Raw genomic sequence first — 144,179 nt, 5'->3', positions numbered from 1 at the left:
ACTTGTACATCAGAAGTTTCAGAAATGGAATTTTGTTCTGTCAAATCCATTTCTTGTTGTAAATCAGCTGATATTGTAGGATCACTTTCTCTTTTATCACTGACCTCCAGATTCAGGGAAACATCAGGTAGAACAGACTCCCTCTCCTTTTCCTGCTGTTGGACCTTCTGACCAATAAGGTCTTCATCAACACTGACATCCACGTCTTTATGATCTTCATCAAGTGAATGTTTAACCTGAAAATGAAACATGCCCTTAGCAATCAAGTAAAGAAATTTGCAATGGCAAAGCATTCCATTAAGTAAAGCCAAAAAAAAAAAAACCCTAGCTTCACCTTAAACAGTATGCACCTCACTAATATGGGCAGTTTTTCCCTTGGGTGAAACATATGAAACTGTTTTTTTATCCATGACCAATTGAACAGACCACTAACATTTGACAAAATTTGAACACTAAAATAAATCAATAACGTCATACTAAAATATTCTATTGGCTGGTATCCAAATTGTAGGCATCACATAGGCAATTCCTGGAAGGTGCGTAGTAATTAAATGAACAGAAATAATTACAATTAGGAGAATTTAAAATCTTTGTAAAAATCACCCAAATTTTCCATGGAAGAATCTATTGGGTAGCATAACATTAGGAAAATGCAGTAACCATATCTGTGGTTATTAGAGTTTAGGATAAAGATCAGTTAGCTTTTAAAACATAATTAAGCAATGGACATTCTTTTCCTTTCTTTATTTAACTGGTAACTTATACACACACCCAATGTGTCTTAAACTCATAACCTCACCCTCCACCTTGCTCTTACAGCGGAAGGAAGTGCCCTTTGAGCTAGAAATCATTGGCAATGGATGTTCTAATACTGTCATAAATTCATAATAGCTCAAATTCGTAAATCTAATGAAATAAACAAAAGCTCCAACAACCACTGATGTGAATTGGATTTTCACATATGGCAATACTCTTTGCATGTGTGTGTGTGTGTGTGTGTGTGTCTGGAGAGAGAGAGAGATTTAATACAAAGGTATTCAGGAATCATAAATGAGCTAAGACTAATAGCCATTCTGCTCAAGAGAGCTTGCTATGAGGGTTTTCCTTCACTCATGGGAAGAACCAAACAGCAATCCTTCAGTGGACGAAAGTAGTAAAAAGTCCATTAATTACCTCATCATTAGGTGAGGAGCTTTCCACACTGGCATAATTTAGTCCTTTACTTGGTTCCTCATCATGATTAAACCCTTTATTTGGTTCCTCATCAAATTCTTCATCACTATATTGCCCAAGCAATTGCAGAGGATTCGGTGGTTGCTGACCTGAAAAGAAAATACTAGCATGTCAGAAACTTCCAATATAGTTAATCGTCTACTTATTGTAAAAATTATATCTGAAATTAAACAAACAGATGCCAGAAATATTCAAGTAAATATAAAAAAGATTGCTCTCAACGTCAGCGAAGACAAAAGGTTGTGTAAAAAGGCACAAATTAAAATTCAACATGAACATTTATGATCCTATTCATCCCAGCCACCTGTTACACATTGGATAAAACTGTCAGTGGGGCAAAAAGCAAATAAAGCCAGAGACATACGAACCGATAGAACAAAATTTCTGTCGAAACCTCCAAAATGCTTCGATGCTGCCAACAAGGGCACAACGATTGGGAAACATTCATAATTTCACATTGGCAGGGCCCGACCTGATCTGAGATGAATGCTCCCAAGACCACAGCCACCCTACAGTCTGAAAACAATTTCTTGGGGGCAAACAACATAACAAGTCTTGTACATATAGTTCCATATTTCCACCAAAACAATGTTGAGCACTCAAATCCTTTCTACATAGTCCTTTTGAAGAAAACCGACGGAACCCACCTGAAGAAGTTGGTGAATTGGGTAACCCATCACGATGTTTCGAATCTTTATCACCTCCAACTTCATCATGTTCAGTGGAGCCACCCAAATCTCCTAGGAAAGCCAAAAAAATTAGCGCAAAATTAAAAAGTCAATTTTTCCCATACACAAACCAGTGATGTTTCATAATTACCAAAAACATTACAAATCATCACTAGTGACACCAAGTAAACAACTAATACTTAATACAGTAAGCCTTTCCAAAACAAAACCACAATTTTTCAAAAGACCACTTCCATTTTTTTTTCCTTAAAAGTACGCTTATACATAGTTATTTCAATACAACTAGGTAACCATCTAGCCCTATCACTCTTGTTGATTATTTTGGCACGGACAGTGAATAAAATACAGCACATCCCTTCAATTTTCTTAAACAAAACTATCAATTTCACTACAGAAACCAATATTTCCTTTTTTGCAAGAAATTTTTTCTCTAATCATCTGTTTAATAAATGCAAAATGAAAACCTCAAAATTAAAGTTAATTTCATTTCCTCAAAAAGATAAACATATCAAAAGGCATATTTCAAATCATTCAGCCCAATCAGAAAATTTCTGAACATATTGATTGTAAAGCCAGTTATAAGTATACTCATGTGGCTTACATAAACACACATGAATTTGATCATAAATGAAACCCTAAAAATTGAAAAAATACTCAACACACACGCACGCACACACACTATGAATGCCTTAAAAAAAGAGCTTTACAAAAAGCTATATGAATTTGATCAGAAATGAAACACAACAAAGCCACAAACTGAAAATTTGACAAATTATATATAGCAATACACATATATGTACCCTCACAAAAGCTTACACATGAGCTTTCCACAAACATACATAAAATTCTATGAGAAGCTAAACACTAACAACACCACAAATCAAAAAATCAAACCAATCCGACATATATACAAATATATATGGCAACACACACCGACATACCCTAAGATAAGCTTACACATGAGTTTTACCAACATATCAGAAACAAAACCCTAATAAAACCACAAGCGGAAATATAGACCAAATCCTACATATATACAAATATATAAATATATAGCAATACACACCTAAATGCCTATTATAAGCTTGCACATGAGCTTTACACACAAAAAAAGTATGAATTTTTATCAGAAACGAAACACTAACAGAACCACAAACCGGAAAACCAACCAAATCCTACATATACACAAATACTTATTGAAATACACACCTACATACCCTATGATAAACTTACAGGTGAGCTTTACATAAACACACATGAATTTTTATTAGAATTTGAAACCACAAAATGAAAAATCAAACAAAATCCAGTACATATTAGCATAACAACATATATACGTACAAGAAAAACGAAACCCTAAAAAAACCACAAACCAAAAAACCGAAATACAAATGCGTAGCACTACACGCCTACGTAATAAAACAAGCTGGCACATGAGCTTTACACCAACAAGTAAGAATTTTGATCACAACCGAAACCACATAATGAAAAATCAAACAAATCCAACACATATTACACAGCAACATACATACATACATGAAATTTCATCAAAAATGAAACCCTAAGAGAAGCAAAAACTGAAAGAATCGAACAAATCCTCTTTAAATTTGATCAGAAACGAAACCCTAACAGAACCACAAACTTCAAAACTCGGAAAAAAAAAATCCTCTTTATACACATACATATATATATATATATATATAGAGAGAGAGAGAGAGAGAGAGAGAGAGAGAGTACCAGGGGGTTCCGCGAAGAGATCGAGCTTGACGCGGCGACCGGCGTTGTTGAGAGCGGCGAGGCGGCGCTCTTTTCTCTTCCCCATGGATTTGCTTTTGGTTTCAGAATTCAGACTCTGATCAGAGTATCGTATGCGATTCCAAATCTCATACAGTCTTCGTCTTCGTCTTTTGGCTTTGGCTTCGGCTTCGTTGCTTTGCTTTGAGAATTTTGGTTTCGTTTCGTTTCGTTTCGTTGTGAAAGAAGAAAGAGAGAGCTAGTAGTGGTGCTTGGTGAAGAGGTGGTTTGGGTTTCTCTACGGTTCGTTATCCGCTGATTCGTACGGGTTTGGGCTTCCAAGGCCCAGTTTCGTTGTTCTAAACATTGGGCTTCATTGATGTTCAGCTCCTACAATGGGCTTAATTAAACTGAACTAAACTGTTTATAAATAGCCCAATATCAATTTTTTTTTTTTTTTTTTGAGAAGCCAGGTATTATTTCATAATAACTCAAAAGGATTACAAAGAGTCTCGGGTTACGAGGGGAGCTATATCGTCAGGAGAGGATTCAATCCAAACCTGTAGCTCACTGCCAGAAATAGATTTCTTGGCAGGAAAATGGACAACTGAATTTCCTATGTGATTTACATGAGAAAAATTACATCAAAAATCATTAGCTATAATCAAATTGTCATTTATCACATGTCCATACTTCGGATTGGCCATGTCTCCCGCTAGGATAGCCTTGATAATGACCTCAGAGTCGCCCTCAACGGAAACTTCAAATATGCTTAATTCCTTCGCAAAATACAGAGCCCTCCTACATGCCAATGCTTCAACCACTGCTAGAGAAGATGGAAGCTGGATTCTTTCTGCCAAGGGTCCAAGAACACTGCCTGTATGGTCATGTACAACTGCACCTAACCCAGCAGCACCTAACTTTTTGAAAATGGCCCCATCAAAGTTAACTTTATATAGTTGATATATAGGAGGGATCCACCAAACAGCTCTTTCACTCAACAGAGATCGATGACCCTTGCTACATTGCACCTGCTGAAAATCCTGGAGGTAAGCGACTGCTCTCTTTCGAATCTGCTATACCTCAATGAACTACTCTTCCACTCTTACCGAGTTTCTTCTAGACCAGATAAACCAGAAAATCATGGCCATAAGATTTACATCTAACCTTTCCCTCATCTTCAATAACATCTCCCATAGATCAGCAAACAAGAAATACTTGTACTTAAGTAATTTTGTTGCCACTTCATTTGTCTCCTAAATGGGAATAAGGGAAGCACAACTCCATAAAACATGCACTATGTCTTCACTGTCAGATTTACAACTGGAGCAAAGAACTGAGCTAACAACATTTCTTCGCCAAAGATTATAGAGAGTAAGGAGAGCATTATGTATAGCCAGCCAAATCATGTGCTTGACTTTGTGTGGAACTTGTAAATTCCAGATGCTATTCCACATTAAGTGGTTTCGATAAGGATTTGAGCAAGATGGCGATAGATGTCTGTTCACACCAGCAAGGAGTTCATAGGCACTACGAGTTAAGAAGGTACCTTGAGGGGTAGGGAGCCAAACCTGCTTATCTGCAACACCGTGGAAACTCAGTGGGATGTCAAGAATAATACTAGCTTCCTGAGGTATGAAGCCCTACTTAACCAATTTGGCCTTCCAGGTGTGTGTCTCAGTATTAATTAGATCACAAACTCTAGCTTCATGGGGCAGGACTGATAGGGGAGAAACTATTCTAAAACACGAGATTTTTGGCAACCACCTATCCCTTCGAATGTGTATAGACTATCCATCACCAACTCTCCAAACCGAACCCAGCTCTATGACATGTCTTGCTTGGCAAAAGCTCTTCCAAGCATAGGAACCCTTATTTGAGTTATCACAGTCCATGATAGAACAATCAGGAAAAAACTTTGTTTTGAACACTTTACAGAGCAGAGAATTTTCCTGAGAGTTTAAATGCCAAACCTGCTTAGCAAGTAGGGAATCGTTGAATTTACTCAGATCTCGAAAACCCATACCACCTTCATTTTTTGGGAGGCAAAGTTTTTCCCAACTAATCCAATGAATCTTCCTCTGCTCACCTCTATATCCCCACCAGAACTTCCTAGTTAAGGTTTCAATATCCTTAATAAGACCTTTTGGCAACTTAAAACAAGGCATTGTGCAAGTTGGGATTACTTGAATTACTGCCTTGATGAGTATTTCCCTCCCAACTTAAGACAATAACTTCTCCTTCCACCCCTTGAGTTTTTTTCCAGATTCTTTCCTTAATAATACTAAAAGACTTCTTTTTATCTCTATCAACCAGCGACCGGAGACCGAGGTATTATTCATGTCTCTGAATTGTTGGAACGCCCAAGAAGGCTTGAATAGCCTGTAGCTCGATATCAACTTGTGTATATTCATTCACGTTCATTCATTAGTAAATGACTAAAAGTTGAGCTCAAGTATAAAAGTGTGCTCGTGAACAAGTTTATAAATATGAGACTTGATTAAAATGTATATAATATTAAATGTTTATATTTTAAAATATATAAAGTACATTTAAATATATTTGAAATTGGATTTTATAATTTGTGAACAAATTTATAAGATATCAAATTATTATTTGTAATTTATTAATAATATAAATATTTCACTTTATGATAGGTATATATAATATCTAATAATACAAGGTTAGTGAATTTAATTTTAATAAGTAATTAAATAAAAATCATTTTATTTGATTAACTAAAAGAATATAGCTACAATTTAATTGTTAATTATAAATATAAATATGTAAAAATTTAAGCTATATTTTAATTATTAATAATTATCATATATATGTTAAAGGGGTAAAAAAAAATTTAGTCCTAACATTTACTATATATTGGAGATGAATTTGTTAATCCAATAGCTCGTAAACAAGCTTATTTATTAATAAAATAAATCAAACTTGAACATGTAACCTTGTTTCGTACGGAGCTCGAACTCGGCTCATGATCGAAATAAAATTAAAAGAAAATTCTTGAACTTTTAATACTCGATTTGCTCAACTTGTTTACAGCCCTACAATTAACCTTTAAAAAAAATATTGTTTTTATATATTTTTTTTTCTTTTTGCTGTTGAATTCTATTTTTATAACTGGCCTCTCAAGTCTCAATCTGCTCATTGTTCGGGGGCCTTTTTCGATTGCTCGGCCATGTGTGGTCCTTTGGAGGAGTGACCTTGCTAGGCCCGGGTTCTTTTTTGGGAGTTGCATCTCGGAACTCAACGTTGGGCCACGTGGTCCAACGGCTACCGGTGTACCTTTTAAGCCTACCAAACTATTAAAATCAAAATCTAAGAATCACGATAATGGTTGAATAAATATGTAACATGTGCTTGATATAATAGGTTTGATTAGTAGTTGTAACAACAGTTGAGATAAAGTAGTATTTATTTAGAGGTAAAGTAATCATGTACTCAATTGTTTAGATTTAAAGATATAGTAGCAACGTCACTTATCTTTGTATGATTTGGAGCTCAGCCGTGTAGCACCAGTGAGCTGATAGGATTCCAACAGAATGCCAGCGGTAGAAGCTAGTTAAGCATGCCCCTCCTTTGTATGATTTGTAACCCAGCCGTGTAGCATCAGTGAGCTGATAGGATTATAGCAGAATGCCAGAGGTAGAAGCTAGTTAAGGTTGACCCTCTTATCATGCAATTTAAATGAGTTTAAGCCTTGGTTAATGGTTGTAATAGTAGTTGGAATAAAGTAAAATGCATTTAAATGTGAAGTATTCATGTGTTCAATAATGTAAATTTAAAGATAAAGAAGCAAAGTCACTTATCTTTATATGGTTCGTAGCCCAGCTGTATAGCTTCTGTGAGTTGGTGATATCCCAGCAAAGTGACTCCAGCGGTAGAAAGGCAGTTTGCCATAATAACTTCAAGATTGAAGAGGAAAAATGGATGCAACTGGAGGGAGAGAAAGTATGCCCAGCTGTATATAGGGGCTGGTTAAGCTTGCCCTTCTTATCATGCACTTAAATGAGTTTTCCCTTTAACAATGCTCTTTTAGTTGTTGTGAAGTTATGAATAGTGTTGCCTTCCATAAGAAGGGCTTTTGTATAGAGTACTTGTGTCTTTGAAGAGAAGGGTCTTTGTGTAAGATGAATTTGTGTCTTCCATGAGAAGGGCTTTTATATGAGATCTTAGTGCCTTCTAGGAGAAGTGCTTTAGTAAGAGAGATAGAGAAGAGTATTGATAGGTGTTTATGAGGAGCAAAACAGTAGAAATTTAGAGTGAAAGAGTATAAGAGTGAAGTTTAGAAGAGTGTAGTGTGTTATATGTAATGTTGTAGTAAATATGTATGAGATTGTGTAAGAGAAGTGGAGAAATAGATGTATTGTGGGATGTAGTATTTGTAACATGTATGATATATGGAAGTATGAGAGATATGGTAGTTAAAGATAGTAAAAATATGAGATTACAACCGTTGGAGGAGTTGTAGAGATTGCTTTCCAAGAGGAAAGATTTTTGTAAGAAAAAAGTATGGAGATGTGTTTAAGTATTTGGAGATGGGAGCAGTAAGATGGGTCTATTTTCTGAGTATGAAGAATGAGAGAATGAGTATATGAGGGATAATAGTGCTGCAGTGTGTTTAGCAATGTTACTGGAATTTACTATTGGGCTTTTTTGCTGGTATGTACTGTTGGGATTTTCTCCTGGAGGATAGATGAGGGCTTATGAAAGGATTTATGAGCTGAGGGCTGAAGAATTTAGTTCTTGATTTTGAAACTAAAAACTCAAAACTTCATTCGGAGCTTAGGGAGAGAGAATAGAGAGATTTGTGAAAGAGTCCTTCTCCCTTGGTCCCCCCTTAAGGTGTTGATGAGGAGTCCTATTTAAAGTTGAGTTTAAGAGGGTATTTTAGCAAAGAATCTTAGTCAAAATCTCAGAAAATCAATCTTAAGATTTGGGCAAAAATGATAGGTTTAGCTTTAAGATGTTCTTGCTATTTCGGGTAAGAGCTACTGGGGAAAAAGCAACTGAAAAGGAATGTATTTTGGCAAGAAAAATATGGTTAGTTTAGCTGGTTTTGGTTTTAGTCAAATGAGGAAAAAATAGTAATGCTAAGGCTGCTGGGTCAACTGGGTCAACTGTCAGCTGAAAAAGTTGTCCTAGCTGTCAGGAAAAGCTGTTACAACTATCATGAGATAGCTCACTTTAGGTAGAAGCAAAAGAGGTCAGCATGGTAATTTCAGAGTGTTGGAGAGGTCATTCAACATTTATTTTATGAATTTAGCTGAAAATGGTAAGGTCTCTTTCAAGGGTATCTTGCTATCTTTGGCATAGCAGCTGGCAGCTGGGATTTCAGCATTAAATGGCTGCTGATATCACTCCCAGCCAAGTGTCAAGTGCTGAATGCACTGCTAGGGTTCTGTTGGAAATATTTCCCCTTTTGGGTGTTTGTGTTTTTGGTGCAAGGTTCCATTACAACACATTTCTAACAAGTAATATAAGGATTGGTTGAAAGGTAATGAAGGTTTAGAGGTTTAGTCAAGGTCTCATTGTGTTGTAACATAATCTTGGTAAGCAAGAAGAGTATTTAATGTTCTGCTCTGGCAACTGGCAGAAAAATATATGGTCAGATTATAGCAGACAGCAGCTGGATATAAGTGATATCATGTATATTGTGTATATAGTTGGAAATAAAAGATAGCCAATCAGATTAGGCCATGTGTTTGAATTGGATTTTAGCTGAAAGCAGTAATATAGTTTATGTAGAATAATATAATAAAATTTCTAAATTTGTATAGCAACAGCTGGGGATTGAATGAACAGTTATTGTCCTAACAGTTAGATGACTGGGGATATTGAGTATGTGTCATGTGATGAATATTAAGTTTTAGGAAAAGAGTAATGGGGAATATTATCATCTAAAGTGATATGTGATAAGAGATGCTTACCATATGTTACCCGCTACACACGGACTCATCAGAATTTAGGGAGTTGAAGAAGACACGCTAAGGAACATGTTTCTTTTATCAACTTTAAACCGCTAGAGCTTTACTGAACATACCTCTTGGCCCTCCAAATCACGACTCCCAAAATTTCCCTAAAGAGACTTATGAGCTTAAATCATAAGTCAAAAATGAGATGACATATCTCGGATTTTGTTGTCATTTTGTGTGAATATGGGCTCTTGTTTAAGAAGCCGCTTGCCATGAGTGTGAGAGAGGTAATATGGGTCGTGAGCTTTGATTCATTACTTAAACCCAATCCATATGTTGATGTTGATGATGTTATGAGTTATGATCCCAATTGATGAAATGGAAATGTGAACCATGAATTCGCCTCTTGAAATAATGATCTTGTGGGTCATGTGAGCCCAATCCATGAAATATAAGCTTATTTTGGGTTTCATAGAGATTTACCCAAAAAATAATAATGCGTTGATGTGGCATGAGTTGCCAATGAAGTGATGCCATGTGGGCCGAAAAAATAATCCTCAACACTCATAAACCCTTTTTTTTATAAATAAAAGTCCATTTTTTCTAGTTACTATGAATGTTTTTAATTTTCACTTCTGACTTATTGTTATAAATAATTTAATTCTAAAAATAATTGCCCACCACCACTTCTAAGTTTATTTCTATCATCACTCTTTTAGAGTGAAGAATTTTTTATATATTTATATTTTGATATTTTAATTTCATCATATTATATTCCTTAAATTCTGTTAATGTATGTTTAACTATTTAAAGTGGATTTATTTTATAAATTAAAAAGATGAGACCATTTTTTTTTGTAAAGTAAAAAATAAAACTGTTAAATCCTTCCTTTTTTTTTCCCTATAATTGAATATGAAACTGAAGGCTTGTATCCGGCACTTGGTTGTTTTTTATTTGACTTTCCAGTTTTTATGTTGAGGGTTTGTTTACGATATCTATTTTTCACCCCCCAAAAAAAAAACACTAAAATTGTTATTAATTTTGCTATAAAAGTTTTACATAACTATTTATATGATTGATGCTTGTTTAAAATTTGATAATTTCTATAAAATTTTTTTTTTTTTTGGATACATTGTTAGTTAAGTTACATGAGTTTCAAGACTCTTGAGTTCAATTTATAGAACTTAGAGGTTAAGATTTGTATGCTAAAGAAAACTTGCATGAGTTCAATTTATAGAACTTAGAGGTTGTTAAGGTACAAATTTTTGGGCCCTAATTTCTTTTGCCCACTCACAAAATACCCACACAAGCCCAAGAATTATTTTGAAACCCACATAAATATCCCCCACATATTACTTGAATATTCTCCATGTTATTGGGCTCCCACAAATATTTTCTACATATATAAGCCCCACAAATTACCTTGGGCCCTCTCACAAATACTAACCATATATTTCACATATTATCCAACTTGGGTTTTCACAAAAATGGCCATCACCTTGCTAACAACGTTGGGTCACGAAATTATACTTCCTACACAAAAAAACCCAAAATCATTTAACTTGTGGGCAAGACACAGAAAGGCCAACAAACTCTTTTTCTAAACCCGTTGGTACACGACACCTCAAAGCCTGTTTCTACACGACACATCTAAGTTCGTTGTTACACGGCACCTCTAAGCCCGTTGCTACACGACATCTTACAAAGTCCGTTGCTACACGACACCTCTAAGTCCGTTGCTACACGACACCTTTACTAAGCCCGTTGCTACACGGCAATATCTTTACAAAATCTCAAACTATTTTACGAAACCCAAATACTAATTTGGCAAACTACTTTGCAAAGCCCAAATATTAATTTGGCAAACTACTTTACGAAGCCCAAATATTAATTTGGCAAAATACTTTACAAAGCCCAAATATTAATTTGACAAACTATTTCTAAAAGCCCAAATATTATTTTGGCAACTATTTCAACTATTTCCTAAAGCTCAATATTATTTTGGCAACTATTTCCTAAAGCCCAATATCATTTTGGCAACTATTTTCTAAAACTCAATATTATCTTAGCAACTATTTCAACTATTTCCTAAAACCCAATATCTTTTGGCAACTATTTTCTAAAGCCCAATATTATCTTGGCAACTATTTCTAAAAGCCCAAATATTGTGTTGGCAACTATTTCAACTATTTCCTAAAGCCCAATATTATTTGGCAACTATTTTTTAAAGCCCAATATTATCTTGGCAACTATTTCTAAAAGTCCAAATATTATTTTGGCAACTATTTTATCTATTTCCTAAAGCCCAATATTATTTGGCAACTATTTCATAAAGCCCAATATTATTCTAGCAACTATTTCTAAAAGCCCAAATACTATTTTTGGCACATATTTACAAAACTCAAATATTATCTTAACACTTATTTCACACATACTAAATCCTTTACTCATGGAAAATATAAATACTCATCATTCAAATAATACTTCTCTTGCAAAGTTGATAAAAACCCATGTATGTCATCCATGGCAAAATTCCTCATTTTGTAGGAATAATTAGGACCAAGGCAGCCCAAACATAAGGCCCAGCTAGACCAGCTCAGCCCAAAACCCAAGTACCATCAGCAGAAGCTCACGTGAGCTAATCAACCAAAAATCTAGCACAAGTCAACAATTGGAGCCCAATGCTGTTAGGTTTCAGCTTGTCCCATCAGGTCAGAACAAGACACATGTCCATCAGGGGTCAAACCTTTCTGAAATATCATCAGTCATTGGGTGACATAAAGCTGAAGTGGACTTAACAAAAGGCTGAGAAGACCCAACAGGGAGCTGAAAGCACTTCAGCCAACCACCCCATCTTTCTTCTCCAACGTATTCGATCAAGCATCCAAGGCAGCCATTAATGCCCCTGAAGCAAGCTCAAATCAGCTCGTTTTTCATGCTAAAAAATATGTATTTTCTGGTTCATGAACCCCTAATGGGGAAACTTAGGGAAATGTGGTTTGGAGGGCACCAAGGGGATCCCAGCAGAGTTCCAGCAAAGGCTCCGAGGTTGACACCTGGCTTGGGGTGATGCAACTTGCCTTTGGGAGCTCTAAATCTAGTAAGCAGCATAACTAAGGTCATTAGCTTAATGTATGCTCTAACCCCATCAGCCAAGACCAATCAGCATTAATGCTAAGTCAAAATCCCAGCTGATATTACCCAAAAATAGCAAGAGTCTTCAAATGGTCAAGCTTACCATTCTTAGCTAACATTCTAAGAACGAATCTCTAAGGATTTTCTGAAGATTGGGGGGAAGATTTAGCAAAGGTTATTTGCCAATTGCCCCCTAAATCTCAACTATAAATAGAACCCTCCATTAATGCCTCAAGGGGAACAAGAACACACCAAGAGGTATACCCATAGAGAAAAACTCTCACAAAGCCTCTCTGTTTCAGCCCCTAAAAATCCCAGCAAAGTTCTAATTCATGAAACTCTCAGTTTCAAACATGGAAACTGAGTTCCCCCACTCCTAGCTCAAAAACACCTCTCATACCTTTACTTAAAAACGTACAGCTCCTCGCTAGCAGAAAGTTTCAGCAAGCCCTACTACACACTCCCACTCACTACTCATACTAATCACAAATGGCTCTCTCTGCTCATTACATATATTACATCCAAGAGCATGACTTGGCACTATAATGACCTTGTTGCACTAGCTGGGATCTCTCTCTCTCCCTTCATCTCATAACTAAGCTTTCCTCATTATTCGTTATTATGAAACCCATGACATTTACTTATTCGTTTATTATTGATGGTTATGATGTAACTATTACCATAGAATTTTTCCCTCATGTAATTGTATTAGAAGATTCCTCTCTAGAGCTAATGAATGATGATTCTGATGTTTCCTCTTAATCTGTGAGATACTTAAAGTTTATTTTGTTTTACTGTATTGCTGGGTAACCCTTTTCTGCAGAAACATATTACGGCTGGGCCATTTTCTGCAGAAGTGCTTTACAACTGGGTTGCTATATTTTGCAGAAGCACTTTGTCGCTGAGTTATTTTCTGCAGAAAGACTTTACTGCTAGGCTATTTCTTACAGCGTGCTTTTTAACCACACTGACGTATCTGCTGCAGGGATTGTTTATAGGCCATTCTTGTAAGTCCAAATCTAGGCCCAAGGCATAAAAATATAGTGAACTATTTGGATCTTCGCCGATAGCCTTTGGGCCGTGCATCGGGCATCGTCGAGTTTCGATTTAGGCCGCCCGACCCAACATAAATCTCATTTATCGGAAATGAAACTTTTTTACCCCCTATAGAGGTTAAGATTTGTATGCTAAAGAACTTTTATAGCTTAGAGGTTAAGATGCTAAAGAAAACTTTTATAGAACTTAGAGGTTAAGATTTGTATGCTAAAGAAAACTTGCATGCTAATTTTATATGATGGGTACCATGTCAATAACATATTTTTGTTTTATGTATAAAATTGTTTATCAATAATATCCTTATTGATAAGAAATTTGGAGTTTAATTCTGACCTACACCAATATATTAAGAACTGATTGGTATCTTGGTCTGATAATAGAGCTATTATCAAAAGCGGACGCCACAAGTGAAAATAATTTCTTTAAATCAATCCCTTGTTAAAATCAGATTGAATTTATTGAAGTGGGTCCATTCATGGAAATTAATTATTAAAGCTAGGATGACAATAATAGCATAATATATTCTCGTGGGAGTTACGGAGTTATGGCCTTTTGGGTCCGCCACATTTTTTAAAGCAGAGAGCTGGTTAGTAGAATCCAAGAATTTGAGCTTACTTAACCATGGTTATCCAAAGAGAACAGGAATGTGTGACTACTTGCAAGTTCCAAACAGCCCATCTTTTTCATTAACAGAAGGCACGCTTCAAATTGTAGCCAAGCAATTCCAAGTGTTGTTGTCATTGTCTTGTGGAAAGTGAAATATAGTCCCAAAAAACAAAACCAAGATGTGGTCATCAAAAAGTATATTTGTACATTAATTGAATAAAGATAAGAGAATCTCTATTAAAAAAAATGTGGAAATGTTTTTTAAAAAGTATATTTGTACATTAATTGAATAAAGATAGAGAATCTCTATAAAAAAAAAATGTGAAAATATTTAAACAAACACCTCTTTCTTTTTCAATATTGTGAAAGACTATTATTTGTTCCTTAATTTTTAAGTTATCTATATCGATCGTACAAAGAAAATCATTTCAAGTACTTGTCAACCTTTGTGGGTTTTTATTACGTATTGAAACTGCCAACATTTTTTCATTCTAATGCTTCAAATAAAATAAATATAGAAACTTCTTCAAGTAAGAAATTAAATATATACCCCACAAAAACATTAAATCCTCAACGACCAACAACTATCATATATATATGATATGACCTCTCTTGCCCTACATCATGCTAGCCTTTGAAAGCTCTAGTTTCTCTATTGAATAAATCAACTTAAGTGCAACAAATAACAAATTCCAAATAGATGATGCATGGTTGATATTCTATTCTCTAAACAACTTCTAAATAATAGTATAAGCATTCAACTTTTCTTACGTTGCTACATCCTCTTGAAAAATCTAGTTTTCCTAAAGAGTTTATGTGGAAGCACTAAATGTTAATTTTTTTTCTTAAAAGTTTATATTGTTCTGCCACGTCAAATTTTTTAAATTCTAGCTTCCTTAACTCACCATTTTGATTCTAAGAGTTGTAAAGAGTGATCATTGTTAACATTTCACACCAATTAAAACTTACGTATTAGTAGTTTCATTGGACTAAAACAACCCATCACTAACAAATTGGCTACAATTCAGATGGTATTCCATCTCAATTAGTAGAGTGAAGACATCTAGAGTAGTAGCTCAATGGTTATAATTTTGATATGAGGGTTGATCTTGACTTTGATCAACGATGCTATTTAGTGTAAGAATCATATTGTTTCCCATCATCTAAAAACATCAATGTTTTGATGTAGGATTGAGATCAGGCTATGACTCAACTTATTTCCCATCATCTAAATTCTCATGCATGGGTGCTTTCTTTCTTTTTACCTTTTTATTATTATTATTATTGAATGCATGGGTGCTTCTAACTCATAATTTATTTCCAATCATCTAAATTTTCATGCATAGATTTTTTTTTTTTTACCTTTTTTTTTTTATTGAGTGCATGGGTGATTCTAACTCATAACTTATTTCCCACCATCTATATCCCCATGCATGGGTGCTTTCTTTCTTTTTACCTTTTCTTATTGAATGCATGGGTGCTTCTAACTCCATAACTTATTTCCCATCATCTAAATTCTCATGCATGGGTGCTTTTTTTTTTTTTTTTCTTTATTACCTTTTTTATTTATTGAATGCATGGTAGCTTCTAACTCAGAACTTATTTCCTATCATCTAAATCCTCATCTTTTTTTTCTTTTCTTTTTTACCTTTTTTTTTGATTGAATGCATGGGTGCTTCTAACTCATAAGTCACTTCTAAGTGCTAACTCATAAGTCATAGCTTATTTCCCATCATCTAAACCCTCATGCATGGGTGCCTTTTTTTTTAATACCTTTTTTTGATTGAATGCATGGGTGCTTCTAGCACATTTATTTTATGTAGCAATTAATGCATGTGTATATGCTCTGCACGTTGACAGAGATCAGAAGACCCATAACAAAAAAACGTGGACTGTGGTCCATTGGTCATTTTTGGTCCAAGGACAACAAAACACAATTAAGCCAAACACTGTCTTCTCTCACATTCCTAAAACGACACCGTCTCACCTTGTTCCCATATATATTATCACTCTTGGCAAAAATCAAAATCAGAAAAAAAAAAAAAAAAACCCATCAATTATTACCCAAACAAATTAATAATATATAATATATTCCCATCAACATCTCATGTTAACGTATATAATAATTTTTATTTTTATTTTTATAAATAATTTTTTTATTATATATATATATATATATATATATATATATATATCCAGCTCATATTCCCATCTCCACTATTTCGCATTCATCACCTTCGCCAAAAGATTTGATAAAGCCACAGCGAGGTGTACAGAGATTGTATCAAACCCATAAACTCAATCTCAGAGCTTTGAGTTCCTTCAGTCCACGCGGTCTCTAAAAAAAAAAAAAGGTGAGTCGCTATATGCAAAGTATGTTTCACCGTTTGGCTGCCGAGAAACAGTGGGAAAAATCAAAGAAACTTTGGTTTCAATTTTTTGTTTATTTTTTATTTTTTTTTTATTGTGGTTTCTGTATTGAATTTCTAATATAACTGTTAAAAAAGATCGAAGCTTTATTGTTTCTTGAGATTGAATTGGTATGTGGAATCGGATTATGTTTCTGGGTTTTGTTTGTTTTTTGAAAAGATTGGATCTCAGATCGGATCTTTGCGTATATGCATATTTTTGGGGGTATTTGGATCAGTTTAGATGATTGTAGAAGCTAAAATAATAGTGGGTTTTGAATTTGGGATTGTCCCATTGTTAAATTTTCTTGTTAATTGACATTCAAGATGCAATTTATGTGTAATTTGATACCTGTAAATCCAATTGAGGTGTTGTTAATCATTTTGTGCTGTAACTGTGGGTTCTGGTGCTGTAAATGAAGAGAAAATGTGGTGTTTTTTTGGTTGTTTTGGTTAAAATCGGGTCGTGGTATAATGACTTTTCGCATATGTGAATGCAATTGTGTGTTGTTTTTGGTCCTTTGTGTGATTCAGCTCTGGTTTTTTGGGCAGTAGTGAGAAATTTGTTTTTTGAGCTGAAAATTCTCTGTGCAATGTTGCTAAACATTACAGTGAGGAGGAAATTTTGGATTTAGGAAAGTGGAAATTTTGTTGCCATTTGAACTAGGGCACTTAGACAATGGTGCAATCTTTGCTTCTTGTATGACTCAGGTACTTTGTATTATTCAGTGTTTAGTTTTGTGCAGAAATGAAAATAATATGGGATTTGAGCTATAATGCAATGTGGAAGAACTTTTGGATTTATGGAAGATTTGACAGGAAAATGCTTATTTTTATATTATGTTTAGTCTAAGATTATTTTATTACCATTTGGACTGGGGCACTTAAACAATGGTGTGAGCTATGTTTGTTGTATGATTTAGGATATCTTGCTGTATTAATTTATGTTGTAATGATCATTTAATTTCATTTGTGGGAATAGGTGTGAACTGCTCCAGTTTCTACCACTTTTGTTATTTGCACTTGGGACAGCAGAAGCTGGAAATGGTTAAAAGGTTCATTCTGCTCTTTGCCTGCATATGGAGCCTTTTAATGAGTAGAGAGTGACCTAAATGAAATTTCTTACACTTTACTCTTTTAAAACAGGTATGGAGTGTATTGATTTGCAGAAGATAACATGTTGCAGTGCATAGAGGGATTAAAGCATTTAGGTGCTTCCCTATTGCGGTGTTGTGATCTTGATATATATAAACAGTCGAGAGGCCTTGAAGATCCTGAACTTCTTGCGAGGGAGACAGTGTGTATGCTATCAATCTATTCTTTGCTTTTCATGACATTACTTATCTTTCAAATGTATTCCAGTTAATAATTTTTTAACAACCATAGATAAATAATTATTTTTGCAATTAAAGCCAAGTTAAGAATGGTGCTGGTATGATTTTGTATCTTGTTTTAATTTCACCTGCCTATCTTGCCAACATGCTCCCGCTCAAATTGCACCTCCTCCCCTTGCAAGATCATGGTGGAGGTTGAGGCCATGGGTTCAAAATCCACTCGGTGCATATGTAATTTACAAATATTTAAAATTAAAATTAAAATAAAAAAAGTTTTCCTGCAAAAATTTAAGCATGTAGAAGTGCAACAAAAATAAATAAAAGCCGCCATAGGGTCCAATATAAATACGTCTTTAATTTTCTCATAATTTACCCGTCCTCTTTTCAAAAGAACTATAGAACCATTCTACTGAAGAGTATTGTTATTTTTCTTCCTGGATGCTTTAGTGATCTTTCTAATTTTTCTTCCTGGATGCAGTCAGCGTAAGTGAAATAGAGGCACTTTATGAGCTCTTTAAGAAGATCAGCAGCGCTGTAATTGATGATGGGCTGATTAACAAGGTCTGTATGTGTCTTATATTGGACTACCTATGCTCTAGGCATATACTTGTTCACATATTTGGAGTGGACGTGTCTTTGTGGTACTGCACCTTTACGTGAAAATAATGATCCACTCCTTTCCATAAACAGTTTATGGCTCTTTTCTACTTATTGGGAAAGAAAGAAGAAAAAAAGTTCATAGCTCTTTTCTGATATTTTCCTTTAATAACTTGTTGCAGGAAGAGTTCCAATTGGCATTATTCAAGACAAACAAGAAAGAGAGCCTGTTTGCTGATCGGGTAACCTACCTATTTTTTCCTCTTTAACAAACCATTTTATCGTTGCATAGAGTAAAGCTTACTTTTTAACTGTATCATATCAACCGTAGAATTTGTCTATACAGTATTTTATTCATTCAGCTGCTGTCTGTATCATATCAATTGTAGTTCTCATCGCAGGTATTTGACTTGTTTGACACAAAGCACAATGGAATACTAGGTTTTGAAGAGTTTGCACGTGCTCTCTCTGTTTTTCATCCAAATGCCCCTATTGACGATAAGATTGAATGTATGTGGTTTGGGATTCAATAAATTCTCCTTTTTGTCATTTTTTTGGGCTCTTTAAGTAAAAAATATGGTCATGATAAAATAATTCTGACATGCATGGAATGGATTAGAAGAGCAAATTTGCAATCATTTATTGATTTTTCAGCTATACATCTGCCTAGTAATTTCTTTTATGCTAACTCCGTAATGTCTTGTTCCAGTTTCTTTTCAACTGTACGATCTCAAGCAGCAAGGTTTTATTGAGAGACAGGAGGTAAATATTTTTCTTAAATGAATAATTTCTAAAATTGTAAATTTGGCTTTTTCAAATTCTGTGTTCTTTGTAGGTGAAGCAAATGGTAGTGGCTACACTTGCTGAATCTGGAATGAATCTTTCAGATGATGTTATAGAAAGTATTATTGACAAGGTGCTCAGTGAACCTTATTTGATTAGCCTATTATCTTGTTGCATCATTATCACTGTCACTTGTTGCTTAAAGGTGTAGTTGTTTCAGCATTGCTTGTTGCAAAAACACATGGATATTATCAAAAGTAACTGGTAAAGTATTGCTTTATGAACTTATGGAGCTTCTCTTTTATCCCTGCTTTTCCAGACCTTTGAGGAAGCTGATACAAAACATGATGGGAAGATTGACAAGGAAGAGTGGAGAAGCCTAGTTTTGCGACATCCATCTCTCCTGAAGAATATGACCCTTCAATACCTGAAGTAAGTCATGAATCTATCCTTTTTGTTTTTTCTAACTTTCTGTTCTGTTACATTTGAAAGGGTCATGAGAGCCAGAATAACTAATAAAGACTAATTTGAAAGACTTTTTCTTTTCTTTTCTTTTTTTACCGGATAAGTGACACATTTGAAAGACGTAATCAAGTTTGATCTGAGAGGACTCTTGCAATTCTATGCTTCCACTATCTGATTTATGTGAATTGAACTTTTAGAAGCTTCTCTTTCTCTAACCTCAGGAAATTTTTTAAATTAATCATGTTACCTTTCATGACAACTGATATACCTCATTATGTCAGATTGCTGATTATGATCTTATTTCATTTTTTTTTGAGCAGAGATATTACCACAACATTCCCAAGCTTTGTGTTCCATTCACAAGTTGATGATACCTGAACTCGAGATTTGCGCTGAAATTCAGCAGATTTTGTCAAGTATGGTGGGTTTGCTTCAAGACATTATGGCCCTCTTACATGTTAAGAGGCCTAGAGAAAGGTTTTGCATCATTTTGGCTTTGGGTATGAGGGTTTTTTGTCGTATGTATTTGTATTCAGTATGTATGAGGCATGTGGGATTTTATCATGGGGCTTGCAGATATAATGGTTTATGGTTGTGCTTTCCAGACAAAAGATTTCAATGGTGTAAAAAAATTTGTAAGCAACAAACAGAATCCTTCGGGGGTTCTCAAAAAAATAAAGAATCCTTCAGGGGAAGAACACTCTATTGGTGCAATTTTATTTATTCAGAGTATTAAATGAATGGCCAAAGGAAAATTTTAACTTGCATGAATCCATACATGGCAGTTCTAAACCATCTTCCACAAACCTGTCATAATTTATCTGAGACTAAACTGAATTTAATATTCGACTTGGACAAATTTGAAAAGGTATACCGGCAATAGACAGACAGAATTAATTTCTTTCAATTACTTTTTGAGATTGTAACTTAAATTTGAACGAGATGAGACGGTATATTTCAACCTGAATATAGTGGCATGTTATACACTAAATACTGATCCCAGCATCTAGGATTAAAATAGAAAGATGCTACGTCTACAACATTTTTACAACAAATCACAGATAGTTATTATTCGTTTAAATTTGAATCTAACACGAAGATTAGTTTTTTGTCCCAACAATAACAACCTGTAACAACTTATCACTTAAGATATGTTGTAAAATTTCACTTAAGATATGTTGTAAAATTATTGTGAACATGTCATTGCCCATTAAAATAAGCCAACAAGTCATTCATAAGCCTTATAATGAGTAAGTTAAAGAGAATAGCTAACAGTGATTGTCCTGTTTGTGGATTCTGGCAAATGGGATGTTAGCCCTTGAATCAAGTTCCTAAACAAGGGTGTTTAGAGAATTTACTCGATAAAGAGATTCCATTCTATGTCAGTAAAGTGGAAAATTCCTGCAGCCTGGCCAGTAGTTACTATTTAGGGAAAAAGGACTGAACATTAATCTTTCCAATCAGCAGTGGGAATAGATTCCAAGACACAACCCAACTTAGCCTTTGGTTAACTCAGTTCTGAGTTCATTCCTTTTATTGCAAACGAAAATGCAAAGAAAAGAACCTGCCTATGATATAAACTCAGATTCTGAGTTGTTTTCTTTAATTGCAAAAGAACATGCAAAGACAAGAAGCTGTAGTCCCATAAAGATTGCCTGACAAATTGGGAATTCCACAATCGTCCAAAAAGAAGACAAGCGTGTTCATATGCACAAGAAGGCAGTCCCAATTTTGGGATGGACCCACATTCTTGTGAGAAACCAACTTTAGATTATTAACGCCATGGATCCGGACACTACACGTAACGTCAAAAGATTCAAAGGCATGACTGATTTCCCAAGAGGTGAAAGACACGCAGGGAATAATATACAGCCAGGAGTCTTCGACTTTACAATTAAAAAAAAATATTCAAACATGACAAAGTAGTCTAAACTCATGATACCACACAACAAAGGGACCAACGAGCCTACAAAATTAGAGATGAAGTAGCATTGATGCTATTGCTATATAAATAAGACAATGCAGGTATTTTCTTTAACCAGCTAAATAAGACCATTAATAATTCTGAAACATCAAACTGGATTAAAGTTTAAACTCAACTAGACAAAAAACCCCACCAATCTTAAATACCTGACACGATCAAAAGAGCTATATCCAAAAGACGACGCATCAAAGCAATAGCAAAAAATTGTTCAGATCCTCCTCTAAGAGGAGGGGATTAAGAGAATATATAACTAAAATAAACCATAACCACCGAAACTAATATATTGAATTGCTAAATTTAATCAACTTCCTCCATCTTGCTGCCCTCAGCATCAGCATCAGCTTCCTCCAATGGGGGCATCTCAGCATCACCATCAGCTGCTTCCTCATCAATGCTCAAACCGAGTTTCAGCATCCTGTGGATCCTGTTGCCAAAGGTGTTGGGCTCGTCAAGGCTGAAGCCTGAGGTGAGGAGGGCAGTCTCGAAAAGCAGGAGAACAAGGTCCTTCACTGATTTGTCATTCTTGTCAGCATCAGCCCTCTTCCTGAGCTCCTCCATGATAGAGTTCTCAGGGTTGATCTCCATGGTCTTCTTGCTTGACATGTAGCCAGCCATGCTGCTGTCCCTCAAAGCCTGTGCCTTCATGATTCTTTCCATGTTGGCAGTCCATCCATACTCACCAGTCACTAAACAGCAGGGAGAATCAACAACACGGTCAGAGACCACAACTTTCTCAACCTTGTCACCCAAAACATCCTTGATCACCTTGCAGAGACCCTCAAACTTCTCCTTCAACTCTTCCTGTCTCTTCTTCTCATCTTCACTCTCATCAAGTTTCAAACCTTCCTTGGTAGCAGAAACAAGCTTCTTGCCCTCGAATTCCTTAAGCTGACCAACAGCATACTCATCAATAGCATCAACCATGTACAGAACCTCATACCCCTTCTTCTTCAGCTTCTCAAGGAATGGAGAGTTCTCAACAGCCTTCTTGCTCTCACCAGTGATGTAATAGATGTCACTCTGGCCCTCCTTCATCCTGGTCACATAGTCCTTCAAGCTGGTCATCTCTTCACCGCTCTTGGTGGAGTGGTAGCGGAGCAACTCAGCAAGCTTTGTTTTGTTTGTGGAATCCTCATGGATACCAAGCTTGAGGTTCTTAGAGAAAGCCTCATAGAATTTAGTGTAGTCTTCCTTGTTCTCAGCAATCTCAAAGAAGAGCTCAATGCACTTCTTAACCAAATTCTTGCGGATGACCTTAAGGATCTTGTTCTGCTGAAGGGTCTCTCTTGAAATGTTGAGAGGAAGATCCTCAGAATCGACAATACCCTTAACAAATCCAAGGTATTCAGGGATCAGCTCCTCACAGTTGTCCATGATAAATACACGACGAACATAGAGCTTAATATTGTTTGGCTTCTTCCTTGTGTCAAAAAGATCAAAAGGTGCCCTCTTTGGTGCAAAGAGGATAGCCTTGAACTCAAGCTGACCCTCAACTGAGAAGTGCTTCACAGCCAAGTGCTCTTCCCAGTCATTTGTAAGGCTCTTATAGAAAGCAGCATACTCTTCCTTTGCGATCTCCTCAGGCTTCCTCATCCAGATGGGCTTTTGTTTGTTAACCAAAGACCACTCATGGGACACCTCCTTGATCTTCTTCTTCTTTTTTTCTTCCTTCTCCTTCTCTTCGTCGATCTCCTCAACCTTACCCTCCTCGTCCTTCTTCTCTTCCTCATCCTTTTTCTCTTCCTCATCCTCATCATCAGAAATCTCCTTCTCAGTGGTCTTCTCAATCCAAAGGGAAATTGGGTAGCTGATAAACTCGGAGTGCTTCTTGATCAAATCCTTCAAGCGGCGCTCCTCAAGGTATTCAAGCTGGTCTTCCTTGAGGTAGAGAGTAATCTTGGTACCTCTACCAAGGACCTCACCAGAGTTGTCTCTGGTAACAGTGAATGACCCACCAGCTTGTGACTCCCACACATACTGCTCATCATCATTGTGCTTTGTGGTGACAATAACCTTCTCAGCAACAAGGTACGCTGAGTAGAAACCAACACCAAACTGACCAATCATGCTCACATCAGCCCCAGCTGCAAGGGCTTCCATGAACTCTTTGGTTCCAGACCTAGCAATGGTACCCAAGTTGTTCACCAAATCTGTCCAAACAGAAATTAGAAAACCATGAATGACCTAATCATATAATAAACACAGAACATTGCATCATTCACAACAAACTCAAACCCAGAACTTACCAGCTTTAGTCATTCCAATACCACTGTCAATAATGGTCAGGGTGTTGTTGGTCTTGTCAGGAATGATGTGGATGAAAAGCTCTGGTTGACCATCTAGCTTGCTCTTGTCGGTCAAGCTCTCAAATCGAATCTTGTCAAGAGCCTAAACATAGTACCAAAAGGACATTAAATCCCATGTTCTAAAAATAAATCAACAATCATAATCTAAAGACAACCTAAACATAGTCCCCAAATAGAGATTCATAGTCAAGTTCTAAACTATATCTACAATCATAATGCATATTTGACAAAATCAAAACAAAACGCCATTGAAGTTCATATACAAAGACACACAAACAAAAGAAACCCACTTTTATTAAGTACTCCTATAACCCAAAAAAAAAAAACTCATATTTAATCCAATTGGGCTCTTATAAAAAATCCCAGAAATTTTAACATAGAAACATGAATTAGAATCCTAAACAAATTAAAGTCATATACATAATAACCCAATTAACCAATTAGACTTTTTTTTTTCTGGCAGCTACTACAGTTTTAATATTTTCCCAATAGTAGCATACATGAACAAGAAACAAATTTTAGTAATCCCAAACAGATAGATATCATAAAATCTCATTAGACCCATTATAGCTTGGCATATCAATCGTCAAAAAATTCATTCAGATGCAATTACTAACATATCACACACATTCAAACGCAAAAAGAAACAAAATTTTCATCCTTTTTTATGATATTCCAAATACTTTTAGGCATAAAACTAAACCAATGTATGAGAACCACAGTGGATCTATATTCATGGTCTACTACAATATCACAATAAACAAACATAAACAATAAAAAAAAAATCTACGAATCGAAAATCAAACAGAGGCATGTTATCATATAATCAGTAAAAAGACGAAACTTTTTAAACGAAAGCAAGAGAGATAGAGAGAGAAAAAAGAGGAAAATACATCAGAGGCATTGCTGATAAGCTCACGGAGAAAGATCTCCTTGTTGCTGTAGAAAGTGTTGATGATCAAACTCAACAACTGGTTGATCTCAGCCTGGAAAGCAAACGTCTCAGTATCCGCCATTCTCTCTCTGTAAAAAGAAGAAAAAAAAAACCCAAAACTTGTTTTTCAAAAATGAAAAAAACCCAGAAACCCAAAACTTGTTTTTCAAAGAAGAAGAGGAAGAAGACGAAGAGAGATTATCTGAGATTCAGAAGAAAGAGGAGGAACAGAGTGTATTCAAAGGGCGCTGTGAGGGGTGCTTTATATAGTGAGCTCTACTAGGGTTTCTAGATCCTTCTATTTTAAATTTTAAATTTTTATTTTTATAAACAATTATTTGTAATTATTAATGATGTTTTTTTTTTTTTTTTTTTTGAGGGAGACTCGGGCGGTCTACGGTGGGGTTATGGATTGGGTTACCTGTAGGGACTTGGAAACTTTGTGGGAGTTTCTTGGTTGGGGTTTGGAAATTATGAAAAAGTCTTTTACCCAAAAAAGAAGAAATATATATATATATATATATATATATATATTCACAACTTTTTGTGATGATTGTAACGTGGTAGAATGTGATTGGTGAGAAAGTGTGATTGTTGAAGAAAAATTAATGAGTTTATGTGTAAGTGATAGTTAACTACTCATAATCTGTCATATTAGAATTGTGATAATAAATTTGTGAAATAATTTGTAGCATTTTTAAAGTTAGACTACTTGGAAATAATATGGGAGTTTCGTGGGTATGTGTTCTCTTGGTGGAGAAAAAATAATGAGTTTATGTGTAAATGATGGTTAACTAGTTACAATCTGTTACGTTAGAATTATGAAATAATTTGTAGAATTTTTAAATTTAAACTATTTGGAAATTATATGGGAGTTTCATGGGTACGTGTTCTCTTGGTGAAGAAAAAATAATAGATTTATGTGAAAGTGATGATTAATCACTCATAATCTGTTACGTCAAAATTATGATTAAAAAAAATGTGAAACAATTTGTAGCATTTTTAAAGTTAAACTACTTGGAAATAGTATGGGAGTTTCGTGGGTACGTGTTCTCTTAGTGAAAAATGTGTAAATGATGGTTAACTACTCACAATCTGTTAGGTTAAAACTATGATAAAAAAATTGTGAAATTGTAAAATTTTTAAAGTTAAACTATTTGGAAATTATATGGGAGTTTCGTGGGTACATGTTCTCTTAGTGAAGAAAAAATAATAAAATTATGTGTAAGTGATGGCTAATCACTCCTAATCTATTAAGTTAAAATTATGATAGAAAATGTGAAATAATTTTTAGCAGTTTTAAAGTTAAACTACTTGGAAATTATTAGGGGGGTTTCGTGGCTACGCGTACTCTTGGGTGATGTAATCGGTGGGAAAGTAAGGATGAGGTGGTGTTTGTGTACGGGCGTGACTCGGAGAGATAGAAAGCAAGGCAGGCATGAAGTCTCCTTCAAGGAAAGGATTACTTTCTAGTAATTTCTTTTACATTAATTTTAAAATAATAATAATAATAAATTCAAACTTTTTGATACTAATAAAATTGTAATCGAAATAAGGTTTTAAAGACTTAGTAATAGAGTTTAATCTATAGTAGAATTGGATAAATAGTTTTAATGTGTTTATAATAATGCAATGAGAACTCTATTATTATATCAAAAAAATTAAATTAGAAATTTTGGGTAAAAGAACTACCCAATTTTTTTTTATTTGGATTGTTGTGTACCTTAATTAAAATAAGCACACACCAAATGCAAAGATTAAATAAAAACTGCATTTAAAATAACAAATTACAAATACTATCGAAATTGTCATCTATATATATAAAACCGAAACCTATGAAGTTCTCACAATTTTTCACCTCAACACAATATATAAATAAAATTATCATTTTATTTAAATAAAATTATTTTTCTTTAGTCCAAACTTAATAAGAAGTGAAACCATATCTCTTTAACAAGTCCAATTTAAGCTGCGTTTGTTTCGTTGGTAAACTAAAATCTGAAATTTTTTTACACCTGGGTGTGTGTTTGGCACCACTTGAAAATACAGTCAAAATGAAAATAAAATTCAGTTTGACTATAAACAAGCCTCCCAAGCCGTAAATTCATTTCCATTTCTATTTTACCTTCAAACGATTTCTAGGATTCACACACACACACACACACAAAGAGAGAGAGAGAGAGAGAGAGAGAGAGAGAGAGAGAGAGAGAGAGAGAGAGAGAGAGAGAGAGAGAGAGAGAGAGAGAGAGAGCATAGGTGGCCGCCCAGCCAAGCTCCAACCAGCCCAGATCGTGCCGCCCCCACCGCCCAGATCACACGCTGGCCAAGCTTTTTTTTTTTCTCTCTCTCTTCTTCCTCAACTCTTCCTCTCCCTCTTGCTCAATGTCGCCAATCTGGCCGTCACCGACCACCAGCCCACTCTTCACAGACATCACACACTTGAAGATCTCAACCCACCCCTCCCTCATCACTGATCCACAAACACCTAAGACCCACCTCTCCAATCACCATCCATGGACCGACAAGTACAAGTTGAGCTCTGATCTTGACAACCGACTATAGGTCATGCTCCACCAGGCTCTCCAACGCACCTCTCCGCCGTTTTCCTCTCAACCCACAGTGAGTTTCTCCCTCATCTTCTCACTGCACTTCACCACCGACTAGTCAAACACCTCTTCCACCTCTGCATGAACCTAATCCACCACCACCATAGCTTGATCTGGAACAGTGTCACCATCCCTTTCTTCGATAGGTCTCACCCTCCCTTTCTTCTCCACGGTAACCTTCATATTCTCATCTCACTTTTTCTCTCTAACTCGAACCAAACCCCCCACATATTTCTGTGTTTGATATTCTTTTTCTTTGATTTAGATTTTGTTGTTATTGTGGTGGTGTGAGTGGTGGATTTTGGTGGTAATGGAGCAATGGAGGTGATTTTTTTCCTCTTCTCGATTTGGATTTTGGGTGGTTGGTGGTGGGTTGTGCTTTTCCTTGGTGGTGGCGGTGGCTGAACCAAGTGGTGGCTGGGGGCTGACTTTTGTTTCCCTTTTCTGAAAATAGGTTTTTTACATGTAAGACCAAACACAAGAAATAATTTTTCAGCATAATTTTCACAACACAATCAAACAACAGAACATGTTTTCCTTTTATGTAAAATATTTTCCCCTGAATTTATTTTACACTCGGAAATGAATTTACATAGAGTCAAACGCAACCTTAAATTTAAACTCATCATTTTTTTTAAACAAAAGTATTTTTGTTTAATTCAAACTTATTAAGGAGTAAAACTCTATCTCTCTAATAAGTCCAACTTAAACTCAAACTCAAACTCAAACATTATTATTATTATTATTGTAGGGACACAATTTTCAGACCAAGCCCAAAATGTAAGGGATCTTGGCCCAGTGAACCCAGTACAATAAATTTGTAGAGAGTGGGTCAAAGAGCTAGGTTTTAGTGCTTAGATAACAGTTAATATGATTTTGGATGATGAGCCAATAAGAATTGAACCCGGTTTGTGCGAGAAAGTTGGTTCTCGACACAGTCCGAGGAGCTCTGTTCTAGCATATATTGGATGACAATGGTTACAGGAGTTGTTGAGATTGCTATAGTGCTTTCTCTTCTCCTTTTTTCATCCCTCCATTCTCTGGGATTTCTACCCTTATTTATATTACATCTCTCCCTTCATCCTTACCCTACATGTGGACTACATGTGGACAGTTGATGGTTGTCCCATCAGCCCCTTCTAAAAGTCTTCTAGGGTGGCTGTAAGGCTGCCATAATACTGTTCAAAGGTCACTTCCTCATTAATGCGGTGGTAGCAGCTTTCCCTTAGATATTTTTGAGTCCTTATCCCTCTTGTACGTTCATGATGCTCATTGCTATCATTAGAACTTCCTGAAAGGTTATCCTTGATCATTAGGATTTATACCAGATTTGCGTTTGGTTTTATCCGAGGAGATAGTACTCCTCGGACTCGGACCACCCATACTTCTCAGCCAAAGCCACATGCTCTCGGCTAAAGCCACATGCTCTCGGCCAAATCCCAAAATCCATGACCCCACAATTATTATTATTATTATTATTATTGTCTCTCTACTTCACTAACGTGATATTTTATGATAGGGTGCAAACTTATAGACACAGATTATTCTTTTGAATGTAACCGAATCTTTTTCTTATATTTTTCTATTTTTTAGTCATATATATTTTGTTTTGTTTCAATAATTTATAAGTAGTGAATCATTTGATTCTTTAATATTTTTTGGTCTTTCAGAAGTTTTAATATCTGAATTTTTGAGTTATTTTTTACAGTATCTGAAATTGTCTGACAAATTTTTTGTAAGCCATAGCTTTTTCATTAAATTGTAACACAAATTAAAATCATACAAGAGCAAATCATGTAACGGTGTAGTTTCTTCATCAATTTAAGAATTTATAAAATTATTTTAGTCTACCTCACAAATAGATAAGTTCCCGTGCATAGCACGGGTTAGCGACTAGTAATAATTAATAAAACATGTCACGTATAGTGTATTAAATGAGAATTACGATAAGAATTATAATATTTATTACTGAAAATAAAATGTGTTTTAATAGAATAACTAAACATATTCATAAATTTGGTTGTGAGATGTAATATTATAATAAAACTTAAAACATATTTTAGTAAATATCTTACTCATACAATTATATTTCCTAAAAAAATAATATTTCATTAAAATATGAGAGACATATTAAGGGGGTATTTGGATTTCTAGTTTCCATAACTCGTAACTCTATTTCCATAACTCGTAACTCTATTTCCATAACTCATAACTCATAAATAGTGGGACCCATGACTCAAAAGCTTGTTTGGATTTTCATAACTCTGTTTCCAGTTTTTGTTTCTATCACTCAATTCTCTGATTTTTGAGTTATGAGTTACGGAAATTAAAAATACAATTTAGGTGTTTTCAGTTTCCAAATTTCTAGTGGCATTTTGGTAATTAAACACACATGAAGGGACCCACTAGTCAGGGTCAGCAGCAACTTTTGACCCTTTTTTTTTTTTTTTCTCTTTCTTCTCTACTTTTTTTTATTCTCCACTGTTCTTCCGTTGTTCTTTCTTCTTTTCTTTTCTTTTCTTTTTTTTCTTCCTTTTTGCTCTTGTCAGTTCGTTCTTCCTTTTTTTTTTTTTTTTTTTTTTTTTTTTTTTTGTTCTTCATCACATAATATTTTTGGTCTTCGCTCAATTCTTTCTTCTCCACTGTTCTTCCGTTGTTCTTTCTTCTTTTCTTTTCTTTTTTCTTCCTTTTCACTGTTGTTAGTTCGTTCTTCCTTTTTTTTTTTTTGGTTCTTCATTACATGGTCTTCACTCAGTTCTTTTTTTTTTTTTTTCTTTCTTCTCCACTTTTCTTTCGTTGTTCTTTCTTCTTTTCTTTTTTTTCTTCCTTTTCGTTCTTGTCAGTTTGTTCTTCCTTTTTTTTTTTTTGTTCTTCATCACATAATATTTTTGGTCTTCGCTCAGTTTTTTTTTTTTCTTTCTTCTCCACTGTTCTTCCGTTGTTTCTTCTTCTTTTCTTTTCTTTTTTTCTTCCTTTTCGCTCTTGTCAGTTCGTTCTTTTTTTTTTTTTTTTTTTCTTCATCACATAATATTTTTGGTCTTCGCTCAGTTCTTTCTTCTTTTTTTTTCTTCTTCTTTCATTGGTCTCCGTTGGTTGGGTTTTTTTTTTTTTTTTTTCACTGGGTTCAATGAGTTTGGGTACTGGGGGTTGAAGGAAAAAAAAAGAAAAAGAAATAAAAGCTGCACCAAGTGACAGGTATGGGGCCCACAAATAGTTGAAAAATATTGAGTGATGGTAGCCAAATAGACTTGTGTAGAGTGATGGGGTATTTTGAGTGATGAGTGATGAGTGATGAATGATAAGTGACGAAAATTGAGTGAGGGGTGATGAGTGATGAATAAATAAAATCCAAACAGGCCTAATTTTTTACATATTTTTTTTATTTTCATACTTGTTATGTGCATAATGAAAATTAGTTTATTTAAAAATATATTAATTTTATAAATTATTACACCTACTAAGTAATAGTATTACAACTCTTTAAAAATTAATAGTTATTCATCATTTTAAAAAATAGTTCTTCATAAGGAATGATTATTCCTGGTAATAAAAATATAATCAAGCTACAAAATAGTTAAACCATATGAATAAATATTACATTACAATGCCTGTTACAGTCTACCAAACAAATCTTAACAATCCATTAGAGAAGAGAGAGAAATGAAAAAGAATGAAATTAAATGAATTATTTTTAATATTTCTTTCATTCTCTTATTTTGGAGTTTAAGTAGGGAGGCAGGGAGGGAGAGGGGGGGGGGGGAATAGAATGATTAGAAGAGAACACTCATTCCTCCACATTCTCTCAAAACTTCATATTTTCATTCCTCCCAAAATTAGGTAGTTTTGTTGCAACCTTGTCAAAGATTTTCAAAAGAAATGGTTATTTCCTATAATAAAACATAACTAAACTACCAAATAGTTAAATCATAGGATAACTATTACAATCTACCAAACATATTCTAACACTCCATTAGAGAAGAGAGAAAGGAATGCGAATGAATGAAATTAAATTAAATGAATTATTTTTTAATATTCCTCTCATCCTATTGTTTGAGAGTTTAAGGAAGAGAAAATGGAATGAGTCAAAGAGAAAATTTATTTCTCCCTATTCTCTTAAAACTTCGTATTTTCAAAATTTTGTAGGTTTGTTGCAACTTTGTCATCGATTTCAAAATAATTTTTAAATATAAAAAATGGGGCATAACACTTTCCAAAAAATAAAGAGAGAGCAAATCATGGAAATCCCCTTCCTTTTTTTTTTGAAATTCATGCATTCCTAAAAGGGTCGTATCAATACCAATACTCCAATTGTAGAAAATGAGATGAACAAGTAAGGTGACCATTCACTACCGAGAAATGGTGGCATGCGAATCACATATAAACATTTTCCCTGGTGATTTCAAATTGATGGAGCACTCATTTTCCACACATGACCATGCACATAATTCGCAACCACGCACAAAAGATCCTACCCAAGTGTGTTTTGGATCCTCGGTCAGTACGTAACCAAGAGTTTAAGTTTCATTGTTCAATCGATTAGATATGAAACGACAGAGACACAACTTCCGCTATTAAAACAGTCATACTGCTGGCAAAATGCAAACCCCTTTGATTCGAAGAAATTTTTTTTCAAAGTAAACCCGGATTTATATCTTTGCACTCAAACTCTCTTAGTTAACAAGTTAGGACTCAAGATGACGGAGAAAGGTCTCCTTTCTGCTACCTTCTTGCTTGTGGAGAAATATCCTTTTATAGCCCACCCTGGGGCAAGTTAATTGGTTTTAGAAATCTCAAACTATGGCATGGTGAGCAAACTAATTCCTTATTCCTATTGTTAACTTGTGCATTTCACATAAAATGTCTTATTTACAGTGCCGGCTCAATGGAATAAGCCATTGATGGGGGCCGCCTAAGGTCCCAAGTGAAAAAAGGCGCCTAAATTTTAACCAATAGTATTAATTAAGTCTTGATAATAACTAATAAATAAAATAATATTTTCTTATCAAATGAAAAAAAATAAAAAAAGAGAAAGAAATGCTATGTTCACAACATTTTTACAAAAAATCTTAAATAGCAAATTGTTAAAGGCTATTTATTGACAGCAAAAAAATAATTTTAGTGGTAGGTTCAAATAGAAAACAAGAAGCAACTTAACACCTAAGATTTGTTATGAAAAATACTACGAATATAACACTTCTAAAAGAAAAAAGAAAAGAAAGAAAGAAAGCAATCCACAAAAAAATTCACAACATTTTTCACAATAATTGAGTTAGCAAACTTTTACTAGTTTTCAACTAGATTCACCACTAACATCACTCTTTTACTCACTACTATCAATTTGCCACTTCAACAAAGGTAGAAAGTTTTGTCAAATTTTTTTATGTTCATATACTTTTTAAAAAAAAAATTTAGGTGGTTCATATTAATTAATAGTAATTTTACATATGAAACAAGATAATTAATTTTTGCCTTAGGCCCCTAAATGCATCAAGTTGCCCCTCCTTATTTAGTTAGATAGTAGTATAGTACTAAACCTAGAACTTGATACTTGAAGCCAGATAATTTCCTTCGAGTAATTTTGAGTTCAAGATAATTACCTTCGAGTAATTTTGAGTTCAAATAACATGTTGTAGCTAATGCATAAATAAAAATTATATGTTGTGTTAGTGTCATGTGAAAGTGATGTTGCATTACTTATGACTTGATACCTACAAGTTATGAAGCAAAAACAATGTCCCCATTATGATTGTTGTTCTTTTAGCTAACCATTTTTGCAAATACACCTTAAAAGTTTCAACAACTTCTCTCTCAAACCTAAGAGAAATTGAATCAATTGATAATATGGTTACAATCTCTTGAGAAAATTTATAAATAATGTAGAACTATATTATGAAACATTGGAGGAAACTAAATGTCAAAAGTCTAAAGTATGATTGTTTGTTACAATTGAAGATAGTTCAAGAAAGATGAATAGAGGGTGTGGACTACATTTTTCATGAAAAGACACATTGAACAAAAAGAGTTGCATCGGTTGACAAAAAGAAAAAACTCCTTGTGGCTGTCGTACAAGTTTTCTCTGAAGAGAAGCCACCTTAGAGCAATCTACGAAAGAGCAATTTCTAATGTCAAACAAAATCTCTTTTTATCCATCCCCTCATTCTACACCTTCCAAATAGTTGTCCTATCATTACTCGTTCATGCATACTTGAAGCCTAAAAAATCTCATATTCGTCACAAGTAGTGGTATGAAATTTTATCGCTTTGTTGAAATGAGGTTGAAGTTTGATATGAAATTTGATTTTAGTTTAATAGCTCGGTAGCTATGAAAGCATTATCGTTTGATTTAATGACTTATATTTCGTTGATTTGTAGTTGGATTAATATTGATTAACCTTGATTAATATTTTTGTATATTTTAGTCCTTTTTTTTTTTCTAATTTTATAAATTTGTCTTTTTTGCTATTTGAATAGGTTCTAAAATGAATAAAGCAGATAACATACCTAACCATATACTTGAAGACATCCTTTGCAATTGTGAGCTAACTACTCGATTGATTTTTTCTGCTGTTTCAAAGAGGTGGGATCATACGTTGATAATATTCGTAAAGAATCACTAGTGACAACAAATATGGGGTTTGTGGTTAGAACATATGTTGGTAGCAGCAAAGAAAGAATTACTCTTTGGAAGGTCGAAAAGGAGGGTACAGAGTGAATCTAGATATTATCTGATATTAGAAGTCTGTCCTTCATTGACTACTCTGGGGGATATCTTCTGTTGAATTAATTGATAATATGGTTACAATCTCTTGAAAAAATTTATAAACAATGTAGAACCATATTATGAAACATTGGAGGAAACTAAAAGTCTAAAGTCTAAAGTCTGATTGTATTTGTTACAATTCAAGAAAATTTAACGCTTTTGAAAATTCTAGAAAGAGTGCAGCTACTAATAAAGGATACAGTCCAAGGAAAACGAATAGAGGGTGTGGACTACATTTTTCATGAAAAGAAACCTTAAACAAAAAGAGTTGCACCGATTAACAAAAAGAAAAAACTCCTTGTGGCTGTCGTACAAGTTTTCTCTGTAGAGAAGCCAGCCTCCGAGCAATCTACGAAAAAGCAATTTCTAATGTTAAATAAAATCTTGATCCATTTGATCCCCTCATTCTACACCTTCCAAATAGTTGTCCCATCATTACTCGTTCATGCATACTTGAAGCCTAAAAAATCTCACATTCGTTACAAGTGGTGGTGATATCTTATGAATCATGAGTACTAATACTTTGCAATTGTAGTCAAGGTTGTCAAAGTCGAAATTCTATGTAGGATCATGTATCATAAGATCCTACTTTTTTTGGAAAAAAAAGAACACATAGACAGTGACTTTATATATTGAATAATCACTTAACTTATGAATTCATCTATTAAAAAATAAATATTTACATCAATATGATGTCATTTCTATACCATCAATTGTTGTAGTATATACTAACAAAACATATACACTTCATTTTTTACACAATATATCCAAAAAGTTCACCAAATTTATAACTAATAACTAACTGTCAAAATAACTATTAGGTAAAAACTCCTAAACAAAAACAAAACAAAACAAAAAATAAAGAAACTATCAAATATCAACACAGATGAAAAATGTTTTTAAAAGAAACTATCAAGTATCAACATGTTGGGTAACACGTGTGAGTGAAGTCTTACATTGAATAAAGATAAGAAGAATAAGTAGTTAGTATAACATAATTGAGCACATACTATTGGGCTTAAGTCTTTTGGGTTAAAGTGTGTCTCTATATGTTATATTAATTATTCAAGGAAACTCCTCAAGGTGTTTATCCCCCCGACAAGTGGTATCAAAGCCCATGGTGGTGCGTGGCGAAGGAGGTGAGGTGTTCATGGTCCCTACCCAGCGGGGATAGAGAAAGCCTAAATGATCCACACACAAAGATCCTGGAGAAGAAAAAAAAAAAAAAAAAAAAGCCCAACAAAGGAATATTGCTAATGGTGCTAAATAATGGTGTGATGCGAGGTTCCCATGGACATGGATGTGCGAAGTTCCCATGGATGTGCGTGCGGGTTGACACATGGTTCCCATGGATGGCGTACGAGAGACTCATGGATGACGCGTTGATGAAGTGAAAAGCCCATTAGGCAAGGGGGAGTGAGTAGGACTTGTTCATGGCCCATAGAAAGGCAGACTCACACGTGAGGGGGAGATTGTTGGGTTACACGTGTGAGTGAAGTCCCACATTGAATAAAGATGAAACAATGCGTGATTAATATAACATAATTGAGCACATATCCATTGGGTTTAGGCCTTTTGGGTTAAAGTGTCTCTATATGTTATATTAATTACTCAAGAAATCTTCACAAGGTGTTAATCCCCCCAACACAACACAGTTGAATGTTTTTAAAATTCTAAATTCCAAGTTCAATATAGAAATAAGGGTGGAATGAAGATTTATGGCATGTTTGGGAGTTTAAAGAGGGAGGAGAGTAGAGGGGAGTAGAGGGGAGGGGAGTAGTGGGGAGGAGAGTAGAGGAGAATGATTACCCTCCACCTTGTTTGGATGTTTTTATAATTAGTAAGGGGGAAGGGAGTAATTAGCCCTTCCCCTTGTTTTTAACATTGTAATTTTATAAATATAATAAGGGTAAATTAAGTAATTTACTTTATAAATAATTTTATGTACTCTACTCTCCCTCCAAATCTCTCCAATTTGGGGGAATTAAAAATGAGGGGGTTGGAGGTAGTTGAAACCCCTCCAAATCCCTCCTCCTCCTTCCTTAAAAAACTCCCAAACAAGGTAATTGAATTACTCCCCTTCCCTCTACTCTACTCTCCCTCCTTTTTTAAACATCCAAACATGCCATTAATCATCTATTCTAAAATTCTTATCATAGCCGCCACTATAATTATCATCAGCCACCACTGTAATCATCATCATTTATTTCGTGAGTTTTTTTTAGTTCACAGTTTTTATACTTCAACATTGTCGAGAGCGTATTGCATCGTTTTTATCCATTGGGTTGATTGGGCATATGTTTTTTTAAGCCAACCTTAAGAAAATTTGGGTTTTTATTAGAATCATTTAGGATCCAATCTTACATGATCCTACCAATCTTACATGCGATTATGAAAAATACACGATCTTATTGCAATCTTAGTCGTTTTAGCCTAGTAGGATCCTATGATTCGACTCCCGATTCTGACAATTATGACCGCAGCAAAGTTCAACCTACTTATCAAGCCACAGTGGCTGACAACATCCTCAATTGCATGGTCAGGTAGGTTTTCATTCCCTGTTTTATATTCATCTTTTTCCATTTTAGAAATACCTGTTCAAATAGCAAAAAAAAAAGAATCAAACTAACTCTAAAATATAACACAATAGTCACGATAAAACAATGCATGTCAAACAAACATCAACCATTCTTTTATTGTAAAATTGCAGGGCTGAAGTGGATGGTTAGAGGCTTGGGGAGTTCAGAAAATGGAAATTGGTAATTGAAGGGATTTCAAATTAAGGGATTGTAAATCCCTTCATTATAAATTTCCTAAGAAAATATCAACCAAAAACAGCATAATTATCAATTTATCATCCGTATAATGCTTTCCAACACCAAAACTTTTTTGTTTAAAATAATAATTCATTACTATGAATTCAAAATAACAGGTTTTAACACTTGCCCTTTCAACCTAAAAAGCCTTTAAATCAAGGCTTAATGTTTTCACTAATGACTTAAATTTTCGTCAAAACTACTACTTTGCTTCAAAGAGCACACAACTCTTAGCCATTCTGCTACTCAAGATAAATGACAGATACCAAATAGCACATAGTTATTGTTCCATTCAATGCACATAGTAATGTTTCCATTCATGGCTCTTGGCAATGGCTACTAGGCTACTAGCTATTGTAGGATCTCCAATTTTGAGAAGATTCTAGCTATTTAATTAGGACAAGTTCATTTCTTATCCACCATGACTGATTTAATTAGAAATTTTGTATTACTGATAGCATGTTACCAAGACATCATCAATAGAATGACATTGGAAAGTCGAGCTGGTTCTTGCTAGAATTTTAGGCTCATTCTCTCCTTCTTCTTCACTTCGAATTCAGCACTTAATCCCCACCACAACACACCCACTAAGCCCTCAACTAGACAACACGGTCACAGAAGTTGCTCAATCCCTGCAGCAACTAGACAACATAGGCGTAATTCAAACGGGGTCTTTTCTTTTTTTCTTCAGAAATCTACTTTGAATTTTTGTCAAAATAAAAATAGGGAGCAACTGGAATGGAATACCTTAAGGCCGTGACAAAGATATTACTGGCGGTTTCAAATTAAAGTTTCAATTTAAAACCTTAATTTTCAAAACTCTTCCAAATTAAACTTCATATTTTCACTAGTTTCAAAATCAATCTCATGACATTTAAAATCCTATCAATTTGTTGAGGGCTATTTTTATAAAAAGGCCCAGTCAATAAATAAACTGAAGCAATATCAAGACCATGATTTTTTCTACTTCATCTCATCCTATGTGATCCAAGCCCACCTGAAGGGATATTTCTTGGGGGAACCTCTTTAACTTTTTTTTTTTTTTAATAATAAAAAAGGGTCTTTGATATGGACTCATCAACTCTATGCTATTTGACGACAATATGTAATATTATGTGTATCATTAGTGCCTTGATGAGACTATCATCATGGGCACATCATATTTGTTGAAGCGTCACTACTCGAATTGCTAACTCCTACTAAGAATCATGTGAAGCGATACGAGAACTCCTACCATCAAACCACACTTCTTACGGGAACTTTTAGAAGTGTGGTTTGGAAAAAAAATATATTTTATTTATGCTAAATGTAGCATCTCTTTCACATTTATGTGTCTCATCCACCTATAGTACCCACATAATGTGACAAAAATGTTGCATACAAGGAAAACACAATATACCACCTTCTATTTATAAAGTGCAAGAAGGGATCTTTCGGAATTTTTGAGCCTAAAAGAAATTAGCATGTGGGCTTGCAGAACATGCAATTCTATGAGCCCACAAGTGTCCCACGTGTGAATCAACAAGTTTAGAAGCAAGTACATTTGCCGCAAAGTTCCATATTTCACTCCGATTTGCATTTAATGTTAGATTTATCACCATTAAATTTTCTATGACATAATCCCCAAATTCAACAACTTCTATTACTATAGGCTGCAAACCTTCAAGGAAAGCCAACCAAGTAGTCTCCACTGATCATATTACCCAAAATCAACACAAAATTAAGTCATCCAGATCCCCATGAAACCCACAGCTCAAAAATATGAAACTCAAAAGAGCTATCAATTAAGGAGTCTAAATCTTCTGTCCCACTTTTCCTGCTCCATTCTATACTCCACCAATAAAAACTTGTCACGTGTTCATCTAATTAATTAAATACTATTATTAATTAATAACAGTAGCATTAATAAGTCAATAATGATAGTATTTAATTAATTAGGTGAACACGTAGTAAGTTTTTATTGGTGGAGTATAGAGTGGAGCAGAAAAAATAGTAGCTGAGGATTTTAGATATCCTTAGAAACCTGTATAAAACTGAAGTAGATGGCAATGTTAAATTTGCGTTTGGATAGCTTATTTTTTGTTAATTTATTTTATTACTCAGCTTATTTTTGCAACAATGTACGGGCCTATTACACTTTTTAGTACTCTTCATGGGTCTTATTGTATTATTTCAACTAACTTTAATCTTTATTTACAGTACTTTCAACAAAAAATTTTCAATTTTAACAAAATAAACAGATCTCAAACGCCTATAAAAGAGAAAATAGAAACTTCACCTACCCAAACCACTTCATTTATTATTGTCCCACAAGACACAACTTTTTGTGCCAAATATAATAGAGACTAAAATGAGTTTCTTAGATCCTTGATCACATATAGAGAATCCTCTCTTTATCCCTTATCACATTGATTAAAAAATTCTCTCTTTTGTCATATTTTAAGGCTATTTGCCTTTGCTTCATGTGTTTATGGTTACTTTAACACCTTTAATTCGAAAGCTACCGCTTTGTGTGTAGATACACACAAAGCTTTAAGGCTACCGCTTTGTGCTAGCCTTCTTTACTTTCCATGTGGACATGAGTGGTGGGATTGACTTCCTTGACTTGAGTCTGAGAAAAAAAGCTAGGCTAATTAAAGCTCAACGCATGATAAGGTGACAAAAAAGACCCTAACACAATTCAAACATTGGATTATTTAGTTATTTGAGTATGAATTGGGGGTTTGATTTTCTAATTTGATTGATGTTTATTTTGATTTAATTTTAAAAGTTTTATGTTTGGTTGTGAAGTTAAGAATTTTGTAATGATTAATTTATAACAATTATAAATTTCAGGTCTAATTTGAAAAATTTTAAAACTATATTGTTTAATTTGAAACCACATTTAATATGAAGGGTTTAAATGTTATTTGTACAAATAATTATGTTCTGCATAGAAAAAAAAAGTAAAAAAGAAGAGGAATAAAAACAATTTTTTTTTTTTTTACATAATATGCAGAGTTAAGTGGTCCTTGATCCACCTTGGTAGGTAATTTATGCCGATCTATGATCTATTCGTTAAGTAATTTTTTAATTTATTTATTTTTTAAGAAACATTATAGGATCACAACAAATTTTATATATATATTTTTTCACAACTATTTGATATGACTAACTATGAATAATATAAAAAATATGATGAGTCCATGTGAAAGTTTATAAGCAAGACATTATCATCTAAAAGTAAAAGAATAGTGAAAATGGATATATAATTGATTGTGGTTAAAATAATTTTTTTTAAATAATTTTATTGTAAGCAAACAAGGAATTTTTATTGGTGCTATAAAAAAAAAGGGAATTTTTATTGGGTTTTGAAATCATAAATATGGCTTTGATTAGTTGGGAGCCCGGGACAACCTATGTGCAAGTGCAAGCCTTCACTTCTTCAAGCACCAATCAAATGTTATTCGCTTACTGTAACACGTGGCACAATTGCATTGGTTATAATGGGTGCCTGTACAGAGGAGCAGTCCTTACCTTACTAATTCCTCAGTTGGTCTGCTACGTACTCTGCTTATCCATTGTTAACTATACTTCTGAAACTGCCATTTGGCATTTCTTTTGAGAATGGGTGCTCTTCCATTCCAAAGCTTAGCTCACTTACCTTGTGCTGCTTCTTTATCTCCAAGGTATAATCTCTGCTTTTTTATTTTATTTTCTTTTTTCCTGTGTTCTTTAATTAGTAGAATTTACATTCATTGTGGAATTTAACCCAAGAAAAAAAAACATTATCATTTTGTTATTATTGTTTTCAATCATTACTCATTAGTCATTGTTATTGTTAGCTGTGGTATTCACTATTCATACCAACAGTCTAGAACTCAGAAAGTTTCTCTCTCTCTCTCTCTCTCTTTTTAAATACTTAAAAAAAAAATCAAATTTAGTTGCAGTAGAATTTGCCATGCATTGTTCCTGTTGGAATTTGTGGCTATAGGGATTAGAATAAAAGTATTTTGGCATTTGGGTATGCTTTGTTTGTTCTTTCTTGTTTCAAATTTTCAATTATAATTTATTGAACATTTGGGTTAAATTTTCTTTCACTTGGCATCTGGGTATGCTGCATATTTGGTTATATGCTGCTGAAATGTTGTTCTTGACTGTTAAAAGTATATTGAAGTATAATTCTAACAAAGGTATTGATGCCCCAGATTATGTTGATTGGATTGGATGAGTGTGTGTGTTGTGCGAGTATGTGCTGAGTCCCGCATTGAATGTTTAATCAGTAGATAATCTTGGTTATATAAGTGAGTATTAGGAGCCTGAATTCTATCTGGACTTGTCCTTTTAGGGTATATGACAGATGTGGCTAGCGCTTTCTTGAGTCATGTTAGGTATCCTCATGTGCATGAAGGCCTCCGATCATTACAAAGTAAAATTGAATGTTGTCAATGTCAACAAAAAAATTTGGAGGATCCTGTATTGGTTGGTTGGTTGAGGACTCTGGTGTGGATTTATGCACTTGTTGGGCGTCTTACCAAATAATTAAGCCTTTGAGTTCGATGTTCTATCAAAAAATGATTGCGGTTCTGATGTCACAAGCTGACACAAGCATCAGCTTGAGGTTACTTACTGAGATGTTCTGCAAAAGCACATGATAGACATATATTAGTGGATGCAAGGACATAGTGTCTAATACATTAGCATGGTATTTTGTTTTTCTTGTCTTGGAAAAAATATGAAGACGATTAGTATATCAAAAACCTAAATGATGCCTTAATATCTAAATTTTATGTTTTTGATTGGTATCTATATGTATCCTTTAGAGAAAAATAGAGACCTTTATTTTGAGTAGCATAACCCTTTAAGTCTTTAACTTTGTTTGCTTTTGTCAGCTGTATGAAGAATGAACAACCTAAAAATGGTATGGCTAAAAGTTTGCATGATAGATATCCCTCACTAATGGTCAAAAGATTGCCAAGAAGGCTTCTTTTGCAGTTTATGGGGTTCAACCCCATCCTGTTATGTGTTTATCCCATTATTGCTGCACCGCTGCCAGAGATGAAGGAACCTGAAGTTATTCGGTAAAATGTTTTATGTGTTCTGGTTCATTCATTTGTTATCCTTCTTCTTAGTTCTCTCTCTCTCTCTCTCTCTCTCTCTCACACACACACACACACACACACAGAAACTTTGATTTTATTCTCAAACATGGTAGTCAGAAGGTTGTCACAAGCTTCACTTTAGCGCCCGTTTGGTGCTGCCTTTTTTCAGCCTTTTGAAAACAGGATTGTTTGAAAAATTGTACCTAGAAAAATGTGAAGTTTAAAAAGCTTTGAAAAAGTGCAAACGAGCACTAGAATTTTATCAATTCTCATATGTGATTATTATTTGGGATTTTGAAGCATCCAGGGCCTTCAAGCTAGCCAGTGGTGTGAGAATTCAAGGTATAAATATCCGTATGATTCACATTCATTTTTCTTGATAAAGATATTAAGTGCATTTAATATGTTTATTTAGAGGAACATCTTAGATGATCTTATATTAAGAATTAGACATAAAGATTCAGTTACAGTTGCTAAGTATACGTTAAATTTCTGTTTGTTGCATTCAATTTATTAGCTAATCACCTTGAGTTTTTTTCTTTTCTGTATTGTGTTTGAAAAATTGCTTTATCTTTCTGCTTGATATATTGTCTTACATCTCATTTTCCTCATTTGTGCTTCTCCACAGTGGGTTGACCTTTTAAGAGATGATCTTTTCTTGAACTGTTGCCAATCATTTAAGCTTTATTTAGGATGTGTCACAAGATTGTATATGGAAGTGATTCACTAACATCCCCATTTAAAAAGAAGGCGTCATGCTCTCAATGCAATAGGAACACTAAGCATAATTTTGTTTTCTCCTAAATTATACACCAACATCCTTGAGTTTACTTTTTCAGAGATTATTGAAGGGGAAGGACCAGAAGCCAAGGAAGGAGATGTAGTTGAATTTAATTATGTATGCAGGCGTGCAAATGGATATTTTGTTCACAGGTAATTTAAAAATTACACGTGTGGTTATTTACGAAATCACCATAGAGGGAATGAATATTTTTGCCTAAAATTGAGGATCCAAATTCAAACCATTGCAGGATTTTGTATACAGACTTCAATTGACTAATTATCTTGTTTCCAGTGTTCTCTTTCTTGCACTTATACTAGTTAATCTGACCACCCTCTGTGATCTCTTTTGAACTCGTGCTATACTGTAGTACTGTGGATCAATTCAGTGGAGAAAGCAAACCAATTACACTTCCTTTGGATGAGAACCAGGTTTTTTCTGTTCTAGACTTAAGTAAATTGTCACTTCTTTTTCTAGTGAGTACTAGGACAGATACTAGGACAGGGTGTAGTGAAATTAGAAGATCATTCCTTATGCCAAAAAGAGAAGGTAAAATATGAAAGAATAGAAAATATGAGGAGTATTGCTTGAGATTATATTTACTATTTCAATACCATTTAGCAATTTTCATCTTCACGCTGTAATGGTGCAATTTACATCACTTTCATTTTTATCACCACTGTCAATAAGTGACCTCTTCAGGTGAAATATCAAATGTCCGATATCAGATCTTTCAAATTTAATCTCACCATATTCCTTTAGTCTTCTTCCCAAACCACATTTTACTTCTTCTTGTTTTTATGTTCCGTTCGTTCTAACTTCAGGTGCATATCAATTGAGACTCCCTTTGTATCTGCTCCAAGACTTAGCTCAATAATTTTTCAGCACTAACATTTTTTGTAAGCTTTCCCTAATTATGAAAAAATTATTCAACTTGATAATATAGATTCAGCTCAAAATATTCATTAGAATCAGCACTAACTTGGCTCCTAATTGTTGGTTTATTTACTTTTTGCAAGCATGTAATCAGGCAAGACACAATATCTAAGTTGCTTCTCATGACAGGTTATAGAGGGCTTGAAGGAGGTTCTGATTGGCATGAGGGTTGGAGGTATTGGAATGTCCGCTTATCAATTGGTTTCCAACTTTTTTAGTGATTTTTGCTATAAAATGCTACCTCAATTTCTTTGGCCCGCTATGATGATGTACATCCTCAGCAGTCAGCAGTGGCTTAGATTTTCAATTTCACCCAATGCTCCTGTATTTTATTCCATTTCCTTTTAATTTTTATTTTTGATCGGTAAATAAAAATTTTATTATTAAACAAAATACACACAGAAATAAACATTTTATTAGTGGTGGAGTGTGGGCATCTGGTATTTGCCTTTCATTGGCCTATACCTTGAGGGAGTTTCTCGTCATAAAAAAATAAAATAAATAAAAAACAAAAATAAATACAGAAAAGTTGAAACAATTGTGCCCCTAGTATTCAGGTAGAATACTAAGGGAGACAATATTAATTAAATGTTATTTGCTTAAATCTTAATACTGGATTAAACCGGTAAATAACTTAATCACCACTCTCTCTCTCTCTCTCTCTAATAATCTATTTATCATTCCAATAAGCAAATTTTGTCCAAATCTTTTAACACTAAACAAGAGTCTGAATGGTAAATTTGTATTCATTTCATATGTTAGTAAAGATGTGATGTTTACCTATCATTTTGGTGGTTCTAGATCCTAATGTCTGCCTTTTGCTATCAATTCCATAAACATAAAGAAATTGCTGACATTTCCAGGAAAAAGAAGAGCATTAATACCTCCTTCTTTGGGATACATTGACGAAAACTTACAGCCAATCCCTGAAGAGGTTACACTTTAACTTGTCTGTTTAATATTCTAGAATTTGTACTCCCATAACCTTTTTTTGTTAAAATGACTATTTTGTTTTTCTTTTGTTGCCATCTCTTTAATGGAAGTCACTCTCCCTATTGCATTTTTATTAAGGATAAAGAGTTTGTGTTGTACATTAATTAAATTAAGACTAAAACATATATGATTTTTGGTTCATGGTTGCAGTTTGGTCCTCGACGTAGCCTTTTATCGCATGCAAATGAACCTTTGGTATTTGAGGTGCAGCTGTTGAAAGTAATATTCAAGTATTCTTTTTGAATACTTGAATTCAATTCTTTTGAGAAGAATATACAAGTTATATTTTGGTGGGTAATAGTGAAGTTCTATTTTTTGAAATTTGATTATTGTATTTGGATCTTCTTCCCTCCCCATATATAGTTTGAATGGACAATGATTGTCCAAATGGGAAATTTATTTGGACTGTTGTAGAATATCTTAGATCTGAATCAAGTAATGCCCCACTGTTAGATCTGAATCAAGTAATGCCCCACTGCCAATTCGTGTACTAAAGAAATAATTTGGGTTGGACACATTCAAAAGTATTGTTTACTAGAAAGTGGACTGGTATGGACCATGGAGTCATGGACTAAGTTCTTGTAAAAATATATGGTTATCTGTAATTTAAAAGGTTGATTTTTTTGCGAAAGCATATCTATGTATAAAAAGAGTCAATACGTAAAGCTACAGGGACATGGCTACAGTAAGCTTGGTTTATTCAATGAAGCCATGAAGGGGTTGTGAGGGGCTTTATATAGTGAGCTCTACAAGGGTTTCTAGATCCTTCTATTTCACCTTCTTTTTTTCTTTTTTCTTTTTTTTTTACAATTATTTGTAATTATTAATGATTTTTTTTTTCCGAGGGAGACTCGGGCGGTCTAGGGGGTATTGATTGGGTTACCTGTGGGGATTTGGAAACTTTGTGGGAGTTTTTTTTTTTTTTTTTGAAAACAAACTTTGTGGGAGTTTAATCTATAATAACATCGGTAGTTTTGTTTTGCCAAAAAAAAAAAAAAATTGGTAGTTTTAATGTGTTTATAACAATGAATATACCATTTTTAATTAATTAAAAAAACAAATTAGAGATTTTATGTAAAAGAACTACCTAATTTTATTTATTTATTTGGATTGATTGTATACCTTGTATAAAATACGGAGTTTGTATGCCAGATGCAAAGATTAAATAAGAATTTTATTTAAAACAACAAATTACAAATACTACCAAAACTAACTCTAACTAATCCATTCAGCAGGAGAGAAATGAATGGAAATGGAAATGGATGGAATGAAATGAATTATATTTTAATATTCATTTTATTCTCTTGTTTGCGGGTTTGAATGGAAAAGAATGGAACAAGTAGGAGAGAACACTCTTTCATTTTCATTCTCTTAAAATTTCATACTTTCATTCCTCCCAAAATTAGGTTTGTTGTGACCTAGTCAAAGATTTTCAAATAAATTTTTTTGATAATAAATGATAGGGGTATTTCTGACTAAGGCTCAATAATCCTAACCACGCCATGCAAGGAAACTAACGGCGCCTATGGGTCCGTTAGTCCAACAGAAGCGGATAGAGGATCTAGAAAGACGACATGAAAAGAGATGAAGTCGCACTAAGACCCAATGCGATGGAAGGCCAACGGGTCCAATGTGGTCTTGCTTGGTCCTCACGAATGTTCATATAAGGAAACATCTTGCATACCATGCAGGATAAATTACTACTAATTCATATCTCCCTCATATGAGAAGACACCTTATAATCTCGGGAACCCTAGTACCAAATCTTCTCCATAAGGAAAAATCCCCACTCTTAAGGGATCTTGATTCACCACTCGCCACTATATAAGCACTAGGCCCCCACATTTCTCAGGTACACAAAAAATTCCTAACTCTCTCACTATAGAGTTCTTAGAGATTTCTCATTCACTAACTTGATCTTCGGAGGGTTTTTGGCCGGTATCACACTGGTGCCTTCTGTTTAACCCTTGTGTCCTTGTCCTGTAGGTGTCTATTAGCTTGACTTGAGGCCTGCAACTCACTGACGATTTCAGCACATTATCAAAAAAAAAATTTCAAAAAATAAAGATAGCAAAATCATGGATATATATATATATATATATATATATATATATATATATATATATATATTTATTATTTTTTTTTTTAAAATTGTGCATTCCTATGAGGGACAAGTCAATACCAATACTCCAATTGAAGAAAATGAGATGACCAAGTAAGGTGACCATTCACTGCCAAGAAGTGGTGGCATGTGAATTACATATAGACATTTTCCCTAATAATTTCAAACCCATGAAGCATTCATTTTTCCACACATGACCATGTGCATAATTCTCAACTACGCACAAAATATCCTACCCAAGTGTGTTTTGGGTCCTTGATCGGTAAGTGACCAAGAGTTTAAGTTTCATTAATCAACCACGCGAGTTCAACCGATTGAATATGAAATGATAGAGGCATTGCTTCTGCTATGAAAATAGTCATACCGCTTGTGAATCCCTTTCACCAAAAGAAAAAGTTTTTCAAAGTCAACCCTGATTTATATCTTTGCACTCAAGCTCTCTAGGCTAAGAAGCTAGAACTGAAGATGACGGAGAAATGCCTCATTTCTACTATCTTCCCGCTTGTAGAGAAATATCCTTTGATAGCTAACGTTGGGACAGGTTAATTGGTTTTAGGAATCTCAAGCCATGACACAATAAGTGAGACTACCAAAAGAATCTGAGTCGACCAAGTTAAGTCCTTAATAGTTTATTTACACTGAGTATGTTGTTTCACTTTGGACATGCATATTATTGTAGACTTGTAAATTTAGACTAAGTCATTATTCCCATTGTTAGCTTATGCATTTCGCATAAAAAGTCTTATTAAGTTAGGTAGTACTAAACCTATAACATGATCCTTGAAGTCAAATAATTTCCTTCCAGTCATTTTAAATTACTTTGAGTAATATAAATTTGGTTCTCCTCAAACAAATTCAAGTAAAATGTTGTAGATAATGCACAAATAAAAACCATATGTTGTGTTAGAATCATGTAAAAGTGATGGTTCATCACTTATGACTTGGCACCTATAAGTTGTGGAGCAAAAATATGTCCTGTTCTTCTAAATAACCATATTTGCAAATACATCTTATAAGTTCCAACAACTTCTCTATTACATCTTTCATTCCATGCAAATAACATTTCATCTCATTTCCATCCCGTACACTCAAACTACTCATACTTGAGAGAAATTGAAGTAATAATTGATAATACGATTACAAACACTTAAACCAGTCAGACTTGAGAGAAATTGAAGTAATAATTGATAATACTTTTACAATTCTTCTCTTGAGAAAATTTATAATAAAGGAAAACTATGTTGTGAGACATTGGAGGAAACCAAAAGCCTACTGTAGTGCACCATCAATTGAAATTTCTTTATAGGATCAATAATCTGAAACTCCTTATATAAATTCTCCCTAAAAAGAAGATATCCTCCAAATCTGTCAACAAAAGACAGATTTCTAATATCAGATAATATCCAGATGCACTTTGTACCATCCTTTTTGACCTTCCAAAGAGCAATTCTTTTTTTGCTACTACCAGTATATGTCTTGACCACAAATTCCATATTTGTTGTCACCAGTGATTCTTTACGAATATTATCAACAAATGATCCCACCCCTTTGAAACAGCATATGATTGTTGTTGTAGTTTGGGCTTGGTTGTATCATTTTGTTGCGTGCAAATTAGGCTTTGTTCCCATAAATAAAAATAAAAATAAAAATAAAACTTTGTTATTTGAGGTGCCACTGTTGAAAGTAATATGAGTTCTTGAAAACTTGTATTCAATTCTTTTGTGAAGATTCAAGTTTTATTTATTTATTTTTTTTTTTTTTTGAGAAAGTGATTCAAGTTTTGGTTTGATGGGTGATAATAAAGATTTTTTTTTTTGCACTTGATTATTGTATTTGGCTCCCCTCTTCCCATAAATAGTTTGAATTGACAACGTGTGTCATTTCAAATGGGAAATTTATTTAAATTGTTGTGTAATAATATCTTGGGATCTGAATCTGAGTAATATGCCACTGCCAATTCATGTACTACTGAAATAATTTGGGTCGGACACATTCATAGATATTATCCACTAAAAGTGGAATGGCATGGACTATAAGTTCCGTTAAAAGTAAATGGATTTTTGTAACGTAAAAGGTTGATTTTTATGCTAAGCATGCATTCAAAAAATAAGGACCTTGCACTTCAAGACTTTAGGCAAAAGGGAGGTTTGGTATGTATAGATCGGTTTAGTTCCATGGCATTTAAATTTTTTAGTCATTAGGGCCTGTTTATATGCTACTTATTACTGAAAACTGAAAACACTATAGTGAAATAATTTTTAAATTTGTGAATGGTGCCATGAGACTCAGTTTTAAAAGTTTTTTTTTTTTGCTGAATTCTGTATTTGCGGGTTCCGTGAATAATGCACGGGGCCCACCATTTTTCAACAAAATGTAAAAACGCATGTTCAACTTGTGTTCCAAATGCACATTGGGTTTAATTGTTTAAGTGATAGATTAAAGATAATGACATTGTTTGTAGAAATCTATGGTTAAAACTTGCCCATTCCTTTGTTCACTATCTACTTATCACTCAAGAAAAAAATAAAAACTTGTTAGTCTTTTTTTTTTTGGGAAAGAAGACTGAAAATATTATTAGCCAGTTTCGGCAAAGAAAATAGACTCAAGGTGTGGAGGAGCATTCTCTAACCATATCGACAAACCTTTAACATGTCTTGCATGTCTAACTAGGTTATGAGCCACTTTATTACTAACCCTACGTATATGAGAAAAAGAAATACAACTATTGGTAACTAAGGTGGATTTAGCCCATGAAATAATGTGTCCAAAGGGAGTAATTCTTAGATATTCTCGGATCACGGAAAATGGTGCTCCATTTTTTCATATTTATGGTGGGGTTCGCTTATTAAATTCATGGTGAGGTCTACCATGAATATGAGAGGAGGGAGTACCATTTCACTATACTCTAAGACTACCTAAGAATTTTCCGCCCAAAGGTAGATAGGGAATCTTCATCAGACTTGAAGGTGTTGATCACAATTAGTGTTTAAGTTCAACCGTTAGTCATGATGTGATTAAGTTCAAACTAATTAATTAGTGTTTTTTTATAAGCTTCACTGTTTTTGATAAGCCCTAATTAATTAGTGTTTGTAACTCTCTTTCTCTTACTAAATATATTCAACAGAATATCTCCCATATAGAAGTCATCATTGTTAAAGACACCTGGATCTGCTTAGTTAAATTTCATTAATATAAAAGCAGTTTTTTTTTTTTTTGGTGAGATAAATATAAAAGAGGAGTTTTATCTATAAACTCGTCGTATCAATATAGCAAGGATCTTTCTTATTAAAAAATTTAAAAAAATTCAGGATCTTCTAATATAAGCGAAAAAATAAAAATAAAAAATTTGCACCCAAACAAAACGGTGTCGTTTGAGGTAAGAACAACACTGCTTTTGCTTAATTCCGAAGTCTTAAAAATCTCACCCGCAACATCATTTTGCTTTCAAAGCAATAATCTCAGAAAACCCACTAATTTTTTGATACTTTTTTTAAAACCCCAAAAACAAAAACGTTTTCAATTTTGTTTCAAAAAACCAAAACTTTCCCACAAAAGCTAAACACTTGTTTGGGATCCTAGAAAAAACCAAAATGGAGAAAATGGCGCAAGGATGGTTCTCTGGGATCAGCAGCAGCAGCAGTAACAGTGAAGAGCAGCAGCAAAAGCCTTCGTCGTCTCTGTTAGCAGATTGGAATTCTTACGCGGCTGCTCAATCGCCGGAGGAGAGCTCTAGTTTGGGTTTGGGTTTCGATCTCGAATCTGCGGTCAGGTCCGCAAACGACACCGTTTCCGGAACTTTCAGTGTGTAAGCTATCTCTCTCAATTTCTCAATCATGGGTTTTTTTTTTTTCCTTTTTGAATTATGGGTTTTGGGTATTTTGTAAATGCGTTTATTTTTTTATGTTGGGGTTTGGGGAATAGTGTGCAAGTATGAATGGATTAGACTATAAGGAATAGTGTGTGTGTGTGTGTGTGTGTGTGTGTGTGTGTGTGTGTGTGTGTGTTTGTGGGATCTGGATGTGGGTGTTTGGTTTTAGGATTTTGGTTGTGTAAGTATGAATGAATCAATACTAGATTTACTAGATTTTTTTTGCATTGTGTTGAGTAAGTTTGAATGATTCAATATAAGAAAAAAGTTTGCATGTATGAGGACTTGGATTTGCATTATGTTGGCTAAGCATGAATAGAGGTCGTACCTTGGTGTGATGGCAAGTGTCCTCTATCCAACTGATGTGCTGCAGATTTGAGTATGAGAACCAGCTCTTTAGAAATCGGGGTTAGATTGTCTATCAAGTTACCTCTTTTAGACTATGTTTAAGCGGAGTCCAGTGGACTAGGTACAACCTTTTTTTTGTAAGCAGGAACGTAGATTACTTGATTTTGCATTATGTTGTGTGAGTGAGTTAAATATAAGATTGTGTGTGTAGGTGGATCTGGTTGCGGTTGTTTGGTTTTTAGCATAAGTAGGGTGTAAGGCATAGTGGGTTACCCGATTTTGTATTATGTTGCTCAAGTATGAGTGAATTAATATAAGAAAAAGTGTGTGTGTGTGTGTGTGTGTGTGTAGGTGGAGCTGGGTATGGTTGCTTGGTTTTAAGTTTCGCCAAGAGCCTTATAGCTTAATTGGTTGGCACCTCTTGGTGTTTCCATATTTCATACAGGGTTCAAATCCCCCCACCCCCAATTATCAATCAAAAAGTATCGGTATGGTGTAAGTCATAGCATGTTACTGTTTATTGTGTTGCGTAAGTATGAAGGTATTAATATAGGAAAGTTTACACACAAAAACCTACACATAGAGCTATGCTTATGTGTGTGTATAGGTGGATCTAGTTGTGGGTGTTTGGTTTTAGGCATAAGTGGGTTACCTGATTTTTCATTATGTTGGTGCAAATATGAATGAATTTGTATACGGAAATGTATATATGGGCACATGTGTATGTATATGTGGGATACATTATCTTCTGATACCCTTCATGCTTGCAAGATTGAAGATAATCAGAGATCAACAACTTTTTCATATATAAATATTCATTTTCTTTATTTATTTTATACTTCAAAACTATACACTAAACATGAGTTTATGGATTGGATTGTAAATAATATCAGATAACAAGAAATTTGTCATGTGTGTTAAGAATAAGATAACATATAATTCGATGGTGGGATTTCAAAATGTTAATCCAATAAATTGTTGTAAGTGGTGTAACATTAACAAAATGTTACATTAGGTGTTACTTGATCCCGTGCGTATGTTTTAATTTCATAAGCTGCTTCATGGCCTTTGCTGTCAAGGGCTGAAAGCAAGCATGGGCATCTTAATTGGCACTGACTCACCAACTTAGAGATTTAATTCCTAAATTCACAGATTAAGACTAATTGCAAAGAAAGTATGTGCTACATATTTGAAGGAGACTGTGTTGGTAGTGAGGTCAGCTCACGCACTTAGAAATTTATTTGTCATGTTGGATGAAAGATGGTGCCAACTTGTGGATTCTAAAGGGTATATGCCTTTAGCAATAACGTGATTCATAAAATGTCAGAAGGCTTAAATTTAGACTAGGTTAGAAGTCTTAAATTTACACTAGGTGCTCTGAGTCATTTTATGTCGTTGTTGAGGCATGCTCATCAATACACTGCTCTCAAGAGATGCCCATGCCCATGGCTATGTCTCATTTCTAATTTAGGCAGTAGCTGTGATATGTTTAGTTATTGAGCAACTATTACACTGTTAAAATTTAAACAAAGCATTGTTTCTGGACATGGTGCACTTCTGAGCATTGGAAATCAAATCAATGTGAATTTTTGGTGGACTTCTGTTAGAAGTTTGAATTTTTCAGTTCTAGACCTATAGCGTTGCTCTATAATTATTAGGTAACAGGTAACATATTATATTGCCAGTAGCCCAGTACATAAAGTAATCATATAAACCCAGGTGGATGGTAATTTTATAACTGATGCAGTGAGGAGTATGTAAGGATGTCTACTTTCATGAACTCAAGAGGTTTGGTAGTTGTCTTTACCAAGGCTCTGGTGGAACTCATTTTCTGTTGATCGGTTCATAATGGGGCTTGGGTGAGTGATATCATGCTTTAGATTGAGATGGGTTCTCCTATTCTGTAATATGTGTAGACTGCACTATTTATACATAGCCCAGATCATAATTGGGCTTCAGTGAATGATATCATGCTTTCGCTTGAGATGGGTTCTCCAATTGTATAATATGTGGGGGCTACAAGTTGTAATGGGGAATCTGCGGACCATCTCCTTTTTCATTGTCCTGTAGTACACTCTTTATGGGTGATTATGCTTCAGGTTTTTGGTATTCAATGGGTCATGCCAGGCTTTGTGGTGGGGTTGTTATTTTGTTGGAGTCATTGGCTTGGGAACCATAATTCAGATATTTGGAATTTGATTTCAGGTTGTTTGATGTGGATTGTACAGACGGAACGAAATGGTTGCTCCTTTGAGGACACTGAGAAGACGTTGGTTGAGTTAAAAGATTTGTGCTAGCGTAGTCTTTTTGTTTGGTCTTGGTGCTGGGGTTTTACGGATTGTTCTTCTCTTATAGAGTTCATTTCTTCTCTTAGAATAGCCTCTTGATTTGTTTTCTCTTTGTTTTCTGTTATTGCTTTTCTGTGTTCATCATCATCAACACCTTGTATTTTCCTTTCTTTTTTATTTCATCAATTAAATTACTCTTATTACCTATCAAAAAAATATGCGGGGACTGCTCTATTTATATATAGTTCATAGTATATAGTCTATCATTAACTTTCTTTATGATATAGGATCCCAAATCCTGTAAACGACCATTCTTAAGTATGTACGTGAATTCCTTTTCGTGTCAGTTACATGATGTAGCATGCAAAATTATAATTAGTGTAAAGGAAGGTCATCTCATTTTCTTTTTACTCGGTCTGAACTTCAGCAAAATAAGCCAAAACTATTCTGTCATAATTATAATAATTAGTGAACTTGTCAAAAAAAAAAAAAATTGGTGAAGCAACTAGATCCTGAGCTTTGGATGGTGTGGCTACAAAATGGTGAAAGAACAATTGGGCAGGATCTTGAATTAAGGGCTCATACTGATAGGTTTTCTTTAGCAGAAACATGGGAATATGTAAATTCTGTTATTTTTTAGTTATGCATTCGCTGTTTGATACTTGTACAGGGTTTCTAAAGGAGTGAGAGAACTACCTGGGAACCTACAGTCTGCCACTAGTACCGTCCCTTCTGGAAAAGCGCTTATGTATTTTGGTTTGCTTCTGGCAACTGGGGTGTTCTTTGTTTTCATTTCATTTACCATGTTCCTTCCTGTCATGGTGCTAATGCCCCAGAAATTTGCCATATGCTTTACCCTTGGGTGTGGCTTTATTATTGGGTCATTCTTTGCACTAAGAGGCCCAGCAAATCAGCTTGCACACATGTCATCAAAGGAGGTATATCTGCTATATTAAATACCTATGGTTTGCTTTTGCAACATAGTCTTTAATGGTTTGACTGGCTATCAGCTTAATATTAATATGTTGTCTGATACTTTTTTTGTGTGGTATTTTTGTTATTTATCCAGAGACTTCCTTTGACATTGGGATTTATAGGCAGTATGGTGGCTACCATATATGTTTCCATGGTGCTTCACAGCTACATACTCTCTGTGCTCTTCTCTGTGATTCAGGTTTCTAATTTCATGACTCCCTTTTATATCTTTACTCTATAGACTATACTCCCTCATGCTGTTAGTCCTCTTTAGAAGATCTGACTTTTTATGGGAATATCATTTAATGTATTTTCTTTCAAATAGAAAAGTTAAGGTTTCAAGTTAAAAGATTTCCAAAATTACCCTGTTTAATTTGAGCTCAAATGAAAAAGGTATCCTATCAAAAATTGAAAAAGTTATTTTGACTTTTCAAATAAAGTAAATGGAATTTGGGAAAGTAAAAAACATTATGTCCAGTAACTTTTCAAAGAGGACCATATTTTGAGACATCTAAGAATGGAATAGAAGACCAACAATATGGGATAGAGAGAGTATTATTTTATTTACTGGGTGTTTGGACCTGGATTTGTTGTTGTTCTTGCATTCCTGTAATTATTGGTTATATTTTCACCATTGTTTTATTGAAGCATTGTGCATGTTCTGGTTGGTGTTGAATTAGTTGTAATATCCTCATCTTTTTTCTACCAAGACATGATATATGTTGACTACCAATCAATAATCAATAATTAACTTTAAAAGTGAAGATATTGAGTTATCCAATTGAACAATGAAATTGATGTTCCCATGGAACTTGCAGGTTCTCGCACTCATGTACTATGCTGTTTCATACTTCCCTGGTGGATCTGCAGGGATGAAATTCCTCTCATCTGCTCTTACCTCTTCAGTTATGAGGTGTTTTGGAAGGTGACCTTGACCCTGCTCTGTTTATGGTTGCCGACTTGTATATCTCTTACTTTAATTTAGATCACTGTCAGTGTTAGTAGAGACTTTGGGATGGCATGAGAACTCAGCTGATTGATTGATGTTGCAATGCATTTAATACCAAATGTTCAAAGTTCCTGATAAAAGCAAAAGAACATGATCAAATTTTATTCTATGCTGTCCTCACTCTATTGTTAGCTGTGAGATGTAGTGTGTTTTGTTTTAGCTACCCTGAACTAAACAGCCATCTGAATGGTAACATTTTTTAAAAATTAAATTTGGATACACTCCAAAAATAACGTCAAAAAATGTTACATTTTGTCTGTGCTTTGGATTAACTTGTTTGCCAAAAATTTACTAACTTATTTGCCGACGGCAAAAGTACACTGTACCTAAGGACTGGAAGGCTTTTCTGTTCTGTTGCTCAACATTATTGGGGGGGAGGGGGGGGTGTATCTCTAGCATTTCTGTAGGATGGTCCAGGAGTATTAACAACACAATTCAAATCATAGAAATGCTAGGTGTCTATGCAAAATGTTGCATTCTGACATTATCATGTTCCATACCAGCTCATTTATTTTCAGTCCCCATGTCTTGAATCTTGATGTGCCCTCTATAGGACATTTAAATCTAACTGGTGGTGATGCTAGTCCAGCATATAGGTGTGGTCCTGGTGGTACCGGTTCATGGTGTTCACACCCAAGGGCATGGTTTGGCGTTTCAGCAAGACCCTATTAATAACAACCATCATTTTCAGAAGGCTGTGCTTTGGCCCAACCTTGGTTCATAGGCATTCATAGTGCATATGACATCCCATTTAATGAGTGGGCTTCATTCTATATCCATTTGCATTCTTTTTAGACTTTATTTTCAGTTCTATCCAATGATGATTATAGCCTCGCTCTTCTAAATCCTCCCGGATCCCATAAGTTGAACCAAGGAGTTTCCATTGTATAAGGAATTACTTGGTAACTTGTAGGGCAAAATATTTAGCACGAGTTATTTTACGCCTTGAACTTTAAAGTTTAAAGGGATCGATTTTAGACGCTTACAAACTTAAATTAATCACTTTTGGTCATCTCGTTAATATATGTCAGACCTCTCTAATTGAACAATGATGGGTCTAAACTAAAAATTGACTCATCATCACTTTAAGTTTTGATAGGGACTAGGAGTGGTTATTTCAAATTTTAGAGACTAAAAGCGACTATTAAGTACTAGCATCAGTTGTGCTAAAAAATATGCTATTTTGACACATAAAAAAGATACTTTATTTATTTTAACATTTTACTTAACAATACACTTTACATTACATATTCTATTCTTTAACCATTTTATTTAAATATTCTTTCTTTTTTTATTATTATTTTTGTTCCCAACAATCATAGAAGAGAGAAAGATTGTATAATTCCCAATGGTCACAAGAGAGAAAAAATTTGAATGAGAAATACCCAAATATTAGTAGCACATCTTGTTGTAAATTGCCATTATTAGAATGTCACTGTAGCTCATGTCAGATTTATTTGACATTTGACACATTTAATGGAGGTAATTTTTTGTGATTGGTGTGAGAAGTTGTTAGTGACTAAAAGTGAATTACTTTAAACTCTGAAAACTAAACTCACTTATAGGCTAAAGTTTAAAGACCAACAATGGGTTTCATAAAAAAGAAAAAAAAGAAAAGAAAAAAAAATACCAATAGTGTATTTTGGCTTGACAATAAAGTAGTGGCACAAACAATTTTAAAACATTTTTCATAGATGTAAAAGTAGAATGTTGTGATTGGTATATAATAAAAGTGGTTTTAGTGGTGGGTCCATACGAAAATAATATTTGCACCAATCACAACTTGTTATCTCATTAAACTGTGAAATTGTGTCTCTAACATGACTCAACTTACAATGGTTAAAGTAGAAATTATTAATAACGCGCTTAGGATTTTGTAGGATTTTAATGATCGGCTGGCCATTTACTTTTTTTCATTTAAAAAATTGAAAGTTTGAAAGTCAAAACTTAAAACCATCTATATTTGAAAGCTTTTGTTGATGAATGTTCTAAATGTATTGGTTAAAGTGCATTTAATTCTTTATTAAATAATTTTTTTATAAATTTTTTAGAAGATAAAGTCATTACCTAAAAAAGCATGCACAAGACAAAACCATGATAAATTTATGTTTGTAAATTGATGAGTCATTAATGAGTTTATTTTATTTTTTAAATTGTGCATTACAACCCATAATTGAAAATTTATTACTCTCTATGTTCCAATTTGTTTATCTTGTAATTTATTACAACCCATAATTTAAAAAAATGTATAAGTTTTCAGAATAACCCTCATTAATTTAAACTATAGAAAAAAAATGATATTGACTTTTTAAACATAGTAAAGGGTAATATATAAATTTTATTTATGAGTAATGTTAAAGATACATACTTTTTTACAAAAAAATTTACAAACTGCTGATATGGTGAATGGTTATTAGTAAATGAAAAAAGTAATGTTTTTTTTATAAAATTTTTTATACAGAAAAAGTGATGTTAATAGTGGGTCTAGATGAAAACTTATAAAAGGTTGAACACATCAACAGTTTGTAAAATAGTTTATGCATGTATCATTACTCTTTTTTTTTTTATTAATTTTAGAAAGAGGACTTCATTTTAGGACATTTCAAAATGAAATAGAGGATCAACAAATTGGGATGGAGGAGATAATTTTTAACCATAAGGCACTTGTTAACATTGAAAAAAGTTAAAAGTCTAAAATTACAAAGATCATTTCATTAAAAAATTAAAAAAAGGTCCGAAATACTAAAACTTCCAGCAAGGAAGATCAATAAACAACCCCAATTGCAAATTGCTTCCCTTCTCATATGCTTAAATAACAATTGAACAAAGTATGGCTACAACTCTAATCAATATCTTGTTTGATTTGAATTTTGACAAATCCACTATTAGATTACATTTTCTTTGTATATTCTTTATGCTTGCAAAATTTTCAAAAGATTAAAGATCAATAGTTATATTATTAATAATATTTAAATTTAAGTTTTTATAGTGTAAAGTTTGAAGACCAACATTCCGGAAAAAAAAAAGAAAAAAAAAAGAAAAAGAAAAAGAAAAAGACCAAAGAGTGTATTTTGGGTTGACAATAAAGTAGTGACATAAACAATTTTATAACTTTTTTTCATAAATGTGGAAGTAGTATGTTATGATTGATGTATAATAAAAGTGATGTTAGTGGTGAGTCCATATAAAAATAATATTTGCACCAATCACAATTTGCCATCTCATTAAACTGTGAAATTGTGTTTCTAACATTACTCAACTTATTCTTCTAAAAAAAAAAAATACATTATTCAACTTATAATAGTTAAAGTAGAAATTACTAATAACACGCATAGGATTTTGTGGGATTTTAATGATTGGTTAGCAATTTACCTTTTTTCATTTAAAAAATGAGCTATGCTAGTGCTACATAAAGTGGTACAATTTGTGCCACAACTCGCCCACATGGCGAGTTGTAAGTGGTAGAGAGGTGACCTCACATGGATCCACCATCACCTCTCTATCACTCACAACTCGCCACGTGGGTGAGTTGTGGCACATGCATTATTCTTAAAAAATTGAAAGTTTGAGAGTCAAAACTCAAAACCATTTATATTTGAAGACTTTTGTTAATGAATGTCCTAAATGCATTGGTTAAAGTGCATTTAATTTTTTATTAAATAATGTTTTTATATATTTTTTTTTCAGAAAATAAAGTCAAACTATACACATATATACCTAAAAAAGCACATACAAGACAAAGCCATGATAAATTTATGCTTGTAGACCGATGAATCATTAATGAGTGTATTTTTTTTATAAAAAAAAAAATTATGTATTACAGCTCATAATAGAAAATTTATTAATTTTAACTATAAGGTACTTGTTAACATTGAAAAAAAGTTAAAGTCTAAAATTACAAAGATCTTTTCATTAAAAAAAAAAAAGGTCTAAATTACTAAAACTTCCAGCAAGGAAGAACAATAAACAACCCTAATTGCAATTGCTTCCCTTCTCATATACTGAAATATCTCCATGTACAAAGTACTTCGGGGTCTAAGGGGAAAGGGTTCGAGTTGCGGGGTTAGCAACATATTGTAATTATTTCTCAAGAAAATATACTGAAATAATAATTGAACAAAGTTTGACTAAAACTCTAATCAATATTTTTTTATTTGATTTGAATTTTGACAAATCCACCATTAGATTACATTTTCTTATTATATATTTTATGCTTGCAAATTTTTCAAAAGATCAAAGATGAATAGCTAGCTATGTCATTAATAAATATTTAAATTTCAAATTTTTATAATCTAAAATTATGTATAAAAGTAAGTTTATGAATTAAATAGTAATTAATACGAAATTTGATTTGCATTTTAAAAACATAAAGAACATTAAATTTAGTGGATAAATTTTCAAAATAAATGTTAATATTTTTTAGTGAGAGTTGTAATCAAACTTTGTTCTAAAAATAAAGGGGTCAGATAAGTTGGAGGAAAGGCTCTAAATCTCTAGCACACAGATGTTGACTCTATGATTTTGAGAACGAATAGAAATGTTACAATTTTTTGTGCTTTAGGTAAAGGAAAGGTTTTTATAAGCTAGGTTACAAGAGCTGAATCTCCCACCTTACATCCATTATCTCTATTTGAATACTAATTTATAGGGATAAAAAAAGAAGGTATTTGAGAACAAAATCCTGAAATTAAGGAAAGATTAGGATGGCAATATTGCGCTGGAGGACATTGATTTGACCTTTAAGATGGAGCTTGTGTATGGCAAGGCTTTGTTTTCATCGAGCCCTGTTTTTAATAACAAAATTATTGAAACCAAAGGGCCATTTTTGCATTAAGAATAACAAAGCCAACCACAAATGGGGCATCATGAATGTAAAAAAAGAAGATATGTAATGGAAACGAGAGGCAAAGCCAAAACAAATTATATAAAAAATAGCAAACCTTAGCTATATGTGACCTCTTTAAGGTGTTACTTGGTCTTTTGACCCTTCATAAAGAAAAAGGAAAAAAGAAATAAAGAACGGTCTTCCTTATGCCTGCAACATAATATTCTTTTGACATGGCCAAATATGTGTGACGTGACCAAATATTGTGGTAAGTGGTAACATATCAAATGGTGCATCCTAATCAAAAGAGACCAAAATGATAGAAAACTCACTTGGGAAAATAAAAAATTAAAAGAAAAAAAAAAGTTAGGGAACATAGAATGATATGTAATAAGCCCAAGACCAAATCTTTTGTGCTCAAAGATTAGGCGGTGGATTCAAATTAAAAGAGTGATATTTGGATGCTTCCTTTAGTCTTTTTACTTGTATAATTCATACAAAAAGAAGCAAAGAATAGTCTAATCTTAACTCATAAGTCTATTACCAAAGCAATTAAAGATTAGAGAGTGGTTCCCAATTAAAAGTGCCTATGGTGATGCTTTCATACTTCTTTTGGTCACTTTTTTTTTATACATAAATCTAGCTACAAATTGCCATTCAATTATGTGAGCAAATAGATTATTAAAAGTTGAGGGAATCTTGGAAAAAAGGTTTTGTTTCCATCAAAGTGTACCTTGTTATCAATGTTACATTGAGGCTGACACATTTTCTAAAAAAGAGGCCCCTACCAATGGTTCCCAACTTTCTAAAGTTTTAGGTGCAATTTAAAAGATCAATCAGTGAGTTTTGGCTGGATGATTAGAAAGAATTATCTGTTTTATTGTATGGAAAATCACTTAGGACAATCACGGACCCAATGGATTCAAATTGATTTGAACTTTATGCAATGACAAATCTTGTTTTGGATCCATCAAGGTGTATTATTAGGTTTTAAAAGTCTAGGGAGCATATCTAATTTGCCAACTCCATTGCACGTGTGCCAAGCATCAATCAAACTTATCTTTTTAGGGGGGGTAAGTAAACGCTATAAAGTACCAATCACTAAAAGGTCTTGGTGATGGTTTTACCGTGGACCATTCATAGGGTCCACCTCTCTCTCTCTCTCTCTCTCTCTCTCTCTCTCTCTCCCTGTGTGTGTGGAGCCGCGAGACTCTTCGAGTGCTTGATTATTTTCTCTCTCTCTCTCTCTGTGTGGAGCTGCAAGACTCTTTGAGTGCTTGATTATTCTCTCTATGTGTATGTGCGCATGTGTGTGTGTGGAGCCGCGAGACTCTTCGAATGCTTGATTATTTTCTCTTCTTTTGCATATCAGTCAAGATGCTAATAAGGTCTAAGGAGACTTAAACCTGAACTTTAAGGATTACTAGTAAAAGTCTTGTGTGTTGCGTTGCATTGCTTTAATTATGAATTTTCTTTATATGTATTTTCTAAATGAGTTATTATTACATAATTTTAAAACATTTTCTGACTAAATGAATGATTATTATTATATAAAATGCATAATTTTGTATATTTGTCCTTATATATAATATTTCTAATTAAAATTATCAATAAAAATTTTTCTAATTATTTTTTTTATAATTCCTTATTTATTAATGAAGATGGTGATTTGAACTCAAGCAGCTAAATCTTTTCTAATATTTGCATATTATTGTTACTTGCATATGCGTAAGTTGCAGCTTGAAAAAAGAAAAAAAAAAAAGAAAAGAAAAAGTAGGGTGCAAGAGAGAATCTATGGAAAGACCATTGGTGAATATATATAAGTTTTAAAATTTTGATAATAGATTTTTAGTTGGTGTAGGATTTAAATTTTTGAAACTTAGATGCATGTTGCATGTTATGTTAAAACACTTAATATTACTTTATTTAAATAAATTGATGAGAAAAATATAAGTTGATATCTCTATCAATTGAAACTTAGATACATGTATGTTTTGTTAAAATGCTTAGTGTTGCTTTATCTAAATAAATTGATAAGAACAAATAAGTTTTTTTTGTTATTGATAAAAACACTAGAAACTTCATTAATTAGAAAAAAGAAAATACATCAAGATGAAGAGCTTGCTCTAAGAAATAAGGATTTTCTTTCATCCAAACTGAAAAATCAACAATACCAAGTTAAAATGTCTGCAAGTTTGTTCCCTTGCCTACGTACATGTGAAAATAAAACTTGGTGAAAATCATGTCGCATGATTTGTTAAAACACTTGTCGTTATTTTATTTAAAAAAATTGATAAGAAAAAATAAGTTGTTGTTTTTATCAACTGAAACTTAGATCAATGTTGCATATTTTATTAAAATAGTACTTATTGTTATTTTATCTAAAGAGATTGATAAAAACATATTAGTCGTTGTCTATCTCTATCCAAAAAATTGTTTTTATCCAAAATAATGTTGTAATTTAGTGAAACCACTTGAGGTAACCGTAGTTTCTAATTCCAACATTTATTATATAGTAAATGATATGATATAAGAATTGAAAAACCAGTAGACCTCTTCTCTAAAAATTAAAAAAAAAAAAAAAAACCAGTAGACCTTAAAGGTTACTATAACTTTTGAGTAGAATTTGTGGTGTGTATTTATGTTTGTTCCCTCTTCTTTGCTTGTGTGTGGTTTGTTGCTCAATTCCTTTGTGTTTGTTTCCTAAAAAAATAAAAATAACAGTAGCATATCAACTCGTAGAGATTTTTCCCTCTCTCACCCTCTTGTGGGAACGTTTTATTGTTCATATTTCTTTTGTTGGTGAACTTTCTCTCTTTGTTAAGATTCTTTGCCACATCCGTAGAAAATTTTCTCAGTGCACTTGCATATCCTCTATTTTCATGAAAAAGGGTTGATTCATTAACTAAAAAACTTCTCATTCTTCTTCCATTTCTCTCTCTGCGACTGACTCACATGTTCAACTCTCATGCCAAAAACCAAAACTGACAACTTAACCATTTAAAAATTTGCACCACAAGGCAGTTTGTAACATGACAACTATGTGAAAACATGATGGTCATAAACAAAGCTTAAAACATAAGCTTTAATTAATCTTTGCACCATACAGCCACTACTTTTCCACTGTTTCTCAGTTAATTTTCTTTAAGTGCCATTGCAAAAACCAACAATGCTATGTCATGTCATGTGCCAATCCGACCTTGTTTGCCATTAAACCACTGATAGTGATCTGATTCCTATCAATCATGGATGTGAAATAAAGAAAATAATGTGCATTATATGACATTCATGTGATGAGATCTACCATGTAGCACCAGAATGTGATTTAGATTCAAATCTCAACCCCTTCACATTGAGATAAACCATATTTGATTTTGACCAACATATCATAATTGGTGAATAAAGGCCAAATTTATGAGGAAAAATAATGCAGCAACTATAATAAATTTGACAGTGAGCAGTGATTTAAAAACTTTTAAAATAAAAGTAATGCATTATCAAATCTCTCATAAGATTTAGAACAAGTCACGATCCTTCAATTGTGAGTCTGTGACCTTAGTCCAAACTTATATGGCATCTTTCTTTAAGCCTTGCTATAGACACTGAAAATTTCATATACACTCTTCACTTAGCCCACCACGGTACAAAAGTGAGTAAGACTTTTCGTTTTTTCCCTCAAACATTTTATAGTGACTTGAATGGAAAAGAGGCTATGGTGGAGGTGGCAAAAAAAAAAAAAAAAAAACCCACACAGCAACTGGAAAAGCTCACTCAGATTTAAACAATGAAATGGGTGACCTTGTGCATGGCATCCCACAAAAGATTACGGTGCAAAACCAATTATGTTCAGTGACACAAATTTTTCACAATAACTATAACTATGATTTGTTGTAATTTGTATGTGTATAATAAAAAGTAATAATAGTGTCTCTTAAAAAAAAAGTAGTATCAATGATTAGTGAAGTGAGTCAGTAAAAGCAGCGTTGCTCTAATTACAAATTATGATTGACAAAAGTATTGTAACTCAATTAGTTGACATCTCTCAGAAACAAATCCACATAAAGGGTCCCAAAATTTTCAAATCGTTAATTTTTACTGCTAGATTTAGCTAAAATTTTCAAAAGATATATGGTTCCCCTCAAATTACTTAAATATTAGATTTTTACCTTGAAACTTACGTAAAATTTACAAAAGATATATGATTGCCCCCCTTTCAAAACTCTTCATATTTCTTGTATTACACTCTAAAATTAGTTCATTTTTTTTATATTTGTTATTATCTTGGCACCCTATTCTTAAAATTCTAATTCCACTTCTAACATTTCTTGATGTTTTTAATAGAATCCTCGAAAATTCAAATCCTCAACTTTCCATTATAATCTCTTAATTTTTTAAACGGAAACATTCAAGATTCAAATCCTCTATTCTCATCGTAACTATAAAATTATTATTATTGGCAAATTATGGTTTTAACAAGTTATAAAAACAGTTGCAAGTTGCAAGTTGCAAGTTGCAACCATAACATTAGTTAGTTGGTGTAGAAAGTTGGAACAACTCAAAAAGATAGAAGTACTCTGTACTCGAGCAGCCATAGGAAAATCGCCACTGTCTTGCTAGTACGTTACCACTACTGCATGTGCGAATTTAACCAATCATCATTGCTTGGTGAAAAGGACACCACGCAACCATTCGTGTAGTACTACTATGTATGGCAAAATTCATATCTCGAAAGTTGAAAACCAATTCTTTTATTTTTATGATAGATAGGCAAAGGCAACCCTATTTGTTTGAGTAGCCTTTCACCAAAAATACATTTAAAACAATCAAGGCATGTGGTTAGAGGAGGGACCATTTCAGATGAACTAATTTTTCTCATCCATATTTAGCTGGATCCTTGTCCTTTCTTTCAACCTTATTAGAGTCAGAGATGTTAAATCATGATAGGTGTAATATCACTTTTACATAGACTTATTATCGACATTGCACCAATTACAATATACAGACTCAATAATTATTAAACATAGTAATTGTAATTTTTTTTTTGTTCACTCGATTTATTATTGATGAGATACATCCCTTTACTTTAGCCATTTTTTTTAAACTTGCAAAATTGTGTTCATATCATAAGTTTGTTGGCAAATTCATGTCAAAGTACCCATCAATGTTGGCCAAATTGCACATGAGAAGTAATGAATAGTATAACGAGAAATTAAAGCATGGTGATGGAGATTGAAAGTCTCCTAAGCTAGCTACAAATGAAGCGCCATGGGGTCCATATCAATCAATGATATTTGGTCATGTAAGATACATATGATATGTACCAAGAAGATAATGAATTAAAATATATGGTCAGATTCTGCTTAAGGATCTTTAATCAAATCAGGGGTTCTCATCATTAGGATTCATTGGATCGAGTAAGGAAAAAGTACTTCTTCAAGTTGTCTACACTTTAGTGGTCTACATCAGTGAATATTTTGTTGTGAGGCTATATGGTGAGGTTGCTACATTGCAATTACTGTTTACCAGATTTTTTTTTTCACAATAAATGTATGCTCATATACCTCTCATTTTATAGGAAACTTTATTACACAATTAATAATGGAACTTAAACCATTCTTTTTGTCCACCATGAGGCAAAAGATACATAGTACTGTCTTTTAAGATGGCCAGTAGCCTTGTTTGTTGTTAAGAATTATTTATTTATTGATAAACACTTGCAAGATTTATGGCATACAATAATTATAATTTTATTTAAAAGTCAATAATTGTAGTAAAGGAGGAAAATTCAAATCTTGAATATCATGAACACAAGAAGTTGAATGTCAACTAGTTGAATTATAATATATAATATACAATATAATCTTGTAATATAATATATTATTATATATTATATCATAAATATGCAAAACTATGGAGATGATCTAATGGTTTAAATGATTTTTGTTAACATAAGGAGCATGTCTACAAATTATTCCAGGGGAAAGCCCCCTCAAAAAATAAAAAATAAACCCACAATTTTATACGTGTGACAAATCAAAACTACATATTTTCAATTGTGTCAAGTTAAATTCTACACAAGACAATCACAATCTCCATCTCAGTTGATAAAATTCAGCATGAGAAATATAACACAAATACACACAAAAAGTACTGTCCTATTCAACCCAATAGCTTGCCATTTTATTTCCTTACATTAAAGGGAGGGGAAAAACTTCAACAAAAAAGAAAAAAGAAAAAAGTGAGATTTACATTGGCACAATTAAAAGTATAAAATTAATTTATCACATGTATAAAACTATATTTTCCCCACTAAATCCTACTACCAAGCAACAATCACAAAGTGATTTTTATTTTTATTTATTTATTCATCATGCATTGTTATCAATAGAGACAAAGGAAGCATATTTGGACAATATTTCTTCAAAGAAACAAACATTTGTGAATTTAAGAATTCATGTTCGAAAATGTAGCCCGTGACCTCATTATGCCAACTGCAATATGGCATGAGACCACAGTTACCTAATATTTTACAACAATTATCCTTTTTAATTTTTAATTTTTTTTGTTAGTCATTTGGGTTTGGTGCATTAATCTCAATTAAGAACTCTAAGTAAGTGTGTTGTTGTCCCTTCCACTCAAGGACAATGAACCTTTGTTTGTTTTCTTAAACCTTTACTGCAAAGACCACCAGACAGCATGATGATATATGCAGCTTATAAAACTATATATATATTATCATATTCCTCACTCCATGTGCACTTCACTTCTTCTCCATCAGATTCCACAAACTACCTCGATTCTATAAAACAAAACCATATAGATCTCGATCAATGCCTTTCATAATGATTAAATATACTCATTCTCCTTCTATAGAATAAATGATTCAGTGACCTGAAATTCAAGTAAGTCATAGCAAAATAATAAAGAAAACCTATTTTTGAGTATAGTTTCTTGACCATAACCCAATTGAACCTTCCTAACACGATTTAATAATGCAACAAAACTCTAAAAAAAGGGGGAAAAAAAAGAAAAGAAGCAAGACTGTCTACCAATCACCATTCACATTTTTTTTTTTTTTCAAATTTCAAAGAAGTGACATTTTTATGCGTTGGGTATAACCTTTTAATGCAACCCAAACTCTCTTATTTTATTGTTCAAACCTCAAAATTTGATAAAAATATGTGTACGGTCTACTTGTTTTTATCTCCTGAAAACATTGTGAAGTTACAGAAACACATTCAGCAACAACCAAATGGCAGGCTCATCAACTATAAACCACATAAATTGATGGACCACCTCTGGACCTTGCTTATTAAAGAAGACATGACCATCTTGATTAACAAATCTGGGGCTAAAACATTAAAATGGGTCATTGTGTCTGGTTGGTTTGATCATTAGCCCATCACTATCTTCAGGATAATCCACCAATCGAACGGCTCACAGTTTGATAAGAGATAAGGAAACTGTTACTCCTCATTTTATCAGTTCCTGACTTCCTGTACAACTTAACCATGTCAATTTTATCTTCCAATTATAATAATTACATAGATTGGGATACAACCAGATAACCCAAAAAACAAGATGATGAAACAGTCAAACTGAGCAATAAGAAAGGAAATTTTCTTTACACAGACATTCTTCACCACCATATTTATTTTCTGACAGCTTACTCCTGGTAAAAGACTAACTTACAAAGTGAGTAACAAACAGAAATCCACTGTCAAAGTGAGCAATAAACATAGGAAATTTTCTTTACACAAACATTCATCACCACCATTGTCATTTCTGACAGCTTACTCCTGGTAAAAGACTAACTTACAAAGAGAGTAACAAACAGAAATCAAAATCATAAAGCATTGTGCTCAGTAACAGAAAGGCTAAACAAATAATGCCTTAAAGAAAAAAACAGATACATAGATAAATCCAGAAAGCTATCCCCATCACCATCTCTAAACTAAAAAACAATACCAATTACAATAATAATAATATAATAAAGAAGGTGCTCTTGGATCCAGATCTTCTGCTTTTCTTCTATAAACAAAACATGGGGTTCCCCCCTCTACAATCCCAAAACAGATTACCTGTTCTCTTCTCTCAGCAATGCCTGCAAGTCTAAGGCATCTCTTGCTTTCTCCTAGAGTCTTCTCCTTCACCTTACTTCTTTCAATTAACACACTTTTATTTTCTTGTTGTTACTCTATTGATGAGCAAGGACAGGTTCTTTTAGCATGGAAGAACAGTTTAAACAGCTCCACAAACGCATTGAAATCATGGAATCCTTTGGACCCAAGTCCATGCAATTGGCTTGGGGTTCAATGCAACTCAAATGGCCAAGTGTTGGAGATAAGGTTGAAAGAAGTAGATTTGCAAGGCTCATTGCCTTCAAATTTACAACCTCTCAGGTCTTTGAAGATCATTGCCCTATTATCAACAAATCTCACTGGAACAATTCCAAAAGAATTCGGAGACTATCACGAGCTCAGCATTCTTGATCTCAGTGACAATTCTCTCTCAGGAAAAATCCCAGATGAACTTTGCAGGCTAAGCAAGTTGCAAACTTTATCTCTCAATTCAAATTACCTTGAAGGTGCAATCCCTTCCAACATTGGAAACCTCTCAAGTCTTGTGTATCTGACTCTCATGGACAATCAACTCAGCAGTGAAATTCCAAGGAGTATTGGAGCATTAAGCAAGCTACAAGTCTTCCGAGTGGGTGGGAATAAAGATCTTAAGGGTGAGCTGCCTTGGGAGATTGGAAACTGCACTAACTTGGTTATGTTAGGCCTGGCTGAAACCAGCATTTCTGGAAACATCCCTTCATCAATTGGAATGTTGAAAAGAATTCAAACCATAGCCATTTATACGACTCTACTGTCTGGTTCTATCCCAGAAGAGATTGCAAATTGCAGTGAGTTGCAGAATTTGTTCTTGTATCAAAATTCCCTCTCTGGTCAAATCCCAAGGAGAATTGGAGAGCTTAAAAAGCTTCAGAAATTGTTGTTGTGGCAGAACAGTCTAGTTGGTACAATCCCAGATGAGATAGGAAGCTGCAGAGAGCTCAAAGTCATTGACTTTTCAGACAATCTTCTGACAGGTAGTATGCCAAAGAGTGTTGGAGAGCTTTATAATCTTCAAGACCTTCAGCTGAGTGTTAATCAGTTATCAGGTACCATACCTTCTGAAATCTCAAATTGCACGGCTCTTGTTAATCTGGAAATCGACAACAACAGCATTGTAGGCGATATTCCTGTTCTTATTGGCAATCTAAAGAGCTTAACACTATTTTTTGCCTGGCGGAATAGGCTATCTGGAAAAATTCCAGAGAGCCTCTCTGAGTGCCAGGAACTTCAGTCTCTTGATCTGTCTTATAACAATTTGTTTGGTCCAATACCGAAGCAGATATTTGCATTGAAAAATCTTACAAAGGTGCTGCTACTTTCTAATAATCTCTCTGGCTTTATACATCCTGATATAGGAAACTGCACAAACTTGTACAGGTTAAGACTCAGTGGCAATAGGCTTGGGGGCACTATTCCATCGGAGATTGGAAACTTGAAAAGTTTGAATTTTGTCGACATTAGCAGCAACCGTCTTGTTGGAGCAATTCCTCCATCAATATCTGGCTGCCAAGGACTTGAGTTTCTTGATCTTCATTCTAATGGACTCACTGGTTTTGTGCCAGACACTTTCCCCAAAAGCCTGCAGTTTGTGGACATCTCAGACAATAGGCTTACAGGGCCACTGACTCATAGCATTGGGTCATTGACAGAATTAGCCAAACTCATTCTTGGCAAGAATCAACTTTCTGGTATAATTCCAGCTGAGATCCTGTCTTGTAGTAATCTACAATTATTAGACCTCAGCAGCAATAGTTTCTCTGGTGAGATTCCAAAGGAACTCGGTCAAATTCCAGCACTTGCAATATCTCTCAATCTAAGCTGCAACCAACTTTCTGGTAAGATACCATCTGAATTCTCTGGTCTTAGCAAGCTGGGAGTCCTAGACATTTCCCACAACCAGCTCAGTGGCAATCTGGACACTCTTGTAAACCTTCAAAACCTTGTCTCCCTCAATATCTCCTTCAATGACTTCTCAGGTGAATTGCCCAACACTCCATTCTTTAGGAAACTCCCTCTCAGTGACTTGGCTGCAAACAAAGGTCTCTACATCTCTAATGGGGTCGTAACTCCTGCTGGAAGCATGGGACCTGTTGGCCATGCCAGAACAGCTATGAAGCTAGTTATGTCCGTCCTCATTAGTACTAGTGTTTTACTAGTACTTCTCTCAATCTACATGTTAGTACGTGCCCACTTGGCCAACAGCAAGCTCATGGAAGATGACAATTGGGAAATGACTTTATATCAAAAGCTCGACTTCTCCATTGATGACATAGTCCGGAATCTAACATCATCTAATGTGATTGGCACTGGGAGCTCTGGAGTTGTATACAGGGTGACAATTCCAAATGGAGAGACACTAGCAGTTAAGAAGATGTGGTCATCAGAAGAGTCAGGAGCATTCAACTCTGAAATTCAGACACTTGGTTCAATTCGACACAAGAATATCATCCGGCTACTGGGTTGGGGATCAAATCGGAACCTGAAGCTGCTGTTCTATGATTACCTACCAAATGGAAGCTTGAGTTCACTTCTTCATGGTGCTGGCAAGGGAGGTGCAGAGTGGGAGACTAGATATGATGTTGTTTTGGGTGTAGCACATGCACTTGCATACTTGCACCATGACTGTGTGCCTGCTATTTTGCATGGGGATGTGAAAGCTATGAATGTGTTGTTGGGTCCTAGCTATGAAACTTACCTTGCTGACTTTGGTTTGGCTAGGATTGCGAACAGCAATGGTGGTGATGATGTTACCAAACAAAGTCCAAAACCTCATCTTGCTGGTTCTTATGGATACATGGCTCCTGGTACTTTTCTTTTTCCTACCTAATTTCAATTAGCTTAATTTTGTTCTTCAATAATTTCATTTCAATAACCCACTAATAAATCTTTATTATTGTTTTTTTGGTGTTCTTAGAGCATGCATCAATGCAGCCTATCACTGAGAAGAGTGATGTTTACAGTTTTGGTGTGGTTCTACTAGAGGTCTTGACTGGGAGGCACCCATTAGACCCAACTTTGCCTGGGGGTGCAAACTTAGTTCAATGGGTGCGTGACCACTTAGCTACCAAGAGAGACCCAGTTGACATTCTTGATTCAAAGCTTAGGGGGAGGGCTGACCCTACAATGCATGAGATGCTCCAAACACTAGCAGTTTCATTTCTCTGTGTCAGTACGCGACCTGATGATCGTCCTATGATGAAAGATGTTGTTGCAATGCTCACAGAAATTCGACATGTCGAGGCCACAAGGCCAGAACCTGACATGTCAAAGGGAGGTTTGTCAGAAGCTATTCGTTCCTCATCTCCTGCTAGGAAAGTAATTTTACATGGGTCTTCCAATTGTTCCTTTGCTTTCTCTGATGATTCAATCTAAGATCAGAATCAAGATTTCAAGAAGCTATTTGCTTTATGTTTTGTGCATATCCATTAAAGGAGGCAAGAACAACACAGGAGGAATTGTAGTGTAATTTTTGTTTGTAGTTTTTACTATATGTGGTTGTTGTAAATCAAAATAAATAATCTATTAGCAAAATTCTCAATTAAGTAGTTAATATAGCCTTAACATAGGCAACATAATTCTGGAGCTTTAAGATTGTAACTTCCTTGATGTCTCTGCTATAGAGGAGGATTATCTTGGGAACAGTGATGGCTTAATTGTCTCTTGAAGGTCAGAGAGAGACTGCAGGGTGTGTTGGAAGCCAATACAATGATTGGTATTTTTGGATTGATTTAGTTAGAATTTATTGTAAGGGAATGAGATTCCTCTCTCTCTCTGTGTGATAGTCTTTCCAGCAGTACCCACATGGTCCCAGGATACATACATCACATGTCCATGTGCAGTCTGAAAGAAACTTTAAAGCAATAAAAAACTCTTCCGTAAGGATATTAGTCTTGGTTTATAAGACTGTCTTAATCGGAATCACATGTGCCAGCAGGACCATTAACTTGTAGACATACCAAAACAACATAACAATTCTAATTAAAGAATCGCTGCACATGGATTGTGATAATGTGAGCATAATAATAGCACTAATAGGATCATCGAAGGTTAACTTGATCTTTAAAAAATAAAAAGTTACTGTCTCATTTATATTGTGCACCCAGGCTGTCTATAACATCCACAAGAATTAAATTGACCTAACAGTTTATATAACATTCCAGTATTTACAAGTTCATTTTTTCATATAAGCTTTCATACATATTATCAAAAAGAAGCAGCAGCAGTTTTCAAACATGAACTGTAGCAACATTCATATACAATGCAAGTAAGAAGGTAAATTCATCGCAGCTTATCTTCTTGAGTAACTACAAATCAATGACTAAACACATACACCATACAAACAACTGGATTTCATTAAGATGGTTATTGTGATACATGAGAACTTCTACGCTTTGAAATAAAAATGTTGATCCCACCAAAAGCATCTCTACATTGTTACTTAAGTAATTCTACCTAGATTAGATGACTCTAGGGTAGGCTGACGTAGTAATTTTTCTGGACAGAGCATGTGTTCCAATGGAGAGCGCAACCCTATCCAAATTACACAATTTACATGTGAAGTGATGAAAATGGCATAGCATCCCAATTCTTAGGAGCCACGAAAATAAAACAGCCCCATTGTTGCTTAGGGAGGATGCTGAGACTCTAATTTCTTTAATATAATGCTGATAACACCCCAGTTGAACCCTCGGTATTGAAGCCAGCGAATTATCCTTGATTTCCTTTTCTCTTTTGGCACATCCAGACCTCGGAGCCACTGCTTTGAGGCCTGGATAAATAAATGATCCACAGAAGTCTTTGACAAGCCAAGACTTGACTCATGATCACCGGATTCATCTTTCTCAAAAACCAGTTTTACCGCATTCTCTGCATCAACTTCACTTACTCCTTTCCTCAAGAGTGCCTGATCCAACAACAATGCTCACATAAAGAAATATATTTCCCCTAAGAATAACATAAAGAAAATGAAAGCAATAAGTCCCATTCTTTACCTTTACAGATTTTCATGCAATCTATACTCAAATTTTTTACTTTTAGATACCACACACAAATATCACATTATTTTAGAAGGTTAAAAACTATATTCCAACTTACAAGTTGACGATAAGAAAACAAAAGATTTTGGGGTAAATCATTTAGAAAAAATAATAATGGATAACTAAATAGTTGTCTCCCCTAAGGTTTTATTAAAAGAAATTCCACAAAAGTAATATCTGAAGTCAAGAAAGAAGCAGCAGCTGACAAGAAACAGCTACCAAATAACATTGAAAAGAGAAAGAAGGCCCATGGCTAGAAAGGCAGCTGAGCTCTCAGAGATTTATATAATAACATGTTGTGATACTTGGTAGGATGTTTTTTTTTTAAAAGTATTTGGTAGGATAAACAGGAGAGCTTACCTGCTTGATACGCCTTGGTCCCCAACTTGAACTAGACCATCTAGACTGAGAAAATGTTTCCGCATACAAGCTATCATTTATAAACCCTCTACAATAACAAAAAGGGTCAAACTTGCAAACAGAATCTATACGGATGAGTGAAAATATTAGGATACAATGATATATATAGTAAAAAAAAAAAAAAGTGCTAGAAATGGTAATACATGCTTGAAAAGTGAGAAATGGATTGAATACATTTGAAAGCCTATTTTTTTAAATTGTAAGTTTACACACACACCCAATGGGTTTTGAACCCACAACCTTACCCTCCACCTTTTCTCATGGGGAAGGAGGTGCTGTCTGAGCTAGAACTCATTGGCAAGAATACCTTGAAAGCTTACTGAACAAGTTCAAATTGACGAAGTTGTAATGGAAAATCAGTTAAAACTACAGATCTGATAGAAAGTGCCTGGAGTCCTTTAAAAGATAAGTCAGATCCACAGGAAAGAAGAGAGGGGGGGAAAAATTCCAGTTTCAAAATTTTGACCTCTAGGCATCAGGTAACAAGAATACAACATCCTACAATAATCAAGAATAGAAATCGTGCAACAGCAGCTGTAATCTAAATTTATAAGCTACAGTCCATTGTTAGCAGCATCTGACTTATAAGAAAAAAGAGTGATAGCTTCAAAAATGGGAATCCCAATATTAAACATTAACCTGAAGATTTTATAATGCTATTTCTAGTTCTTTTTTAGTCCATAATTCTATTGTTGATGCAAATGGAAGTTGATAAGACTTAAGAGACACAAGAAGAGAAAATATTATTGCCCAGTTGCAATATAAAGAAGAACAAATAATCAAGAAAGTCGTGGACCCAATCAAGTCAGTGACCATTTTAAAAAGTTGCCAGTGAACACCTTAAGCATAATGGATCTTAACTAATTACTTTTGCACCTTCTCTGGAAATCATCCATCACTGACTCCACAGTATCAGGTGAAAATCCCTTGCCATGCAGTTTCTTTCTCATTTCAACAGCTGTGAATGCTCTGCAAAGAAAGAAAACAAACTCAAAAAACAGATTGCCCTTATCTTCTTCTGCTCACAGAAGCAGACACGCATGCTTGATACGTCCTGAAGCTATGATTTCGCAGAAAGTAATATTCTAACCTTGTTGCAAGTAATTCAATTGCCAATTTTTCTGCATCTTGCTTAGTTTCAAAAGCACATGATACATCCTGCTTGGAATCCTTCCTTTGATGGATACTGGACTTTTCAATAACCTCCTCAGTCTCTTCCATGAATTCATCGTCTACAAATGCCACATCATGAAGAATTTCTTTTTCCAGCTATAGAAATGCCTTAATGTCTTATGCATATTGCTAGAAATTTGCATACATATAGAGCCCAGTTAACAACACAAGAACAACATGCTAAAGTTACATCAAACAGCAATGCAACATCTACAGATTAATCTATATCCATTTTCTTTGTACATAACAAACAAATATACAAAGGGAACACATGGTTTTAAGAATGGCATTCTTCATGCTTATCTAACCAACTGCATGGCCACTTTATTTTCAACTTAAAACATATAATATATTGTCTGCCCACTTGTGAATAGACTGAATGAATCTCATAGCTCTGACCTCATAACCACGAAGTTTCAAGATCACCACTACCAACAGATTAAAATGTTATAACATAACATTGCCCACAAACATTGCACAGTCAAACATTACTCATAGTTTACCAATCCTTCAATGTAGAAACTAATCTCAATTTTCTTTCACCACTTTGAATAAACTAAAAATACATTACATACCTCGTTCAAAATCATCCAACAACACATTATCCTTGAACATTTGATTGTGATTTCGAGATTTGTCCTCATCAAAAACTATACTTCTCTGCATTGTATTGGAACGGTTACTGGGTTTCTTAGAACCCTTTATAGGCAGAGGACTTTCAGGTTTGTTAACCTTAGAAGATTTCTTGGGAATGTACCTAACTGGATCCGATGAACTATAGTCCCTACTCTGCAAACAAGTGATTGCAGTGGCATTGTTCTTCTTCAACCTATAAATGAAAAGAAATTTGTTATTGGAAACTACCTTAAGATTACATGTCCACAAATTTTCAACTTTCAGTGAAATAATTCTGTAAATTATTAATCTTTTGTTTGGTTGCTGAGAAATTGTAGGAAAAGAAAATAAAAATTAAAGCATTAGACATGAGAGATTTCATTGATTGGGAAGTGAGTTTTAATTTTTTTTCTTTTTTATACATTTTCTGAACTAAGAGAATGATACCCAATTCCAGAAAATCCAAAAAGATTATAAGTATATGATTTAATTTCCATTTCCTTCTTTTTCTAGGCAGCCAAACAGAGGGTACAAAAGTTATGAAGCAGAATTCAGAGAAATTTCTCACCAGGGAATTAATAAGACTCGATATTGAAGTTGGGATGAGATTCTGGAGCTGAGATTTCCCGCCAAAGCCGCCATTTTTTGAGTTTTTAGAGACAAATCATAAACCCTAATTTGGGATGGGTTAGGGTTTTGTAAATCTGTTTTCAGGGGCGCGTGTTTGACAATGTTCTAGTAGGAGAGTGAATATTCAGTTTCTGTAATTTTCTGGGCCACGATGAATAAGTTTTGGGCCCACTCATGTACTCAGGGCTCAGGCCCAAATAATTGTATGTTATTGTTTGTTATTTGATTTTGAGAAAGAAATAGAGCCTAAATTAATGCTTTGTTTTTATTTTTTTGAGAAACGAGCCTAAATTAATGCTTTGTGGGAAATGAAGGCACTATTTGGCAGGAGTGTATGAGAACTATTGTTTGTTGTTTAAATGCCCAAACACATGGACTCTACGCTAAATTTTGCGTTTGGTAAGGTGTGTTGTTCAAATGGTGTTTGAGTTATATTACCGTTTGGTTGAAATACATTGGACCCATCTAAAATGACTACACTTCAACTCTCTTCTCTCTCATGCCATTTGTCTGTTCTGAGTCTTTACTCTCTCATCTAGGGCAGTAAACAAGCCAAGTTTTGTCGAATAGTGCATGTTTGAGCTTGGCTTATCAATAAAAATCAAATGCTCAAGCTTGGCTTGAATTTAAGACAAGTCTAGAAACATTGTTTGAACTTGAGCTCATGAGAATGCCAAAAAATTTGAGCTTAACTTGGCTTGATTAATTAGTCAAGCGAAACTTAAGCTCAAACTCGAGCTGAAGTCAAGCTTTATAACTTGGGATCCAAAAAAATTGCATCTTCAAATGCTTATATCACCAAAAATCAAGTAAACAAAAAACAATAATATACTCATTTTATTATGTTTCTAATTCCACCCATGGTTATAAATTGTTCAAATTACAACTTTACATAATTAAATCCATCCATTCATCATTCATTGTTTATAGCTTGAGTAATTGTTCAAAATATAATTTTTACACCCACATTTGTTATCCATACAACAATAATGTTCACAAATCTAAATAAATTAACATTCCAAAACATATATGAATAAATAAGCTATAAATTAACATTCTAAAACATATGTGTAATGTCATAACAATGAGTTTATTTAGTAAACATATATCAAGCTATAAACGACCTTAAGCTCGGCATGTTTTTATTAAGCCATATTGTTCACGAGCTTATTCACAAACAATTTTTTTTTTGTTTAGGCTCGACTTATTTATCAAACAAGTCTAAAACTAAGGCTTAAGCTTGGCTTATTTATAACCAATCAAACATGAACGAGCTTTTTTATCAAGCCGAACCCAAGCTGTTCATGAACGGCTTAGTTCGTTTACAGTCCTGAGTCTCATCCTTCCCAAAACTTACTTCTCCTCTCCCTCTTACACAACGGCAGTCCCATCACCACCAAGTAGCTCCCTTCATTAACCCTTCGTTAATCCCACACACCCACCCGAATCCCTCATTACTTATCCCAATAGCCATCTAAGAGTGTTCATAAATCCATTACAAACCAAAGTTACAAAACCCTAAATTCACCAAAATTTATCCCAAATTTGTACAGCCTGATTCATCTCCCCAACCACCGTATTTACTGGAACAGTCCAGCAACGCCTTTAATCACAGTTTTGGGCAAGATTTTTTCAAACTACTATCAGACTTTATCTCAAATTAATTTAAGTTCCCTTGTACAGTGCATCTACCATTAGCTGAGTATATTATGGATTTTGTAGACACAGTGTCTTCCTCCTCAGTCATTCTACCATATTCATCCTCCTCCAACACAATTCCTTCACCTACGGTATGTGTTTAATTTTGCTGTTCAATTCAATGTTCAATTTTGCTGTTGCATTTGTTCTTAGGTGCTGTTGAACAATCCTTCCACAGTGTTCATATTTCTTCACAATTGCTATTAATTTTTGCTCTTGATTTTGGACACGATTTTCCTCCATGCCCATCTAACTAAAGCTAAGTATGGTTTGGAAAATGGGCCTTTCCTAGCACAATAGGGTTTAGGAAGAAATCATTTATAAAGGCCTAAAGTGTATATTTGATTTCATATAAATCATTTATAATTGTGATGTTAATTTTGTTTTGTTTCCCCATGCTTTATGTAACTTGTCTTCACTGCAATCTCTTTTATATATACTTATAATAACTTGTTTGAGTTAATTGGTGAATATGTTGCTCTAGCTATATCTGAACTTAATACATAATGCTACAACATGTTTGGTAGAGTTTTTTGTGCAAATGATCATTTTCCTATTCTTCAATTACTAGTATTGGTGAGGATAAGGCTGTCCAGCTAGACTCGGACCTGGACCCGTTCCACCTGACCAGACCCGATCGGAACCGACCCACCGAGACCGATCCGTGAGCTCCGATGGTCAGTGGCGGGTTACAAAGCCTAGAAACCGAGCCTAGTGGGTCGGTTGGCGGGTTCTCTCCTCTAAAACTCACCTCAACCAACCCGACCGGAGACTTACGAAAACCGACAATTCAAGCTTTTTTCGGCGAGTTTTATGGCATATTACTTGAGATCTAACGAGATTTATGCATGATTTGGGGAGATCTCAGCTAGATCTGGTGGAAATCTTACTAGATCTAGTGAGATCTCACTAGATTCGGTGAGATCTCCGCCAGATTTGGCGAATTTTTGCTTGAGAAAAAAAAAATTCAGATTTTTCCACTGTAGACGACCCAACCATGCCCAACTGCTATCCGATCCAATCCAACTGCTCTGATCCGACTCTCTCGCTGGTTGGTGGCGGGTTTGAACATTCACCACCTGATTCTATCGGGTCGGTTGCGGGTTGGGCACAAACCCGACCTGGACCGACCCGTGGACACCCCTAGGTGAGGATTAGGTTCAAGTCTGAGAAATCATAAAAGTAATTTAGAAAATCAGAAACCTTGAATTTATTAGGCAACCATGTACACTCTATGTTGCCTACTATCCTTGTTAGTGGATATTTTTTGGCTTAAGTGTGTATCTTTTATTAGATGGCTGCATCATCCGACACTGAGGATTGGAAGTTATGGCCTTCACCCATTGAGAAACACTTCATAGATGTTTTGGTTGAAGAATAAGCCAAAGGGAACATGCCTAGGGGCCAATTTATAAAAGGGCTTTGGACAGTTGTCCAAAACGAGTTCAATCAATGAGCTAAAAAAGCCTATCGCAAAGATCAATTACACCAGAAATATCAAATGTTAAAGCAAAGACATCGAGTTTTTTCTCAGCTAATCGGTCGAACCGGAATAGGATGGGATTCTGTCACTAACATGATCACAGGAAGTGACGCAACTTGGGCATAGGCAGTGGTGGTGATTGTTATAGGTTTACTTTATAATTTTCATGTCGTTGATTCATATTATTCATATAAATAATCTCATATATACCACATCTTGATAGGTCAACCCTAAGTGCAAAGAGTTTCGTAAAAAAGGGCTAGATCCCTATGACTTGCTAGGACGGCTCTTCAACACGGGTACTGCAATTGGATTTCTACAAATTTCCTCTGCCCAACTAGCCCCTAACAACAATGAAGAGTGAAAATTGGATGCTGCTTTCCTAACACATGGAGTACACGTCAATGTCAAACCCGATAGTGGAGACGATGTGGAGGAGCTGCCCACCCCAATTGCAGGGCAAGGTAGCAAGCGTGCTAGAAAGCAGTAATCTCACTCAGAGACCTCGGCAGGGAAGAAGAGGAAATGAGGGCCCATTGAATATATGACTGATGCTATCATGCAGTTCATAAACTTGTCAAGGAAAAGGCATAGTAATAAGGATAGCGATAGTTGAAAGGAAATTGTTGAATCTGAGTCGGTGGGTGATAAATTCTCAATGGACAAGGCCGTCGCAACTCTTAACAATATTGAAAATGTTAATGATTACACCATGTTCAAGGTCCTTAACAAACTCCATAAGCTTGATAGTAGGGCCGCTTTCATCATGCTGAGGCCGGATAGAAAATGGGGCTGGATGTATTTAGTCATTAGTTTAATGTAGGGGACTTGGTTAAGAAAAGGGAGCAAGTTTGGGCTGCTTTTTGTGGGGTTGCAGCTACTATTTTTGTTCTTATGTGTATTATGCTAATTACCACTAGAACCATTTTTTGTTGTATTGGTTGTATGGTTTAGTGGGGTCACATTATAGTGTGCTAAGGAACAATGATCTTACTATATGTGAACTTTTTGTTAATGATGGTAATATTTGCTGGTTTGTCAAGGAACCGTTTACTTTTTATTGTTAAGAACTAGTTTTGGTACTGAGTTTATTGTATAAAATTTTTGTTAATGATTATTCCAACATTCTGGTTTGTTAAGGAACCATTATTTTGTTGTTAATAACTACTATTGTGTGATGTTGTTTGTTGCAAATTATGTTGTTTGTGCCCAAGCCGCGTTGTTAATAATTACTGATGTTGTTAATAACCATTCTGATATTGTTAATAACTACTGTTGTGCTGATTATTCCAACTGTCTTTGCTACAAATTATGTTGTCTTTGCTGCAAAGTTATATAAATATATTGTCCTTCCAGATAGACTACTGCATATATAGAGAAACAAAACATAACCTGTTGATGGATGAGATGTAGGGAATTACCACGAAATTCCCAACTTGTGAGAAACAAAAAATAGAGAAAACATACACCAAAGAAAAATAATAATCACACGCACAAGACAATATTTACGTAGTTTGGCAATTTGCCTACATCCACGGAGTTGCATAAATTTCACTATTATCAGGGAAAAATACAAAGTGTGGCTACAGTTTTTCTGTCTTTTAAAAACAACAACAGAAAACCCTAATCACCAAAACAATGTTTTTCTACATCCTGCGCACAGGATTCCAAGCCTCTGCTCCATGGACTAAGCTTCAGAAAATCTCCCATTAAAAACCAAGCAACATTATTTGAGTCAGGTTAGGTTGTCAACCGAATTAAACATAACTAGGCTCCACAAAGCCCAACATGAGAAATCATTGATCCTTAAAAAATTCCAACAAATGGTTTGAAACATCCTGAAGCATGGTCTGAAACATGCTAAGGAACAATGCTAAACATGTGTTGGTTGCTATGTCAAAAAACCCTACACAAATATGGGTAGCAAGGAAATACAAAGTGGGCAACATATTACTTTCTTTTACACCGTTGACATAGTGAGCAGTAGTGCAACAACCATGCATAGTAGGCACCATCCAACGAACATAATCTTCACTATTCTTTTAGTCTCACTAATGGGTTGAACCGTCTCATGCACGGCCTTCAATTCCTCTCGCAAAATACATAGCTCTATTTGTAGTTGTTGGAAATCCTCTGCATATGACAATGGCATATTCAATGGAATACACCATTCAAAAAACCCACACTGATCCCTTGGGCAACATTGATAAAGCCTGTATCGCTTCTCATTTCGCTTATTAGAAATCCTTACGCTTGCTCTCAAGCCACATAAAAAGTTCACATTTCGAAACCTAAGCCCATTGTCAATATCATTACGCATTGCTTTCAACATCTACAAAAGAAAACAAAGCGTATTGAATTCACTGTGCTATCAACGTTATTTGCACAAAGACACAAGTTCAATATCAAGTTTAATATCAAACAATTGTAATATGTATTATATAAAAAGTTTTGTTCTAACCAAGTAACAATGTAATACGCATGTCCACTTCAAAAAGATCATTTCCAAATCCATCACTATACGTGCAAAAAAAATCATTTATGATCCATCACTATCACCAAAAGCTTTTACAGTTGCTGGTGTACGAATAAAATATTCCTCTTGTTACTTCTCTTGTTTTGAATTTTCATAAAATTTTACCTTGCTCAGGGTGAGTCTCCACCAACTCCTAAGAATTGTGGAGTAAATCCTGCAGAACTATTTACTCTAAAGCCTTGTGGGAGTAATATTGGATTAGGTGTTAATCCAAAAACCTACACACTTTATACTGTTTAGACTCCAAACAACATCTGTTCTTACTTTCCTATTGCTAATAATAATGGACTGCTTTCAAAGGCCATGACTCAAAGCCACCTCAATTTAAATCAGACACTATTATTGTTTTTCTTATTTTTGAAATTACCACACACACGGTTGAATACCTGAGCAATCTACAAGGTACTTTGTCATCTTCATGTTTTACAACAAAATCATCTATTTATCCGAATCTTCTTCTCTATTTTCACATCCCACAACCCCAAAATTGGTATCTTTTCACAAGGTTTCCTCCACTAGGGGTCGGTGGTTTCTTTCCATGGAGTGGTTTAAAGTATTTGGGTATCTCACAAAACCCCTCTCACTAAATTGACACAGTTTTTCAATTAAAAGTATAGAGAAGGAAAACAACAATCTTGTTACAAAAACCCATTAAGAACTAAGGCCAAAGTGTTCTTCAAACCTAGATTTGCAGCAAGCCAGTGGGTTTTTGGTGGTGAAGTGGGACCTTCTTCCCCTCGCTTCAGCGGCGAGCAAACCCTTGGTTATTGCTAGGTCATGGACTGCTAACAAGGAATGGACGAGATCCAACGAAAACTAAAGCCTTGCCATGAATCGTTGTCTGTGTCGATGGAGATGAGGAATGTGAGGTAAAGGAAAAAGTTGCGGATCATCGTCTTCCTCAATTCCTACTCACAAAAAAAAGAGAAGCTTCAGTGGCACAAAAGGAAAAAGAAGGCCTCATACGCTTCAGGCACTTGCCTTCTCTCTTGATATAATAAATTTAAATTTGTACCATTGTCAGTTTTTAAAAAATAAACACACATATACCAAACACACAATTTATTTTTCAAACACCAAAATATGTTATTTGAAACACGGTACCAAACACATTTTTTGTTTTATGAATACTATAAATATGTGTTTTTCACAACACTTTTTAAACCACATTTTTCACATCATTTTAAATAACGTTACTCAAACTCCTCTACCAAACGGACCCTTGGATTAATTGTTTATGTATATCACATTATTAACAGTGATTTTTTCTTAGATTAGTTTAGAATAGAATTTTTATCGTATATAAAGAAATAAACAATAATTTTTTCATGATGAATTTTTAAATTATTATTATTATTATTATTTCGTGGGTAGAGAAAGAAATACATTAATAGAAATTAGAAAACAACAAAAAGTTGAGGACAACGTTTGAAAAATAATAGATTATTCAAGTCCGAATAAAAAAGCATCCAAGTATCTAATAAGTCCATTGGTCGACTATTATACAAACACAGAAAGACTGGATTGATTGACACCCATTTTGGCTAACCCATCGGCACACCTATTAGCTCCATGAAAGCAATGGTTATGTTGAATTGAAGCAAAAAAGTTAATGAGCCATTGATAATTAATTAGCACTTTCTTTCACCTAAGCTCAACCCAATTGTTGGACGACTATGAGCCATATGTGGAGAGGTGGCTGATGTATGGAGACAATGTAATTATGCGTGCCTTTGGAACGCACGTTTTCCGTGCGTTCCCGCATTTTGTTGAAAAATGGTGGGTCCCGTGCATTGTTCACGGGATCCACAAGTACGAAATTCAATAAATTTTCATTTAAACTTGGGTCTCATGACACTATTCACACATTTAAAAATTATTTTGCTACAGTGTTTTTAGTTTTCAACAATAAACGGTATCCAAACAAACCTTATATCTAATCTTGGAATGGGCGGTTTTGGGAAAAAATGGTAAAAGAATATGGACTTTTATGTATAGTATTTGTTAAATATTATTCTATAGGTTGTGTTAATGGATACGGTAAGGTGCTCGTTCTCACATCACTTTATATTAGAATTTTTGTCAATCATTCAATTTTATGTAAGTATTTTGTCAACTTTATTAGTTTTAGGGTCAACTTTATATAATTTTTCCTATCTATTCAATTTTTTTATTAAATAAGACCAACATTATTTTAACCTTAACAAGTACTCCACGGTGCTTGTTAACATTTGTCTATTCTATTTTATACTATGAAAAATTTTCATGGCGAGGACCACTATTCCAAAAATGATAGGGGCTAATAATAAGTAACTTATATATGATCCAGCCACAGGAAGTGAGTGATTCTTTGAGTCCAAACTCGAATCTTTGAAGGATGAAAATTTATTACAAGGAGTACGTAGGACCATACTACACACAACGAATAATATGGATTGGAGATTTCGAAGGTAGGCGTACATTCATACGTTGTTTGGTTCAATAGTGAAAACATACATAGGTGGATCTTGACTCTTGATTATGCTTTGGGATACTAAAATAGACAAAAACCTTTACACAAATTGATACAAATGCTCTAATACGATCCCACATGAGATAATGTCGGACCATGGATCTGCCCTAACTATTTAAGGCAATATTTGTATATGCCCTTTTTCAGATATGGAGTTGGGACGGGTTCTTCCTTATCACGCTAGCCAGATAAAAGAGATAAACTAACGGTAGAGACAGAGTTATGAGATTGAGTCCACACGTTTATATATTTACCTGCAATCTTCCAAAATCATTAAATTAATCCCATGGTTCTGTATTTATAATTATATTTTTTCATTGAAGCTTTCAAATATGAAATATAGAAAGAAAAATTCAAATATATTTAAGTTCTATTATAATCTTTCTTCTTAGTTAACTATAAATCAACAAGTAAATATGATCATTTTTATTATGAAAAAAAATGTTCATCCTGCCAAAAATATATTGTCACTAAAGTAGTTGATTAAAATACACTTATAAGCCTTAAAATTTAGGGTGTTTTTTTTTTGCCTTTACTATTTAAAATTTTCATTTTGGCTCATCATATTTGATTTTTTTTTATTTTTTATGTTGGTCTTAATGTTTATTTCTGTTATTAATTTGACTATCCATAATATATTTTTCTTCCTACAACGATGAAATTTCAGTAACATTTAAGAATTAGTATTTCATAAAATAGTTAAACATAAAAGACACTTAATGATTATTCTAATTTGTTCATAGTTTTTTAAGGTGGTAAATAATAATTAGAGCATGCAATATCATTTTTACATAGTAACACTATTTTTATTGCACACCAATTATAACATCACCTCAACAATTGTGAAAAATTTTGTGTAACCAAAGTTATTGATGATAGAGTACATAGTAACACTATTTTTATAACACACCAATTATAACATCACCTCAACAATTGTGAAAAATTTTGTGTAACCAAAGTTATTGATAATAGAGTACATAGTAACACTATTTTATAACACACCAATTATAACATCACCTCAACAATTGTGAAAAAGTTTGTGTAACCAAAGTTATTGATAATATAGATTAATTTGCTACCTAATTCAAATTTTGATAACAATAAGGACAAAGTTTAGCTACAAAATTGGTTGTAATACAATTTAAAAAATAAATCAACATTGCTACATATTTTGAAAATCTAACTATTGGATTGCATGTTCTTTACACTCTTAATAACATGTCAAATTTTATGCCAATCGAATATTATTTACTATATGATCTATAAGTTTAAATTTTATGCAAAATTTTAAACTACAAAAACTTGCAATTTAAATAATTTATTGATGATATAGCTATTGATCTTTAATGTTTTAGAAATTTTGCAAGTATGAAGAATAAAAAGAAATTGTAATTTAATGGTAAAATTGTCAAAATTTATTTCTGATAAGAAGATATTGAGTAAAGTTGTAATCTAAAGTTACAACCAATTTTGTAGCTAAACTTTGTTCCTAACAATAGTACGGGTACTAACAAATTATACAACAATTTAGTTCTTGGATCCATTATTAATCTATAAAGAGATTCATAGGGAGCCTAAAATATGAGACCAAGAAGGAACAGCCTATTTTAAAGGAAGAAGGAACCACTTAGTTACGATGGTCACTATTGTTTTTCTATTAATAAACTTTTTTAACTGCTACCGAAACTCTGTATTATTTTAGAAATGCAACTTTTGGGATAGAGCCAGTTTGGAATTTTGGTTTGACTTGTTCAACTATTTCCTAAATTCCAATCTACTAACTCCAATTTATGAGCCAAAATAATTGTTTAAAAAAATAACATTCAGCAAGAAAGTTATAAAATGCCCAAAAGTTCAAATTAAACTCATAATTTACCATTTTCTGGTGCCAAAAAAAAGAGACTACATTCAAATCTCATGTCAATAACACTTTATCTAAAGTTTCACAGTTTGTGATAACTAAATTATGTAAGAAATGCAAAAACGACGAATATCATGAAGTGGACAATGAAGGCTCTAATAATGTTACATTGAAATATTAACCATGTATAACATAATAAATAATGTTGTGAATCACTGGACACAACTAGTCTCACACTCTTACTCAGTTCTCCAAGCATATAAAAAATGGCAAAAAGTTGTTTTTGATGAAGGGCTTGCAGGTGCTGAGGCTACCGAGTCGATTATGCTGTCACTATCATTTCCATTGCTGCTGTTACTACCATTAGGGTCACCATCTGCTTCACATTCTAGCGTGCCATTAGGATCACTAGTTGCTTCACATTCTAGTGTACCTGGCTTGAATATGAACAAGCCAGGGCCTGAACCGTGGATAGTATGCAACCAATCATGCACATCCCATAAAAGTTGTACTGGCAAATTGTTCAGCATCACGGTCTCATTACCTCTAAATCTCCAATTCAAGTTCATAATGCGAATCATCATTTCCCCGTCAATGCTAATCGACATTTCAGGATCACCAGGCCCAGATAGAGAAGTGTCAATGACAATGTCATGTTCTCTATTACCATCAACTAACATGGATCTTGTACAAAACAATCTTTTTCCATACACAATCTCTTTCTTGTACAACAAGATAGCGTCTTCTAAGGTTGGTCTTGACCTGGTTCTTTTATAAGCCTCTTTCTTCAAATCCCCTAGCAATAACACCACCTCTTGACCACAAACCATGGCAACATAATAATTAGACCAGGGATCCGGGTTGCTGGAAAATTTTGTCTGTCTAAAATCCCAGAAAATATCCACTCGTTTCCTGTCTAATTCAAAAGATTTGAGACCTTTTCTACCCCAAAACTGCCAAGTCCTCAAATCAATTTTGCAAGTATATTGATCTTGATTAGGAGGAGTTTCCACCGTGATGCTAAGGGAATGGTGGATCAGGTTCTTGCACCATGTCACTGTTACATTCCGGCACAATTCTGCTATAATGGTTTGGTAAACAAAGGTGACAGAGGCCTGAGGGACTGCTTTATTCGTTGCCTGATGCTCATGTACTTTCTCCTTGGCTGGTGGTTGATGCGGGACTGGTTTTGGATTGGGAAAAGGTGCAGCACCCAGAATATAATTAGACATTTTAAAGAACTTTTACTAGGACAAGATTGGATTGAACCTGCAAATGTGATGTTGATACAGGATTGTCATTTGAAGCTCTTTGATCCCTGATCACCAAATCCATATAAACTTCAATGCTACCAAGAATGATAGAACTGCATAACAATATAGAAAATCTTCTTCAACCTTCACTTGGTTTTGGAACATCAGCATCATAAGATATTGTCTATTTTAAGTAGAGACATTAAGATCAAAGATATGGGATGAATCAAAATTTCATTGCTATTATTATCAAAGCCAAGAAAATCATTGAAGATGTTTGAATTCCTAAATTATGTTTATAGAAGAAATGAAGAAAACCGCTGTACCAAATTTGCAGGCACCGAGTTGAATGGGGAGGGAGGCTCAAACTACAGGTCAAAGAACTGCCAAAATGTTATGTTAGGAAATGGTGAAACTGTGGGAGGTTTTGGAAAAACTGACATGAAAAGGTTAGTTTGAGGAATGAAATCTACTTTGAGGCTGTCCTTGAAGTGTAAAAAGCATAAATATTTTTCCTATTAATAGATTAATATCTCTCTGATTTTAAAATGATGCCATGAAGGTAGGGTCGCTAACCATGGGAAAAGGATCAAGAGTTCATTTAAAAATTTATTTTCTGTATCTATATTCTATAGTATATTATTTTTTCTATATGTTAAGAGGATTCAGAAAATTAGTTATAATTTCAAAAAATGTCAAAAATACCCCGAATCTAATAGATAATTCTTATTCTTAAAAAATAAAAAATGGGGTTATAATTGTAATTCAACAAAATTAAAAAAAAAATCTACAATATAAACTTTTTTCCTAAAAATTAGCACACTCGCTATTTAAATATAGAGAAATGATATGTTTACAGCATTTTCACAACATTTTTACAACAATATAAGAGGAGCTACATCCACAATATTTTCACAATAAATCATAGGTGGGTTAGTTGTTATTGGTTCTAATTAACCTACTACTAAAATTATTTTTCTACCCCACCAATAACAACCCATAACAATCAGCCATATAGGATTTGTCATAAAAATATTGTAAAAAAGTTGTGAACATAGCATTTCTCTTTAAGTACATTTCACGCACGTTTAATACATTTTTTTTTTCTAATAACTAGCACACACTAAACTTAGCAAGTTGCTCTATTTCAAATCCTAAATTTTAGTTTCTTAACAATTCATTATTGTATAATCTCGCCAAAAATAGATAAATTCAAATTGAAAAATTAAATGAAACTAAAAAAAAAAAAAAAGGAGACTTATCGCATGTGTAATGAGGCTAGTGTCATTTAAAATTTTAAAAAACATGGCATTTGATATACCTTTAAATTTCCTAATATTTTATTTGAACAATGAAATAAATTAATTTCAAATGTCGAGAATCATTTTCCCTAACCCTAACTTAGGTGCTCCTATGACCACCTTGTCCATTTTCTTGGAACTAATCAATCTATATATATATATATAAATTGAAGTGTAACATTTATTGTTACTACGCTCCTATTGAGTTATATTAGCAACCATGTCATTATTATTATTTTTCCAATTTTTCTAATAATTTTTTTAACATCTACGTATTTAAAGTGAATAAAAAAACTATATTATTTAACAATTAAAATATCATCTCTCTCTTATTTTTAACTATTCTTCTTCTATTAATTTTCCAACTTATTGTTACACTTTCTCTAACTTTTCTCCACATTACTCTCTACCTTAATGTCACTCTTTTTCCATCTTTTTTTATCTTCCTTTATTTTGGTTCTTCTTGTTCTCATCCTTTTACAATAAATTTCTCATTATCTCTTCCATTCTATATATAGTTTTTCTACACAAACTCTCTCTCTCTCAAAATTTTTTTTTTCATTTTTTGAGGGATTTTTATTTTATTTTTCTTACATCTCCACTTTAGGTTGATGAATTTTTGTGTTCTTTAGAAGTCTACTTAAGTTGTTGTCTTTTTTCTTTTCTTTAATTGTTAGATGCTATCCTATAATCCTATTGCATTACGAAAATAGTATATAAGAATATAATCTATATATGTTAAGAGGATTCAGAAAGTTAGTCATGGCTTCAACAAATGTCAAAAATACTCATAATCTAATTAGATAATCCTTATTCTTAAAAAATAAAAAATAGGGTTAAAGTTGTAATTCAACAAAATTCAAAAAAAAAAAAACCTACCAGAGAAACTTTTTTTTCTAAAAATTAGCACTCTTTATTTAAATATATCTCACGCACGTTTGATACTTTTTTTTCCTAAAAACTAGCACACACTAAATCTAGCAATTTACTCCATTTCAAATCCTAAATTTTAGTTTCTTAAAAATTCTTTTCTGTGTAACCTCACTAACAATAGATAAATTCAAATTGAAAAATTACTTTAAACTTAGAAAAAAGAAAAAAGAGCTTCAGTGCACGTATGAAGTGCGTGTGATGAGGCTAGTGTTATTCTATTCACATAATATAGCTTGGATAATTTGGTGTTTTTACTATATCTATTGTGCTATTCCTCACACATTCTCTCCAGAAAAAGTACTTATTCTCTTTCCTGATTTTTTATTCTTTCTTGCAACTCTACTTTAGGTAGATGAATAATTCCACGCATCGCATGGGTCTATGAATAATAGACCTCATACAACATAAGGTTCTGCCTTTTGATGTACTCTTTAAAAAGATAATTGAAATACTCTTAAACCACATCAAAGATAAGAACAAATTTAAAAATAAAGATTCTTTATTTTCTTTGATTCAAATGTTTCAAGACTTTTCCTCTCTCTCAAAAACACAAAAATCTTTGTATTTCCATTCACAGTTTTCACTTCTACTCCTTTATATACTATGCTCAGAACTCTTCATGCATCTCATTTCAAATACACCCAAACCAAAAACAAGCATTTACCTTCAACCTTTCAACGTCACCAACATAACTCTAATATTGTCGTACCATTTGATCCTAACCATATGTGTAGGTTGTGCCTAAGGAAAGGGGCTTGCGTTTTTTATTAAGTGACAATAGCTTACGGTTTTGATATCAAAGTCGAATGTTGTGGATTTTTTTAAGGCTGTGATTGGCTTTAAGTCTTTGGGTGTTTGAGATTTTGGTGTAGGAAAGTCATAAATGTATTTTGTTTTACAACCAAAGAGAAAGAAAGAGAAGTATTCTAATTGATTATTTATGAAGTTGGGTTTTTTTTTTGAGAACTCATAATTTGTAGGTTTCTTTGTAGTTGTTTTAATTGCGATTTTTTGTTGTATGAACCATAGTGATAAAATTAAAAATTGATAATGATCTCAAAGTGTTTTTGGTTACATTTTTTTAAGGGTACAGAAGTTCAAATAAAGGCAATTACATTTTGAAAAATTAATGTGCTTTTAGTCAATTTTTCTTTGTTTAAATGCATTCTCTTTATGTTGATACTTACAAATGATTCCTTAATTTCATTGAGAAAATGATTTGAGTGTTTGAGATTAGAGTCTCCATATATGGTTGTGAGAATGAAGTGGTTGAGGAAGTATTTGAGTGGTTGCGGAAGTATTTGAGTGGTTGCTTAAATTTATTTAATTTTAGGATATAAAATATTTTATTCTTTAAATTTTTATTTATAGATTTCAAAATCATTTAATCATTTTAAAAAATAAAGTCTACTTTTAACAATAAATATTATCATATGTTTTGGTCTTATGGTGTTATACAATTTTTTTAAAAATAAAATACAAATTAAGAAAACCAAGTTTCAAAGCATTCAACAATAATGTAACAATCATAAATATTATATAACAAAATAAGTGTTATATATAGTTATTAATATACATAAAAATAATTTCAAATAAAATTGTAAAGTATCCGCGCATTAAATAAGACGTTTCTACAGACACTGGCAAAAAAAGTGTTTGATGACAACTAACAAAAGTCCAAGTATGGTTGAGATGGTTTTATGCTCCTTTGATTATATGAATGCCTTTCGAGGAATTGAGTTTTTCTTTCATTTTAATCCAGACATGAAATCAAAATTTTCAAGCTATAATAAGTAGTAAATTAACTGAAGTAGTTGAGAGCTCAATTTCATTCCCTTTGTGTCTGTTGACATAGAACTTTTTCCTAAAAGAAACTAAATAAAATGGAACCTATACGAAGAGTTTTTGCACTATAAATAAAGTTTTTCAGTATTATAGGTTGAACAATACATATTCTTAAGTTTACATAATAGAGATAGTATCAAAAGCTGCTTCAGATACACAAAGAACACAGAGTATTACAACCAGAATATATAAAGCTAATATGATTTGAATTACATAAAAATATTGCAATATTTATCTGCAAAAGAGAAAGGCTCCACCATAATCACCGCCAAAACATCATCAGAATCCTCATAGAAGTAAGCAATTTGGAACTTGAACACTAATAGTAGTCACTGTACAAAATTTGAAAGAAAAAGAAATTAGTGGCAATAAAATTCAATGCTGTATACTGTGAAATCCTCAAGGTAGAATTAAAAATTTCCCGCGAGGCGATGAGCGACTCCTTCTGAATTCAGGCATTGATGTGTTGCTGCCTTCCTTTGGAAAGCGAATTAGACCATTTGGAACCCTGTTGTCGAGCTTCCCAGCCAATATGGGTTCAACAATTCCTCTGAAAGGAAATGGGGAATGCCATTTTAATTAACAATGACCATATGGAGTTACTAATATTTCACATTAACTGAAAAAATAGAAAGAGAACTCTGTATTTAAGTCCCTTAAGAGAAGTTTTTCATTATACCTTGGTTCAAGATTTTGGGAGTTCCTTGAGAAGTTCTGTCGAAGCTTTTTCATCTTCAAAGCATGCAGTGGTGACTCAAATAGGCCATGCTCATTCTCTGGCTCAGAGAAGTCACTCTTTCGAGGTGCTTCCTCCATCTTTTCACCAGGAACATCCATGTCAGATAGCAGTGTTGTCACCACTTCAGACTTCTGATTCCTAGCGGGCATTTGATGAGTCCTTGCCTTGGCCTTGCTATCAACTTTGCTTTTCCTAATGCCACCTTGCCTGATATTAAGAGCTTGCTTAAACTGCTCCTCTTCATGTTCTGGGTAAACTTTCCTGGTGCTTACCCTCTGGAGGCCACAGAATGCATCATAAATGTTATCCTGCTTTGCTGGTTCATGTGAACCAATATGTGCTCTTGAATTGCTATCTGTGGAAGGGATCATTGACATTGCTGCAACAGATTTATTAACCGAAACTCTAGCCGGGAATGGTACTTTTGCAATGGGTTGGTTGTCCAGTGTATCAGATTTGATCCTGCTCCTAAAGACAGATCCTCTATCGGTGGACAATGATCTCCTAATAGGAGGGGATGGTGACCTTGGCTTTCCAGAGCTTGCTAATCTTTCATCTGCTGGGAAAGGTACCTTTGGCGTAATCTCCTTGTCAGCAAATGCAGAGGGAAACCTTGACCTTCTCTGCTTACCAGAAGAGCAACTCCTAGCCTGAAATCAAAGTTCATCACAAGATAGAGATTATCCATTTCTGTTTATTCCTAACTTGTCAAGTTTTTTTTTCATATAAATTTCAAGTAGTATATATCACAAAACAACCATTCTAATGTATTCAATTAAACAAATTCGTGATGGCTATTGACTTACTTCAAAGCTTTTAGTATCATCAATGGGTCGTTGACTAGTTTCAGGCCTCAGGCCAGCACTAGTACCACATCTTGGCATTCTGTAGGGTGAAACAGCTTTTGCTCTTTGGGTTTCAATAGTGCTTCGAGTATTCCCAGTTTTCATTTGCTCTAGTTCTGTCTCCTTCCTCTCCACTGCCAGTTTAAGGTTTGATATCTATATAGAAAGAAAAAGTTAGAAAGCTTTCATGTAAAAAATTCAAAATGAAGAATTGAACAGAAGAATAACTGAAAACTAACCTCCTCTTTAAGGTCTCGGATTTCACCAGTTTCTTTATTAGATCGGGCTGCCCCAAGTTCTATGGAGGCAACTCTTTCAGCAAACTTGAGTGTGCTAATTGTCTCCCCAAAAGCATTAACCTCAGGGTTTATATGTACAAACATCAATGTTTTTGCTTGGCCACCTATTTAAGATGGAAAAATGGTAAGAACAGTGAAAGAGATAAAGACATTTGAAGGGATTTTGGCTTAATATGTTACCTAATGAATCCTGCAATACTTGAGTAAGTTTGCTATTCCTATATGGAATGTGTGAACTCTTTTGTGCAAGAGCAGATATGACATCACCGAGTGCAGATAGTGATCTATTTATATGTTGGGCCTCCTTCAGTCTCTCACCAACAGCCTCAGATTTATCAACTCTCTCACTTCCAGCCAAATCCACTAGGTGGAGGCAACCCTTAAGAACGGAATTAGAAACTAACTCTTTTCCATGGACATGGACAGTCAAAACACTGCAAAAGGATAGCCAGAACCAAAAACCATTAGTTACAATAATAGGTATTAATAATAACACTAGAAAGAATCCCAAACTTCAATTAACAAAAGCACCTACCTATGTGAACGGCTACTTCGCTCATTTAGAGCTGTAGCACCCACGGCACGATTCTTTTGGCCAATCCTCATCAAGTCAAGAACATCTCGAGTACATGTAACCCGAACCAAACTTGCATCGGGTACATTAAGACCATTCAATTGAGAGTTGTTTCGTATATCTAATGTGCATGGAGTTAAGGTACTGAACTAACAATATAGTTAACAAATTTCGTAAATCCTCAATTCAAAATTTTCAAACCCAAATGGGCATAATGTACACAAGTGCTTATCATGTTATTTAAATAAAGAAAGTAAATCTTGGAAAGGATATCTTCTGTTAGATCCATCACTGACTAATAGATCTCTAACTTGTTCATTGTAAATTTCAATCATTTGGACTCCAACTTCATATTTTATGAATTCTGCCCTTTCCTTTGATATTTGAAACAAGTCGCGGAGAGCTCGATAGTTTACACCCCATGTCTCCTCAGATGTCAAATCTGGGCCACTCTGTAAAAGAAGATAAAGTACCATTATAATTTAGATCTTATAAAAATAATGCTGGGACAATAGTGACATCGATTATCTTATAGTTTTTCACACTACTTTCTCCAATGGCTAGAGAGGGTTCTGAGTTCATGAAACAATTGAGTGCTTTCACTTTAAAAACACCATGAACGACACACCATCCAATTAAACTTCAAAAGGTTATAAATCTAAGAAGGATCCCATAATATTAAATGGCATTATGGTGGTGATATAATATGCAATTATGACACGGGGATGAGCCTTATGCCAAAGTTTTAGGGACAGCCTGATACTCATGATCTTATAGAATATGTATCAGATTCATTGAATGGTATGAAATCTACAAACAAGAATTACGAATTTTGGAATCTTACCATTGTATATGTCTTCCCTGAGCCCGTCTGTCCATATGCAAAGATGCAAACATTATATCCATCTAGAACAGACCTGATCAATGGTTGAGTGTCAACATATATTTGCTCTGCACATGATAGTGATAGTGATCATCAGTAGTTTCCAAAAATATATCAATATACAGATTAAAAGTGACATATTAGATTCATTGTGTTTTAGCTGATCTTTAAATTCCACGCAGTTCTGCATTTCTGACATAACATCAATATGTTTTACATACAAAGGAGCTAGGTAACTAGATCCTTATCTCTCAGTCCTCCAAAACAATTCCCATATAACCATCATCGTTTTATTGTTGACATTACTAACAGTAGTTTAAAAGAATAATCGTTAGTTCATGATCTCCATTCTGAGTTTTTTACTCTTAAGTTACTTTCAATATCTCCATTTTTGGGTTATTTACCCTTTCGTTACTTTCAATAAAGCTATGCAACAGGTTCATATAAAAAAATGTTTAAACCAATCCCATATCTTGCAATGTAGTTTATGAGCTTCACTGAAAACCCTGCTTTGGATAGGAAAACTACCTTGTGTGACGTTAGTGCTAAACACTTTATTGAATGAAAATACCCTCCTTGCATCTTTGCCCTGCTTAAGGGGATTGACAATCATGATATTTCCATTTTCTCCTATGTAGTCCACAGTAGACTGCCCATTTGATTGCCCGGGTAAGAAAGGCCTCACTCTACAATATACCCTAATGGTTCCTGAAAGAAAGTAAATTTATTAGTTAAGCTGCATATCTAGTAACATATATAAATGATCAAGTTGAGAACTTTAAAGTTTCAGATGAACACCTTTGAGGTCTTGTACTAGATTGTAGAGTTGGCGGTTTTCCTCTAAAACCTTGTGATAGGATGAGGAGGCCACTTCAAGCCCCTTAATATGATGCTCTGAGGCAACAAAAATTGTAATTTACCAAATCTTTATAGATAAACCTAATAATACAAGTGACTGAGGCCCTTGTATTTAACCACAGGAATATTCTCAAAGAAGATCAAGCCTCTAGGTTCTCACCAAGCCTCGAAAGTTGTTGCTCATAGTTTGAGTGAGCCAGTTTCACCTCTGATTTTGTCTCTTCAAAAGATAATTTTAGGTCCTAGTTATCAAAGAAGGATAACATCACTATAGCATTGATGAAAAGACATGTCAAAGATTAAAGTTTCAGTTTGGCATAGAAACCCATGCAAGAATGAATATCCAAGAGTTACCCTACATTTAGTTTGAGGAAAAGAAGCTGCTAATGTAAAATTGAAACATTGTGAAAGGAGTATCTCTGTCTGTGAACAAATATTCATACCTCGAGCTGTTTCTGTTGAATATCAATAACTTCTGTGTTGTCAGCAGGGAGATAGACATTTGGCCGAACCACCTCACGTTTCCCACCACAAATGCAAAATTTTGACAAATCACTTGATGCCAAACTAGTTCTTTGATTAAGATACTGTGAAATGGCTTCAATAAATTCATCTTTTGATAGGGAACCAGTATCACCTTTCAATATTTTCTTCAAAAACAATCCAAGCTAGGGAAAATAGGAGCAAGAAAATTATAGATTAGTTACTGTAGTGAGGAAAATATAAGGACGGTACTCGTATTGAAAAATCGGTCTGGAAATACTTTTGGATAGAAGTATTAACAACAGATTCAATGACACTCCAAATTCTTAATTACCTGAGTGCCTTGAGAAACTAGCAGTGCTGAGAAATCTTTGACTACCTTACTGAGCAAAGTATCAATTACCTACAAATTTTACAACGAAAAGATCTTCAGTTTTAGGTCAAAAGAAAAAGATAATTGTAATTTCTCACTATCATAACCTTTTATAAATTCCTTATGGGTAAACTAGATATTCATAATCATATTGACTTGAGATGGAATCAGTTTTTTTTTTGCAGCTAGCAAATGATATTTGTATGCCATATGCATGATGATAACAAAAATCCTTGTTGCTAGATTGCTAGTGTTTGATCTTATATCATGTGTATTAGAGAGCTGTGTCTGCAGAAAACCAAAAATAACCTGCAATGCACAACAAATTGGGAAGGATCTTACCTACCATTGCATTCAAAGGCAAGTCTTCTATCCCATTACTCTCTCTAAGGTAAGCCTGTAGGAGTCCAAGTCCAAAATGATCGAAGAGGAAAGCCAGTGCATTGGCAGTTCGGGATTCTTCAATTGAGACCTCATTAGAAAGATGAAGAAAATCTAACAGCTGTTCATATTGTGATGACTCTGATTCATCTATTGACTCATCAGCACTTTCATTGCTTAGAATGGAGGATGGAGATCCCTTTGGAAAGGATGTGATCCTCACAGTGCCTCCATACCTCCAAACCCCAACTCCACCCGCTAGCTTCCACTCGTAAAATCCTTTCAGACACAGAATGCAGTCCACAACTTTACTTGATGAACCCCCCTGGATATCCAAGTTACTCAATTAAAGACTAGTAAAGTACACACACACACACTCTCTTTCTCTCTCTTTTGGGAAAAGAAAATCAAATGTACTAGTCATTTATTTGAAATAATAGGTTGTAAGTTGTAACATGCATGATTAATAGCAAATGCAGGAATTGAAAGATAAGCAAAACCTTTTCCAAGTCGGATGCTTCAAATGTCAAGAGCTTCATTTCTTTAACAGCCTCCAAGAAATTCCTCATGTTCTCAAAATATTGAATTGCAGACTGTGCTGCTCCCTCTGTAGACTGAACTGCAATCACTGAATTGTCCACCACCTATATAATTCCAAAACAGAAACAAACCCAAATCTCAAAATCAAAAGAGACCATGAAATTTAGAATAAACCACGCTTATAATTTAAAATAAATTGCATATCAAGCAAAACTAAGGTACGATTTCTTAAGTACTGTACCCTAAGTTTCTCAATTAAATTCAACCATATGGTTGTATTGGCTAATATTCCACACAGCTAAATTTAATTGATGTTAGGTGAAGATAGTTTCTTTTGTGCTACACCGGTCAATGCAACCACATGGTTGAATTTAATTTGAGAACCTAAGGTATACTAGAAAAAAGAACTTTTCAAAATAATTAGAGAATTTTAACAAATTAAAAAATGTTAAGCAGTTTTTCTTCTAAGAAAACATTTTGAATTCCATGCATGCATATTAAAATTAACACGAAGGAAATAGTTAGAAAAAAAAAAAAAACCCATCTCGTACTTGAAAGAATTTATTAGTCAAGTTCTTTATTATAAGAATTGAAAACATGAAGATTGTTCAGCACAGTTTTGCTTGTAATGAAACATGGACATGATACAAAGGTAGGAGTATGTATGTATATATATAACCTTAAGAACAGCACCAGGGTTGACTTTGTTGAGGACATTGCAGAGAATGAGGCCATTGCGAAGTGCAAGGCAGAAGTCTTCCTCGGAGGGTTCTTTGGGTAGTGCTGATGATGCGCCATGGTCCATTTGACGTAGCCATTCTGATGCTTGGTACCTCCTTGAAGCTGAAAAACACACACACACATGTTAGTTAAGGTTGGACTTCAAACTAACTGTACATGTTCTTGACAGTTGAGACATCAGCCACCCCAAGGGAAGAAAATAATAATAATAATAATAATAATAATAGGAAAAATTATAATTTAGTCCATAATTCGACATTATCATAATTTAGTCTACAAACTTTTAATTGCTTTCTTCTCAAAAAAAAAAAAAAAACTTTCAATTGCAATATTTAAATCCTAAGATTTGTATTAAATTAAACTCGTTAGGGTTCAATTCAGAAAACTCCTAACCATAAAACTTGTAGGACTAAATTGTGATCTGGTTAAACTGTAAGGAAAATGTTAACAAGCACCGTACGGTGCTTGTTAACATTTCCTTTTTTGTGTTTCATTTAAAAAGAGGAAAAAAAAGCACCATACGGTGCTTGTTAACATTTCTTTTTTTGTGTTTCATTTAAAAAGAGGAAAAAAAGCTGTCAAAAAATTTGCCAAAACTGAAAAAGTGTCCGAAGTTAAAAAAAGTAACACAAAAAATTATCCAAAATGTGTTATTAACAGGCACCTTATGGTGCCCGTTAACACAACCCAAACCATAAAGGGTAAATTATTTGTCAAAAAAAAATTTTGTTAACTTGGACAGAAGTCTAATATTTTAATTTCAATTAAAAGGAATCAAATATAATAGTTTTTTTTTTTTTGTGGTAAACCGGAGATTTATTCATCTAAAAAGAGTAATCAAATATAATTATCGAAAGCTTATGAATCGAATCGTGAAAGGAACAAATAGAGGCAGATAATGTACTCTAAAATTGGTAATTAAATTAGCTTTTAAACCTATATTTTAAGGATGATTTCAAATTAAATCCTAAATTTTAAGTCTATTATAAATTAAATTTTACGGCTTCTTCAAATCAAACCTTGGTTTTTATAAATCATATCAATTTAAACCTTGGTCTTTCAGGTTTAATTTTTTGATTTTGATAAGGGATATAAATTGTTCTGATTTTAGAAGTCTAAGATTCAATTTGAAATTAACAAAACTAAACAGTTTAATTTGTAATAATCTTTCAAGATTTAATTTGCTATAGGATTTAAAATACATTTTGTTCTAAAGAAATATAATAAATATTGTTACAAAATTAGAATTTCTTTTCCCTGCCGAACTATACGATAATTAGAATTTAGAATTCGTTCCAATAGGGATTATTGGGCTATAGCCAATAGAGTTTAATCCATCAGTATTCTCTAAGAATAGTGTCACGGCGAAAGCAGACTAAAATGATGCCAAAATGTATTATTAGTCAGCATGGTGTAGTACATGTGAACATTTAAAATTTTTGATACAGGTTGGGTAGGTGCAACTGGGCAAGTGCAACAACCAATTTAAATATGCCAAAAAAAATTTTTCCCGTTTTATTGAAATTGAAATATGTAGTTATGTTTTACAGTTTTAGTCTGCCAATGTGACTCTGGGCACGAATCCATGAAGTACTTTTTCCATCTTTCTTCAGCATAAATTTTCAAAGAAAAAAAGAAAAGAAAAAGTACTTGTTAATGCATAAAATACTGTCATCAAGTAGAGCGCACAACCATTTTTATCAAAACCTCCATAATTTTTTCAAGTTGGACACAACCTTTTATAGATCATCAATGTGATTGTTTGGTTAGGCATGGTGGGAGATTACACGGACATTTTTAAAACTCAAAATTTTGTTTTACAATCACAAATCTTCACAATTTTTCTTACAAACGCTCATTTTGAAATGAAAATATAGTTTTTCAACAGCTGCAAATGCACCGATTAAATTATGTCACCTTTTAAGCTCTGTTTTACAATCACAAATCTTCATAGTTTTTCTTACAAACGCTCATTTTAAAATGAAAATACAATTTTTCAACAACTGCAAACGTACCAACTAAATTATGTCAACTTTTATCATCTACCTATAAAAATTGAGACACTAGATCTCCTTAGTTGTAATGTTTCCTTCTCTGTACCAAAAATATATATATGGTGATTGTAAAGGAGGGCTAATTCTAAATCCATGTAGCCAAGAAGTATGCTACAAATAAAACATTAATGTAAACCTTCTTTCGGCTAGAAAGAACACCATAAAAGGGGGCCTAATATATTTGGACCCACATTACAAACTTATTATTAACCCTTGGATCACCGCATTTTGCGCAACATTATGATGTCCTGCATAATCTTTTATTTTAGCTTTCTCAATGTTTGATGATTATGTGACCACCAAGCCAAACCCACCCATACCCACTTTGATCTCAGCCCAAAAAAGAAAAAGGCAAGTTTGAGTATTTGAAGTTTGACCCCTCCAAAAAAATTACCATCAAAGAAAAATATAATTACATTTTAAATATTACATCTTAAAGGTCGTTTCAAATTAATCCTAAACTTTTAAACTTGTATCATGTAAAATCCCTAATCAAACCTAAAAAATTCAATGTTTGAATTGATATGATGTTATTAGTTTTGGATTTTATTTGAAACAATATAAAATGTTAGGGTTAAATTTGAAAATTTTGGAATTATATGATTTAATTTTAAAAAAATGGAAAAAAATAAAAAAATAAATAATAAATAAAGAGGAGGACCAGGAAAAAAAAAAAAATTATCCAAGAACTGTGCAGCTACAATAACCAATATCTCGGAAAAAGAGATTACTGAATTTATTTTCTATATTATATTTCTCCATGAGCTTACTCTATTGTAGTCATTATATAATAATAATTATATTTTTCCCATAAAGTAGGAGGATTCTAAATTACTCATAGTGGTGGTGGTAGAAATATTACCTGCTTCTTCAGCTTTTCTGTGAGCTAATTCATGATCATTAATAATCTCTTCAGTGTATGAAGCCTCATTGTTAGCAATCAAAGCCTTTAATCCTCTTAAGTTCTTGCAAGGAGAGGTTAACATTGGATTTGTGTAGCTTTCTTGTGGCATATTTGCCTCTCTTTCTCTCTCTCCCTTACAAATATATATTCTTTAAGCCTGCAGGGATATATTGTATTTAACAATGTTCACTGCAAAGCAACCGCAGAAAGTTCAGTTAAATACTCCAGAGTCCACACTATCCAAAGCTGAGAATATCTAAGGTAAAAAGTTGGAAAAAAAATTATATCATTATAATATTTTGATAACAATAATTAACATGCACTAAAATTTAAGCCTAGGTACAATATAAAGAAATGGAGCACAAAAATTAAGTGAGAGAGTGATAAATATGAAAGCATGAACCACTGCTAAAACCTCCTTAAAACTCTCTAAAACAATCACATTTTGACTTGAGGAAAATGAAAACACAATGGTTTTTTTCAAACAAGAAGTAAGAAAACGAGGACAGAAAAGTTTAAGAAAAGACTCTACCTCTAAAGGGTGTTGATCCAAAGTTCTGGGAAAAGCCAGGAAAACTGAGCAAGAAAATTGAGTTTCAGTGACAGTGAGAGGTTAAAGTAGAAGAAGTAGATCTGATCTGACTCCAGAAAACATGGGATTTGAAACAAGGTTCTCGTGAGTTGTAAATGAGCATTCAAATATACAAGCGGCTTAATAAATGCTCCAATGTGAAGTTGAACTGTTGAACAGAGAGAGAGAAAGAGTTGAGTTTTGTGTGTAAGTAAAGAGAAGAGAAATAAAAAGACCATGAAATTGAAACGTTGGTGGTTTGGCCTAGAACTAGGACCCAAATAAAAGAATTCAAAGCCATGACACAGTGCATTAACGGAGTTATACTTATATCAAGTCGTTACAACTTCTATACAAATTTTTTTTTTATATAAATAACTTTTATATAGTTTATATCGAATATAGAGAACAGCCCCGGAGGAGGAGGATTTTTAGGCCGTTTGGTAAGAGATTTCTTGTAACGTTATTTAAATGTTGGAAACACATGTGGGTTAAAAAGTGTGGTAAAAATACGTGTTGTCGTGTTTAACCACTAAAAACAGTTGTTTAAATAACAATACCAAACGTGTTATTTTTCTTCTCCAAAAAAAGGCATCTTTTATCTGATTTTTCCTTTTTCATTCTGAATTAATTGGTAGAATTTTTTTTTTTTTTTTTTTAATTTGATACATTGATAGCTGGAAGTGGAGGAATTTAAACTATGCATGTCTCTATTGGAAATACTAGGAGATCCTAGTTGAGCCATATGACTTTTGGTGAAAAAAAATATTTATTAAAATGTCTTTTTCCATAAACTTGCTTTAAGTTTTTTTTTTTTTCTCAATTATTAACTCATAACTTTTAAGGTCTCTTATTTTCATTTACAACTATATTTTTACTCATTTCCAACAAACCAAAAATTTAATAAATCAATAAAAAGTTAATTTATACACGCTTAGTGCCAAAAAGTACCTGCCTAAGTCCTTTCCTCCTTTTTTTTCATGGATTGAGTGTTTGTTTGGTACAATATTCTTTTGGTTAAAATAGTAAATTACATTTTACATCTTCTAAATTTTGGGTTGCAATGTGTTATCTAAAACACTATTGTCAATGTGTCCCATTCCTTATAGATTCACACATTTTTATCGCAACCCTACCCAAAAACATTGATAATTTTTTCTAATATTTTTCTATCTATTAATGACATCAAATAACAATGAAATTGGCACATTGATACTACTATAATACTTGAGAGGGTATATTACAAGTTTTCAGAGTTAAAATACAGTAATGGATATAAAGTGATCCAAGACTTATAGGACATAAAGTCCATTTTAGCTCTTATTTTTGTAACTTTTTCTAAAAATGATTTGTTTGAAAAAATTATACCTGAAACAAATATATATATATATATATATATATATATAAAAGTTTTTTTTATTTTTTTTTTGTTTTTAGTTTCAAAAGAAAAGGAGGACGGCGTTAAACTTTGGGTTGAGGGTGTGGTTTGACTTGAGATGGACATTCCACGTGGCAAATTGGGTGATGACAAGTGTGGTCTACATTGGGACCCTTGGATCGTTGGACTGGACGGCAGGATCTGGCCTAAATGATGAGCACAAGGTGCTTTATAAATCTTTGGACTATAATGTTTTTTATTTTTTATTTTTTATTTTTATATAAATAAATAACCCTTTTATGCTAGGCTAACGTTGTTTACCAAATACATGTTCCTTAATGCTATGTGTTTGCCACGCTGCATTTACTCTTTCATGATGAATAAGATGTTCCAATCTATTCCTTAATTGACCTTCGTGCTGATTTGATTGCAGAACAAACGAGTTGGACTGTTAAATTTTTGCTTTGATTTAGGACAATTTACATAAATATTTTCTAAAAAAATTGATTTTTTCTTCACGCTACAAAAATACTTTTTTTTTATTAATTTAATTTTTATATACTTTTTAAAAAGTAATTAAGCTCTCTCTAATCACACAAAATCAACCATACTGATTTGATTCTAGTAAAAAAGAAAAGGATATGTTTTCTATTAGTCAATTCTTTTTGACTTTTGAATATCTTTGTCAAATAGTTTTGCATTTCTCTAATAAAATAAAATGGGCATCCAATGGTGCTTAGAGCTAGCCATTTCAGCCACTATCTATTGCAACTTATTTAAACTATTTTCATATTATTGATATGTTTATCAGCATTTGGTCTTACATATTGACTCAACCTTCAAGATTCATATTTTACATAGGCTAACTTTTTCTCACTATACCATTTAAAGGAGCCAAACTAGAAAGTTACAAGAATAGTTATTTTCTCCCTAATACCTCTTTTTGACTTGGGAAGCGCAAATGAGAATGTATATTTTCCCCCTAATCCTTCTTTTTAACTTGGGAAACACAAATGAAGATATGGTAAGCATCACTTTGGAGAACTGGTTAATTCTTGACAGCTATGGCGAATTCTTGGATAATGAAGCAACACATATTAGTCACTAAATTGATTGATTGATCCTATTCTCAAGCTCAAGGTCATATTATTAAGGGTTAATAATAAAAAATTAGTGTAGGTTCGGATTTTGATCCCTCAAATTTTAAAATTTTAGACTTAATTTTTAAAAATAAATAATTTAATCATCTAATTTTTACTTTCATTTTTCTTTTTATGTCATTAAGGGATGCTAAACATCATATTTTTAGAAATTATATTGAAGCCAACAACATATTTAAAGAACCAAAATTAAACTAAGCACATATTTAAGGGACCAAAATCACACCAACCGATTATTTAAGGGACTAAAGTTAGACTGCTCCATCTTTAAGGGACTAAAATCGAACCGATCCCATTGACAGAGGAATAAATTATTTTCTTTTAAAAACTTAAGTAAAAAAATTAATTTTAAAAAAATATAAATGATTAAGATCAAATTTATCTCAAATTTTATGAACCAAAAATATAATTTACTCTATTATTAAGGTCGTAGTAAAATGTTGCCAAATAAAGGTCACCTATGACACACAAGAAGTTCCCACTATTATTCTCCCTACCATGACCTAGTGTTTGGTGAAGAATAAAATGGTGGGTGAGAAATTAATGGCAGGACATTAACCTCATAACCAGACACAGTAAAAAGGTATATCTTTTTACCTTTTTTTTTTCACACTGTGAACCATTTTCATCACAGACAAACATGAATCCAAAATCACCCACTAGACACGAAATTGGAGTGGGTGTCAATCAAATTTAGAATAGAACGAGCTTGATACTGCTTTTAATATTTTCTTCTAGTGCTTAGTGGTGGCCGGGTCAAATCCAGTGATGGAATAAAGGCAAAATTGAAAGTATACGTTAGGTGTTTTTTTTTAAATGAACAAAGAGCGAAAGTGAATCCATTGAAGAACGTTGGATCCCCCACATTTTAAATCATTGCAGAGGGAAGCTTTTTCATGTGTCTTTTAACATTGTGTACCCCATTTAAAGGACCACTTAAGAGAAGGTTCTGTTTTTCTCTTTCTCTTTCTCTATCAAATTATAGTCTCTAATACTTTATTTAGCTTTTTCTTTGGATTAGTTAAAGGGTATGTTGGAGGAGACTTCTAACATAAGCATGTAATTTTTGGTCAAATTTGTTACAGTTAAAAATACAAATAGTATCTGGTCAAAGACCTCATGAACAGTAACTTCTTTCTTGCAAGTATATATATTTTCTTCTGATGCTTTTGTATACAAGTTTTCGGGTTCATCATATAACTTTTATTTTAAATTCTTGTGTACTCTAATGAGTGTATCCTTTTCAAATAATAAATAAATAAATAGAATGAGTATATCTTTTGATTCTTTTCATTGGATCAGGACACTTACTATTAGATCATAGTTAGGTTTTTTTTTTTTTTTTTTTATCTTTTTCCTTATTAAAAGAATAGACACTGAATCTATAATTTTGAAGCTTAATGAGTTGTGTCAGGTATGAGATAAGTTTGTGTATCCTTTCAAGGGAACAATCAAAGACAGTTCATTCAATAGCATGCTTTGTTAAATTAATAATGGATGAAAGTATGAAACAATTGATTGTATAATTGACTTGATATATAATGGGTGCCTCTAATTTCGTAAGGCAAAGATGTGGTATTGTAAAGATTTATAGTACGTACGTAGATTGTCAAGGTAATTCACATGAATCTCTCTCTCTTAAATAATTCTAATATGGTATAAGAGTCAATCCTCATATATAGGAGTAAACCCACCCTTGACTCAGTTGTCGACCAACCAACAATGCCGAGGTCTATTGATGTCATCATTCCAATTGTCAATATTTCTATCTTCTAGCCACACACAATTTTTTCATTTATCAATGTCATCATTCCAATCTCCATTGTTGATCATTGTTGTTTGGTGTTATCGATATATGTCTCGCATGTTCTATTTCACATCTTACATTCCAGATTCAAGATGTCTTTAAACTTTTACCTTATGTTTGAGAGAATGTTAAAAATATCAATCTATACTCAATTTACACTGCACCTTCACGTCATATTTTACTCATTGCAACACATCAATTTTATATTTATATAGTAAAGATTTAGTTTCTTAAAACTATCTATTTTTGGATGTCATTCATCAAATCAAACCACATTAATATTTCTCTCTCTTTTTCACATTCTCAACCCTATAAGTAATTATAAAATGGTAATTAGAGTTAAGATGACTATTATCATCTCACTGTAACATTAAAAAGACTTGTATTTTCTTTTTCTTTTTTTTTGCTAATAACATTTAAAAGAGTTGAACTAGAGAGTTTGGGACCATTATGGCCGCTATGTATCACTTAAGGAAAACTAGTTAATTTTTTATACCCATGACACACTCACCCCTCCATCTTTGTTGCCTCAATAGAACTGCTTTCTCTTCTGCCAAACATTTAATAAAATATAAAAAGGAATAGTATTAATATATGAATGCTGCTCTTTACAATGTGGGCATCTTTGCCTTTCCAGAATTTCTTATATTGCCTACATCAAGGGGTTAAAAAATCAGTGCTAGACATTACGTACAAAGGTTGTGATGAATGAGCAATACAGAAGTAATTACTTTTCATTGTTGACGGAAAGATTTATGCTGTGCATGAGAGGAGAAATGATTATTTGGGTCCCTTACATATATCATTCACGCATGCAAATACTCTTTTAGTATGTGTGGATTTGGTTCTTATTAATTAAAGCAGAACTGTATAATACACAGAAGAAAAGATATGCATGAGCTTAACTAGTGCCCGTCCTTGTTGTTGGCGTGAATGCCGTGTAATCAACTACTACTGCTGGTTTCAAAGTCTTCTGGGACCTTTCATTTCTTTATCTTCTACATAATTTCAAAGACAGAGAATTCCCACACACTAAGTCTTGGTTAACTTTTTGTTGCTTTTGTGTTTTGTTAATAACTCCATGTCTAACTTTGTGTGAATTGTGATACGTGGGCGTGTTTAAGAGATCAATGCATTCAAAAAGGAAAGTCTTGGTATAAGAAAAAAAAAAAAGGAAAACTAACAATACCTGAAAAACAGTAGAACTAGTAGTCTAGACTAGTACTATCAGTCTTCATTGATTCATTTTAATGAATTTCTCTCTCTTGTCAAAAACGAAAAAGGTCTTCAACCTTTCCTGAGCTAGCAGGCTCACAGCTCGATTACCCTATATTTAAAGTCATACTTTCCATTTATATTTCATGGGTTTTATTTGTAAAATTATCTTCATTTGGAGACTTAATGTGGCCTACATACCTTTTATTTTAATTATTTAATTATTATTTATCTGAATTTATTATTATTTTTAAATATCTGAATTTATTATTGATTTGATAATAAGAGTGATAGATAGAGATCAATCCTATTAAGAGTCTTTTTTTGAACAACCACTTATATAGTTTGGTAAAATAGACGTCTTTTGGTGAATAGACATACTTTTTTATGGAAGGAGTATAAATAGAGAACCAACGTTAAATTAAAGGAGTCTCTAGTCTAGCCTTAAAAAGCTTGCGTTCGCTGTAAAAAAGGGTAAAAAAAAATGTCATAGACTAGAAGAATCTTTTCTAATTCTTTGCTTTACATTAGGTTTTTCTCAACTCATTTGAACAACAATGATTGGAGATATGTTTTATTTTCTTTCTTTACTTTAGATTTCTTACGTTATTAATGATAGGACAATTTGCTAATTATCAATAAATTGGAGGAGATATTGATCCATTTAAAAGTTTGGTAGGGCATTGAAATGGACCTCATAATTACCGGTAAAATACAATTAAACCTAAAAGGAATGGTGACTGCTTTATTACACATTACTTTTTATTTTATTGTACATGTTCTTCTTCTTCTTTTTTCCTGGATCATTGGGCTACACAATAAGAGAACTAGAGAAGTGCTCTCCTTCAATCCCTCTCAAACCTCTCCATGCCCATTACTATCTGAACTCAAACCTAAAACTTGAGATTTGAGACTTGATGGTGTGCCATTAGACCTAGGCCCATCTTTTTTTCTTTCTTTTTTTCTTTCTTTTTTTCTTTAGTAATAGTAGGGGAGTGCATAATTTTTTTTTTCCCACGAATCATTGAGATAATATGTTGTGATAACTTTTTTCAGCAAAAGAAACATTATGTTTAAATTTGAATAACATGACTTTCACATATACCTATCATTAACAATATTTTTATTATTTTCCAATTATAACAGGGAATGTCAATATAGTATTGTGATTGGAGTGATATTTCTTTTTGCATGTTAACTTTATTTTTTTTATTCTTATTATTTTTATGGAATCGCATTCCAATAGAGATATGGTAATAAATGAAAAAAGAAATTATGTAAAATATAGTGATGACTTAATATTGTTGAACAACATGGTTCGTGGAACCCGTGATGTCGACCCAGATTATAGTTGCATGGTTGCCAATTTTCAAAGCCCCCATCAACAAGAATCTTGCTTGCTTCACCTTGTCTTGTTCCTCTTTGGTTGGTGGAATAGAGCGGGATCACAAGTTCAATTTGATTAAAGAAAAATTGTACCCTCATAATCAGCTGGATTTACCAAGTTGACACTGGAACGTCTCTCATATAGATAGATGACAAGAAAGATATTTTTCTTCTGTCTTTGTCAAAGCCAAAGTACGTAATAGATATTTTTGGCCAACACATATATCCATCTAGCCAAAAAGAAAAAAAAAATTGTGGGTTTATTCAATGGTTTGTTGACAAAGCCAAAGTAATAGATATTTTTAGCCAACACATATATCCATCTACCCAAAAAGGAAAAAAAAAATGTGGGTTTACACAATGGTTTGTTTTAAACAATGGGATAAACTTCCATCTCCCATTAATCCTTTCTTTTAAATCATTTTGGGTAAAAAAAAAAATTGAAATTATGGGAATTAAAATATTATTATGTTATTTTATGAGTTTTTTTTTTAAATCTTATTGGTTTATTATAAAACCTTTTAATAATCTTTTTTTTTTTTTTAAGTGAAATTGGCATACTTTATTAAACTGAAGAAGAAATAAGCAGTATGGTTGAGTCCTTGGTGTCTCAAGATGTACTGCCTAAATGAAATAACCATAAGATTAGTCTATAATTAATCTAAAATACAGTTTACTATATATTCCTCAATTGAAAAAAAAAAGTAAAAAAGTAAAAATGTGGCAGCTAGGAGTCCTAGGACTATTCCTAAAAAATGTTGCATATTTGGCTTCTTTCCAAAATATGTATACAAAAACTTTGATGCTCAACTATTTTTTCCTTTGAATTATAATATGTATGATGTGAATGAGATTAGATTTTCAAATCTTTGATATAGACCAAAAAACAAGCTTACAAAAAAAAAAAAAAAAAAATCAACTTGTATGCTAATGTGAATTGGATCGTGCAGCAACTCCAAATTTTATTTGGGCCTGACTGGGCAACACCTCAAGGGTCTAGACTCTAGAGATGTGGGCTTTTTCTAGATTAATGTTTCAATGATGGTTTGGTCACCATTCAAACGTTTTCTACTTCTCCATATTTTTCTCCACTATTTGGTGCAAATCTAAAAGGATACATATGGAGCTCACTTCTATTTTAGGCCTGGGTCAAAATTGGCTTGTCCTTTTAAGAACATGGACAGATAGGGCTTAAGAAGGAATGTTCAGGCTAGGCCAACCAAATTTGTTGCCTTGTGTATAGTGTAGCTGCTCGTCTTTCATTAAAAAAAGAAAAAAAAAAAGAAAAAGTGTAGCTGCTTGTCACTTAAGAGTGATTGCTCTTGGGCTATCACCATTCCTCTAATGGAACTTCAATTGATTAAAAAAAGTTCATTTTCACCGATGGAAAACCAAAGTACTGTTTAATACATGGGTCTGTTTAACAATCTATTTTTGGAAATTGCGTATAAGGATTTGAAAAAATTATAAAAAAAAGTTAATCATTTTCTCATAAAAAATTTCCCTAAATGGTTTCCTAACATGTAGCTTAAGGGTATACGTTAGCAAAACTCTCTCTCTCTCTCTCTCTCTCTCTCTCTCTCTCTATATATATATATATATATATATATATATTCTTTTTGACTTATCCAAAAAAAAAGGATTAGACCTGTGGATGAGAACATCTAGGAGAAAATAACATTTAGTCTAAACAAAGTAAACTATTATCGAATTATATCTAGACAACCAAGGTCGGCCCTAGGCCTAGGGCCCCCTACTAGAGGAAGGCCCCCAAATTTTGGGGTAAAAATTAAAATATGTTTTTTTTTTTTTAATTTGAGATGTAGAAAAAAAATATTAGTTTTACATTTTTCCTCTACTTATAAGAATTCTCAAAGAATTGAGTAATGTTAGAGATAATACAATTTTAAATTAAATACATAGGGCTTACAAATATGTGTCACTAATCATAAGAAGTAATTTCATATAGGAAAATGCTAGAAATACTATAAATTTTACTTTAAAACCTTTAAAAATTGATGTAACAATTAATATGATTTGTGGACGTTAAAAACCTATTAACTACATTTTTAAATTATTTTTTGTGATTGTTGATTCATTTTTATAAGCCTCACATTATAAAGTTTATAATATCTCTGACATCATTCATTCAAATACTTGTTTATTATTCTTCTAAAAAAAACTTATTTATTATCTTCTTGAAATGTCATTAATCACATTTATTACTACATCATTTGTAAGTTTTTTGTAGTAAAATTTGTATAGCTTTAGCATTTCTTCAAAAAAAAAAAAAACATATTACAAGATAAAAAAGAATGGATTTTTGTAATAAAAAAATTATGATATAAAAAACTAGTTAAATATTATTTAAGTAATAACAAGAATGCTACATTTAAATATATCGTCTTAAGCCCTATTTAAATACATCGCCTTAAGGCCAAAAAACTTTTTGGCCGCTGCCGCAGACAACTATGAAAATATGAGGGCAGTTTGTCCCACCTTTTGTCCTAATGGAAGAGGAGAAAGATAATAGAACAAAATTAAAAATGCGTGGAGGTGGATATCTTTATTTGGCGATGTAGACAAAGCCATATCCTGCTTTCATGTTAGTTCATTCTAAGCCCCAAAAATAAAAGTTATCCTTGTTTTGTTTAATGCTTCATTCAATGTATTACTGTTAAAGAAATTTTATGTTTTCAAATGAGTGTGATATGACTCAATTTAGAGGACTTTATTATTACTGTGCGGAATTTAAGGGACATGTAATAATTAATAAGTTGCAAGAATGATTGAAAGGGAATGGTTAAGATACATTTAATACTTTATTAAATAACATTCTTCTACATTTTAAAAAAAATAAAGTCTAACTATACACACATAAATAAATAAATAAACAAAAAGCACATACAAGTATACAACCACTATGAATTTGTGTAAGTTAATGGATTATTAACAAATGAATTTTCATATTTTTGAAAGATGTGTATTACAATATATAAGTGACTACACTTATATATTAATCCTTAATATGTATCCTTAGAGCACCCACTAATTCCTTCTCAAAAAAAAAAAAAAAAAGAGCACTCATTAATAAGACCATGATATAAAACACAATATGAAAGACAATTTTTTGCATTAAATTGGACTACTATGTGACTATGTGTTCCACGTGAAATTCTAGAGTTTCTCGATCGAATCCCAATATAATCACTATATGTGAATGTGATTTTGTGCATAATCTCAATCAGGAACTTTTGCACAAACAAAGCTAATCTATTCGAATATTAGTATAACTTACTATCAATAACAGAAAAATAGGTGTTGTAACTTGGAAATGGTCAATGACCTTGCTTTGATAATCTTGTTTATTATTTTTACTTAATGCTTCAAGAAGGATGATAGGTGATTTTTCATTATTATCCTTCTCAAGTCTTAGAGCAATCTGTTCTACTTCCTACTTTATGAAATAGATTAAATGGTAAAACCAACCAATCAATCAAGTGCTTGCCAAACAATAAAAGAACTCAGAGGTGGCACCGATTTAATAATTTCAATGCTTAAGTCGGTAGGATTGTGGTAGGTGAATTTAGTGACAGCAAGGAAATTTTATCATACCTACTCTTGATTTGGATTTCTCAATATATAAGCTTGTCCTCGAGAAATTATTAAGTCTACTGGGAGGACTGTTGATGTGGTCTTTCCTAACCTTCCTAACCAATAAAATACTGTTATTTATATAAATGTAACATCATTCGGTAATTTTTATTTTTTATTTCTTGTGCTAATTAGAAAGCTCACTCATACATTTATATAAATGACATCATTTCATTGGTTGGGAGGATCACATCAACAGTCCTCCCGATGTACCTAATAACTTCTTTCCTTGTACTCGGAGCAATTCCCCTTGATTTAAGTCATTTCCTTTAATTTGGCTATAATAGGCCTAAAACGAGGGATATCAGCTTGACTTTTTTCCCTTGGTTATGGTTGAGATCTTTTAGCATATAAGTGTAATTAAGTTCTCATAGTGGTATTCTCAAAAAAATAATAATAAAGTTCTCATAATGAAGGTAACATCATAATGATTTCCCAAGATAGCGTGCTCAAATCTATGTAATTAGGTGCTTATGCTTGAGGGATTGATATTTGGTGCAATAATTTAAATATCTTTCAAGGGTTAGAGATTGAAAGTTAAAAAATTCATTTTTAATATTCGTCATTGGATGAAAAAATGTGTCAACCTTTTAACTTTTTACCTTTTTTTTTTCTTCTTACAGGTGTAATTGTATTATGCAATAGCTAGGATACAAAACTGTGTTCTAGTCCTTCAAGTCGGTCTATTGAGTTATAGCTTTTGTCCTCAATCATGGTATTCCTTGGTTTCAGACCATATGAGGTGGAGAGATTTCTTGGTCTAGCTTTTTATCTAGTTGATCCAATTTATTTGAAGAAGTGGCATGGCATGGTGATAGTCTTTGAATCACCACTAACCTTCAAATTGTCTTACATAATGGTTTGTTCCTACTTAGTACTGATCCTTGCCATGTAAAATCTATTTCCAAGTTGAATTGCATTGATGCCCATACACTGCGTGGTGAATAAATTGTTAGGGTTAACAGTTAAAATGTCAATAGCCAAAAGATTTTTAATTCACTGATATTATCTAACTTTCTCAACGATGAGAATCTAAATTCAACTCCCACTTATTCTAAGCAAAATAAAAAGGAAAATAAATACAATATGTCCATAAAAATGTCTGCCACAATAAGGAGAATCCAAATAGAAGGAATATACAGCAAATGTGAAAAGAAAAAGTATAAGATTTTCTGGTTATAAGTATCTTTATCAAGGTAATTTTAGTCAAAGTCACTTAAACTGTAATTAGCTTTTTAGGAATTTGTAAAAATGTTCATAAGAATATGAAGGATTTTAGGAATGAGTTTCTCATGTGGCAAGGTTGTTCAAGAATTAGGCCTATGTGAAGCGCATAATTAGGGTCTGTTTGGATAGAACTTATTTTGCTGAAACTGAAAACTGAAAACTAAAAACACTGTAGAAAATAAGTGCAAAAACGTAGATGATTATTTTTTGATACGGGTACTGTAGCTCAGTTGAAAAACGCAGATGAAATTTTTTTTTTTTCAGTCCTCGCCTACACTAACGCCTGTCTTCAAGAAGAGAAGCCCAGGCCCAACAGAGAAATCCACAGAGGAAGACAATCTAGTCCGACGCCGGTGGAGGTTCCAGTCGGCGCGGTGGTCGGTGTCCACCTGCGAAGTCTATCAAACCCATTACAGATCCAAATATTAAAACCCAAACAAACTCAAGATTCTTGGGACTAACCATCGATTGACTCACCTGCGAAGTCTAATCGAGTAATCGACCACCAAGCAATGGAGGTAGAGACAACAACTTGAAGATCTGACCTGGGTGGCAGCAAAAACAGAGGTGCTTGAAGATAAAAAGTTGAAATCGCTAGTGGGTTTTGTGTTGTGGGTGGGGATGGAAATCTTAGATCTGACTTGAAGGGGGTAGAAATCTCAAGTTTTGTATATATATAAGCAAATCGGTGCGGTTCGGTGTTCACCGGAATTCAAAAATCTTTGCCGACAACTGTACCGGCCGACTTTGGTGCTTGAAAATCGCTGCCAACCACCGTGCCTAACACCTGCAGTGGAGGTTTGAGGTGGCCGAATCGGTTCAGCTCCGGCCAGTTTCGTCGGTGGCGAGCAGTGCCTGTACAGCCTTAAAAAGAACCCAGTCCGACGCCGGCGAACCTTCTTGGATGATCGTTTTGGTGCGCACCGAAGAAAAAAGCTTGCGTTTTTTCTTCAGCTATTTTCATCTCTGCGTTTTTCGTTTTGTCTACTGTAGCGTGGGTCCCAGCACTTTTTAAACGCAAACACAAAACGCAGTTACAAATCGTGGATCCAAACGCCCTCTTAATGTTAAATCACAATCATTATCTTTTGTAGTTCTTATTTAGACCCCCAAGAAAATTCTATACCCTTGAATTTCTAAAAATAATGGAGCACACACATCATATATAAATTATTTTTCACAGTTCACATTTATCATTATTAACATCACAAGTTTCTCAAAAAAAAAAAAAACATCACAAAAAAATAAGAAAGCAAAAGTTCACAAGTCCAATTAATTTCAGCATACACACAAAATAAGGAATGGGATCAATGATTTGATTTTCACATAAAAGCAGTACAGTGAATAAAAAACAAAAATGATGCATGTGAGGTTTGACGAATTACACATCAGTTTTCGTATGAACTCACTATTTATAGTCAGAAAGTTGTGAAAACAGATAAAGAATTGATTGTGACGATTACGGCGATTATGACCCCTATAATTTTTCTAACAGTAACGATGGATGTGAGGTTTGAAGAATTCACTTGAGGACAATTATTCTCATACTCAGTTTCACAATTTGTTTATTTGTTCTATTATAAGTGACTAATGTAAAGTGGTGGGTTACAAATAAGTCAGAAAGTTGTGAAATGAGTAATTCTAGTGTCACGTAAAACTTGTACCACAACTGAACGGTAGAGGTATGTCCTCGCATGGCCCCATCATTACACCACTATCACTCTCAACTCGCCACACGAGCGAGTTATGATACAAATTATACCATTTTACGTGACACCAGCATTAATCTTATGAAATTAGCCAATTAAGTTTGATTTTTTTAGAATAATCCAGGTATGAAAAGAACCAGAAAAATGGAAAAAGCTAAAAATGGTGTGTTAATTAAACTTGCTTATCTCGTGGGCACAGTGTGGCAAAATGGCAAGAGAACATTGGATCTGGAAGTGGCCAGCTGTGATGATCATAGCGGTATCAGGAAAGGGGGTCCCACCATCACGTAACGATCGTTTATCATAATTGCTCAGCTCATCAGCTCAGTTGGTGGATCTACATCTCTACCTCCCATCCCAGTCACAGATAATGGCATGGCCCACCACCTCCTCTCCTCTCCACTCTAAAATCCAATCATGGAATTGATGCTATAACTCATTTGCTTCACGTGCCAACCATTAACATTTAATTAATCACAACTATATTCCTAAATTAGCATGTTACTTTGCGCGTGAATCATTAAAGGAAAATTGAAATTATTTATAGATTGTGACAGATCTATTTTTTGAAGTGGTATACTAATTTAATTTAAGAATGTTACGAAATTATTGTAAATTTTTATTGTATTCCTAAATCGGTTAATACCTTCTATTTTCATTTATTATTTCATTTTTGAAAGCCGTTCATGTATTACTTTCTATTAATATTTTCTCTCATCTTTGTTCATTAAATTTTTGGGGCAGTGGTTATTTAGTCATTTTTGTTAAAATTTTATTATCACTTCTTTTCCGACCTTGTATTTTGGGCACTTTCAATAACTCATTATTTATGGTGGATTTTCCCCAATAATTATGAGTTTGTTTTCCATTCTTTTTTTTCCATGTAAAAAGGAAAATAGAAAGTCTATATCTATTTGGCAATATTTTTTTTCTTTTAGTTTAATTAGTATTTATAGACATTTTTTTAAAATTTCATTTTCATGTATAATTATACTTTAACTAATTTTCACCAAATAAAAAAAAAACTTGAAAAAAAATCAAAACATATTATCTCAAATCGACATTAAAAGAAAATTTATATTCTTCATTTTCTATTATAGGAGCGAAGCTTTGTAAACTCAATACAAGACTTGTTAATTCAATAGATTATTTTTTGTGTTTTGGTCTATAATAGTAAAGCTTTGCTACATGAGACAAACCCTAATAATAATTTTTAATGTGAAATGCCCTAAGAAAATAATTTGATCATTATAAATCCCTCATAAGTAACGATAAGTTAAAATAAAAAAGAGGAGGGATTGAACCGTACTTGTGGTTGTGGGTGTCTTTTCAATTTTCATTGGTATGATCTCTAAATATTATAAAAATATTTTGAAACTTATCAAGTCTCTTTCTTTATCATATTAATATCAACCTAATCCTCATTTCAATCGTTTGTCACTAAAATCGAGTTTAAGAAAGTAGATAAAAGTGTCCACTCATTTTGTTGTTGAATTAATGTAAAAGGTAAAAAATGAGCACCATAATCTCAATTTCATGAAAATATTAATATTAAAAGAAGGTAAGAGAGTTCAAAAAAAAAAAAAGGTTTGTCATTGATAGGTCACCAAAATATTGGTAATCTTGTTTAAGGGGCAATGGGAATTCTTAAGATTAGGATTTTCCACTAAGAATGATAGAAAGATATAAAATATTTTTGGCTATAAAATATGGAATATTTCTAAAGGAAAAGGTTAAAAAGACACCAATTTGATAGCTTCTCCTGTCCTTTTCTTTCATGTTGCAACTAGTCGCATGCACGGGCGTTTGGACTTTTCTTTCATTTTTTTAATAAAAAAATATTCATCAAGTAATTTTTCTTCAAAATAATTAACTATTTTATTGGGAAAGTGTTTTAAAAGTATTGGGAGATACATTTATTTAAGAGGCTTTTTAAATTTAACTTAACTGGTTTAGCTTACCCTTAATACTTTTTAAATTGAAATTTCCTTTTGTTTTAAGGAGAAATTGTCATATCATTCACTAACTAAATAAAATGTGGAGATTAAAACCCAATGCCACTTGCTATTGTGTATTTAAATCAAAATGATACATCTAGTTAAAAAAGTATTGAAAATAAGTCAAATCCTTACTATATTATTTCAAATTTTCTTTAAGCCACTTGTCAAAAACATGTTGTTGGCCTTAATTTGCATTTTTAATTAAAAAAAAAATGGAACTAAATGATAAGACAGTTTTCCCCAAAATAATTAACTATTTGAATGGGAAAGAGTTTTAAAAGCCTTGGGAGATACATTTATTTAAGAGGTTTTTTCAATTTAACTATTTTATTTAAAAATGACACCTTTTGAAACATTTTATTTAAGATAAGATACATTTATTGTGTATTTAAAACAAAATGATACTTCTAGTTAAAAAAGTACTAGAGGTAAGCTAAACTCTTAACTATATTATTTCAAATTTTCTTTAATGCATTTGTCAAAAACATGTTGTTGGCCTTAATTTGCATTTTTAATATAAAAAATTTTTTGAACTAAATGATAAGACAATTTTCCCCGAAATAATTAACTATTTGAATGGGTAAGAGTTTTAAAAGCATTGGGAGATACATTTATTTGAGGTTTTTTCAATATAACTATTTTATTTTAAAAGGACACCTTTTAAAACATTTTATTTAAGAGGAGATACATTTTTTGTGTCTTTAAAACAAAAGGACACCTCTAATTAAAAAAGTAATGTAGGTAAGCCAAACCCTTAACTATATTATTTCAAATTTTCTTTAAGCCATTTGTCAAAAACATGTTGTTGGCCTTAATTTGCATTTTTTAATAAAAAAAATAATTTGAACTAAATGATAAGACAATTTTCACCAAAATAAATAACTATTTGAATGGGAAAGAGTTTTAAAAGCGTTGGGAGATACATTTATTTAAGTGGTTTTTTCAATTTAACTATTTTATTTCAAATTTTCTTTCACCCATTTGTCAAACGCGTTCTTAATTGGCCTTGATTTGCATTTTTGAGTTAAAAAAAAAAACAATTTGAACTAAATAATAAGACTATTTTTTAAAATAGTGAAAAAAGGACATACTGTCCTAAGTCTTAACATACAAGAGAAATAACAAATATATATATATATATATATATGTGTGTGTGTACTTTTTTTTCCTCTGAGGCAATGGGACTTTGCTGTTCAGGATCAAATTTTATTTGTATTAATTAATTTTTTAAGAGTAACTTCCACTAATATATCCGAAGTTTAGGGTAATGCCAAACTATGTCCAAATCTTTTCAAAATTGCCAAAATTGGTCCCTAAAGCCAACTTAATCCTTAAACAATGTTAGGCCAGTTAGCTGTTTTTTCTTAATTGTTTTAAGGATTAAATTGGTTAATTTAAAAAAATCTTGAACCTGACTGACATTAGTCCAAATCTTAGGGTATGTTTATGGAATTTACCTTTTTTTTTAAAAAAAAAAAAAAACAAAAAAAAAACAAAGTTTGAATTTTTATTAATTCAGATACCTCTTCTTATTTTTTTGAAAGATTTTCAACATATGATGTCCTCTCTTAATGATAGCTCTTTAGGGATTAAATTGGTTAATTTAAAAAATCTTGAACCTGACTGACATTAGTCTAAACCTTAGGGTATATTAATGGAATTTACCTTTTCTAAAAAAAAAAAAAGTCTGAATTTTTATTAATTCAGATACCTCTTCTTTTTTTTTTGAAAGATTTTCAACATATGATGTCCACTCTTAATAATAGTTTTTTATTATCAAGCCAAGACATTAATTAGTTTTTGGTATAGGCGAGAATTGAATTCTAAATTTTTTATTCACTCATTAGAGACTTTACCAATTGAGTACTTTTTACAAAATTAAACTTTATGAATAGTCTGTGTACATTTTAAAACTTTATACTTTTTCCAATTTTATTTTATTTTATTTTTTTTGTATATATTATCTTATAGAATAGGTTTATATAAATCTCCCTTCTTACATATTAAACTCACATAAGAGACAAAAACTGTTGACGCGGTTAGATCCGTCAATCTCATAAAAAAATTCCCCCAAATAATAAACACTTGTATATAAGAGACAAATGCTAATGTAGAAGATTGGTTATGGTATATACAAAATTAATGTAAGTTGAGAACTAATAAAAGTCTATCGACTTAACTATTATAAAAAAAAATTGTTACATTTACAATATTTCAAAACAAAATTTAAGTAGAAAGTTGTTACTGATTCTAAATAAGACTTAAGATTAAAATTACTTTTCTGTCTATTAGTAACTGTTGGTAACAACTTTTCATCTAAAATTTGTTGTGAGAATGTTATCTATGAAAAATATTGCTAACAGTTTTATGCATGTAACATTATCCTATTCGAGAAATTCTAGGTCCATATCACTTTGACAATATTTTACAACAAATTCTTAGTGGAAAGTTGTTACGGATTTTAATTTGAACTTAATACCGAGATTACCTTTTTTACTCACCAATAATAATCCGTAAGATTAATTTATCACTTAAAATTTGTTGTAAAAGTAATACGAAAATACGGAAATATATTAAACTTAATTGTTTTCCACTTTTTCTCACCAATAAAAACTTAAGGAAAATTTTCATTTACATAACATTATCCAATTCAAGAACTGTTATGAAAATGGCGGATAAAATTTCATTAGAGGGTGCTCAAAAATCAAAAGTGAGTGGACCCTACAATCCGAATCAGTGACGACGTGGCAACTTAATCTTGAGAAATGTAATCACTATCAAGTCAACAACTTCAGGGGACCCACTGACATAGTTTTTCCATTTAAATTATTGCTTGCCTTTTACTCTCTCTCTCTCTCTCTCTGTGTCTGTGACTGTGACTCTCTCACTCACACCTCACCGAGGAGGAGTGTGAGGCAGTGGCTCTCCCTGTAATTTCACCCAAACTCTATGCCCATTTTCCCAACTTCACCCCCTCAGGGATCCACTATAAATACCGCTACCCCAATTTTTGTGTCCGATACGGACATTCATTACCGAACCTCCGTAAATATATAAAATTTTCTCTCTCTTTTTTATTTTCACCAAATTACTAGAAGTTAAAAAAAAAAAGTAAAAAATTTTGATTCCCAATCTCTCTCTCTCTCTCTCTAGAATTTTCTGTTCGAGTTTTCATCTTCAGGTATGTTTTGTGTTTGGTTGTTAATTTAATGGCGATGATGTTGATTTTTATTTTTGTGTTGTGTTTTGATTATTGGATCTAGAAATTGATTTTGTTACGAATGTGGTTTGATTTCATTTCTCTCACGTTATTGATGTTTTTTTTTATTTATTTAGCGGAGATCATTGGGGATTTGATATTGCAATTTGTGTATTTATGTATGTGTGGGGGTTATGTGGCATTGAGGATGTGAGTGGGAAATGATTGGAACAAGACATGGTTTTGAGGTTTTGAGTTGCTTTTAAGGTGCCGTGATACTGCCTCTGAGTTTGGCGGTGATCGGTTTCGTGTTTAATGTTATTAGTTTTGGAGATGCTGAGGTTTGATAGTGATTGTTTTGTGTTGTTATTTAGGGGTTGTTGGTCCTTGCGGTGCAAGGAACTACGAATCGGTATTTGATTGGGGTAGGAGTGTTGGGGGCAATGTAATTTGAAGAATGCGTAGATGGTTGAGATTTTGATAAAAAAAAGGGGGTGGTTCCTTTTTGATATAGGAATAAAGATAGGAAAGAAGGAAAAAAGGTGTAAACTTTAGTATCTTGTTTGTTAGTATAGGGGTTGTAGAGAAAGTTAGATAAGGTGTGACCACAAAGTTTTAGCTACGGAAGGTATTGCGAAATGGGCTTTTGTTTCTTAGTATAAAGCTATCATAAATATGTTGTGAAGATAGCCAGTGGTAGGTGTCCGAAGAGTCGAAGACAGTTTTTGTATATGCTGGCAGGAACTTGGAATACAGTCCTGGTCCTTCGCATAAGGTAGGCGGGCGGGCGGGCTGGTGTTTTGGTGAACGGAGGGTTCTGAGTGTAAGTGGCTTGGAATTTTCTTCTATTTTTTGATAAGTTTGTAAGTGGCTTGGAATAAAGGGAATGGAGTGGGCCTTAGGTTGTTTAGGCACGTGTTGAGGCATTGGGTAGCGTAGCAAGTGTATAGAGTATGCAAACATTGTGGTAAATTCAAATTGTTCACATATGTAAGAGAAAGTCATGCTCTAGTTAGAATTATAATTGTGTCGGAGTGTAGCTGTTGGTCATTTGTTCACAGGTTTCTTGTTTTATGTGCTGAAAAAAGAATTAGAAAACAAGACTTTTCTTGTTTCATGTGATATTTTTTCTTGCTATTGCCGTTCTGTTTAGTTGGCTGATTAGACCAAATTACTCTGGCTCCTAAGCATGCTATTTGTTTTCCTATTATCCTAGGACTTTTATATGTTGATCACACTCTCGCCTATTCCTCTTTTCATCTTTGGATGGCATTTGCTGAGTTGTACTCTTGACATTTTACCTTGTGATTGGTTTTGATCCCTTTGTATCTACAAATTTAAAAGGGTGAAAGATTGGTCTATTTTTTTAATAAGTTAACTGCATACAACACACATTTGTGTGTGATTTTTGCAGAAATTATACATTTGACAACCTTTACTTTTAGAGGATAGCACAAACTCTTAAATGTGTGTATAGTCTAAACTTTTCCGTTTATGTTTTTTCAGACTTATGACCTCCTTTGCACTTTGTTCTTAAAATTTCATATGCAGGTCCCTGCCCATGGGTTCTACTTCTAAATCAGTTGTGGATTTAATAGAGGCCTCCTCAGGGGTTCATTTTTCTGGATTTCACATGGATTCTTTGGAGCAAGGAGTTAAAGAGATGGAACTTACAACAGCGTCAGCAACCGAAGACTTGCATAAACAGCCTTTTGTCATTGGTAAGTGTTTATGTGGAAATATATGCAAATTTCTTATAATTTTTTGAGAGGCGGCAAAAGGTGGTGCATGTGCAACCCTTCATTGGAAGTATAGAAAGGGTTCCCTTAAAATGAAGAAGATAGAAGGGACACCGGTTGGTATATTTTCTTCGAAGTGTGAAAGAATCTGACTTACAAAGGTGAAGTTTGATGGTTTTAGCATTGGTAGTCCTCTTATCTGCCTCACGCAGAAACATGCAACAAAGATTGTATCGATTAGTTTAAGCTAGAATTGAGTGATAGCCCAGTGGTACTGGGCATCCTCTATGGTGCCCAATGTCTTAATTTTGAACCCTACCTTTCCCCTCCACCACTACTTACCTAGCAAAAAAAAAAAAAAAAAAAAAATCCTGTTTTGGAATCCAGAATGTTATGCTTGTGATTCTGGAATTTTGTGACTTTAGCTTTCCAGTCTAACTCAATTATAGCAAAGCCCTCAAAATTTGTTATTTTTTGATTTCTAGGTGTGTACAAGTTTGAAACTTTTATCTGGTTCTGGAGCATTAATTTTACTTAAAAAAATTGGTCTATGGTGTTGGTGTGTGCACTTATTTTTTTTAATAACTTGTGCCTCAGAAAAAGAGAACATCTATTCATTTATTCTTCATCTTTATCCTAAGCATTGGCTTTCTAATGAATTTTGTGGCAGGGGTTGCTGGGGGAGCGGCATCTGGTAAGACAACAGTTTGTGATCTTATTATTCAGCAGCTTCATGATCAACGTGTTGTTCTTGTAAACCAGGTAATGTTTTCTGATTCAAATATGTTTAGGTGGCTGAGTAGAGAAGTCTTTTCTATGATCAAATATATTTCTGGCTTACAATATTGAATCATTTAGAAAACAAGGAAATTGATAAAAATTCTGGCTTGCAATATTTGAAAATTCACATTGTGTTACTGTTTCTACTCCTTAATGTTTGCTTGGGATTTTCTTATAAATTTTTAATAATATTTTCTGCAGTTTCAAGATGGTTTGATTCTTTTTCTTTGTATTGTATTTGATAGTGAGAATATATTCCTACTGGTTTTTCTTATTGCAGGATTCCTTTTATCATAATTTGACCGAGGAGGAACTTACACAAGTACATGACTACAATTTTGACCATCCTGGTGAGTGCAATTTCGGTGACTGAAGTCTGAAGAATATCGTTAAAACAATGACCTGTGTAGAATTTCAGCCGTGTTATTTACTGAAATAAACTTTTTTTAATCCTTTGCTTCTACTTAGTTATCAACCAAGTTTATCTTATATCTTCTTTCAGTAAAGAAATGCATTTTTATAAATGGCTCAAGCTAATTGCAAGTATCTTCTTGTTATAGTACTATAGACTTATATCATTCAAAAGGCTCCCACTTAGTGGTAATGTCAATGACCATCCATTAGGATTTTTCACTGTGGCCATATCATATAAATAGTTCATTAGTAAGGTAATGAGTTACTTTCAGTCTGATCAGTTTGTATCCTTAATGAACATAAGTATGGTGTTCTTTATTTGCTGTTAGTTCAATTTTTTTGCTAGCTCAATTGATTCTTCTAACTGCAACATTGGATTTCCATCAGATGCTTTTGACACTGAGAAACTGTTGTGTGTTATGGAGAAGTTGAGGCATGGACAAGCAGTTGATATTCCAAACTATGATTTAAAGAGTTACAAAAACAATGTATTTCCAGCAAGAAGGGTACAGCTTTCATATCTTTGGGCTCCAGTGGGCATCATTCTACATATAACTGCTATCTTTTTATGTAAAGACCCATTGCAGATATCTTCGGAGTGGCAACTTCTTGCATTGATAATTTTTGTTGTCGTTTTCCTTCCAATAGTTCCATAAAATTAACATATTTGATGTAGTATATGAAGATATTTATTATGATTAAATCTGCAGGTAAACCCTTCTGATGTTATACTTTTGGAAGGCATACTCATTTTCCATGATCAGCGTGTTAGAGATTTGATGAATATGAAGATATTTGTTGATACAGGTCCTCTATATTCATTTTCCCTGTTTTTAAAATTGGATCTTATTATAATGTATATCTTAAGCTCATCAGGTTTACTAGAACATTCATTTTTTTAGAAAATATATTGTGGTATTCATGTTATAATTTACATTTCAAATTCTTTATTATTTTATTTTCTTTGGCCACTAGAAATTATTTATGAAGATTGCTTGGGATCTGTAGTTCTCATGAATTTTGGTATTATGAGGCCAGTTGCACTTTTAGCATGGTGCCTGGTTCCTAACCGTTCTTACATATTTTGCTCATTCCATATAGCTTTCTTGATATGAGGAAATGTGGCTTGGTTAGACTTACAGTATTTGTTGTCAGAAAGACCTGTCAGTTAAAATGCAAAAATGCACTAGTTCAGGCAACAATATTGTAAGTCTTACAACTTAAAAAGCATGGTGAACTTACAATATTGTTTTTTTTTTTCCTTTCTTTCTGTTTTTGGTTACTTCAGATGTTCTTGCAAACAATTGCTGATATTTCCATCAAAAGATGGACTTTAAAAAAAAGTTTTTGTTGTATGTAATGATGAATACATTTTATATCACTTCATTGTGTTACAAAGTTGGACTGTTACTTCACATTGTAAAATTTTCAGTGCAGATGCTGATGTTCGTCTAGCAAGGAGGATAAGGCGGGATACTGTTGAGAAGAGTAGGGATATTGGTACAGTACTTGATCAGGTTAGTAACTTTTCAAATTAGCGATTGCACAGGCATAAAGACCAGAACCATAGTTCGTTAAGCTGTAATTGGCTTTAAGCTTCCTGTACTAGTGGAACCAGAACCCTTGAGTTCCATGCTGCTACTCTGCAATGCAGTGAAATAGTTTGTTTTTTGGTAGAAAGAATTACTATAATTCATTCTTTAGAAGTGGATTATTAAAGATAAGTGATTGGAGGTTTTTTTTTTTTTTTGGGGGGGGGGGGGGGGGCCCGCAAGGGAGAGAGGTAATTCATTCACAACTCTCCTGCATCCATCTTTTATACTTGGTTGACTTTCTCTTTGATAGTCGGGTTTTTGTTCTTGAATTTACTAGATTATACTATGGTGTAAATCTTTTTATACTTCATGCCATAGTATAGTTTGGAAGGAGGAGAGGTGGGGGGGGGGGGGGGATAATTCATTCAGGACTCTCCTGCGTGAATCTTTTTTGTACTTTATGTTTTCTTCCTTTTGTCAACAATTTTTTAAAGTTGGACTTTGAATTTTATGTATTCAAATAAATTTTCAGTGTGTGTCTGCATTTTTACCTTTTTATCTTGACGCTTGTTGATAGACATTATTTTGATGCAGTACTCCAAATTTGTGAAGCCTGCTTTTGATGACTTTATCCTACCAACAAAGAAGTATGCTGATATCATTATTCCTCGAGGGGGAGATAATCATGTAGCCATTGATTTGATTGTACAGCATATTCGTACAAAGCTTGGTCAGCATGATCTCTGTAAAATATACCCTAATTTATATGTCATTCACTCAACTTTTCAGGTATCCATTCCCTTGCTTCCCACTTATAACCTTGTTAATTATGTTACAGTGATATATATATTTCCTGGAGCTTCAAAGTTGATGTTATTATAAAGGTTAATGTAGCATGGTTCTTTGAGTCTTATAACTGTTCCTGTCCTCATGCAGATACGGGGAATGCATACCCTCATACGTGATGCTCAAACAACGAAGCATGACTTTGTTTTCTATGCTGATCGGTTGATCCGTTTGGTGGGTATAGTTTTCCATTGAGCCCATGGGTCATTTGTTGGTTTTTCACTTGCTTTTTATATATTTATTTTGTTTAAATTATCACTTATCAAGATTTTGGAACCTTGACCAGGTTGTTGAACATGGCCTTGGACATCTTCCATTTACCGAAAAGCAAGTGATCACTCCAACTGGTAAGCTGGTGTTAATTTAACTTTGTAGGTTTTCCAAATATTGAATTTGGTTTCATTTGAAGCCAAATTGATCCGACTTCCCTGAAATATATTAGTTAAAGAAATTTGTTGTATATTAGTTAAAATAGATAATCATGACATGGATGATATGCTTGTTGGCCCTCTGGTTAAATAATTGTTTGTGGTGCTTGTATATTTAGGGTTACTGCCCAAGTTAGATGATCAACATTAGTTCTATGCTCTGAAGCATCATATAGGAAAGCCTCAGCTACCATATTTGTCCATGATATCTTCATTAATCTTTTTTTTAGGTATAGCTTGTTGAATTACAGTTCTTTATATTGTTATCAAAAGAAACTTTAGGCCTCACATGCCCAGATATCATCTGTGTCCTATGCTTTACATGTGTGTAAATATATTACAGAAATGGTAATGCAGCTAATTCATTAATGAGAAGTCAGCTCTATGTTTTTTCTTCATGATGTGTTGCTTTAACAGAATTTCCTTTGTGTATATGCAGGGTCTGTGTATACTGGTGTGGATTTCTGTAAGAGGTTGTGTGGTGTCTCAGTTATCAGGAGGTATTCAACCTAGTTGTGATATGACATTTTTAATTTAGAAGTATGACTTATGCTCTATTAGATGCCCTGGATTAGAAACTTAGAAGTATCAAATTGTCAAATTTACAGAATTACTAATTGGATAGTGGCCTTGGAATCAACTTTCTTCTTGAACCATATTGTTGTCTACCCATTGTTATACTTGTCATATGTGTAAATATTGTTGGACCTCCTTTCCATAGTCATTGTATGATGCTAAACATTTCCATTGCCAGTGGTGAGAGTATGGAGAATGCTTTGCGAGCATGTTGTAAAGGTATCAAGATTGGGAAAATACTTATTCATAGAGAAGGTGACAACGGTCAGCAGGTTTGTGCCTATCTTTGGGTCTGTGTGTGCATGTTTCATTTCCTTGGTTCTGTCCTTTTTTTATTATTATTAAAAAATGCTTCATTTACTGGGCAGCTAATCTATGAAAAGTTGCCTTCGGACATCTCAGAAAGGCATGTATTACTATTGGATCCTATCCTAGGGACAGGTTTGTAGTTCTCATGCGGAAATCATTATCCTTTTTTGAATTGTTGTTGGTTCTTATGTAAGGGACTCTGTATAATTTCCTTGCTCATATGGGGCTCCATTTGTTTCCATTCCTGTCTAGTCGGATACACCCTATATAATTTGAGCATGCTTTAGACAGCTGCAAATTTCTATTGTTACCTAAGGCATGAACAACTAAGAATTTTACCTTTTCCTCCAGGAAATTCGGCTGTTCAAGCTATCTCTTTACTTCTAAGGAAGGGTGTACCAGAGTCCAACATTATTTTTCTTAATCTCATATCAGTAAGTTAATTTTGTCCATGAGTGCTTTTCTTAAAAAAAAGTTCTTTTTGGTTCCCGCTTTCCCATGATTATGCATAGATTCATTCCTAGTAACACCGCTACATTATTTATCTCACCAGGCACCTCAGGGTGTACATGTGGTCTGCAAAAGCTTCCCAAGAATAAAAATTGTCACTTCTGAGATTGAGATGGGTCTAAATAATGATTTCCGTGTCATTCCTGGCATGGGTGAGTTTGGCGACCGATATTTTGGAACGGATGATGACGACCCGCAAGTGGTGGCCCCTTCACAGTAGTTCCATTGAGGCTGCTGAGTAGTCCAAACCCCTCGTCTTGAGTTTATCATCAGCACTAAAGTGTGGATAAACAGCTGAATTTGCTTATATCATATTGTGCTGGCCCAGGTCATTCAGAATTTTGAAACAATTTTGACTCAATTGAAACTTAGAAAGTATCTTCTTTTTATTCCACACTTTTTTTACTTCGTTTTTAGAAATCCGGGGTCCCTGGGGGTGTTTGGCTGCAAGCCCTTTCGTGTTTATAATATGACATTACAACATAAATGTATTGGATAGCAATTTATTACAGTAGGCAGTTGGAAATTTTTTTTGCTCTCAGACTGTTCTAGATAGTCAACCCCCAATAAAAACTTGCCTTTATAGGGGGAGAAAGTATAAAAAAGTAATCTTTACTGTCACAAGTTGAAACTGATTAATGGCCTTCCCATGATATATGTATTTGTGAACCCAAATATTTACTCAATAAAATTCTTTGTTGCTTCATCTTTGTTACACTAGTCTGAATGAGCCCTTAATTGTGTTTATATTCTGGTTTGATTCCTTTCAGATATTTGTTGCCGCCTTATGCTTTAAGATAAGTTACTATGATATTTGAAGGGGATTGAGATGGGTCTAAAAAATATATACAAATGGGTGCATGAGACAGATTAATAGAAACCACAAAAATTTGTTTGTGTTTTATAAGCACCTCTTAAAGTTGTTAAAAAAGAGCAAAATGGATGATGGAAGTGAGGTTTTCCACACAATATCTAAGTTCACGAGAGGTGAATATGAATTTTGTAGTAGAGGATGGATTTGCCACTTGGCCAAGAGAGTGATCACTCATTGCTTTATCCGAGGATGATAAAACTCCGTGGGCTAATCTTTGGACACGTGTCGGTGCATGATTCTGAGGGTATATTCCACGAAAGCTGATCTATATAGGTTGGTTCTAGTGGAAACTTGGTTTTTGCACTTTCGTCCTGTTATCTATATATCCCTTTTTATCCAAAGCCAATACCAACTGATAGCTCGTAAAAATGTCGGCCTTTGTAGGAAAGTATGCAGGTGAGTCTCTTCTCTCTCACTCTCTCTATCAAGCTTTATGATTGCTTAGAATGTAGATAAGAATGAGATGTGACAAGCCCTCTGTATGGCTTGTATACTCTTTGCATACATTATTTTCATTTGCATGCTAGCTTTAACAGCTTCATTCCACATAGCAGAGACCATCCTGCCTGTTTATTTGGAAAATTGAACCAAGGCTATTGTTCAGCAGGAACGTTGTACAGTCACAATAATTATCTCATGCATCCGACAATAATTATCTCATACGTACAACGTTTATAAGTCTATCTTTTAGTGTGGGATCCATATGTTTGTGAGAGAGATAATATACTTGTCAAAATGTAAAAGATATCTTCTCTTGCAATCTTTTATTTTTGGGTGAGAATCTCAAAAGATTTATCCTCCAAATATTTTCTTCATTAAAATCTAATAGCAATGAATACAATTTTAGATTTATAATATTAATTTGAACTATAAAATAGAAGCATTTTAAATGGAGAAGATTTTTTTTTTGGTTTAATGAATCATATATGCCCTACCAATAATGGACCCCTCAACCCTCAAGAGTGTGAATAAAGATATAAAATGGTAGTCTTCAGAAGAGTGTTATTGTCCCACACGTAAAACCATAAAGCATTTTTATATCATGCTTTTGATTATTTGTTTTTTCTATTAAAATAATTTTTGCCAAAAAACTAATAATTAGAGTGATATTGCAACAAAATTCTTACTACTTTTCTGCCTAGTCTTTCTATATCAAACAGCCCTTTCTCCTTTCTTCTCCAGAGGAGCTTATCAAGAATGCGAGGTACATTGCCACACCTGGCAAGGGAATTTTGGCAGCTGATGAGAGCACAGGCACCATTGGCAAGCGTCTAGCTAGCATTAACGTGGAGAACATCGAGTCGAACCGCCAAGCTCTTCGCGAGCTCCTCTTCACTTCTCCCAATGCCCTCCCCTACCTCTCTGGTGTCATCCTCTTTGAGGAGACCCTTTACCAAAAGACTTCAGATGGTAAGCCTTTTGTTGAAGTCCTTCAAGAAAACAATGTCATTCCTGGCATCAAAGTTGACAAGGGCACGGTTGAGTTAGCTGGTACAAATGGTGAAACCACCACTCAAGGCTTTGACTCACTTGGTGCAAGGTGCCAGCAGTACTATAAGGCCGGTGCACGCTTTGCCAAGTGGCGTGCCGTGCTCAAGATTGGTCCTAATGAGCCCTCTGAATTGTCAATCCAACAAAATGCTCAAGGCTTGGCTCGCTATGCAATCATTTGTCAGGAGAATGGACTGGTGCCAATTGTTGAACCTGAGATTTTAACTGATGGTGCTCATGACATTAAGAAATGTGCTGCTGCTACTGAGATTGTGCTTGCAGCAGTGTACAAGGCACTGAATGAACAGCATGTTCTTCTTGAAGGCACACTGCTAAAGCCCAACATGGTTACACCAGGCTCTGATAGCCCAAAGGTAAACTACTATTGATTTTACTACACAAAGGTTTACACACCAACATGACAATTTTTCTCAATTTTTTTTCCTTACAATTGTTGAGGTATGACAAGTCTTTATGATAGGTAATAAAATGGTGATAGTGATAGATTCATATGAGAATCAATTAAAACTTACCAACTCAATAATCGTAAAAGTCAAATGTTAATTTGTAAAAATCATGTAATTAAATTTATAATAGCGGTAGTATCACTCTTGTTTAAATGCTAATAATGTGGCAAAATGCAATCTATTCACTAGACAAATTGCTATATCACAATATTTTGTCTTCATAGCCTTCTAAAATAGTGCATGCATTGTTTTGTTGCACAGGTAACACCTGAGGTGATAGCTGAGTACACAGTCACAGCACTCCGGCGAACTGTCCCGGCTGCAGTGCCAGGGATTGTGTTCTTGTCTGGTGGGCAAAGTGAGGAACAGGCAACACTCAATCTTAATGCAATGAACAGGTTGGAGGTGCTGAAGCCATGGACTCTTTCTTTCTCATTTGGGCGAGCTTTGCAACAAAGCACACTCAAGACATGGGCTGGAAAGAAGGAGAATGTTGGGAAAGCTCAAGAGGTGTTCTTGGTGAGGTGCAAGGCTAATTCTGAGGCCACTCTTGGAAAGTATTCTGGTGGAGGTGCTGGTGGTTTGGCTTCTGAGAGTTTGTTTGTCAAGGGCTACAAGTACTAGACCTTTAATTTCTAGTGTGGCAATTATCATATATCTCTAATGCCATTGCAACCTTCCTTCTTTACCTGCTTAGTTTTGGTACATATTCTACAATGGGTGTTCATATTATCAATGCCTCAATATTGTACTGTTAACTTCCCAAGTCCTGAGTTTGCTTTTTCTTATCTCACTAAGAACCTAGCTTTTTGCCATTAGAAATTCCAAAATTGTGACTAAGAGGGTCTAAGATGAACAATTAAGAAACCCAAGAGGAGCCAAGCCTTTATCTTAGCCCATCAGAAAATGTGTATTGCTAATTCAAAGATCCTTTCAAGAAGTTCAATTTCACTACATAATGTTTTTCTTATAGTATTTGGAGCAACAAAATTACTTATGTAATTAATGATTGGTATACCAATAATTAGAAACAAAACAAAAAAAAAAAAACCAAAACTATTACTATTAATTTTATTATAAATATGTGACAATAAATGCGATTCATGCTACTTCAATAACATTAGAAATAAATTTCTGATTTGGTTGACAAAACACATAGGCTAACTTTCTCTAAATAACACGAGCTCAAAACTATTACACTATGGTTAGCTATTATGTGCACGGTGCATCCATGTCAATATGTAATAAAAACTAATCATACAATCTATATAAATAACTAAGAAAAAACTCATAGCACAAAATTTATGTTCTTTTATTCACTGGTTGAAGTCAGATAAGTTATCCTTGAATACATTGAAAATTAAGGAAGTAGAAAAAAAAGGAAAAAAAAAAACTTGAGTGGCTTTTCTTTTTTATGATTACAAAAGCTAGAAGTAAAATCCAAAAAAAGAAAATTAGGATCTATTAACCATAGTACACATTATAACACACATAGTATCATATTGAAAATTGAAAAACACTCAAAATTCTTCAATGTTGGGGGTTTTCATTCTTGGAAAACTCCACATTCGTGAAGATGTAATATATTGCCCTAAACTTCCGTTTCAACACTTGGAAGCATCTCAATGCACCAATATAAAATTGTATATCTATTTGCATGCCAAACTCAATCTCCATATGTACAACAATAGTTGATTCAAAATGAAGAAAGAAAATTTGAGAATTTCTTAACTTTCTCTAGTAGTATGTTCTATCAGAGATTGAGTAGGTTAACATATATATACACGGGTATATATATATTGCTGATGGGTTAGAGTAAAAATAAATAAAATTACTCATGCATATTGTTAATAGCTAGGAAGCTTCTAGGAATGTCCCTTTGTGTTCATTTGAAGTAAAGAATTGATTTTCTATCAACATCTTTTTCCATAATAAGAGACCCAAAACAAATAAATGGATATATGAACCTGCAGGCATTGGTGTTTACTCAAGCACGGTTGTTGAAATTTATAAAAGAACAAGGATTTGACATCGCACCAAGAGACTTTTCACATACCATGCATGTTCATGTTCTGACCTTTCACATAGAACTTACCTTCATTTGTGTCTTAAGCACCTACCTACTAATTGTAAAACGTAAAGAGAAAGTCAGAAAACTACTCGAATGAAGCGATTAGTGGGAATTCAAATAACTATTACAAATTCTAATGTAGGGCAAAACTAATTATTATTATTATTATTAATTTTTATTTAGCGGGTAATGCTACGAATGATATCTACAAATTTTATTGTATAAGTTTAATAAACTGAAATATTACGTACTAATCATAAAAAGTAATTCAAATATTTATTTAATATATTATTAAAGTGGTATCAATTACATTATTTTTAGTCACATTAGTTGATAAGCCTTTTGTTGGTATCAATCCTGCATACTTATAATCACGTCAGTTAATAATTCTTTTGTAGTAAAATTAATAATTGTTTCATCTTTTTATTTTTATTTTTTATGTACAGTAATTACAAGGGATGATATTAAATAATGAAGATTGATAACAATAAATATACATATAAATAATATATATATTTAGGTGAAGGATTTCTTTGAGTACATTTCTTTGAAATGACATTCATGATTCACCCCCACGTAGCTATATATGGACAATAATGTTATGTTACTTCCATGAAACTTTAAAATGAGATAAAGTAACTGCCACGAAAGTTTGGGCTGGTTTAAAACTTGTCTTGCCTTGGGGTACGTAACCTTTCTATTATTCCACCAATTAGTAATATATTTTTTTTGCTAAACAATTCCATGAAGTACTCAGGACGAGTCTAAATCTTTTGTCCCACTTTTCCTGCTCCACTCTATATTCCACTAATAAAAACTTGCAATGTGCTTACCTAATTAATTAAATACTATCATTATTGACTTATTAATACTACCGTTATTAATTAATAGTAGTATTTAATTAATTAGGTGAACATGTAGCAAGTTTTTATTGGTGGAATATAGAGTGGAGTAGGAAAAGTAGGACAGAAGATTTGGACTCACTCAGGACTAGGAGATAGTAGCCTCCTATTGGGATAATACAATAGCAATACAATCACTCCATTCTCGGCCTCTCTTACCTCCTTGCAATATATGAGCAATATATTAACTATTGTGTACAACTACCTCAAAAATCTGTCGTAGTTTCAAGTAACCTAGGCGCATATATTTCATTAATCCCAGCGGTGGAGTCAAGAATTTTGAGTTGAGGTGATTGAACAATTGTGTCAAGATAACCTTAAATCAAAATCATAATGTTACGGTTGAAGTCTCATATGAGTTTTTCTTTTTCTTTTTTTCTTTTTTTTTGCTTGATAAAATCTTGAGAATATAAAATTTCAACCAAATTGCATATATTATCAATGTTGAATGATTTGAACCATTAATAAAATTTGAAATTAAGCTAAAATTTAGGAGTTCCACTGTCAAAAAACTTACTAAATTAGTTCATTCTATTGCAATTGTATATCAACTCAACTCTAAACTCCTCTCTCTCTCTCTCTCTCTCTTTTTAGAAGGATTACTAGATTAGTTGATCAATGTTTTTTTTTTTGGGGGCTAACTCTTATTTTTTTCATATAACCTTTAAATATTTATAAAATATACCTATATATTTTTTAAAATTAAAAGTTTGGAGGGGCCAAGGCCCCCCAAACACGTATGTGGCTCTGCCACTGATTATTCCATTACATATTTTCTAATTTGTCTTATGTGAGCAAAGTATTGGAGGAAAAGAAGCAATGATGTTTTAGTGAAGACACAGTTTCATGAAAATAAATTTAGCCATTCTAAATCCTTCATTTATTTTTTCACAGGGTACTTGGTAAATGATTTCTTATCCCATCTTCTATTCAATTCAAGTTTGATTCTAGCATAAGATTTGCATTGAGCATCACCCTTCCATTGAAAAGTATAAGGATTTTAAATCATCAAGAAAGGAAAAAGACTCGAGGAACCCCTAATCCCCACCCTAAAGAATAAACACTATAGGGTGAATTCAATTGAAAAAACCTATAAAAAAACACAGCTTATTTGGGCTAGCAATACATGTCCTAGTTTAAAAGAATTGTCGAAAGACCGTCAAAATAATTAAACTTCAAATTTAATTTATAAGTTGTTTGAGGTGTCTCTATGAATTGAAAGGTAGCCGTGAAAGGCTTAAGATTGACACTCCCAAGCCATTTCAAACTCAATATACACATAGACTAGATAGGTGGTCCATGCCATGGCTAGTGATGGCTCAATCCATTTGGGTTCAATACTCATTAATCCAAGTAGAATAATCTTCACAATAAAAACAAGCTGGCGGGTATCTATTTTTAGCTAAATGCCAATACATTGTGAAGTTCCTGAGGATGATGATCAGCCTCGGAGTCCAACGACACACACCAAAAACCAACAGGGAGCTATCTAACTGCAACCAATCGGACCCAATATTGCATAGTGGACTGAATGGACCAATTGGACTGAGATGGACTGAAGTGGACAGATATGGACCGAAGTAGACTAAAGTAGGCCTAAAGGACCGAAGTTGGTTGAGATGGACCTATGTACCCTGAATGGTCTGAGTGCGCTAAAATGGAACGAATGGACCGAAGTAGACTAAAATAGACCAATATGGACCGAATAGACCTAAATGGAACGAAAGAGACTGAACTGGATAGAAATAGACCAAGTAGACTGAATTGCACTGAAATTGAGCCAACTGGACCGAAGTGGACGGAATGGTTCAAAGTGGGCCAAAATGGACCGAAGTGGACCCAAATGGACTAAATTAACCGAAGTGGACTAAAATACTATGCTGATGTGGCCCAACAGGAGTATTATTGAAATAATTCTATATGTAAAATTATTAATTAAGTTGAAATAAGTAATTCTAGTATCTATAAAAGACTAGTGTTGATTGCTCTTGCACGGCTTTTTGGATCATGGAAAAGTATTATTGTATTAGGTCAAATATATTATAATTTGGAATATGTTATCTAATTAGATATAAAAATTTAAATACAATGTATGAAGAGTAATTGCAATCCACTAACAGAGACAAAAAGTGAATCAGTCATTGCTACGTACGTGTATTACATTATATATATATATATATATATATATATATATATATATATATATATATATATATATATATTTGGATAAGGTTCACTATTTTCACAAAGAAAAATTTAAGAGATAAACCAAAAAATTTACTCCAATCAGGCCAAAGTGTTACAAAAGGTAATCTCCAATGATTTCACCTCTTCATTCCTTTATTCAGCAGTAGCAAATCTAAAGAAGGGATATGATAATTGATTTTCAGATTTGGGAGAAAAGTTGGAGGAGATAGCGATACTGTACCATGCAATTTGGTAGTTCATGGAAAACAAATAAAGTATCACTCACCCAAGCTCCGAAAGCTTCAAATGAGCCTGAACATGATTGGCAAAAAAGGCATTCTAATCCTGAAGCAAATTTCACAGGGCAAGAAGTTGAATTAGATTATCGTCAAAACTACTTAATATGTTTGAAATAAATAAATAAAACTGTAGTATAGGAGTAGACACTCACTGCAGCATATTTCTCAACTAGAGAAATGAAGCAACTGGATTAGACCTTCTTTCTCTCCACTCATGAGTTCCCCATTGTAAATCATATTCATTCCAATAAGTCAGTTTGAGCTAAGGAGGTTTTGGTTAGAGCAAAACCATAGGTGTGAGGTTGGGGTCATAATGTCTCAGGTATCAATAACTCATTGCCATATTCTGCATATTAGTCCAAAATTAATCTTACAGTCAACATGTTGTTTTGTCTGATTATAAAAAAATCTATCATAGTGAATTGGTAGTCATATAAATATGTTTAAAGGGTTTTCAGAAAGAATTTGCCAAGTAATCTAAAAAAGATTACTGCATCAAAGAAAAAAAAGGGGTCAAAAAACATTTTTCTCTAATTTTTGAGTTTATTTCCAATAACAACAAAGTCTTGGTTTTAAATTTTTTTAGAGTTTGTTATGGATTCTCAACAAATTAGTCAACCACATGTAAAGTTACTAAATTTTAAGTTTAGGTCCAAAAATAAATAAAAATTATATGACAGGCATCACCTTTAGCACTAGGATTAAATATGCCAACTTGTAACTTGTAAGGTCAGATGCTAGCACATGACCCAAGTTCTTTTATTCTTAAATGCAAAATTGGTTTGTATTTACATCAGGTTTAAGCAACATTTGATGTTGTGCTAGCTCTCATTTGCATTATCTCAAAAGTAAAATGGAAGAGGAACAAATATCGAACCCAAAAAATAAAAAATAAAAATTTCAACCTAGCTAGAATAGACATTTTTTTTTTTATGAGAAATGATATGTCCACAATATTTTCACAACATTTTTACAACAAATCATAAGTGACAGATTGTTATTGGTTGTTATTATTGGGCTAAAAAAGTAATCTTAGTGTTAGGTTCAAATTTGAACCAATAACAACTAACCACCTGTGATTTGTTGTAAAAATATTGTGGACGTAACATCTTTTTTTTTTTAAATTTTTTTTATTGGCTAAATTGCAAACTACATTTCTAAAATTTTGGGGTGTTTGGATTTTTTATATTGAATATTTAGGAATTGGATTTTACCCTTTGAAATTTAGGAGTGTTTGGAATTTACACCTTAAAGTTTCAGAATTTGGATTTACCTCTAAAGTTTAGGAATATTTGAATTTTACACTCCAAAATTTAGAAACATCATAGTATAAAATTCAAACACCCCCAAACTTTAGAGAGTAAATTCCAAATACTCCTAAACTTTAGAGGGGTAAAATCTAAATTCTAAAAAGTTGAGGTGTAAAATCTAAACACTCCAAAACTTCAAATACTGAAATCTTAGGAATGTAGTTTGCCATTCACCATTTTCTTTTAGTGAAAACTAAAAGTATAATTGGATACTAACTTAGGGTTAGAGAAATTCTCTTAACAAGAGTTAGATAATCCATTACACATACCTTTTAATATACTAACATATAATTCAACACTAAAATCTCTTTTTATTCATGGCCTCCAATCGAATAAAAGCTTCCCCCTTTGCTACAAGGTAAGGGAAATTTTTTTTACACATACACTAATACACAAACTCTTGCACATACATTAAAAAAAAAAAAAAAAACTCAAGTCAACATTTCAATTGTAATAGACAGTTCTTTTTTAATAAGGATATAGAAAAGACAATCCTCCAAGCTACGGTTTTCCCCAATCCAACTAAAGTCTTTGGTTGAAAAAGAAATTTCTGTTTAACAAAAAAATAAAAAAAAACTTATTAGTATCTTAGTTTGATAAAAAAAACTTATTAGTACCTTAGTTTGATGATAAAGAATTACCAAAGTCATGAGTGAACATGTAAATTATAAAACCCTATAAAAATAAAAAAAAAAAACCTAAAACCCGCAACCTCAAATCACGTTTTCACTAGAGCTAGATCAAATACAATATAACAATCCCATCCCTCTCTCTTTCTCTCTGGAATTCTCTCTGTGCTCCAAAAACAGCAATGTCTTCTTCTTCAATCTCATCCTCTCTTCGATTATTCACCACCAAACTCCCAAGACCTCTTCTTTGTCCCAAAACCTTAATCCCCTCTAAACCCCATAACCTCTCTTTCTTAAAACCCATCTCTTTTCAAAGGCTCCCCACTACCCCATCATCATCACCATCACCATCACCATCAGTATCAGCATCGAGCTCTGTGCCTCTGCAACCCATAGAAGAACTGCCACCTAAGCTCCAAGAGATTGTCAAGCTGTTCCAGTCCGTGCAAGAGCCAAAGGCCAAGTACGAGCAGCTCTTGTTTTACGGTAAAAACCTTAAACCCCTCGAGACCCAGTTCAAAACTAAGGATAACAAGGTCGAAGGTTGTGTCTCTCAGGTCTGGGTCAGGGCCTATTTGGACTCGGATGATAATGTTGTTTTCGAGGCTGATTCTGACTCGGTTCTCACAAAGGGACTCGCTGCTCTGCTCGTTAATGGGCTATCGGGTCGACCCGTTAATGAGGTTATTCGGGTCTCACCGGATTTCGCGGTGCTTCTTGGGCTTCAGCAGAGTCTCACTCCTTCGAGGAATAATGGGTTCTTGAATATGTTGAGGTTGATGCAGAAGAAGGCGCTTCAGTTGGCAATGGAAGCCGAAAAGGGCGAGAATTTGGGTTTGAAAATGGATGGCAGTGTTGAAAATGGGAACTTTGGATCGAATTCTGATCTGGGTGTTGAAAAAACTCCGGTTGGGGTATCGAATTTGGGGTTGAAAGTAGATAGCAGAGATGGAAATGTGAATGTTGAATTGGATTCTGAGGTGGGTGGAGAAAGAAACCGGGTTCAGAGTTCGAATTCAGGTGGTTTGGGGAGTCGAGGGACGAGAATAAAGGAGAAATTGGAGAGTGAGCTTAGTCCTGTGGCCATAGAAGTGGAAGATATCTCTTATCAGCATGCTGGGCATGCTGGTGTTAGAGGAAGTGATGGGGAGACACATTTTAATGTAAAAGTTGTGTCTAAGGAGTTTGAAGGGAAAAGTTTGGTTAAGAGGCATAGGCTTGTTTATGGTTTGTTGCAAGAGGAGTTGCAGAGTGGACTACACGCATTGTCCATTGTGGCAAAGACACCTTCTGAAGTTAATGGAAGTTGAAGTGTATTGATGACTTTTATAAGATGAGGTTCAATTTTTTCTTTCTTTGTTTACTTTATTTCATTTCATAGAGAGTTACTAGTGATGATTATTGGTCCAAATTGTCAGAAACATTGTATTATGAATGATTAGTTAGAAATAATGTTGAATTTTGAGAATTTTGTATCTTGAATCTTTATAATGGACGATCGAGTTACACTTATACTTGTGGAACCTTGGGATGAACTAACTACACATATGTGAATTTATTAAGGCTCCCTGTTCAGACTTTAATCTTCTTGTTATGTAGTCTATAAGATAATGGCTGAAAAATTTCTACTTCAATTTGACTGCTAGGAATATGTAGTGTTCAAACTGATAAACCCTCCTTAACTTGACAATGGATGTAAACCTATGACCTTAATTAAATCTAACATATCATGATTGATCCTTTATGTGAATTCCTCCCCATGCACAAAGTTCTTGGTGGTCTAGGAAAAAAAAAAGGTGGGGGCTGGCTAACTGTTTCTTGATTTTGCCATGGAAATCAAGATTATATTCTGTGACAATAGGAGGCAAATAACTGATTGTAGTAGGATTCATATAAATTTCCGAGTAAGGAGTTTGTTATTTAAACAAGAATGGTCATGGTAGCAGGACATTAGGAGTGGTTTAATTTTGTTCGAGATTGTAGTGAGGAAAGAAGGGGAGCATGGTAGGCTTCAGAACAAACTAGAAGAGACCAGTATTCAACATGGTTGTTTAGCCATAAAATAAAATAAAAGGTATTCAACATTGATGGAAGATGTTAACATAGTGATAATCTATGATAGTCTTGGAACATTTGCAGAAGAAAGATTTGAGGAAGTTTTGAAAATAAGTTTCTAGAATTTGAATTTCCAAGTATGAAATGATATAATGTTGAGTCTATGCATAAATAAATTTGAGAGGAAAGACCTTTGATGTTTAAAGTAGCTTTGTTGTTTTAAAATTAGATAGTGTTATGTATCAAATATTATGAAAATTTCAAATTACCATTTAAACATAAATCTTTTCATATTCGGAGATTGAGTCACTGTTTAGAGCCTATTGTACAACTCATCAGGTATGTTAAAATGCAGTTACAAGTTTTTTGATAAGTATAGTCAATTGTATTGAACTAAAAAGCAAAACAGTACAAAGGAGGCAGCATGGAATCAGTACTTTATTCCAGCTATACCCATGGGAGTCCCTACATATCTACTTCTACTTCCTACATAAAAAGAGTGAAGAGCTCTTTCGACAGTGTTTTTGGTTTACTCAATTTTGGTGGGCCAAAACTCACCGTTTCATGCACAGTATAATTGAGCTTGCCATTTTCTCCCCTTGTAAGTGATCTTGTCTGATAGACGAATTCATAGAATGATATACCATGAAACAAATTTTTCTTAAAAAAAAAATGATTTGTTTCATGGTGTTACTATTGTTTCTTGAAAAAACCATCTACCTATGAGGTTGACTACTTCAGGTAAGAGAAAATGTATTTTTTTATCAAACTCATTTATGTTTCACTACGAGCAATGCTATGGACTTAATTGTTTGTTTAAGAGACACCTTACTATTAATGAGTTGTAATTTTCAGAATTTTCAATTTGCAAAGAGCTGTCCTAACTGTAGAATTAACTGCAGATTGGATGAACAACATTTTGAATTTCTATCAATACAGAATGTTGCTCAACAGGTAAGCTGAGATTTTGGTCATTCTTATTTTTGATTTCAGGTTAAATCAATTTGAAGAGTTTCTTGGCTACAACTAATTAAGCCCTCCTGAAATTTGACTGAATTTTTTAGCTTCTGCAATTGGGTTCATCTTTGTATTTGGTCAAATGAGACATCTTTGTTAGTAATTCGTATAATTTTCATTCTTTTCTGCAATCTGCAAATTATTGAAATAATTTGCATAGGATTGCACCTCTTAGTTTGCTTTTAGCTTTGTCTTTCAAATCATGTGTACAAAGATTTTGACATTTATTTCACGTACGTTTGCCTCACTGCATTGAGCTTGTAAATTGAGTCTTCACATCAAATGTTGATCAAGGTTAAGCTCCAAAATGAAAAAAAAAATTAATAAGAAGAAAAATAAAAGTCCAGTGGTAGCAAATGAGATCTAAGGGAGGTATCTATGTGTCAATACCAGGAAGGATAAAAACAAACTAAAACTTTATGGCTCCCTAAGCATTGGAAACATTGGAGGATGTGGGTTTACATAAGAGGACTCTAAATTGTCGTAGAAACTACCTCCCTATGTTGCTTGTGCTATATCAAACTCTTTTTTCCCCTACCAGATCCGGAATCTTGAAATTTCCTGGAAAAATCAGCCATTTATCAGCTCCTTCCAGCCTAATCATTCCATCTTTTGATGAGAAGAGCAATGCTTCAAGACTTCCTACTGCAGGGTCTGAAAGATGAAATCTTGTTCTCTCTGAATTTGGAAGCCTTCACCTTCAATAAAGGTTCCTGTTGAACTAGAGTTTACTATGAATATACTAATTGGATAGAACAAAAATCTTAAGAGCACTTTCATGTTTGTAACTCTTTTTTTCTTGGTCAATTGAGAACAATATTTCAAAATTGTTTTATACAAACACATCCGAACAGTACCTATGTTATTAAATCTTTGTTTATGAAATCACTGAAGGTTATCTTTGACATTGTGCAATACCCATAAAAGTGACCGTGTGATTAAGTTTTTGTATCTGTCATTGGATTGTAATTAATCTTCATATCTGGTATTCAAATTTTGATAGTGAATTGCATATGACAAATTTTAGTTTTTTATTTTTTTATTTTTTTTTTATAAGTAAAAAAAAAAAAAAAAGAAGCTTTTACCATTAACCAAGCATGTTGCACGTGCTGCCAACACTAGTTAACAATTCAATGAGTCAATAAGATTGCACAAAGTTAAACACCTCCTCCCATCCAAAGGTATCCAGTAGACTAAGGACACGATTGTAGCCTTTCAATATTCAAATCTAGTCCTTCAAAGGTCCTATTTTCTCCCTCCAAATGTGCCACATCAAACATTAGGGATGCACTTACAAGTTACATGGAGTTGGATGAGGCTCCTTTTCAATGTTTCATGCCCATCTCCAATTTAATTTTCTTCAATGAATTATATACTCTTGTAGTTCTGACTGCTACACTTCTACTGTCTTGTTAATGAAATTTTATCCATTCCTTATAGTTGTGAGTAAAATGTTTGAGGGCTTGGGGCTAGTCTAGAAATATTTCCTACGTATTCTAGTTTTCCTCAGTGATGTCAATTATGTTGCCAACCGTCTCCATTAAAGATTAGTAACCAACGTATGCTTTTAGATGAATGAGATGGATGGTAATATACAGTACAGAATATAATTGAATCATGTAGGAACGTGAGCAGGGGAAAAGCAAAAGCAAAAGCAGATAATAAGGACAATTCTAGTTTATTCTCCACTGATCTCTGCCTACCATTTTTCACAATATTTTAAACCCACAAAAGATTTCAATATAGCTGTGCTTGAAATTGCAGAGAGCTACTATTTTCAACAGTCCACTAAAAGGTTAGTCTTGACATGCTTTGAGTTCAAGACATAACTCTGCATAAAATGAAAATCACATCGTTCTTGTAGTTTAAGTACTCCAAAAACACCCTTTAGGGTTACAACTAAAAGAATTTCATTGCATGTTGAATAGAATATTTGTTGTATACATGATAAAAGCTTATGAAACTGTGCTTTGTACACCAAATTTACCATTTTAGATCAAATCCAAGCAGAAATTTTGTTCTGCTTCCTCACCTTGTTGTTCTGCAGCTTCGAGCAACTAGAACACCAGTTGGTGGACCAGTCATCTGTAATTGACATCTGCTATGCAACCAGTAAGAAATCCGAATCAAACCTAGCGTGGCTTTCACTCTGTAAGTTCCTCTTACATTATAACTGACCTTGTTGCTCTGTACCTGCTTTTGAAGTTCCACAGCAAGATTCTGGGGCAAAAAAACCAAGCTGGATATGAAGTGAACTGCTTCCAATCTCTTCTTTCCTCTTCTTTGAGTAAAAGGCTCTATAGCTTGAGTAGCTATTAGCCTGTCAGAAAAGAAAAGCTCTACACTCAAATACTCAAATCTTACATCAATTTTCCGATTTGGGTTAGAGAAATTTGCAAGGAAAGTAAAGTCACCATTGAAATACTCTGGTGAGTCGAAGTAGATAGCGTTGAGGTTTGCATTAGGTATGTCAAATAACGGGTATCGTGGTTTAATGACAAGGAAGGTGACCAATGTTGCTACTCCAAAGAAGATGAGAATAAGGCAAAATATGAGACACAGAATTGCACTACACCATATAATTGGGTTGGTCCGGCGAGGCCGAGCTTTCAGTAGTGTTGATGGGTTTCTTGATTTTCTGATGACTGATTTTGGGGTATTTGGTGCTTGGTTTTGTTGATACTCGGCTTGTTTTGCCCGGATTTGTTTATTCTCTGCTTGTTTTGATTGGTTTGGTTGATTCCC

The 144,179-nt window shown here is 33.5% G+C and overlaps 12 protein-coding genes across 20 annotated transcripts in view; 7 read left to right on the top strand and 5 right to left on the bottom strand.

The window, feature by feature from the left end:
* The window catches only part of LOC142640606 (uncharacterized), an 8,055-nt gene extending 4,143 nt beyond the window's left edge, over positions 1-3,912 (bottom strand). The window contains exons 1-4 of one of the 2 annotated variants that reach the window (XM_075814780.1): positions 3,660-3,912; positions 1,881-1,973; positions 1,174-1,322; positions 1-236 (exon numbers count right to left, since the gene is read on the bottom strand). The exon at positions 1-236 is cut by the window's left edge and continues 495 nt beyond it. In XM_075814780.1, coding sequence (XP_075670895.1) covers positions 1-236; positions 1,174-1,322; positions 1,881-1,973; positions 3,660-3,744 — 563 coding nt within the window. In that variant the 5' untranslated portion in view covers positions 3,745-3,912. Of the gene's footprint in view, positions 237-1,173; positions 1,323-1,601; positions 1,974-3,659 lie in introns of both variants that reach the window. The other variant, XM_075814781.1, reaches the window with a different exon arrangement.
* Positions 3,913-16,573: 12,661 nt separating this feature from the next.
* On the top strand, positions 16,574-20,681 carry LOC142641159 (calcineurin B-like protein 3). 4 transcript variants are annotated; one of them, XM_075815556.1, is made up of 10 exons: positions 16,574-16,734; positions 17,771-17,843; positions 17,935-18,089; positions 18,601-18,683; positions 18,902-18,961; positions 19,121-19,229; positions 19,429-19,481; positions 19,555-19,635; positions 19,822-19,934; positions 20,288-20,681. In XM_075815556.1, the coding sequence occupies exons 3-10, from the start codon at positions 17,966-17,968 to the stop codon at positions 20,343-20,345; spliced, it is 681 nt and encodes a 226-aa protein (XP_075671671.1). In that variant the 5' UTR covers positions 16,574-16,734; positions 17,771-17,843; positions 17,935-17,965; the 3' UTR covers positions 20,346-20,681. The 4 variants fall into 4 exon arrangements, with proteins under 4 accessions (XP_075671671.1, XP_075671668.1, XP_075671672.1 ...); XM_075815553.1 differs by having other exon boundaries at positions 16,586-16,734; positions 19,109-19,229; XM_075815555.1 differs by having other exon boundaries at positions 16,596-16,734; positions 17,958-18,089; positions 19,109-19,229.
* A 1,314-nt stretch (positions 20,682-21,995) lies between these two features.
* LOC142641158 (heat shock cognate protein 80) lies at positions 21,996-25,501 on the bottom strand. Its single transcript, XM_075815552.1, has 3 exons — positions 25,151-25,501; positions 24,198-24,339; positions 21,996-24,101 (listed from the first exon to the last, which is right to left on the bottom strand). The coding sequence occupies exons 1-3, from the start codon at positions 25,271-25,273 to the stop codon at positions 22,249-22,251; spliced, it is 2,118 nt and encodes a 705-aa protein (XP_075671667.1). The 5' UTR covers positions 25,274-25,501; the 3' UTR covers positions 21,996-22,248.
* A 15,425-nt stretch (positions 25,502-40,926) lies between these two features.
* LOC142638680 (peptidyl-prolyl cis-trans isomerase FKBP16-1, chloroplastic) lies at positions 40,927-45,752 on the top strand. The gene is made up of 8 exons (XM_075812736.1): positions 40,927-41,041; positions 42,245-42,433; positions 42,762-42,796; positions 43,294-43,387; positions 43,606-43,666; positions 44,301-44,346; positions 45,035-45,105; positions 45,315-45,752. The coding sequence occupies exons 1-8, from the start codon at positions 40,980-40,982 to the stop codon at positions 45,405-45,407; spliced, it is 651 nt and encodes a 216-aa protein (XP_075668851.1). The 5' UTR covers positions 40,927-40,979; the 3' UTR covers positions 45,408-45,752.
* Positions 45,753-50,676: 4,924 nt separating this feature from the next.
* LOC142641062 (protein transport protein sft2) lies at positions 50,677-56,024 on the top strand. The gene is made up of 4 exons (XM_075815433.1): positions 50,677-51,091; positions 54,461-54,728; positions 54,860-54,964; positions 55,584-56,024. The coding sequence occupies exons 1-4, from the start codon at positions 50,877-50,879 to the stop codon at positions 55,692-55,694; spliced, it is 699 nt and encodes a 232-aa protein (XP_075671548.1). The 5' UTR covers positions 50,677-50,876; the 3' UTR covers positions 55,695-56,024.
* Positions 56,025-68,607: 12,583 nt separating this feature from the next.
* On the top strand, positions 68,608-72,487 carry LOC142638099 (uncharacterized). Its single transcript, XM_075812096.1, has 2 exons — positions 68,608-71,523; positions 71,634-72,487. The coding sequence occupies exons 1-2, from the start codon at positions 68,700-68,702 to the stop codon at positions 72,089-72,091; spliced, it is 3,282 nt and encodes a 1,093-aa protein (XP_075668211.1). The 5' UTR covers positions 68,608-68,699; the 3' UTR covers positions 72,092-72,487.
* Positions 72,488-73,038: 551 nt separating this feature from the next.
* Positions 73,039-76,684, bottom strand: LOC142638673 (uncharacterized). The gene is made up of 6 exons (XM_075812728.1): positions 76,532-76,684; positions 75,924-76,177; positions 75,266-75,407; positions 75,052-75,144; positions 74,116-74,203; positions 73,039-73,622 (listed from the first exon to the last, which is right to left on the bottom strand). Exons 1-6 carry the CDS (start codon positions 76,603-76,605, stop codon positions 73,344-73,346), a joined length of 930 nt encoding a protein of 309 aa, XP_075668843.1. The 5' UTR covers positions 76,606-76,684; the 3' UTR covers positions 73,039-73,343.
* A 15,388-nt stretch (positions 76,685-92,072) lies between these two features.
* On the bottom strand, positions 92,073-102,473 carry LOC142638345 (kinesin-like protein KIN-14F). The gene is made up of 18 exons (XM_075812370.1): positions 102,222-102,473; positions 101,648-101,878; positions 98,670-98,833; positions 97,951-98,094; positions 97,416-97,775; positions 97,031-97,099; positions 96,657-96,881; positions 96,374-96,455; positions 96,154-96,249; positions 95,884-96,063; positions 95,317-95,423; positions 94,746-94,924; positions 94,434-94,598; positions 94,079-94,332; positions 93,839-94,002; positions 93,561-93,755; positions 92,695-93,404; positions 92,073-92,565 (listed from the first exon to the last, which is right to left on the bottom strand). The coding sequence occupies exons 2-18, from the start codon at positions 101,796-101,798 to the stop codon at positions 92,415-92,417; spliced, it is 3,396 nt and encodes a 1,131-aa protein (XP_075668485.1). The 5' UTR covers positions 101,799-101,878; positions 102,222-102,473; the 3' UTR covers positions 92,073-92,414.
* Positions 102,474-120,678: 18,205 nt separating this feature from the next.
* On the top strand, positions 120,679-128,838 carry LOC142641267 (uridine kinase-like protein 3). 5 transcript variants are annotated; one of them, XM_075815671.1, is made up of 15 exons: positions 120,685-120,977; positions 122,547-122,716; positions 123,405-123,496; positions 123,795-123,864; positions 124,316-124,434; positions 124,639-124,735; positions 125,366-125,445; positions 126,058-126,252; positions 126,400-126,483; positions 126,596-126,656; positions 127,177-127,237; positions 127,492-127,585; positions 127,682-127,754; positions 127,974-128,056; positions 128,176-128,838. In XM_075815671.1, the coding sequence occupies exons 2-15, from the start codon at positions 122,557-122,559 to the stop codon at positions 128,350-128,352; spliced, it is 1,446 nt and encodes a 481-aa protein (XP_075671786.1). In that variant the 5' UTR covers positions 120,685-120,977; positions 122,547-122,556; the 3' UTR covers positions 128,353-128,838. The 5 variants fall into 5 exon arrangements, with proteins under 5 accessions (XP_075671783.1, XP_075671786.1, XP_075671784.1 ...); XM_075815670.1 differs by lacking the exon at positions 120,685-120,977 and adding an exon at positions 122,353-122,462; XM_075815668.1 differs by having other exon boundaries at positions 120,679-120,977; positions 127,492-127,754.
* Positions 128,839-128,978: 140 nt separating this feature from the next.
* On the top strand, positions 128,979-131,730 carry LOC142641268 (fructose-bisphosphate aldolase, cytoplasmic isozyme 1). The gene is made up of 3 exons (XM_075815672.1): positions 128,979-129,402; positions 130,189-130,871; positions 131,226-131,730. The coding sequence occupies exons 1-3, from the start codon at positions 129,375-129,377 to the stop codon at positions 131,586-131,588; spliced, it is 1,074 nt and encodes a 357-aa protein (XP_075671787.1). The 5' UTR covers positions 128,979-129,374; the 3' UTR covers positions 131,589-131,730.
* Positions 131,731-138,451: 6,721 nt separating this feature from the next.
* LOC142638436 (sufE-like protein 1, chloroplastic/mitochondrial) lies at positions 138,452-139,874 on the top strand. Its single transcript, XM_075812471.1, has one exon. It carries the CDS (start codon positions 138,545-138,547, stop codon positions 139,670-139,672), a length of 1,128 nt encoding a protein of 375 aa, XP_075668586.1. The 5' UTR covers positions 138,452-138,544; the 3' UTR covers positions 139,673-139,874.
* Positions 139,875-143,095: 3,221 nt separating this feature from the next.
* Positions 143,096-144,179, bottom strand: part of LOC142639048 (uncharacterized protein At1g08160) — a 1,365-nt gene continuing 281 nt past the window's right edge. Inside the window, exon 1 of the mRNA XM_075813139.1 lies at positions 143,096-144,179. This exon is cut by the window's right edge and continues 281 nt beyond it. Coding sequence (XP_075669254.1) covers positions 143,463-144,179 — 717 coding nt within the window. The 3' untranslated portion in view covers positions 143,096-143,462.

This window comes from Castanea sativa, chromosome 6 (genome assembly GCF_040712315.1).
Source record: "Castanea sativa cultivar Marrone di Chiusa Pesio chromosome 6, ASM4071231v1".
Taxonomy (NCBI): Eukaryota; Viridiplantae; Streptophyta; class Magnoliopsida; order Fagales; family Fagaceae; genus Castanea; species Castanea sativa.
This window is presented reverse-complemented; position numbering and strand designations above follow the sequence as displayed.

Bases quoted from the DNA above. Each gene is read 5' to 3' on its own strand.
- LOC142638345 (XM_075812370.1), bottom strand. From the start codon at position 101,798: ATGCCACAAGAAAGCTACACAAATCCAATGTTAACCTCTCCTTGCAAG. The intron at 96,882-97,030 runs GTAATTAAGAAT...TATTTTCCCTAG, and splicing joins TAGTTTCTCAAGGCACTCAG to CTTGGATTGTTTTTGAAGAA. The intron at 96,064-96,153 runs GTGTTCATCTGA...ACTTTCTTTCAG, and splicing joins TCTAGTACAAGACCTCAAAG to GAACCATTAGGGTATATTGT.
- LOC142638099 (XM_075812096.1), top strand. From the start codon at position 68,700: ATGCCTGCAAGTCTAAGGCATCTCTTGCTTTCTCCTAGAGTCTTCTCC. The intron at 71,524-71,633 runs GTACTTTTCTTT...TGGTGTTCTTAG, and splicing joins TTATGGATACATGGCTCCTG to AGCATGCATCAATGCAGCCT.
- LOC142641158 (XM_075815552.1), bottom strand. From the start codon at position 25,273: ATGGCGGATACTGAGACGTTTGCTTTCCAGGCTGAGATCAACCAGTTG. The intron at 24,340-25,150 runs GTATTTTCCTCT...TACTATGTTTAG, and splicing joins TTATCAGCAATGCCTCTGAT to GCTCTTGACAAGATTCGATT. The intron at 24,102-24,197 runs GTAAGTTCTGGG...CTGTTTGGACAG, and splicing joins TATTGGAATGACTAAAGCTG to ATTTGGTGAACAACTTGGGT.
- LOC142641062 (XM_075815433.1), top strand. From the start codon at position 50,877: ATGGAGAAAATGGCGCAAGGATGGTTCTCTGGGATCAGCAGCAGCAGC. The intron at 51,092-54,460 runs GTAAGCTATCTC...ATACTTGTACAG, and splicing joins GTTTCCGGAACTTTCAGTGT to GGTTTCTAAAGGAGTGAGAG. The intron at 54,729-54,859 runs GTATATCTGCTA...TTATTTATCCAG, and splicing joins CACACATGTCATCAAAGGAG to AGACTTCCTTTGACATTGGG.
- LOC142638673 (XM_075812728.1), bottom strand. From the start codon at position 76,605: ATGGCGGCTTTGGCGGGAAATCTCAGCTCCAGAATCTCATCCCAACTT. The intron at 75,145-75,265 runs GTTAGAATATTA...CTTTCTTTGCAG, and splicing joins ATTGAATTACTTGCAACAAG to AGCATTCACAGCTGTTGAAA. The intron at 73,623-74,115 runs GTAAGCTCTCCT...TTGTTGGATCAG, and splicing joins GACCAAGGCGTATCAAGCAG to GCACTCTTGAGGAAAGGAGT.
- LOC142641268 (XM_075815672.1), top strand. From the start codon at position 129,375: ATGTCGGCCTTTGTAGGAAAGTATGCAG. The intron at 129,403-130,188 runs GTGAGTCTCTTC...TTTCTTCTCCAG, and splicing joins CTTTGTAGGAAAGTATGCAG to AGGAGCTTATCAAGAATGCG. The intron at 130,872-131,225 runs GTAAACTACTAT...TTTGTTGCACAG, and splicing joins CAGGCTCTGATAGCCCAAAG to GTAACACCTGAGGTGATAGC.
- LOC142641267 (XM_075815667.1), top strand. The intron at 127,238-127,491 runs GTATTCAACCTA...TTCCATTGCCAG, and splicing joins GGTGTCTCAGTTATCAGGAG to TGGTGAGAGTATGGAGAATG. The intron at 128,057-128,175 runs GTAAGTTAATTT...TTATCTCACCAG, and splicing joins TTTTTCTTAATCTCATATCA to GCACCTCAGGGTGTACATGT.
- LOC142638436 (XM_075812471.1), top strand. From the start codon at position 138,545: ATGTCTTCTTCTTCAATCTCATCCTCTCTTCGATTATTCACCACCAAA.
- LOC142641159 (XM_075815553.1), top strand. From the start codon at position 17,966: ATGTTGCAGTGCATAGAGGGATTAAAGCATTTAGGTGCTTCCCTATTG. The intron at 18,684-18,901 runs GTCTGTATGTGT...AACTTGTTGCAG, and splicing joins ATGATGGGCTGATTAACAAG to GAAGAGTTCCAATTGGCATT. The intron at 19,636-19,821 runs GTGCTCAGTGAA...CTGCTTTTCCAG, and splicing joins TAGAAAGTATTATTGACAAG to ACCTTTGAGGAAGCTGATAC.
- LOC142638680 (XM_075812736.1), top strand. From the start codon at position 40,980: ATGGGTGCTCTTCCATTCCAAAGCTTAGCTCACTTACCTTGTGCTGCT. The intron at 42,434-42,761 runs GTAAAATGTTTT...TGAAGCATCCAG, and splicing joins AAGGAACCTGAAGTTATTCG to GGCCTTCAAGCTAGCCAGTG. The intron at 42,797-43,293 runs GTATAAATATCC...TTACTTTTTCAG, and splicing joins CAGTGGTGTGAGAATTCAAG to AGATTATTGAAGGGGAAGGA.